The sequence below is a fragment of the Sciurus carolinensis genome, chromosome 2 (assembly GCF_902686445.1).
Source record: "Sciurus carolinensis chromosome 2, mSciCar1.2, whole genome shotgun sequence".
Classification (NCBI taxonomy): Eukaryota; Metazoa; Chordata; class Mammalia; order Rodentia; family Sciuridae; genus Sciurus; species Sciurus carolinensis.
In genome coordinates, this window is record NC_062214.1 from 126737732 (window position 1) to 126844841 (window position 107110).

At 47.2% G+C, this 107110-nt stretch overlaps 8 protein-coding genes across 13 annotated transcripts; 4 read left to right on the plus strand and 4 right to left on the minus strand.

Moving 5' to 3' along the window:
- Positions 1-9935: 9935 nt before the first annotated feature.
- Dhrs1 (dehydrogenase/reductase 1) lies at positions 9936-19592 on the minus strand. Its single transcript, XM_047540082.1, has 9 exons — positions 19272-19592; positions 18727-18899; positions 16544-16687; positions 16319-16395; positions 12111-12243; positions 11663-11809; positions 10883-10952; positions 10474-10554; positions 9936-10334 (listed from the first exon to the last, which is right to left on the minus strand). Exons 2-9 carry the CDS (start codon positions 18874-18876, stop codon positions 10198-10200), a joined length of 939 nt encoding a protein of 312 aa, XP_047396038.1. The 5' UTR covers positions 18877-18899; positions 19272-19592; the 3' UTR covers positions 9936-10197.
- Positions 19283-25523, plus strand: Nop9 (NOP9 nucleolar protein). The gene is made up of 10 exons (XM_047540081.1): positions 19283-19974; positions 20167-20622; positions 21806-21916; positions 22245-22386; positions 22497-22689; positions 23606-23746; positions 24082-24207; positions 24392-24628; positions 24842-24947; positions 25276-25523. Exons 1-10 carry the CDS (start codon positions 19728-19730, stop codon positions 25431-25433), a joined length of 1917 nt encoding a protein of 638 aa, XP_047396037.1. The 5' UTR covers positions 19283-19727; the 3' UTR covers positions 25434-25523.
- Positions 25524-25536: 13 nt separating this feature from the next.
- Cideb (cell death inducing DFFA like effector b) lies at positions 25537-28449 on the minus strand. Of its 2 annotated transcripts, none has more exons than XM_047540084.1 (5): positions 28300-28449; positions 27905-28049; positions 26686-26835; positions 26281-26471; positions 25537-26098 (listed from the first exon to the last, which is right to left on the minus strand). In XM_047540084.1, exons 1-5 carry the CDS (start codon positions 28338-28340, stop codon positions 25969-25971), a joined length of 657 nt encoding a protein of 218 aa, XP_047396040.1. In that variant the 5' UTR covers positions 28341-28449; the 3' UTR covers positions 25537-25968. The 2 variants fall into 2 exon arrangements, with proteins under 2 accessions (XP_047396040.1, XP_047396039.1); XM_047540083.1 differs by having other exon boundaries at positions 26281-26483.
- A 3206-nt stretch (positions 28450-31655) lies between these two features.
- On the plus strand, positions 31656-36919 carry Ltb4r2 (leukotriene B4 receptor 2). The gene is given in 4 exon segments (XM_047534210.1): positions 31656-31761; positions 32133-32817; positions 32819-33173; positions 33176-36919. Coding segments are annotated over 3 exon segments (1167 nt in total). The 5' UTR covers positions 31656-31761; positions 32133-32139; the 3' UTR covers positions 33310-36919.
- On the plus strand, positions 36777-38998 carry Ltb4r (leukotriene B4 receptor; the record flags this gene model as incomplete). The annotated part of the gene is given in 3 exon segments (XM_047534224.1): positions 36777-37199; positions 37201-37742; positions 37744-38998. Coding segments are annotated over 3 exon segments (1053 nt in total), but the record flags the coding sequence as incomplete, so codon positions are not given.
- Positions 38999-39329: 331 nt separating this feature from the next.
- Positions 39330-55662, minus strand: Adcy4 (adenylate cyclase 4). The gene is given in 28 exon segments (XM_047542413.1): positions 39330-39530; positions 39532-39593; positions 39596-39626; positions 39711-39821; positions 39823-39836; positions 40169-40283; positions 40400-40507; positions 40805-40955; positions 42245-42399; positions 42834-42918; positions 43133-43317; positions 43555-43665; positions 44255-44392; positions 44498-44582; positions 45592-45689; positions 46030-46099; positions 46306-46392; positions 46699-46739; positions 49465-49641; positions 49833-49965; positions 50211-50369; positions 50519-50646; positions 51921-52032; positions 52110-52258; positions 52670-52819; positions 53373-53534; positions 53641-53838; positions 55095-55662. Coding segments are annotated over 28 exon segments (3231 nt in total). The 5' UTR covers positions 55254-55662; the 3' UTR covers positions 39330-39473.
- Positions 55663-55813: 151 nt separating this feature from the next.
- Positions 55814-83864, plus strand: Nfatc4 (nuclear factor of activated T cells 4). Of its 5 annotated transcripts, XM_047539668.1 has the most exons (12): positions 55814-55943; positions 58303-58360; positions 58809-58918; positions 76039-77134; positions 78487-78649; positions 79245-79444; positions 79729-79901; positions 80363-80503; positions 81422-81477; positions 81757-81883; positions 82058-82639; positions 83356-83858. In XM_047539668.1, the coding sequence occupies exons 4-12, from the start codon at positions 76149-76151 to the stop codon at positions 83421-83423; spliced, it is 2496 nt and encodes an 831-aa protein (XP_047395624.1). In that variant the 5' UTR covers positions 55814-55943; positions 58303-58360; positions 58809-58918; positions 76039-76148; the 3' UTR covers positions 83424-83858. The 5 variants fall into 5 exon arrangements, with proteins under 5 accessions (XP_047395624.1, XP_047395623.1, XP_047395622.1 ...); XM_047539667.1 differs by lacking the exon at positions 58303-58360 and having other exon boundaries at positions 55829-55943; XM_047539666.1 differs by lacking the exons at positions 55814-55943; positions 58303-58360; positions 58809-58918 and adding an exon at positions 74711-74960 and having other exon boundaries at positions 79281-79444; positions 83356-83860.
- Ripk3 (receptor interacting serine/threonine kinase 3) lies at positions 56635-60539 on the minus strand. The gene is given in 11 exon segments (XM_047539670.1): positions 56635-56981; positions 57485-57545; positions 57686-57841; positions 57844-58053; positions 58267-58334; positions 58445-58612; positions 58791-58837; positions 58958-59103; positions 59546-59855; positions 59995-60135; positions 60346-60539. Coding segments are annotated over 11 exon segments (1476 nt in total). The 5' UTR covers positions 60366-60539; the 3' UTR covers positions 56635-56832.
- Positions 83865-107110: the final 23246 nt, after the last annotated feature.

Here is a 107110-nt window from a genome sequence, read left to right on the forward strand (position 1 = left end):
CTCACATTCCTCACATTCTTAACAGTCTGGCCTTGCACACTGCACTCTGCCAGAGCTGGCCAAGGCAGGGAGTGTAGGAGGAAGTGAGGATGGAAGCTCAGGAGGCTGACGTGCTGGAGGACCACATCCCACCTCCCACCTCCTAGGAGAAGGACTCAACAAGGGGTGGGAAGTCTGGTCTGATGTAGCTCAGCAGGTTTCAAGGGATTGGAGTTTAGATAAGACATTTGGATGAAGGGGAACCCTGGGGACTTGATAAATCAAATGTTGTGAAGTCTGACACTCAGCACAAATCATGTTAATGGAAATGAGAGGGAAATATCTGCTGGGCAGTGCTCACCTATAATTCCAGCTACAGGCTGAGACAGAAGGATCATGAATTCAAGGCCAGCCTTGGCAACTTAGCAAGATTCTTTCTCAAAATAAAAAGGTAAATGCATCTGGGAAGGTACCTAAGTGGTAGAGAACCCTGGGTCCAATTCTCAGTACTGAAAAGAAAAAAAGGTGTGTGGGATAGGTCTGAGCCAGGCACTTACACATAGAAATGAGGGCAGAGTTGAAGCTTGCCCCCAGCACAGGGGAGGAAGTGCCCACTTCTTATCTCTTGCAACAGGGATCTTCCTCTACCCCTGGCTTCCTGATTCTTCCTCTGTAACCCTGACCACCACAGAGCAGGACATCAGAGGGGAGGACTTAATGAATCTCTAGCAGCCCAGTACTCAGTGACATAAAGCCACATACACATTGGCAGTGGAAACAGGGTTAGAAATCAGATTTCTGAATGATAATCCCAGTGCTTTTCTAACCCATCAGCTTTATTGGGATATGTTTAGCACAGGTTGGTGAACTGTTGGTGGGATGATAGTTATAACTGGTAGGAGGTCTATCCCCAAATAATATTAATCAATGTGTCTTTGTCAACCTGGAGGGAGGTCCCTGGTTGTAGTATTTTTCCAGTGACACATTGAATGACAGGTGCCATTCTTATAATTGAAGATCGTCAGTGCGTGGTGGGAGAAATACAGGTTTATGGGATCTGGCCAGATTTTGGGGACAGATTTGACCAGATGGTATTGAACAGGAATAGAATCAGATTCTTTGCTCCCCATCATCTGCACAAGAGTAAGTGTTTGGGAGGTGGAATAACACCAATGTGTAAAGAAAGAGAGATCGTGGCTGGCACAGGGTTGGTAAGAGTAGACCCTATTATTTGCTTGCCAAAAGCACTAACTTGGTTGAGCTGCACAGAGACTTTTTAGAACCGAGAATGTCAGGGTCTTAGGTTCCAAACCCAGTGACAGTCAGACCCTGTTGGGAGTGTGTGGCCCATTTTGAGGAAGGAGAAATCAGGATGGTGAGGAGAGCCCAAAAGGAAGACAGGGAGATGCTGAACTGGAAGAGAAGACTCAAGGGTCAGGTGATAATAGTCTTCAAACTCCTGGAACAGAAAATACACTGATTCTGTATATCTTGAAAGAAAATACAAAGACAAGTAAATGGATATAGGCTCATTATGGAGGACTTTCTAATAATTAAGGCCACCCAAATGTGGGATGGACCTTAATGAGTGGTAGTGAGCTCACCATCAGGGGAAGCAATCATGCAAGTGTCAATCACTTTGTGAGAATGTAGTAGAGGACATTCAAGGATCAGTCTTCCTACCTTGAAGTTCTACAAGCTTCTTGATCTCTGGGATGTACCAGGGAACTAGAGTGTCTCAGAGTCCAAGAAAATGCTCCATACTGTCTATTTCCCTAGGGTCCTGGGGTTCCTTGGGCACTTGGAGTATTTATGTCCTCCCTGTACCCCAATTCCTTCTGAATCAGGCTGGGAAAATTCCTCACTAGCCAGTGGTACTACTCTGCACACTTCCTGACTGAGGAACGAGAGGGAAAAGGCTGGCCAGTGAGAGGGGAGGGAAGGGCCCCAGGGCTGGACCTAAAAAAACAGGAGGGCCACAGAGGGAAAGTCCCCATGATAGGACATTCTATTTCACCCAGGGTGCAGTGGGTGCTGACTCAGACTGGTAACTCTGGGGAAAGAGATGAAGGAAAAGCAACGAGGAAATGGGACTGAAAAGCTGGAAAAACTTCTTGAGCCAGAACTAGAGCCTCTGTTGCAGGAGCCAGGCACTGCATGGTGGTTGGTGAAGATGAGATATTGGCTTAAAATTTCCCAGAGCACTGGTGGGACTGGGACTGTGGCCAAGAAGCCTGCTACTTGGGCCACTGCACAATTCAAGGGGGTGCCATAACACTCAGTTTAGGGTGTCTACAATGTTAGTGCCAGGAAGCAGAAGCACTGAAGTTCTGTGCCCAGTGAGAAACAGGACGGAGAACCTAATCCTTGAGGGAGTCCCATTCACCCATTCCACAATAATGAGTGAGTGCCCCTTCCTTGGACCTACAGGAGGCACAGAGGCTATGGCAGTGAGCCAAACACAGACTCAGTATTTGGCCTCACAGAGCTTCCGGCCCAGAGCAGGGCTGTCCAATAGAAATTTCTGGATGACAGAAATAATCAGATAAGCAAATGTGATCTCAGAGAGGTGTTTTGTGCTGGGTGAGCATCTAACTGGTAGGTAGGACAGGCTTCCTAGAGGAAGTAAGCCCAGGGCCGTGCTACAGGTGAGGAGGAGCCCTGGATTGGGGCTCTGTGGCAATTCTCTTCTGTACCTCTCAGCACAAGTCCTGTGGTACCTGTATTCTAGCTCTACTTGGGGTACAGTATTATCCACTTTCACCCCTGCTATGAACCACCCAGGGAGCCTCACTTGACTGCATTTACCTTCACTAGAAAGGTGCCTGTGCCATGTTTGCTGCTCCATATAAACATTTATGTAATTCAGTCAGTTAATCATCAAATGACAATGGCTAGGCACCAGCACCGCTCCATATACAGCAGTGACCAAGATAGATAAGCTTCCTGCTCTCAGAGAGCTTATATTCTAGTTGGGGAGACCAAACCCTGTAGACGTCAACACGGTTGACGATAATTTCATAAGCACTCTGGGGAAAATTAAGCCATGTATTGAGACAGAACTGGTGGCAGTGGTGGTTGCTGAGAAAGAATGAATGAAGGAATGATGAGCCATGGAGGCCAGAGCAAGACAGGCTGCACCCCACTGGACTGGGGTGAGGAATAGGAGTAGGAGGTGGGGATCTCAGATCCCAGGGCAGGAAGCATGGGTTAGGTGAATCAGGCAGGGGTGGACATACTCTGATCCTCAGAGCCAGCCTTGGGGCACAGAAGGGAGTGGATAGGGAGTGGTGCAGATGCTCAGAATTTGGTGTAAAGGAGATTGCCTGGAATTGCTGACAGGAGCAACGCTGTGCTCCCAATCATGACTCAGGCTTGACCTCTGCTTCTGGCAAATGACACAGGTGGAGGAGGATAGGAAGGATCTGCTTGTTCAAAAGGAATCATGACTCCTATAACTGACAGCCCTGTAAGGAGGTTCTCTCCAAGCCCCAACCCCCTCAGCAAGGGTATTAAGGCTGAGGTGTAGCATGTGGGACCCAGGCCAAAGACTAATGGATACTAGAAGTTACTGAATCTTCAGAGGATTAGTCCTCAGGCAAAGATGCTTCCACAGGCTGCCCAGCGCACCAGCCCTCAGGGAGGGAAGGTGGAGCCCTCACCAGTGGGTCCCACTGGGCCTGTGAGCTCAACCACAGTCCGGTGGCTTGGCACTGTTCAGTTCTATGCTACAGGGGTCAAAGGTTCTGTGTTTGGGGAAGGTGACCACAGCATAGTGGGGGATAAAGGGTCCAAGACCAAGACCTGGCCTGGGGTGGGGGTTCTTATTCTTATCTAGGGAATGGAGGACACATAGCTCTAATACTAGTCAAGGCTCAAGTGAATGTCATAGAAAGAGATTCCCCAGAAAAGGGTAAAAGCAAGGGTACAAGGAACCAGGAGAAGCTTCTAGAAGCTTGAGATGGGCCCTGTGGGATGAATCTGGCAGATAGAAATGGGGAGGGGCCTGGGAAGGAGGAATGAGTGGCACTGCAGAGATCAAAACAACTCAAACAAATGTGCAGAGGAAAGGAAGTGTGGTTGGATTCAGGCAATGGCAGGGCTGAATTGGCTGGCAAATCCTCAGACTGAGTAAACTTTGGAAACTTTCACCAATTCTGCCCTTCCCCAACACTCCCTCTGCAGAAAATAAAAGGTCCTCCAAAACCACAACCAAAGAAGAGTCAAAACAGCAGAGCCAGCTGGCACAAGGGGGAAGTGTTTGTGCATATTTAGTTGAATCCAGACTCTTCTGTTGTAAGGCCCTGCAATTCTGGACATGTTTCCCAACTTTTCTTAATTTACCCAAAGTTGGGACAAGTTACTTTACTTCTCTTTAATAGATGAGCCTCAGTTTCCTTATGTATTTAAAACTTCTTAATTCTGCCGGGCACAGTGGCATACACCTATAATCCCAGCAGCTCAGGAGGCTGAGGTAGGGGGTGCAAATTCAAAGCCAGCCTCAGCAATGGCGAGGCACTGAGCAACTTAGTGAGACCCTGTCTCTAAATAAAATACAAAATAAGACTGGGGATGTGCCAATGGTTGAGTGCCTGAGTTTAATCCCCAGTAATCATCCCCCTGCCCCCTGCAAAAAAAGTACTTACTTCATAGGGTAGATGGAAAGATTAAGATCTAGGTGAGTGTTTTGGTCATTGCAGGCCCTTAATAAACATAAGTTCTCTCAGCCCCTACAATATCAGGCACCTCTGGCTGCTCTGCCATGTTAAAGTCACAGTGAGGTCAACTCCATGTTGCTAGTGCTCCCTCTTGAACAAGCCCTTCTAGGAATAATCAGGATGTTTAGGCCATGTCTGTTCTGGCTGAGGAGTGGGGAGCTAAGACCTTCTCACTTGATGGAGCATGCATCTTGTTTTGGTACTTGCTAACAGAAATTGCACAAAGCTGCCCTCACTTCTTCTTTCGCAGCATTCCTCACAGACTTCTCCAAGGACCTAAGGAAGAGTCTTCTTTCTAGTGATTCCCATTATCGAGTTAAGCACAGACTACTTCCAGTTCCTCTCCACTCCTCACCCTCAGGTACAGGCAGTCCTGTGATTGGATCCCTCTACTGCATTCCAAACTAAGCCTGTTCCTGGGCCCTGACTGGAACAACTCTTCATCCCACAGAGGATAGTGGAGAGTGGCATCACACTGAAAACTGAAGACCTCTTGGTACAAGACAGCTCTGTCCAAACACTGCACTAAGAGACTTGACCAGACTCTAGCATGACTTCTAGCAGCATAAGGCCATGTCCCTAGGATGTCAGTAGCCTCTTATGCCACCAAAAGTGCTTGCTTGAGAAAGCTCAATGCTGCTGGGGAAATTTCCTGTGTGTTCTAGGCTGCACCTGATGCTTGACCCCTGACCTTTCCTTTCTTCCTTAGATATCTGCCAAAATGGGCTTACCATTTCTTCTCTCTCTCTCTCTCTCTCTCTCTCTCTCTCTCTCTCTCTCTCTCTCTCTCTCTTTTTTTCCCTAGCAGCAATGGGGTTAAACCCAGGGATGCTCTATCACTGGGCTTTATACTCAACCCTTTTTTTTTTTTTTTTTTTGGGTGCTGGGGATCAAACCCAGGGCGTGTGCTTACAAGGCAAGCACTCTACTGACTGAGCTATCTCCCCAGCCCCAACCCTTTTTATTTTGAGACAGAGTCTCACTAAATTGCTGAGGCTGGCCTTGAACTGTGATCTTTCTGCCTCAGCCTCCTGATTGTGTGCCATGGAGTCAGGTATATAGTTCCAAATAATTATCTCTTGCAAGCAGAAGCATCTCTCAAGGAGTCCTTCCTTTGAAATGTTATTATCAAAAAGGAAAGGTCCTGTTTCCCAGCCTCTGTGAGGAGAGAATCCTAATTTAGATAACTACTAACAAACACCGTTTGCCTAATCACACTGAATGACTCTACTGAGCCCCTGCTCACTTCCCACCCCAACTATCCTTTTAAATCACCCAATTCACCTCTGCACTAATCAGAATAGGGCTCAACTCTTCCTCCTACTGTCAGCAGACACTGAATCATATCTGTTTTCACTCTTTAAAACTAATATCCGACTGTTTTTATCTTTGATACCACCTGGCAGAAAATCTAGACTGGCTCTCTCCTTAACCCCTGCCCCATCCTGGGTTGAATCTTGCCTCCTCTGCAGCTCAATATGACTCTGGGGATGACCTGTGGGTGACAGCACCCACAGGTGTGTTTGTAGGGGGCTGGCTAAGGGGGCGTCAGGCAGGGAATCAGGACAGACTGAGATGGTTGAGGACACTCTTGGCTGCCTGGTTTGACAGAGAAAGGCAAGGATAAAAGCCAGGCTCAGTGGCTCACTCCTGTAATTCCAGTGACTTGGGAGGCTGAGGCAGGAGGATCATGAATTCAAAGTCAGCCTTAGCAACTTAGGAAGACCCTAAGCAACTTGGAGAAACTCTGTCTCTAAATAAAATATTTTAAAAAGGGATGGAGATGTGGCTCAGTGGTTAAGTGCCTCTGGGTTCAATCCCCAGTACTCCCCCACCCCACCCTGCCAGGGGTGGGGGAAAGGCAGGGATAAGAATGTCGTAACTCCGTGCGGAAGGTGAACCTGATAGGAAAGGGTTGTGTTCAGCCTAGGGTGGAGTCTGGGGGTGGTGATCCCTCCTACTCCTGAGTCCCTAACCTGGATCTTGCTATGTTTGTCGTCTCCTGATAGTAACTGAAAGTTCTTGAGAACTGACATTTGTTTTACAGGCTTGCTTATACATGTCCACTCTTCTGTGCCCAGGGTTGGGCACTGGAGAGCAGCAACAAATACCAGTTGACTAAGAGATGGAAGTTTAGAGAAAAGATTCCAGTGGAGGTGCCAGTTGAGAATGTTAGGTAGTAGCTAGCAATGAGCAGTGAAATTCATGGCAAGGTCAAAAGTTTTCTTTAAATTACATTAGAATCTTCTTGAACTACTTTCAAAGTAGATGAGAAAGTAAAGAGTGGTAGTTAATTTGTAGAAAATAAGCAGAAGCAAAGGATCTAATGGGAAAATACATCAAAATAAAAGGATTAATGGGACTAACTCTTGACAATTTCCATTGATTTTGATGTGAAGCTAGGAATTATGTCTATAGGTATCTCCATTTGTCTGGGAAGGAAGTGTCCTTTGGGAGTGCAGGTGCACTAAGGTACCTTCTGACCAGCTATTGACCCCAGTGCCCACATTAGCATGGGATTGACTTGTAGATGAAGTCCCCCCCCTAAATAGGATGGCCACCATGACAGTTCCAGAGAGGACCTATTAAGGTAAAAAACTCCACTGCCTGATGTGAAGGAGGAGTTGAACACCTGATTAGCAAAGAGTACAGCAAGTGGTCCCCAGTTCTCCTGATAAACTTCAAACAGTAATAAATTTGGAGACAGCATTGTCTCCTCTGTCGTTCTTTGCTCAGAGGTAGCGCTCTCTCTCTGTCTGTCTCTCTCTCTCTCTCTCATACTCAGCCTAAACCTCACTTTGCTTTTTCTTTAGTTTCACTTCACTTTCTCTTTACTTTCACTTACAATAAAGTTCTTTTGCCTGGCTTTTGGTGTCTGACTTTAAATTTTCTTTCATCAGAACACGGAGGTTTGGAGTTTCAGCTCCCTGCTTTCCTGTGACAGGAAGAGCAGGTGAGGGGACTGAGGGTCAGGAGGTGCAGGAGAAGGATGGGAAACCTGAGGGCACAGGCAGAAAGTCCCAGGGAGGAGTTTTGTGGAGGAGATGGACCATCCTAGCATGAGGACAGGGACCAGAGGTGATGGAGGCACCATGGCAAAGTGAGTTCTCAAGTCATGGAGGGGGTTCTCAGGGATGGAAGGTTAAACAGCTGAAGGGACCAGATGCCTCATCTGTCACTCAAAAATAACTTGGAGACCACTGGAGATTGAGGATGAGGAAGAAGAAAAAGGGCAGCTCCAGACTCAGCTATCTTGACTTGATTTGTCTTTTGGACTCAGGCTCTGGTGGGGCCCTTATGCATGTCCCTCATTCCCTGTGCCTGAACCCCCTCTCCACTATGACTCACTTTACCACTTTCCTTGTTTGCCCGGGATCTTCCCTCCCATCATGGACCACAGGGGTCTTAAACAGTTGATGGAAACTCCTCCTCATCAACTTGTTCCCAAAAATAGAATCTTATATCCCTTAGTTCAGCTCTGCCTCCATCACCTTCCTGTAAGTGTAGGGAAGTTGGTCAGAGCTCATATCCATCGGGACATCCTTGGGCATAGGCTCCAGTCTGTCTCATTTGACACCCCTAACACATGTGTGGTTACTCTAGAAAAAGAATTTCACTTCAGGAGTGACCTGGTCTGCTTCAGTGGGGGAGACGAGGGCTGGGCTGAGCCCTGACTGGCCTCTTGCAGGCTTTCACAGTACCTCTCCACAGCCTGCATTCTCTCCTCCTTCAGTCATCACACACGCAAATATACAGACACACACTTTCTCGCTCACCCTCCCTGCTGGTGGAGCAAGGAAGTTTCAGGTACAGGAACAGCTGCATAGGACTGGAAGGGATGCTGTCTTTGGACCTAGGGCAGCTGCCTAGCTTAGAAAGGTGGGACACAGGGTCAGAACAGGCCTCAGAGACTACAAAACAGAACCCCTCAGCAAGAGAAAGAGAGGTCAGTTTGCATACAGTTAACTCTCTTCTCTGAATAAGTTCATAATTTGTGTGTATAGGCATGTGCTCTCTCTTTGGCTAGCTGAGAATGTGCTAGTAATGTCCACCTCTAGGTTGGGGACTGGGCACTAGTGGGCAGGGGATGGGAGACTTTTCATTGTACACCCTTCTAAACCTTTTGGATCTTGGGCCATGTTCATATGTTACCTCTGGAAAATGTAAATTAAAAATACAAAACAAAAATCTCTTCTTCATTCCTCATTGTTTACTTTGTGGGGGTGGTTAATCATCTTCCAGGGACCTGTGAAACACCTTAATTTGCTCGGGTGGGTTGGGCTGCATCTCAGCCAATCCCTCAGTGTCCCACTAGGGCCAGCCTCAGGCAAGCTGTCTTCTCCTTCCTGTGCCTGCTGCTGGTTTCATGGTCTCCCATACCAGTAATAATACTGCTGCAGTCCTGCCCTGACTCAAGACCCCAGTCTGCAGATGTTGCCTCCTACAACCTCTCCTCAGACCACATCTTCACTGATCACATCCATGGCAATATGGATATTGGGCCAACCTACTGCTATTGCTCCTCTCGGCCTGCCTCTCTGCCCTCTGTTCCATCTACCCACACCTCAGCCCAGTGAGTTTCATCAAATACAAGTCTGATCATGCCAGTCTTCTGCTTAAATCCTCCTATAGCTGACAATGATAGCGCCTGTCCAGATCCCCCTGAAACTTCCTTTTTTCATTTTTGTGCCTGGTGTCCCCATCAGTGTGCCATCACCTGCGGTTCTTGGGGAACTGCCCTTGGCCTCCTGTGGCCTTTTTGTGTTGGATGGCAGTTTAACTTAGCAAGCAAGATGACCCTGAAGGGTTTGTTCAATCAGTTCTGTGGGAAGCAATTCAGGTGATACTACTCCAATGAGAGTATGTCAGTGCCTCTCTCTCACATGGGTTTGGGCAGTAACTTCTTCCTCATTACAGGAAATCACAGATACCAAGAAATCTGGCCTGGTTGAATGGGACCTCACCTAGAGATCTAGGCCCAGCTAGAAAGCAGCAGACATCCCTGTGGAGAATGGAATGAAGTAATAAAAGTGGTGGGGGACTAGGTGCTTCTGAGGAGGGACCCTGTTTCCCTCCCAGCTGGGACACAGGAAATAGGCTTTGCAGGGAAGAGCAGAAATGGGTCTGGAGGAAAGGGGCCTTATCCTAGCCCTTTGAGAACTCACACATTTGTGCATCTTTGAGTCATTCTCCTAAGTCTTTGTCACTTTCTGAGCATAATCCACACTGACAGACACATGGGTGGGGAAATGGGACTTTTATTAGCTTCCAGAGTATTTTCCAATATTGATACAAAAAGTAAAATTTAGGGACAAAGAAAACAAAGGCACAGAGTAGGATGTATCAGGGCACTCAGAATTGACCATGGATGCCAAGGAGAGGCCTTCTCTTCATAACAAGGGCATGGTAGGCAAGAAAACCCAATTATTCACTGAATTGGGCCCAATCACCTGACCCCAAAAGGGAAGAGAAGCAGAGCTGTGATGTCAGGACAGGAGAGTTAGAACTTGCTGGTGTAGAGGGTGATAATCCACTTGGGCATGCGGAGGAAGCTGGGCAAGTAGGAGGCCAGCCAGCCCAGTCTGGAGACATGTGAGAAAATAGAGCTCAAAGAAAAATAGTCTTGGATGGGGCGACCTGGGGACAAAAAGAAGAATTTGACCCTGTTTCCTATTTCTCAGGCACCCCAACCCTGGCTAAAGAGACTGAGAGAAAGGAATAAGCAGGGAAACAAAAGGAATGGCAGTCAAGTCTGGCTGTTGTGTCTGGCTCTTACCATCCACATCTTGAAGGCCATAGCGTCGAGCAAGGTCACAGGATGGCAGCACCTTCCCACTCAGACTCAGGATATTGGGGTCTGTGGGCAAATGTACAGTTGGAGATACCAGGCACAGAGGTGGTGTACAGTGACAAGGTGCCCACTATGACAAGGCACTGCTGAGACAGGTTCAGGAGCCCTGGAGAACTATTTCTCTCTGTTCCTAGGAAGGCCACACCTTCCAGGAGCCAGTTGCTGAGGCTTGCAAAGCTCTTACCAGGAATTATGACCCTTGAGCTTCCAAAAGACAGAGAAAAGATGGGCATATTCCTCAATAGCCTCCCAAACCAAAACTGGATACTGGCTGCCACTGCCCTGCAGGTCCTCCACGCTCTTTGTTGTTACCAGGTACTTCCAGTGTCTTTACCTGTTGCCAAAGCCACCACACATTTGCCACTCATTTCTGTGCTTTCTGCTGACGAGAAAACTGGTCTGAACTGAAAAATGGGTTGAAAATAAAGGGTTAATTTCCAAGAGCACTCCCCAAATATTTCCTCCTTGAGGGCTAGAGGTATAGCTCAGGGATAGAGAGCTTGCCAAATCTTTCCCCTTTTAACTTCTGTTCTAGGAGAAAGAGGGGTCAAAGATCTCGTGCTGGACCTACAGGACCCAGTGTCTTAGAAGGAACCAGAACCATTTCTCCCCATGTTCTGGCAAGCCCTGCATCCAGTACCACAACATGCTGCCTTTCCTGAATAGAAGGATCTAATGGTGTCTGGACCTACTAGGCTGGTTTAATGTAGGGGTCAAGTACATAGGCTTTGGAGCTAGACAGTCTCACTTATGACATGTATGACCCGGAAAAAGCTTTTTTTCCTTCCCTTTCTTCCTTTTCTTTTTTCGTGCTGCATACTGAACCCAGGGCTTGCACATGATAAGCACATGCTCTGTCCACTGAGCTATATATATCCAGTCATGGAACAAGTTTCTTAACTCCTCTGGGTTTCAGTTTTTCCATATGTAAAATTGAGATTGTATTTTCTTTATAAGATTAAAAGAAATAATGTGTGTACAATGCTCAGCCCTATGTCTGCCCCAGTAAACACCTAGTTAGTGTGAATATTTACTCTTGTTATTGTCTTATCATTGAGGATGGAAAGGATGACTCCCTTACATTCTCCACTTCCTTTCCCCTCCCCTTACTAACCTGCTTAAAGAGGGAATCTTCAGGGCGTGCTTCCTTTGCCATATAATCCTTTAGCACTTCCGTCTGTACCAACCCTGGCCATAGAGATACATAACTGACCCCATGGCGCCGCAGCTCCTGGGCACAGTCAGCAGCCAGTCTGTCACACTTTGGAGGGAGAGAAGGCAGAATGACAGTCAAAGTACCTGATCATGTCACCTTCCTCCCCTGCCCTTCCTGCTTCTAACGGGGATGCCCCAGGTCCTTGCCCTTACCATAAGCCTACTTTCCCCCATGCAATGCCTACTCTGGCAGACCAAGGGGAGTCAAAAGGAATCATCCATGGAGCAAAGGGAGAGATGAAGGACAGCCAGAATTATCATTCTGATCTCTTGGTATTGTACCTCCCAAGCTGTAAATACCATAACTGTCTTACATCTCCCCAATCCCTGTGCCACTGTTTCCTTACCGCAGCTTTGCCCACACCGTAGGGGACATTGAACATATACTGAAGACCTCCAGGGGAGGAGATAACCACGATGAGCCCCCGGCCAGCTGGTACCATCAGCCTTGCCCCATATACTGAGCACAAGTAGTGGCCTCTAGAAGGTGGAGCAGGAAAGGGGAAGGAATGAATGGTGTTGATGCTGGCCTTGATACTGCAGCCCTTGGCTACCTCCTGCGCCCTCTGGTGGCTGCAGTCAGCCAGGGAGGCTGCATAGGGCTGGAGGCTACATTCTGGGAGGAAAATTGGTAAAATTAACCACTGACTGATGAGAAATGGCAATCTTTAGAAGAAAAAAAAAGAGAGAGAGAGAGCCATGTTACAATGACAATTATAAACATAAAATATTTCATGTGAAAGAAACTTAAGATATATATAGGGACTACATGAAAAAACTCATACTATAAAAGAACAAGTACAGACAAAACAGTGAAGAATTGACATGTAAAGCATCTGTTCTATGTAAATTAATTCACAGATTTAGTCAATTTGAGTTTTATCTCAGTAAGACTTTTTTTGGAAGAACTGACAAAATAAGGTAAAGATCAACAGGAAGAATAAATGTGCAAGGACAGACAGGAAAATTCTGAAAAACAATGATATTATCTTGTAGGTGAAGGGGAATTGGTACCTGCGCCATCACCATATTATAATGTACAATGATATAATAATTAAAAGGATGCAGTATTGGTATAAGGTAGACAAGTAAGTCAATGAAATAAAAAGTCAATAGATTCAGGTGTAAGTAAGAATACTACACAGTATTATGGGAACATTTCAAATTAATGGAGAAAAGATGGACAAGTGACCATTTGGGTTGGAACAGACTGATCCTCTACCACTTTCATTTTTTCAAAATGAATTCCAAAAGGATCAAATATTAAAAAATAAAAAAATGAAAGCATGAAAGTATTGAAAGAAAACATGATTGAAATTATAAACTTGAGGTGGGGAAGGCTTTTCTTAGCATCACACCAAGAAAGAAATTATAAAACAAGATTTATACATTTGACTGGGCACAGTGGTGCAGGCCTGTAACCCTAGCTACTCAGGAGGCTGAGGCAGGAGGATCATAAGTTTGAGGCCAACCTCAGCAACTCAGTGAGACCCTGTTTCAAAATAAAAAAAAATAAAACAAAAAAAGCCTGAGGGTGTAGTTCAGTGGTAGAGCATCCCTGGGTTAAACTCCTGGCACAAAACAAACAAACAAAGAAAAAACCTCAAACAACACAAAGATTTAACTTCTTAACAGGGGAGACACACATACACAAACACATGTACACACATATGCACACATTTCTGTATATGTAGAGACTAGAGAAGGATATGCATGCAAAAAATGATTGATAAATTGGAGAATATATTAGTACATTATATGCCAAAGGCATCTGTTACAGATCCCTTGTAAATCATTGTGAAAAGTATAACTTAATAACACAAATGACAATTCACAAAAGTATAAAGAGCCAATAAACAATGGGACAAAAGGTCAACCTCAAAAACAGATAATGGGAACTGGGGAGATAGCTCAGTCAGTAAAGTGCTTGCCTTGCAATCACAAGGCCGTGGGTTCGATTCCCAGCACCACAAAAAAAAAAAAAAAAAAAAAAAAACCAGATAAAGTAGAATCAATTAAAATCACCTTTATGACCAGACACATTGTCACTGTAATTCCACCTATTTGGAATGGTAAAGCAGGAAGATCACAAGTTTGAGGCTAGCCTAGGCAATTTAGGGAGACCTTGTCTCAAAATAAAAAAGGGCTGGAAATGTAGTATAGTGGTAGTGTGTTTCCCTAACATGTACAAGGCCCTCAATTTGAGTACTGTGCAAAAATGAAACCAAAGCAAATCTCTTATATAACTTTGGCTTATCAGAGTAGCAAAGCTGGCTTGAGTAGCCTGATATTGTCTAGTATGGCTGAGGACATGTCAGAACAAATTATTCTACTTCAGTGTTTTGAGATTAAAAATTGGTGGGAATGCCAGGTGCCATGGCTCAAGCCTGTAATTTCAGCAGCTTGGGAGGCTGAGGCAGGAGGATCTCAAGTTCAAAGTTAGCCTCAGTAAAAGCAAGGCTCTAAGCCAACTCAGAGAGACCCTGCCTCTAAATAAAATACAACATAGGGCTCAGTGGTTGAGTGCCCAAGTTCAATACCAGGTAACAAAAAAAAAAAAAAGTACATATTTATTATGGTTTGGATTTGCCATGTCTCCCAAAGGCTCATGTGTTGAAGGCTTAGTTCCCAGCAGGTGGCACTATTGGGAGGTGGAGGCAACTTTGGGAGGTGGAGCCTAGTTGGAAGAAGTGGGTCATTGGGGGCATATCCTTGAAGGTGTCTTTTTCCCCAGGCTTCCTTTCTCTCTCAGCTTCCTGGGTGCCATGAAGTGAGTAGCTTTACTCCATCTCACCCTTTTGTGATATGCTGTCTTAGCACTGGCTCAGAAATAATGGAGCCAGCTGACTATGAACTGAAACCTCTGAAACTGTGAACCAAAATAAATCTTCCTCTAAGTTATTTTCTGTCACAGTGACAGAAAGCTAACACAATTTCTTTGATTCAAAAATTCTGTTTTGGAGCTGGGGTTGTGGCTCAGTGGTACAGCGCTTGACTCTCATGTTGTGAGGCACTGGGTTCGATCTCCAGTACCATGTAAAAATAAATAAACAAAATAAAGATATTGTGTCCATCTACAACTAAAAAAAAAATTAAAAACAAAGAATTCTGGGCTGGGATTGTATCTCAGGGGTGGAGTGCTTGTCTAGCATGTGTGAGGCAATAGGTCTGATTCTCAGCACCACATATAAATAAATGAATAAAATAAAGATCCATCAACAACTAAAAAATATATTTTAAAACCAATTCTACTGCTGAAACAAATAATGGGTTAGATAAATTATTGTACCTCTTTCCAGCAGAATATTGAAAAATTTGAGACTAGCTTCAGAAAAAAAAAAAAAAAAAATAGAAAGCTCAGTGGGAGAGTGCTTTGCTAACATGTGTGAAGCCTGTGTTCAATTCCTGGTACTGTGGGGGTCGGGGGAGAAGTGGGAGAGAGAAAGAGAGAGAGGGGAGGGGGAGAGGGAGAGGGAGAGGAAGAGGTAGGGAGGGAGCAAGAGGGGAAAGGGTGGGAGGGAGGGGGAAAGAGGGAGAGAAGGAGAGAGAGACACTTGTGTGAAAAATCTGAATATACTAGGTTATTAATAGTAGTTGTTTCAGGCAAAGGAGGAAGGGATGGTGGTTAGGGAAATGACTACTGGTTTCCAGCCTGGTGTAGTGGTGCACACCTATAATTTCAGTAACTCAGAAGGCTGAGGCAGGAGGATCATTGGCTAATTTTAAGTTCTTTGGATTTCGCTTTCTTGCTTCTGTCCTGACCACTTGCCCTGTTCTTACAATTTTTCTTCCATTGTGGAACTCACAATTGTATTCTAATTTTGCTTCCCTGGGATTGCCACCAGAGTACCAAAATTGAAGCAGAGTGTGTTCTTAAATGCTTTAGTCACAGATTTCCAGATATTCTCTTGGTTACTCTCACTGGTATCAAGTGTTACTCTATCAAGTATAGTTTAATTATCTGAGAGGGTAACACTGTTTCAACAGTAACCAACAGAGGAAATATAACTGCTTATTGTGCTGGACTAATTCTAAATGCTGTACTTCATCTCACTTCCGTGCCAGATGTGTGTGTGACCCCATGACACCCTTGCCATTCCAACTCTGATTTGGTAATGCACTTGTCTGTGAGTTTGGAGTGAAGATGTGGAAGCTAAGGATGGCTGGTGTCCCCTCTTTCTTACTAATATTCTCTTGATTAATTAATCTAACTATTTTTGAAAATATAGACTACAGGTTGTGTGCATTAATGACAGGAAGAGGCTCCCTCTGGGTCTTACATTTGGATGGGCAGAGAGTGAGGCAGAGGTGGGGACAAGGGCTTATTCAGATGAAAATGATGGATAGAAAAAAGCAAAAGTTGACATTCTCAGGTACACACTCACCTGTATGGAACTTTTCCAGACATAAGAAGGGCAACAGGAACACAGGGAGAAAAAAGAGACTGGGGGAGACCAGAGGAAAAAGGAAAGGGCATATAGGGAAAGATCTGGGCCCCTAGGCTAAGTGAGTGAGGGGAGCCCAGTCACTGCAATGGGGCATGGGAAGTACACACCTGAGACCGACATTGTTCATATCATCCCAAATGGAGGCTGGGGCTTCCCAGAATGCTTTGTTGGTATTCAGGATTGTCTAGAAGGCATAGGGAAGGTGATTGGTTGGATGATCTGAAGGCAGGAAGGTATAAAAGGCTGGGTAATGGAAGGAACAGTGGGGATGAGGACTCAGGGGTCACAGGGGGAGACCAGGAGTGTGGAGCTGGATCAAATTCAAAGCGCACCTGAACTCCAGCATAGGCATTGTTGACCAGCACATCCAGGCGTCCATGCTGCTCCCGGTCTACTTGCTCAAACAGGCTTTGCACTTCACTCTCTTGACTTGAATCACACACCACAGGCACACACCGGCCTCCAAGAGATTGTGCCTAGAGAGGAACAGGGGATATGAGCTCATAGTTGCACAGTAGTGCAAGATATAAAACAATTTCCCAGAATGAAGTGGGTGTAGGAAGTGCAAAAATCAGTTCAGGCAGGCTATATTGCCCTCTAGTGTCTTTCTGGAGAGCTTTCAGTAAGGGTAGATTGGGATCTCAGATTTAAAATTTACTACTATCATGCACAAGGTGTTATATTTTGCGAACCAAGGCAAAGACAAGGCATGGAGCCCACTTCTAAAAACAAGTACCTATCCTTTCCTTGTCCTTAGTCATTTCCAACTCTCATGTCCTTAGCTCCCACCCTTCAATCTCAGCCCTCTTTCCCTCTCTCCACCGGTGCTCCTGCTTGGTCAACCTAAAAACTAAAGCTATTGGGAATTAACTATTTCCACTTCAGTTCTGCTTCACTCTCTACAATGGGTCCCCTTTCTCCAACTTCAGAGGAAGAAGAATACCTTATTCAAGAACAACCCTCTGTTCTCCAGACCCAAGTTCCAGGCCCCACACTATTACCCCTGACCCGAACTACCTTAGTGCCTTAACTTTTTTTTTTTTTTTTTTTGCGGTGCTGGGGATTGAACCCAGGGTCTTGTGCTTGCAAGGCAAGCATTCTACCAACTGAGCTATATCCCTAGCCCTACCTTAGTGCCTTCTAACTGCTCACTTGACCTTTTTGCCTTAATTTTTTAGTAGGGTGTGGTGATGCATGCCTGTAATCCCAGTGACTCAGGAGGCTGAGGCAGGAGTATCACAGGTTCAAGGCCAGCCTCAACAACTTAGTGAGAATGTCTCAAAATAAATAAAATAAAATAAATAAATAAAAGTCTGTGAATGTAGCTCAGTGGTATAAGCCCCTGTATTCAATCTCTAGTTCTTAAAAAAAAGTAATGTATCACAATCAAGCCAGTATGAACTATCTAAAACACAGATATGTTTGAAATATTCTAACTGGATCATCTCTTAGAGAATAAAGCCTAAGTTCTTCACCAGTTTTCTTTTGCCCAGTGCTGGGGATCAAACCCAGGGTCTTGCACCTGCTAGGCAACTGCTCTACCACTGGATATCTGCAACCCTTTACCAGGGTCTTCTAAGATCCAGTGTTTTCCCAGCTTCTCACATGCTACTCTTGACTTGCTTTACCTTACAACGTTCATATTCTTTCACCATTTCCCCTCTGCTCACACACAGTTCCTTCTCTTGTAATGCTTTTTATAACCTTCCTTATCTAATTCTTACTTTTCAAGGTCCAGTTCAAAGATCCCCTCCTCCAGAAATTGTTTGTGTGTGGTGCTAGGGATTGAACCTGGGGTCTTGCACAAAGTAGGCAAGTGCTTTACTACTAAACCAAATTCCCAATCCCTTAAAATTTTTTTTGAGACAGAGTCTTGCTAAACTGCCCAGGTTAGCCTAGAATTTGGGATCCTCCTACTTCGGGAGTAACAGGAATTACAGACCTGTGCCACCACACCCAACTCAGAATGCTTTTCCTAACCACTCCCTAGGATCCCTTCATGCCCTTAAACATTCTGTGCATCTCTCCGTCTTAGCATGTACCATAATCACTTTACATTGAAATGCTTGATTTCTGTATCTGACTTCCTATTGGACTCAAATTACATTTAATTAATCTTGGTAACTCCTGTGGTTTTCTCAGTGTCTAGTAAATGACAGATATTCAAATATTTACTGAAATCCAGCAAATTTAAGTGAAAATATACAGTTCAGTAACAACTTGCCTTAGAGGAAGGCATGGGTCCAAAATCCTTTAGTTCCAATTCCCAAACCCCTGCAACTCTCAAACAGAAAGTTTTTCCATAAAACTTATTTGGTGGCAAAATTCAGTCTTACCTGGAGTTACTTATGTGGTTTATCTATTCTACTCTGAGTAAATATTCACGTTTTCTGAGGAATGTTACAGTGTCATACCACCAAGCTACACCTTCAGCCCTTTACCAGAGTCTTCTAAGATCAGGTAAGGGATCAGTAAGTGTGGTTAACTGGAAGGACTCCCTCAAGTGATCACTCACCTCCTGAGCAGTGGCCCGAAGGGTGTCCATATGCCGGCCAGTAATGTAAACCGTGGCACCTGCTTGGCAGAGCTGCAAGGCAATGCCACGGCCTATACCCCTGGAGGCACCAGTCACCACACACACTTGGCCCTTCATGGGAGTTACCATAACTCACAGGCAAAGGGGGATATCTGTGGAAACAAAGAGTTGCCTTGAGGGAAGGCTGAAGATCGTGTGGAGCGGGGATACTGCTAGGAATGGGATGAAGAGCCAAAGTTGGAATCCTCTGACGCCGAGAAAAGCTTCAGCAGAGGACAAGTAGGTGCGGGCCCCAGGTCAGGCTCACTGTCCCTTTTGAGGGACTCAGGAATTTCTTGAGAAAGAAGGGGCCGGATAGGTCCCTCCAGGGGTGGGGAATTTCCAGAGGCGTTCCCTGGGGGAATGTCCACGCAGAGTCCTGGGCAACCTGGAGCGATGGTCAACGGCGTGGACGGTGCAGCCAGCAGTGAACGGAGAGGCCCGGAGATCCTGAGACCTACGTGGGAAGACCTTGTGAGCTTTACCTGCAGCCGGTGTTGCCTCTGGGATCCTCGCTCAGTCCAGTTCTCCAGACCTTTAACATATATAGTTCTAGAACGTTGATTCTGAACACAGGGCGGGACAAGGTTACTTCTTCGGGGTCAGAGTGAGGGAGCAGGGTCAAGTCCTGGTGCTGATTGGAGTTGGGCAGCCCTGGAGCAGCGGTTCAAGGGTCGCTCCTTTGCTTTCGGGCCGATTCTGGGGTAGGAACGAGGGGGCGGGGTCCTGCGCTGGAGTTAGGATCAGCCTGTGGAGGGCCCGCGACTTGGGGCACACCCACCGCGCCCAACGAGGGCCGTCGCGGAACTATGACGCAGCACGCTGCGCCAGGAGCGCGCCGGCGCTCCTCAGCTCCGTCAGGACGAGGCCTGCACCTGGCTGCCTGAGATTCCTTCTACAGTTAAGAAAGACTTCCCAGACCAGGAGGCCCCGAAGCACACATGGGGCTGGGTCCGCGATCCCCCCACAAGGCGGGGCGCCAGTTCCCAGCTAGTGGCAAAAGGGGGCGCGGGGCAAAAGGGTCGGGGCGGTTCCTACGAGGCCGCGAGCAGCATCCCCGGCCGCCTGCAGATAGGGGATCTGAGCGGACTCCAGATGGTCACCCACACCTGAGCCCCGAAGCTCTGGGGTACTTCCGACGGGCTCTGTCAGCGCTGAAAGAGGCCCCTGAAGCCGGGGAAGAACGAGGTAAGGAGCAACTAAACCAAGAGCTCAAGATCCAGGACAAGCATGGAAACTTCCTGGGGTCCTCAAGGCGTGGGCACTTAGTTTTCTCTTTCATGACCTCTTCTATCCCCATTCTCCCCTTCTTGGTTAAGTGATGGACTTTATGCTTTTCTCATTGTCTTTAAGTATTCCTGTCCTCATTTTTTTTTTTAGAGCTGATGGTGCACAATGTTTTTAAAGAGGTGGAGACTCAGGCACTGGCCTTGGCTACGAACAGGACTGGCAGTGAAATGCTGCAGGAACTCTTGGGGTTCAGTCCTTTGAAACCGTTGTGTCGAGTATGGGCTGCCCTGCGCTCCAACTTGCGCTTTGTGGCTTGTCATCGGTGCGGGGTCCATGTATTGCAAAGTACTTTGCTGCAACTGCCTCGATTGCTGGGGAGTCCTGCAGAGGAGGAGAAGGAGGAGGAGGAAGAGGAAAATGGGAAGGATGGTTCCTTGGAGACCCTGGAAGAGTTGGTCCTAGGACTAGCCTCTGAGGTGTGTGATGATTTTCTTTTCTACTGCGGAGACACACATGGCAGCTTCTTGGTCAGAACTCTGCTGCAAGTGTTAGGAGGGACTCTTCTGGAGTCTGAGAGGGCCAGACCTGGTGGCTCCAAATCATCTGGTAAGTATTAGAAGAAAGGGAAGAGGACCTGGTGGGAAGGAGAGTTTAGGAAGTTCAGAAGAAGAGAGTAAGCAAAAGAGTAAGTCTTCTTGGAGGAGACTTGATCTTGAAGACTTAGCAGAGCAGTTGGGGCACAGCTTAGAAGGCCAGAGATTAGTGTGTATATTAATAGTCAGACTGTGGAACCAGCCTAGATGTCCATGAGTAGATGAAGGAATATATATATTCAATGAAGTTTTATTCAGCCATAAAGAAAAATGAAATTATATCATTTGCAGCAAAGTGGATAGAACTAGAGACCATAATGTTAAGTGAAATAAGTCAAACTCAGAAAGTCCAGGGTCATATGTTTTCTCCCATATGTGGAAGCTGGAGAGGAAAAGGGAAAAGAAAGGTGGGGGCAGATCTCATGAAAGTCAAAGGGAAATCAGTAGAGAAAAGAAACCAAGGGTTGGGGCGGGGGAAGTGCTGGGGACTGATTGGTCAAATTATATTGTTATATTGTGTGCAGGTATGAGTATGTAACAATAACATTTAACTATAATGTACCAATTAAAAAATGTGGAAATATAGGCCTAGCGAAAATAATGTGCCAATATGATTAAGGGAACAGCTATTGCCATGGGATGTGATTTATATAGAGCAAAGGATTTCAAACTTTGTTTTCTTTTTACCATAACCCACAAAAGTATTTTTGTAAGGATGACTTCAGCTTATATGTGTGTGTACACATATTGGAATCAAGCAAAAGTTCAGGAAATAATACCCTTGCTATATGCAACCCACTCTGATATTTTCTTTCCTTTTTAATTTTATTCTGCTCTTATTTCATTAAAAAATATTAGTTGAGACAATTTGATTTCATGGTACAATTACAGGCTGTGACTTACATTTTGAAAAAGTCTGGGAAATAAGGTTATTAAAGAGTTTAAATAAGGCCTGGTTTTGGAATACCTGACTGAGGAGTTTGAACTGTCTCTTATGGATAGGGGAGCTGGTTGAAGTTTCTTAGAAAAATTAAAACAAATGTCATCTCAGTTCCGTTATCCAGAAGAGACATTTAGTTGTATGACATCTGTTCTGCATTTCCAAACTGAATTCTTGTTCATTTGTGGATTTTTTTCTCCCTCCTGGATGGCAGTTTATAATGTCACCACTACACATGTTCTTGATTTTCATTCAGAAAACCAAAGGGTCACAACTCGGGAATGTAAGCCAACTGATTTTGAGGTCCCTGAAGTCTTCTTGAATTGCCTTCAGAACCTGAGCTCCTGCTTTCTGAAGGACATTGCTGGTAAGGAGCAAAGTAGGAAGAGAGTCTAAGATCTAATTTTATGGGGGTGATTACAGGCAAGCAAGCCCTTAGGTCAGGTCATTCTTCCTTTTTCCTTTTCTTTCCCTTTCTCCTCCCTCATTTCTTCCTTCCTTCCTTTGTTTTTTGCTTTTTTTAAAAAATTTTGTTCCACCTCTTTTAAAGCTTAAATCTAGTTTGATGTTACAAAGCATTCTGTACAGATACTTTGTGTCCATAGTCCCCTTATCTTGTTGCTTAAGGTTTGAGGTTGTACAAGTGGTCTGGGTTTTGGAAAAGCTGTTTAATCATTTCTGACCTCTCACCACAGTGTTTATCACTGACAAGATCTCCAGCTTCTGCCTTCAAGTGGCCTTACAGATCTTACACCGCAAACTGCCCCAGTTTTGTGCCTATCTTTGCAATGCTGTGATTGGCTACCTGAGTACTCGCAGTTCCTCAGGAGCTGGCAGGTATGATCAAAGTTCATGGGACCATGTGAAATGAATGAGGTGATGTGCTCCAACTGCATTTTGGATGAAGTGGAGTTAAGATTGCCTGATTCCCTTCTCCTTATCCCTAGTCCCCTACTGCTGTTTCTTCGGGATCAGACGAGCTCCAGACTCCTGGAACAGGTGCTACTGGTATTGGAGCCCCCGAGGCTCCAGAGCCTCTTTGAGGATCACTTCCAGGGACATCTGCAGACCTTAGCTGCACATCCCATTGCTAACTTCCCTTTGCAGCGCTTACTGGATGCAATCAGCACCCCTGAGCTGGTGAGTTGGAAGTCTGGGCTGGGTATTTTTCTGCTATTCTTGTTCATTGGGCCTTATTTTATTATACGCCTGCCTCTGTATCTGTCTGACAACGTGTTGCCCATTGTCCTTGTAAAGTTATTCCTCAGGGTTTTCCTGGATGGAGGTACCCTCCTCTCAGAGAAGATTTGTTTTAGCTTTTCAGGTGTAAGTACCAGCAGGAAACTGACTTAATTTAAGTTTGCAGCTTGAAGTTCCATGGCCCTTTCATACTCTTGAGTATGTGGCTACAAATCCCATAAGCACTGGGGTCTTTGCCTTAACTTCTCTTTTCTTTTAAAATATTTTTTTAGTTGTAGATGGACACAACATCTTTATTTTATTTTTATGTGGTGCTGGAGATTGAACCCAGTGCCTCACGTGTGCTAGGCAAATGCTCTACCTCTGAGCCACAACCACAATTCTTCTGTTCTTTTGATGCTTAGCACCAGGCTGGGCTTCTCTGTGGTCTCATGGTTTAGGAGGTGGTATTAAAGGGCAAGTTTAATTCTAGTTTTCCCTTAGCCCTAGTTCTTCCTTACACATAGGGGTCATTTAAAGCCCCTTCCCGGGACTGGGGAGATAGCTCAGTCAGTAGAGTGCTTGCTTTATAAGCACAAGGCCCTGGGTTCGATCCCCAGCACCCCGAAAAATAAATAAATAAATAAATAAATAAATAAATAAATAAATAAATAAGGTCCCTTCCCTATGTGAGGTGGTACCTCTAAGACTGTCCACTTGTTCTGTCTTTACTCAACCAAACCAAAGTCCTGACATTGGCAGTGCTTTTTATGTTTTATTTAGTTTTTTAGTTGTTTTCAGCAGGAAAATTTCTCTGAATAATGTAGCCCACCATTAGCAGAATGCCAAGGAATTCATCTCCCATGTTTTCCCTCAGCTATCCCCTGTGTTTGAGGAGCTGAGTCCTGCCCTGGAAGCTGTATTGGCCCAGGGCCACACAGGGGTTGTCATTGCCCTGGTTGGGGCCTGCCGCCGAGTTGGAGCTTATCAAGCCCAGGTCTTGCAACTGTTGTTGGAGGTGAGTGAGTGTTACTTGCAAACCATTATTGTCATTGGTCTAAATTCTACCGGTCAGGACTTCAGCATTAGACCTTTGGACCAAGAGGTCTCATGCCAAGCCCTGGAGTGAAAATTCTCTCCCAGGACTGAAAGAGAAGCTTATTTAAGGGACAAGTGTTTATTCAACCCCTGTTACATGTGTGGAAGCTGGGCATACTTCAAGGCAGATAGGATCCTGCCCTCATGGAGCTCACTTAGGCCTTCTCAACTTTTCTGAATGTCTTTTCTGTCTAGAACGTCAAGGTTAAGGATGGAGTAGTTCTCAGAGTCATCATATTTTGTCTTCTCCTCTAGGCATTCCACTGTGCAGAACCCTCCTCCCGGCAAGTGGCCTGTGTGCCTCTCTTTGCCACTTTGATGGCTTATGAGGTGTACTATGAACTCATGGAGGAGGAGGGGGCAATGCCTGCAGAGCACCAGGTGAGGTAGGGGAGAGGCCTTGTCCCTGACTAAGTGTGCACCAGTCCCCCAGGGCTTGGGAAGCCCCTTGGGTGAGGATAGTAAGCCTTCTGATCTCATCCAAGTGAAGGTGGCAGCACCTGGGGATGAACTCATCCACTTGGTTTTGTGGCTGCCTCCTAATTTCCTATCTCTGTGCTCCCAGGTAGAAATGGCCACAGCTAGGACCCTGGGAGAAGTGACAGTACTTGGGTCTCTACTGCTTCAGCATCTGTTGCACTTCTCTACTCCTGGTCTTATACTACGAAGTTTGGGTTCCCTGACAGGACCTCAACTTCTGGCTCTGGCCCAAAGCCCTGCTGGCTCTCACGTACTTGATGCCATTCTGACCAGCCCTTCTGTGACACGCAAACAGCGCCGCCGTGTGCTGCAGGCCCTCAAGGTGAGACTTCTGGCTTTTGCTTGATTGCCCTTCATTATCCATTTAGAGGAAATGAGCTTTCTTCAGGACTCTACCTTCAGAGTCAAAGACAGGAGACTAGTCCTAGACTGTTTTGACTCAGCCTCAACTGTTCTGAAGCTTTATATCCACCCACCACCGACACAGGACATTTTGTGCACTTCTCTAGTAGAACTTGTGCTTGTCTCATTGTAGGGACAATACGTGTCTCTGGCCTGTAGTCGTCATGGCAGCCGTGTGCTAGATGCCATCTGGAATGGAGCAGCTTTGGGGATCCGAAAGGAAATTGCTTCTGAGCTGGGTGAGTTACCAGTGCTTGTCTGCAATGTTTCTAAACTTCCCTTCTCTTATGGCAGAATGCTGGGTGACTGGAGAGTGGACTTAAATTCAGTAGAGATTTCAGTTCTCTTGGTCACAGATTCTTAGCAGTCTACTCTCACCTTGCCCTCTGTTGACAGATTGTGCAGTCCTCTGCTCCCACCCTTCCTTCTTGCTTCGGTTCTTTGGAGAGGCATTCACTCTGTCCCAGGGGCACGCCCATTGTTGGGGAAAATATGGAGGGAACTGTACCCCAAGAAGAACCTGTCTTTTGCATGAATGGTACTAAACATGAGTGGTTCCTTTTGCAGGTGAGCAGAACCAGGAACTGATAAGAGATCCTTTTGGCCACCATGTGGCTCGAAATGTGGCCTTGACTACCTTCCTGAAGCGGCGAGAGGCTTGGGAACAGCAGCAGAGTGCAGTAGCCAAGCGAAGGCGGGCATTGAACTCAGTACTTGAAGACTGAGGACTTGGAGTCTGGAACTGGGTGTTGATGGGGAGGGTGAAAGGAGTACCTACTATCTCCCTCTCCTGGTTTAAATTGAAGTCAAAAGTCTTTTTGGTATACATTTTTATATTTTTACTGGAAACATTTTTATTTTTTTAGAGGAAAGATATGAAGAATTAGAGATTTCAAGGTAAAATGAGAGAGGGTTGTCATCAGTGTGCTAGAGCTTAGGGAGAGGAGTCAGTAAGTATCTCAATGTAGCAGCAATCAGGTTGAGATCAAGATGCCTGGGAACAGGCTTGTGGCCTTTTAGGATAAGTGGGAGACTGGGAATGTGGGTAGGAGAGGGCAGCAATTCTTCAAGAAAGGATATAGGCTAGGGGAATAAGGTGTTATGCTCATGAATTTTGTCATGATAGGGGTGGAGGACAGTGGGGAAAGCAGGAGAGTTGTCCAGGGTACACTGTCCACAGGGCCCAAAACCTGATGCTGTCACAGTCTTCACAGCATGTCTCATGAAACAAGTGTGGGGGCAGAAGTGCAAAGCCCCTTCTCAATAATGGAGGTGACCCTGCCGCTGCCACTGCTCTGCCCCCTCCACTACATGGCGAAGGGTGGAGGAAATTCCCAGGAGCATGTGTCCCAGACCTTGCAGCAGTGAGGAAATCAAACGAAGGAGCTCCCTGAAGGGCAGAGATGAGAAAATCAAATGATTACGGGAGACTGAGAGTTGGCTCTTGAGCTGGGAGCTGGGTTTTTTTTTTCACAAGGGGTAGCTAACTGGGGATAAGAGAGTATAGGAGATGGAATTAGGGGGACTGTCTGATGCTAGGAGATGGGCTCGTATGACATATTGGTCTCTCACCTGAGTACTTTTTTGGGACCAACTCCTTGAAAGTCACAGCTCATGGAGTAGAGTCCATAGAATGTGGCTTTGATGTTTAGGCTGCCAAAGAGGTCTCGAGGACTTTGCTTGTATACATCAAAGGTAATGCGGGCAATGTCTTTGCTGTGCTTCGGCTTCTCCCGGCCCAGGCCATATGACAGCACCCCACTCTGTAGGGTATCCTTGTTAGTGCAGTGGACACTGAATACCCCTGTCAGCACTGGGTCAGACCCACCCTCTCTTGGGCTTCTGTCCACCATGTCCTGGACAATGCCATAGCTCACCCTGTGCCTCTATACCTAAAATCAGGGTTAGCCTAGAGAAGGAGTTTAGGAAAACTATAAAGGATTGGTGGCCTGAACAGTGCAAGTAGGAACCTCTTACCCTGGTGGGACTCCAGCTCTGTCCCAACTCCAGCACCATCAGGCATGTGTCATCCTCCAGCATCTGGAAGAAGTCCTCACTCTCCACAGAGGTCCCATCCTCTTCTAGCACCAGTGTTAATGTTCCATGCAGCAGCAGGGTCTCTAGTGCCTATTCAGTGGCAAGAAGCGGAACAGCAGATGTTGTGCCTTGTCTCTCCCCTCTAGCTGCCTAACATTGACACTGGTCAGTATCCCAAGTCTGCTTTATAGCACTTTGCCATCCCAGGTAATGGCAGCAACTCTCAATGTACTTTAGTTGTTGGGGGACCTCACTAGGGGCTTTTTTCCTTTTTAAAATTTTTTTGTGATGCTGAGTGTCCAGGGTCTCCACATGCTAGGCAAGTACTCTGCTTCTAGACTGAACCCTCAGCCCTCTTTTTTCCTTTTTACTCCTACCATGTCATCGTCACCACCCTCCTGCTTCCCTCCCTCTAAGTCATTCCTACTGGTTTAGAATTAAAAGTTTAGTCAGGAGTTTGGCACAATAACTCATGCTTGTCCCAGCTACTTCTGAGACTGAGGTGGAAGAATTGCTTGAGCCCAGAAGTCTGACATCAGCCTGGGCACAGAACAAGAGCTTAGCTCAAAAAAATCTAGCTAGATCTTACTGTCTTGTCTGCAATGTCTCACCTCCCTCTTCCCGCAACCTCAGTGCTTTCCACAATCATTTTCAGTAATGATGTCCTCACCATGTGCCAAATATCTATGAGGACATTACATACTTACCTTCTTTTATTCCTTTCAACAACACTAGGAAGTGGTTTGTTATTATTCCCTTTGAATAAATGAAGAAACAGGTTTTGATTTGATAGGTCAAATAACCTCCCAAGGTTTGATAACACGGAAATGGTAAAATCAGAATTTGAATTTGGGTTTTCATACATATCAGCATTTCATACCGACTTCTGAATTCCATCCTCCAGCCTTTCCTATGTACTGTTTCCCCTATCCCCTCACCAAAAAAAAAAAAAAAAAAAAAAAAGCCTACAACTTGGAAAATAAATAAATTTACCCCAAACCAACAGAAGTTACTTGGCTTACGTCCTCTGCCCCCATCCACTTTAGCCTCGGAGGGGCAGTCATGTGAACGTAGCCCTTTCTGCTGTCATTTCAAGTTGTCACTGTTGAGCCCTGTGGCTGCCCCCTGCTAAAGGAACCCGGGAACCTGGCTCACTCACCTTATCTAGCAGTTCCTGGCGGGTGGCAGCTGTCAGACCTTTGCGAATTGTCCGCTTGTGGTCACAGACCCGGAAAGGTCGCTGAGGTGGTGGAGCTGAGGCCCACACCCTGCGGCCAAGCTCGGAGCTCATATTGGATACAGCCCTAGTAGTTGGGAAGAAAGGGGGAGGAGGGGAGGTGGGATGAGTGAAGAGCCAAAGAGGGAGGGTCCTAGGTTTGCCGATCAGCTAAAGTAGAGGCCCTGGATTGGGGGTTGAGTCTAATAGTTTGGGAACTGGGTAAACCTGTGAGGGAGGAGGCAGGAGGGGAAGAGAGTCTCCCAGGGGCTGAATGGAGTTTTGTTCCCCGCCTTCCCATATACCCAGAGTTAGAGGGTGAAGGAGACAGGAATCACCTGAGAAGGCCATTGGGGTTCAGGGGTGAGAGGTACTCCATGGTAGAGGGAAGGAGGAGGGTTGCCTTCCTGGGGCTTCTGCACTGTGGTGCTGGGGCTGAAGTGATGTTTTCTCTTATGAAGCTGGGCTCATAGTCCTATGAGGTGGGAAGTGAGTCAAGCGGACTCTGGCCCCCCTTCCTGGCCAGTATGAAGGACAAAGTCCAAGGGGAGAGGAGGAGGGGCCTAGATAAGATGATAGAAGTTGGACTTCCCAGCAAAATGCTCAGAGGTGTACATGCATGGGTGCCCATGTGTGTGCATATGTGTCTGTGCGTGCATGTGTGGGTGTGTGGTGAGGCCACATTTTGGGAGTGTAAAAAGGATGGAATGTGACCTCTGGTGTTTTTGTTTCTGTGGAAGGAATTTCTAGGAACAGTTTGTGGCTCCCAGCTGCTGAACATTGCATTATATATGAGCTGCACTGTTCCGTGCTGCCATCTACTGGAAAAGCCATAGGTTGCAACTTCCTGGAAAGAGGGTGGAGGGTGAGGAAATGGGTTTAGGGTGGGGAAATAGGGTGGGAAACGGGCTTGGGCAATGCTTGGAGAAAATGAGAGGTGAGCCAGGTGTCTGGAAATGGTATGAGGAAAGGATGGATCCTGATCCATGGATCCAGGATCACCGGATCCTGCTGGGACACTGGCCTTCCTGTTGATCTGCTCCTTCCTTGTTTGGAGGTGTGATGGTGCACCCTGTAATCCCAGCAGCTCAGGCCAACACTTCCTTGGCTCATTCTCCAGAACTGCTGCTTCAGTAACATTGTAGTAGTGATCTTTCTTCTCATCTTTTTCATTTCACCAAGTAATCGGCATAAAGGAGATATGAATTGGGCAGGAGTTGTCCCTTGATGGCATTAGGACTTAAGCTTTTGGGGCCCTGGGTTCCATCTCTGATTTCAGTTGCAGTGTGATGGACATTGCATGGAAGCTTAGACTCACAGTAAACACCTCAAATGAGCACAATTCCTGCTCTCTTGCTTTGGAAGGAGCCTACAGGGTCCCCTGTTCCCCCAACTTTCTTTGTTCTGAGAAACATGGAGATCCTTCACTGCCCAGTGACTCAACCAGCTGCATTTTTTTTTTTTTCTGTGCTGGAGTTTGAACCCAGGGCCTTGTGCTTCCAAGGCAAGCACTCTACCAAGTGAGCTATTTCCCCAGCCTCCAGCTGCATTTCTTACGCAAACTTGGAGCTTTGAACTTTCCCAGACACAGATAAAGGTGTTTAGATTGTTGCCCAAAACACTGAAACTAGCCTCAGCCCTGAACCAAATTCTTTAAACCCTCTCATGAACTCCTCACCCCAATACCCTTACTGCCTGGGGTAGGTCGAAATCTTTTCCTTTCCCTGTCATAAAGATACACTGCAACCTGCTCTGTAAATACTTGAGACCAATCACTCTGGCATTGAATATTTCTTGGATTCCCAACTGGTTCCATATTGGGATGATTTGGGACACCCTGTGGGAACTCCCTTGCCACTTTTGGGGTGACTTAAGCTATGAGTTTGGCTCAGATGGAAGAATCTTTGTCAGAGCTGTGTCAGCTTACTCAAGCCCTTCCAAGAATAGTGGCACATATAGTGGCATTAATGCTTCAGGACAATCCTCAAATAGTGGACACGCCTTGATCTCCTGTTCTGATATTCTGTACACTTCTCAGAGGTGCCCAGTGCCTACCAAAGGAGTGTAATGCCATGTTCTTAGTGGATTTCCTCTTCCCTATGTATTTGGGCAGGGGGTACTGGGGATTGAACCCAGGGGCACTTAACTACTGATCCACATCCCCAGACCTTTTTATTTTGAGACAAGGTCTTAACTTAGCTTCAATAGGTTAAGTTGCTAAGGTGACCTCAAACTTTAATCCTCCTGTGTTGGCCTCCTGAGCCGCTGGGATCACAGGCATGCACCCTCACACCCAGATTCTCTTCTCTATTATATCCTGCTCCTCTCCTCCTGTTTCCTGAATCAATCTCCCAAATACAGGATTATTTATACCTACACCCTTATCTCAGGCTCTGCTGTGGAGGAACTCAAACTAAAGAAATGCTTTTAGTTCCCAGGGAACTGTTTTGGCTGTTGACTGGGAAGGACTTTCTTTTCTCCTCCTCCCACTCTATTGATCTGTCATACCCTGCTGCTCCCCACACCCTGTCCCTGCCGATCTCTTCATTTCCAATCTTTGCTTGACCTCTCGAAGCAGAGAGGACTTCTTTTCAATATGTTTCTACCACTGCACCCTTTCCTTTCTTCTCCTGGTGAAGACTGGTAGTGTGATCTTGTGGTTGTGAAATATGATTCTCAGCCAGGTTATAAGCCCCTTGTGTTAGTCAGCTTTTCATCATTGTGATCTAAGTACCCGACAAGAACAACTTAGAGAAGGAAAAGTTTATTTTGGTTCACAGTTTCGGAGGTCTCAGTCCATAATCAGCTGCCTCCATTGCTCTGGGCCTGAGATAAGGCAGAACATCATAGTGGAAGGGCTTGATGGCAGAAAGCTATGCAGCCCATGAAAACCAGCTAGAAAGGAGGACGAAGGAGAGAGAGAGAGGGAGAAAGAAGAGGGGAAGGGAGGGAAAAAGAGACCAGGGACAGATGCAGTCCAAGGCCATGCCTCTAGTGACCTACTTCCTCCAACTACGTCCAACATCCCAGTAGTCCATTCAGCTATCAATGGCTTAATTCAGCAAATAGATTTATATAAGGTCAGAGTTCAAGTCATTGCTTAAAATTTCCACCTCTAAATCTTGCTATAATGGGACCATGCTTCCAACACATGAGCTTTTGGGTACATTCCAGATCCAAACCACAGCACCCCTTAAACCTCCATGCATTCCTGTCTCCTCCCCTACAGACTTAGCACCATTCCCTACACTGAAAAGTTGTCATTGACAACCCAGCCAGAGGCCAGAGGGCCCAAAGCAAGAGATGGTTGGTAGTGGACTAAGAGCTGAGGAAAAAGGGAACTCAGCAGGGTTGGGAGGCTGAAAACAGGCCAAGAGAGAGCAGCTGATAGAGTGAGTTCTCTGCTGGATGCATGCCAGGGAGGCCAGAAAGCATAAGCACTGCAGAACGTGTACTGGAATTGGGGGCAGAGATGAAGGACAAGAAGAAAAGCAGGGTGCAGGATCAAAGTGTCAACTGAGTGCTCCTGCTCCCCTCCCCAGTCAGTATACCTTATCTGTACCCTTTCAGCTTTATCCTGTTTCCTAGGGAGGCAGGCTCCCACACGCCTGGGCCTGTTGGTGATGGGAAAGAAGGGAGGGAGGGGCCCCAGGATAAGGCCAGGATGCGCCTCATCTTGTCCCTCCCCATTCTCGTCTCACCCTCTGCAAATGTGACAGACATTGGCACCTGAACAGCTGCCTTACCTTTCGGTTTCCCCAGGTCTCTTGAAGGCCCCAACCCTGCCTGCTCCTAGCTGGGTAAGTAGATCTGCCCATGCCCTTTTGCTCCACACTGCCCACTTTTAAGGAATGGGGATGGTCAAATAATAAGGCTAGAGGGGTGGAAGTGGAGGTAGTTACAGCCTGATGTTGGGACTAGGGGCCCGATTATCACTGGGCTCTGGGAAGGTGCCACGGGTGGAGGTCACCTGATCCAGAGCAAGGGATCTAGGTTCTAAGGAGTGGTGTTTGAATTGGGGGCCAGTGTCCTCCAGGTTAAGATTCCCAGAGAAGAGAGGCAGGCTGCAGGGAAGTGGAGGGAAGCACAGTTCCTTCTTACTGAGCATCAGAGCAATATGGACTTTTGTTCCACTCCTGAATGCCCTCTGTGGCCCCTTCCAACCCCGCAGGAGAAGAATGCCAGTCTGCTACCGGCCCCCTGGGAACGAGACACTGCTGAGCTGGAAGGCCTCACGGACCACAGGCACGGTCTTTCTATTGCTGGCGGCGCTACTGGGGCTGCCCGGTAATGGCTTCGTAGTGTGGAGTCTGGCTGGATGGCGGCCCGCACGGGGGCGACCACTAGCAGCCACGCTAGTGCTGCACCTGGCACTAGCGGATGGCTCGGTCCTGCTACTCACGCCGCTCTTCGTGGCCTTCCTGACTGGGCAGGCCTGGCCGCTGGGCCAGGCGGGCTGCAAAGCCGTGTACTATGTGTGCGCACTCAGCATGTATGCCAGCGTGCTGCTCACCGGACTGCTCAGCCTGCAGCGTTGCCTCGCAGTCACCCGCCCCTTCCTGGCGCCCCGGCTGCGCAGCCCGGCCCTGGCACGCCGCCTGCTGCTGGCAGTCTGGCTGGCCGCCCTGTTGCTGGCTGTCCCGGCCGCCGTATACCGCCACCTCTGGGGGAACCAAGTGTGCCAGCTGTGCCACCCATCGCCGGCCCACGCCGCCGTCCATCTGAGCCTGGAGACTCTGACCGCCTTTGTGCTGCCTTTCGGGCTTGTGCTTGGTTGTTACGGCGTGACGCTAGTGCGGCTGCGGGGCGCCCGGTGGGGGTCTGGAAAGCACGGGTCGCGGGTGGGCCGCCTGGTGGAGCGCCATCGTACTCACCTTTGGCTTGCTCTGGGCTCCCTACCACGCGGTCAACCTATTACAGGCGGTGGCAGTGCTCGCTCCGCCAGAAGGGGCCTTGGCGAGGCTCGGTGGTTTGGGCCAGGCAGCGCGAGCTGGAACTACAGCCTTGGCCTTCTTCAGCTCCAGTGTCAACCCGGTGCTCTACGTCTTCACTGCTGGGGATCTGCTGCCTCGGGCGGGTCCCCGGTTCCTTACACGGCTCTTTGAGGGCTCTGGAGAAGCCCGAGGGACCAGCCGCTCGAGGGAGGGTACCATGGAGCTCCGAACTACTCCCCGGCTACAAGTAGTGGGGCAGAGAAAGGGCAATGGAGACCCAGGGGTGGGATGGAGAAGGGCAGTCAGGAATGGGGGTCCTTGACACCAAACCCTACAACCAAATCTGCTTTTCCCTGCCACTTACCTTCTCCCCTGGAACTCACCCCTCTAGGACATTTAGGGATCCTTCTCTGACTAGTTTGGATCTGGCAGGGTAAATTATTATATACGTGGAGCAGGCCCAGATTCCTCCAAACAGAGGAACTCTGAGGGTAGTGATGGCCCATATTAAAAATACTGTGTGCTTGCAAGTTGGCATATACCCATGTGCCAGCATTGCTTGTTTGTTGCCAGTGGCTTTATTGTGAAATACATTGGGAAGTCATTAGATGATGACTTAAGTGTGTTCCCTTTGTTGGTTTATCCTGAGTGAGTTGTACCGAAGCCACCTAATTCCCAGCTGTACAGGCCAGGGTTGGACAGTACCAACCTTCAGTGGTATCTTGTGCTACTCTCCTCAGCCCAGGTGGCTGGTTTCCCTAGGCCTACCCATTGAACTACCTGGCAAATGGAGAAAGAGCAAGGGAAGGTGTGGGAGTTTGGATGTGGGATGAGGATGATATCCATTCTTTGGACTCTGTTAAGAGCTGCCTGGGGGAAGAAACTGGCTCTGGAAGGAGAAAGTAAATCTGTGGGATTTGAAAGGAACATGTTCCTGCCTAACCTGTTGGTACAATGGGAGAGAGCACACGGGTGGACAGTGGTGTAGGGGCTTGGGAACCTGAGACTTACCTCCATCTGACACCACCCCCAAAGCCTTCCTTACTTGAAAAAGAGCTCAGAAACCTGTTCTTTCTTCACTGGGGGACATTCGTAGGTTGGGGTTAAGGGGTTATGGGGAATGACAGGAATACTTGGAAAACAGGAAGAATTTTTCAGGGAGGTAGCTCTTCCCTTTCTCCTCCTCTCTTCTTCTCTTCCCCCCTGTTAAGTTTTACCTCCTCCCAATACTGCTAGATATTCCTAATCTGTCCTTCAATATTTCTCAGCCTTGCCTTTTGGAATCTTTCTATTGCTGGGTCTAAAAACTGTTCTGGATCTTGACACTTTTGATTTTGGGGTATAGAATGGGATTCTTTTTCAGGGAACATCCACAAGCACCCATGTGACCAAGTCATTCCAGTTGATCCAGAACTTTCCCAGGTTAGCATTGTAAATTCCTTATCCCAACCCTGTCCAGTCCCCTAGCAAACTGAAATGGTTGGTCACCTGAGTGGTTACTCTACCATCAAGCTGTGGCCATCAAGGCTCTGTTTTAGACAGTGTTCACTTCCTCCAGGCAGAGGTCAAGGACAACAAAAGAAACCAGTCCACAGGGTCATGCCAGGGTCACCAAAACTAAGGTTAGAATGAACTAGGGCGTTCAGAGCCTAGTCCTTAGTGGGGGAATAAAGACCTTCAAGGAAGATGGGTGGGGGAGCAGCTTGAGAGGGGGAGGCAAAGACAGCCCAGTTTCTGTCTGAAGGGGTATATGGTTGAAGGGGTTTCTCAGAGCTAAGAGCGTCTTTCTTCAAACACAGGCTTCTTCCTGGTCCTGGTGGCTCTAGGGCAGAGGTTACCTAACTTCCTGTTACATGTTCCCCACCTCACACACCCGGTATGGTCAGAGGGCCCTTCCTCAACTCTGCCTTCAGTTCTTGCTGTGGTTTCAGCCCATTTCTTTTTCATCATATCCTTTGCCTGACAGTTACTGGGTCAACTCTGCTCTGACTTTTCTTAATGTAGAGCAAGTGGGAGTACTGAGGTATCAGGGATCTTAATGACCACCATTATACCTTGCAACTTTCTTGAGAAGTGACAGGGTTGAAACAGAAGCAGGAAGGTATTCTTAGTTTTTATGTTCTACAGGAGATTTCAAGGAGAGAAGACATCCTTCCATTCAGGAAAAAGAAGAGGGGACATTTTGAGGGCTCTTTTCTTTTCATATTCCTGGATTCCCCTCCTGGTAGGACTGTGTGCCCCTGTGCCCTTTCTTTTGCTTTCATGCTCAGCCCAGGCTTCAGCCTCTACTTTGTCTGTCACAAGTGGAACTGAACCACCTAAGGCTGTGGGAATACAGGAAAGAAGTGATGCTGATCTCCTTGCCCAGCCCTTTGTTCTTAAAATCTAAACTTGGCAGGGCAGCCACATAGACAAGCACCAGGCAAGTGACTGGGGGAAGGGGAAGAAATTTGCATTCCGTGTGATACTAAGAATACCACTTAGACTGGTTTCTACCACAGAGAATGGAGAACTGGTTAACATGGAATGGAACCAATCCCTTTAAGTGAAGGGAAGGATGGGAGGTGCTGGGAGATTGCCCTCTTCCCACAAGCAGGATCATGGCTCCAACTGAAGCAAGAACAGGATGCTGTCCCCTTGGGCTTACTGACATGCTCTCTTTAAATCATGATGTCACCTAACCCACACCCAGACCCAGAATCTCATCACAGCTTCAGCCTATGCTTTCCATTAATCTAATTGTACACACAAACATTTTAATGTGAAACATAAAGGAAAAATTTGGATACTGGCATGTTAGGCTTTCAGTCTGAGCTATTTCCCCTCGCCAGCCTCCTTCCCTCCTGCTATGATATAACTAATTACGTTTGCTCAATTTTCCAGTCTAGACCTGCATCTTTAGACCACACCTCAGCCAACTCATCCTGGCACCCCTATTTCCTCTCACAATGCCCCTTCCTGGGCTCTTTTCATTTGGACCCACTCCTGAGAGTCCTCCTTCCAGTTGGGCTGCCCTGGAACACAAAGACTATCCCCTCCCTCCCAGTGAAGGGAGGAGGTGGGGGTTTCAGCCCCACCCTCAGGAAGATGTGTCTTCCCCCTCCCGGGGTACTTCCTCTCTGATTGACTTAGCTGACAGCGCTCACACCAGGGCCGGCACTGGGACAGATCCAGGATCAGCTATATCTTGTTCTGGCCCTGGGATTGGCATCAGCTTCCAGCCTCTACTTGGCAAAGCTTATAAGTAAGTATCCTAGAAATGGGGATGGTGGTGTAGGGGATCAGGTACAGCCATGAGAGAATGTTGCAAAGGAATCTCTAAAGAAAGCCTGACTCGTGTAAAAGGAGTGGGGAGAATTTGTCTTCAAAGCCTACCCACTAACTCCTTCCTCATCCCTGTTATTTCTGGTGAACTCCTGGATGTTTCTGGGGAGAGTGGGAAGGTGACTGAAAGAAGTCTGTGGGACTGAGGGGCTAAGGTCCTGGCAGGGGACACAGGTGCTAGCTAGCCTTTCAAAAAGTGTAGCATGGGTGAGGAAAATCACCCAGTTTGATTCTGGGTTTCAGGAAAGGAGACTGAAAAGATCTGGAAATGTTGTTACTGGGGATAGTTGTTTATTTTGCAGTTGGATCTGTTAACAGGAAAGGGCCCTATGGCCCAGTTAGGAAATTAGTCTTTCTACTCAACTGGATCCCCTTAAGATAGAATCAGTTACTGGTGATGGGCAGTATATTTCAGAAGTGCCTTTGATGATTCCGATCTTGGAGACTTATCAGAGTTTTCAGGCTAAGTGTGTCCAGGGAGTCAGGAAACCCTTGGCTCCCTACCCTTATGAGTATCCATCCTCACTTCCAGGTCATTGTGATGGCCACCGAACACTACATCTCCTGCAGCATCCTCTTCACGAGGTGTCATGTTCATATCTCTGTTGGCTATCATCCTACTGTCAGTGGCGCTGGCTGTGGGACTTCCTGGTAACATCTTTGTGGTGTGGAGCATCCTGAAAAGGATGCACAAGCGCTCTGTCACTGCCCTGCTGGTGTTGAACCTGGCCTTGGCTGACATGGCTGTACTGCTCACTGCTCCCTTTTTCCTGTACTCCCAGGCCCAAGGCACCTGGAGTTTTAAATTGGCTGGCTGTCGCCTGTGCCACTATATCTGTGGAGTCAGCATGTATGCTAGCGTTCTGTTTATTACAATCATGAGTCTGGACCGGTCACTGGCGGTGGCCCGACCCTTTATGTCCCAGAAGCTGCGCACCAAAGCGATTGTCCGACCTGTGTTGGCAGCTATCTGGGTGGTGGTCCTTTTTGCTGGCCTCGCCGGTTCTTGCATACCGCACGGTGAGTTTGGGATTGAGCAACAGGAGTCTTGTATGCTTCTCGAAGTATCCCAACGAAGGGCACAGGGCCTTCCATCTGCTCTTCGAGGCCTTCACGGGCTTCCTGCTGCCCTTCCTGGCCGTGGTGGCCAGCTACTCCGACATAGGACGCAGGCTGCAGTCGCGGCGCTTCCGCCGCAGCCGCCGCACGGGCCGCTTGGTAGCACTCATCATCCTGGCCTTCGCAGCTTTTTGGCTGCCCTACCACGTGGTGAACCTGGCCGAGGCAGGCCGCGCGTTGGCTGGCCTGCGCGCGGGGTCCGGGCCTGCCGGGGAGCGGCTGCAGCTGGCCCGCAACGTGCTCATCGCACTCGCCTTCCTGAGCAGCAGCGTGAACCCGGTGCTTTATGCGTGCGCTGGCGGCGGCCTGCTGCGCTCCGCTGGCTTAGGCTTCGTTGCCAAGCTGCTGGAGGGTACGGGCTCTGAGATATCCAGCTCCCGCCGCGGCGGCACGTGGGCCAGACCAAAAGAGCGCCATTCCCCCTCCGGAGCCTGGACTCGCTGAGAGCATCACGGCCTCCTCGGAGGCCTCTCCAGTGAAGCGAACTAAATGAGGTCCAGTGGAAGGAAGCCCGCTTTCCTCTTCGGAGAACCCCACGCTGACCTGACCCAGTTCTGTATCCGGGGAGAAGAACCCGCGCGCGGGAGACAGGGGTGAGTGGAAAGAAGAGGAAGGGTGGGGCAAGTCAGGGCTGAATGAGAGAGCATTTCTTTGGCTAGGTTCCTGCAGGAAGCTTTACAATTAAAACTCAAGTCTGAAATTGGGTCAACCTTGTGAGTGGGGCTATGTGTTATGGGGTGTAGGGGTGCTCACGGGCACCCTGATGGGATTCCTCTCAATTGTTTAGAGTCACATTCTTTAGTTCCCCCATAATTTACAGTTGTGGAGAGAGAACAACAGGAGATTCTGAAGTAGGTGATCTGCAGATCCCACTTTGGAGTCCACAGACTCCTGAAGGAGATTGTCAAAAAAAAGATCACCCATGTAGGCTTCTCATGCAGACTTATGATTCAGGGAACCTTCTGAGATAACATGCTGCTGTGAACATCTTCCCTGAAGCCCTTGGTAAGTGTCCTTGTTAAACATAATTCCAGTTTCCTGCCAGGAATCTTTATCCTCTCAGCAGATGATCTAGGGGATTACCTTCCTTTTCTCCATTTCCCAGGGAGGTCTCACTTGAGACCCAAGTCATCACATCTTGTCCCCTAGAATTCTGCACATCAGCATCTGCCAGCCCCACAATACACCTTGGTACAGAGTGAGTTTGTTCTGACAGCATTTTAGGATGATGACGGCAGGAGTAGCAGTGCTGTGTTCTTTGGATCCTCCCCATAACAAAACAAACAAACAAACAAACAAAAAACCATGAGCCCATGCATGAGAGAGAGAGAGAGAGAGAGAGGGAATGAAGAGCAAAATCGAAAGTCCATGTGCAACATCTGCAACAAATGTAGGGTATCAAGATATCTCCTGTGGACTTCAAAATATGAGCAGGTGAGAACTAAGCGCATGTACTATATCAGCATTTCCATAGAAGGATGCAGAAGCAAGCAAGGCAGGCATCTGATGGCCCTGAGAACAGAACCCCTAAATTGTCTACAGGACTTTACTAGAAAGCATGGTGGGACAATTTGAGAACAGCAGCTGAAACTGGAAGGGGACCTAATAGATTATTTTGTAGACCTCTTGTCCATTCTGCATTTATGTTGAGTGAATAAAGTTCAATGACATTTTCCTGGAAATTCCTTCCAGTATTTTGTGAGTAGGGGCAGAAAAGGACATATCTTTGTTTTGAATTATGTGCCTAAAATTCTTTAAGCTCCCAAGGTATACAAAATATTGGAATCAGGTTTAGGATGTAGGCAGAAAAACCAAAGTAGTCCTCTCCTGAGCTAGTGAAAACAATCATTCCCTTCCTACTTGCTCAGATGTGTGCACACACACATGCATACATACTCAGACCTAGGAAGAAACTGAGGGTGATTCCCAGCTACATCAACCTTCTGACATCAATTGACTTCAGACATCCCAGAGTCTTTTGTCTAGTTGTCAATGGACCTTTATTTTATTTATTCATATGTGGTGCTGAGAATTGAACCCAGTGCTTCACACATGCCGACAGCGTTCTACCACTGAGCTACAACCCCAGCCCTCCAGAGTCTTTTTATTGAGGATCTTAGAGGGGATGAGGGGTCTTAGCCCAGGGTGGTTGAAGGGGGTCCAGTTCGTGTCAAATCTGTATTTAGGCAATAGGGTGCAGAGCTGCCCTTTGCCTTTGACCTTGATGACACCCCGGCTGTAGCATGTATACCCAGGGATTGCAGGGCCCTGGCTGTCTCCTCAGTTACCTGCAATTGGAGGGGGCATGAAGGAGTATGGGGGTGTGCCTATCCTTATCCCTCTTCCACATGCCTTCAATGTGGCTCACTCACTTGGATTTTGCCGAGGACTCCTGTACTCTCCATGCGGCTGGCCACATTCACTGTGTTGCCCCAGATGTCATATTGTGGCTTCTGAGCCCCAATCACTCCTGCTACTACTGGGTCCATGGTTCAATCCTGACAAGGAATATGGCAAAGAGGGACCCTGATAGGGGGAACTCTGAAGAGGGAGAAGGGAAGAGGAAACTAAAGGAACTTATGGGGAAAATGAAGGACCTGGGGACCCCTAAAGGACAAGAGGAGTCCCTGGAGCTGGAGGATTGGGTCTGAGGGAAAGGAGAGGGCAAACCTTTTAGCTCCTGGCCCAGCGGCTTTTTGCTCATCTATAGGAGTGAGTCTGGAGAGAGGGTCAGGGATGAGTGGCCGTGCAGCTAACAAAGGACTTGGAGTGGGGAGAACTTGGCAAGGTGAGGAGGTACCACATTGCCCTAGCAAGCGGGGACCCTCACCCACACGCAGGCGGAAGTTGTTGAATGAATGCTTGTTGATGACGTCCAGCTTAGACCCCAGGGCCACTGCAAATTCCACCATGGTGCCAAGGTGGCTGCAGCTTCGCTCAGCATCCTGGCAATGGGTCCACCCACCAGGATGGGCCAGTAAGGGCACAGGAATAGTCCCACTATGGGACCACCAGTGAGAGCCCAGAGGAGGGTTGGTAGTTAAGGAAGGTTTGTTTGTACCTGTTGTGCCTCTTGTCCAGAGGTGGCATTTAAGCCTGTGGCTGCCATGTAGGTGCTGCCAATAGTTTTGATCTTCTCCACCCCACTGAATTTGGGCTTGGAGAGCAGCTGTATAGAGAGGAGGCCTTGTTCCAGTCTCTCTTATTTTCTCCCTCCCTTCTCCCAGAAGCTCAGCCTCAGTTCTTTAAAGGCTAAAGGACCAGGCTGTGGAGTAGGGAATGGTGGCAGGAAGAGGAGAGTGGATAGCAGGCAATTTGCTGGAGAGGGTAGATATGGGGCATCAGAGGAAGAGAGGGATTGCTGTGGGTGGTGGATGGAATAAGCCTCATGGTAAAGTAGAAGGAGGGATTAGTGGAAATCCCAGAATCCAGGACACAGGGGTCTGGGGAATCTTGGAGTTGTCACCTCATCAAAATCAGCAATTATCTCATTGAGGAGCCGCAGACACTCTAGCCCCTCATGGTTGATGTTGGATTCTGAGTAAAACTCCTTGAAGTCCGGGACTGAAGCGAAGAGCACACAAACACACTCATAGGATTGGTGGTAGAGGTCCTGGAGGGAGTAGGAGGCTGAGGTAAGGGGTGTACATCATGTCCTTCCCCTTTCTGGGTCTGTAAGGGGTCCTCCTCACTATAGCCACACTCCTTGTCCCCCTATGTAAGAAGCGCTAGGAAGGAGGAAAAGGAGTAGGGCCAGATTACCCCAGGGATATGACTCAGGCATCAAAGATTTGGTGTTGTTATGATTCCAGTGAAAGACAGAGATTTGGGGTCAGGATCACCTCACAGCTACATATATGAAGGGTCTGACTATTAGACTTGGGATCATGCCAGTGGGAATTATTTTTATATCCCATCTTATTGGTGTTATCTTAAAAGGTGTTAAGTCAGATAAATCAGCTTACAAAAATAGCTACAATCTAGAACACAAAGCATCAATAGTGTGAGATAAAGGTAAAATCAGGGTAGAACGATAATGAAATCAGATCTGCGGTTGGTTCACAAAATGGGTGCCACGAAGTCCTTGTTAATTTTAGATTCCTGGTTCTGAGTGTTCTAATAGCCAATGTGAAGGAAGAAACAGGATCACAAAATTTCCTGTGTCCCATAATAGAAGAAACCAGAAGTAGAACTACTTCTGGTTTTGAGATCAGAGAGTAGGTGGTAGGGACATAAGGCTGTGAAATAGCTCTTGAGCTGTTTCTTTCAACTTCCTCCAGTATACAAGAGTACTTCCATAGTAAAGAGGGTCAGGTGATGGTGGCACAAAAAAGATGGTGCAAAATGTGAGTGAGTTTCTGATGGTCTGATGGTAGTGAGATTTCTGAGTATCTAGAGCAGCATCATCCAACCAGGAATTTCTGCTAGGATGTGTTGTCCAATATGGTGGCCACTAATTATATGTGGCTGTTGGAGCACCTGACCTGTAGCTAGTGTGACTGAGGAACTGAATTTTAATTTTAATTAATTAAAATTTAAATTTTAAGGACCACATATGGCTAATGGCTACCATATTAGAAACTAAGGCTAGAGATGGGGAAACTATCTCCTCCAGACAACTAACATCAATACTTGACTTAACTTCTGAAACATATGGAGTAGTTTATGAGTTGGAAGAGACAATCCTCCCAAAATAAGAACATGAAATACAGAAATTCTGTCCTCACCAAAGAGAGTTCAAAATCTGTGTGATATGGAGGCATCTGCCTGACAGGGACAGGGCTTGATGAATGGTCTGATTGACTGTGGGAGAGTCCCAGAGAGGAACAAAGGCCCAGACTTTCATCCAAACATACTCCCTTTGGCATCTGGGGCTCAGGAACCAGGGATAAGGAGTCACCTTCATTGCGCCCGGTTCTGACCAATGAACTGGGGGGGCCACATGTGCAGGAGCACATTCTCCAAGAGCAGCCGGGTCAGGTTCTCCATTGTCTCTGTTTCTTCCCGCTCCTTTCTCAGTTTTCTCTTCCACAGGAAGTCCAGGCGGCAGTAATACTCATTCTGGGGAGGGTCAGCAAGGGACCATGAGGAGACACAGTGCAGGGGAAGCCCCAGTTCCTAAGTGTCATACCTCTATTCCAAGATACCTAAAAACATACCAACCCCCAGCTTAGAGATAAGGCTAAGGTGCAGCTCTCCTTGGAGACTATTCTGGAAACTAGATTCAAATTAGGATATGTGGAAGTGGCAGTGGATTTTTTCTAGATAAGGTCTTTTCCAGATTTGGGGATGGGGAAAGAGGTGCCAGAGAACTTGAGGGCACTCCCCTTGGGAAGTGAAGGAGCAAGAAAGGGAGCAGGAAGCCTCACTTAGAAGCTTCCAATGAGACACCTCTTGGCTCAACCCTGGAGATGAGAGAGAACAAGTCACCAATATGGGGACCCCAGACTCACCATTCACAGGCAGACTCTGTAGGGCTGAGCTAAGTGACTTACCTGACGAGCCAGGACAAGGAGGGTGAAGAAGAAGATGAAGAAGGAGATAGCTCCCATGAGTTTGGGTTCCTTCAGCATTCCAGGCTGAAGAGGCCACAGATCAGGGTTGTCCCTTGTTTGTCCCTTCCTGATGGCCACCTCCCTGTCCCTTTTCCCCTTGCCCATGTAACCCTCAGCGCCCTCCTACTTTGCACTGTGGGTGGTTGGTTCAGTTCAGTGAGGCCAGGACAGCTCTGCTGTGTCCTCTCCCACCTCCATCCCTGAGGGCCTGAGCACCTCTGTCCAGTGGCCATGCATACCTGAAGTCCAAGGGGCCAACATAAAGACGGGCGATGAGGCAGTCAGACATCCAGGCATGGGAGTGCAGGAAGAGGGAGCAGGAGGCTGCCAGCCACAGCAGGAGCAGCAGCAGCTTCAATTCAAAGCTCATGTGCAGAAAGAGGGAGCAGGAGAGGAAACCCAGCACACAGCAGTGCATGGAGTACTGTGGGGCCAGACAAGGTGGTCAGGAGCGGGCACGTCCCATAGGATACTCAAGGGTTCCTGTCCTATTTTTCCCAGGACCAGGTTCTATCTGGAGAACAGGAATGTCATCCACACAGACACTGGGTATGACTTATGTCAGTTCCAATCCATAGTAAGGAGTGTGCCTCAACTCTAGAGGTGGGGTTGCTGAGGAAGGCTCCAGGAAGGGAGACACAGGGCTGTACAGAATACTCACTGGGATGCTGATCAGAGGCAGGGAACCTGGGAGCTCCCAAGAGAGGTTGAAAGCCATGGAGGATACATTAGGGGCCCAGAAAGGGCAGTTTGATGATGCTGGTAAGAAGAACTGCAGAAGGAGACGAGGAGCTAAGGGGGCAGGCAGCTCCTTGGGCACAAGGTGCCTTCAGTTGAGTTCTGGCCAATCTGGGGATGAGTCAGGGCCAGAATCCCAAAAAGGCAGATTCTGCTATTTCTGGTGGGTCAATGAGCCTCAGCCTGGGTTCTCACTGGGGGGAGGGAGTGTGGAGGGTGTCTTGAGTACAGTCTGCTATGGATGAACCTTTTCAGCTCTTCCCAGTTTCCTAACCTCTCTGGGCCTTAGCTTCCTTTTCTGTAACTTGGCTGGGGATAATTTCTGGGTGTATTCCAGGGATAATTTCTGGGTGTTCTATAACAGAACGATGTTATAAGTTGTGTAAAAATCAGACAGGTAAACTAAGTAATAAATATCTACCCACATAGGAAAAGATAGGAAATATGTCAATCAACATGTTATTAACAAGATTATGCCCAGATGGTAGGTTGTGGGATACTGTAATTTTTCTTTATAATTTTACATTTTCAGCATCTCTTGGCCTTAGTCCAGCTGCCCTCCCAGATCCAGGGATCCCCTTTCAGTCCCTGATAGAGGTGGATAGGGCTTCCTTTGCCCTCACCAGGCTGGCGATGGCCATGGTGAAGACCAGCAGGATGGTGGCAGTGCCCAGGGCTACTCGAAGTCCAGGCCGTGTGGTCACCAGGTTAGAAAGTGCAGGTAGCCACTGCAGCATCTTGGGGCCTTTCTGGACACACCTCTGTGGAGGGAGCACAGGTGTCTTAAGCACTGGGCTGGGTTACATTCTTCAAGCCAGGTCATGCCATGGCTTCAGCTTGCCCTTTCCACCCCATGTCCACCTTACCGTCAGGTATTCTGAGAAGCAGACGAAGAGGAGGAGAAGGAAGAGGAGGAAGGTGATACTGTAGGTGATGGCCAGAGCAGGGGGCCTATGGGAAAACAAGAGGGAGGCCTTGAAGTGCCAGAATAGGTTCTCTGTGCTGTGTGGGTGCTGTGGTAACTGGTTGGGAGATGGTGGGGGGAGGTGGGTTAGAGGCACTCCTGGGGATATAGTTTACTTGATGTGGTCCAGGCTGATAAAGGACATTATGTTCTGATATATTGAGGAAGCTGAAGGGTCTAGGCCAGTGTTTGGGTGGAACGGAATCAATAAGGAAGGGACAACATTGAAAGGGGATGCTCACAAGAGTAGCTGAAGCTGTATCAGTCCAATCTCTGGGCCCAAGCTCTCTACCCTGGCTGTGTGTGTGTGTGTGTGTGTGTCTTAGTGTGTGTGTGTGCACACATGCAGTGTGATTGCTAGGGATTAAATCCAGGGCCTTGTACACGCTAGGCAAGAGCTCTACCATTAAGTGACATCCCTAGCCCTTTACAAAAATTTTATTTTGAAGGCTGGGGCTGTGGCTCAGCAGTGGAGCACTTCACTCGATCCTCAGCACCACATAAAAATAAATAAATAAAATAAAGTTATAAAAATTTTTATTTTGAGACAGGTTCTCACTAAGTTGCCCAGGCTGACCTTGAACTTGCAATCCTCTTTCCTCAGTCTCCTAAATAGCTGGGATTAAAGATGTGCCCCACTGCATCTGGCTCTGGCGAGTTTTGAACAAGACCTTACTCCTCCTAGCAGTGAACTAGGAATGAGGGTGTGCTTCTAAACTCATTCACATTTGCTGTGAGATTTGGACTTATCGATGGGAATATAACAGCTTTCACGGGGATGTTGTTAGCACCCAAAGTGGCGAGCAGGTGAAAGTGCTTGGGTTCATAATATTTAGATGAGGGCTGTAGTTGTCACTGGTTCTCAAGAACATGTGTTTCCTTAGTGAGTGCCTAAAGCTAAAGGAAGAGGGTGAAGGAAGAACATTTGGGTCAGGGGTCAGGAAGGGCAAGTCAGTGTATGAAAGCCAGGGCCTCCCTTGCCTGGTGCTCTCTCACCTGTTTGTCACCAGCATTTGGATGATGAAATTGGACAGGAAAACCAGAAAGGTGCAGGCTACATAGTATTTGAAGGCAGGAAGGGCAGACAGCCGATACTGTAAGGGAAGAGGTAGGTGGGGACAGGGCATTGACAGTTGCCTACCACCTTGAAGGTAAATGGGTTCCCCAGGCTCATCGCTCTACCCTCAAGTTCAGTTTCATGTAGCCCCTGCCAGTTCTTAAAGGAACTGTCCCCATCCCTCCCACCACCACCACTCAATAATCCAATCTACAGGATGATTTTCCTTTATGAGACCAGCAAAAGCCCTCATCCCCACCCCAGGGTCAAAGACGTAGCAGAACTGGGGAAGGGAGGGGAGATAAAAGTCCTGACCCCTCTGAAGGACCAAGGAAATAAAGTTGGGAAATCCTTTGGTGCCCCTCTCCCCAGCCCACCTGTTTCTCCATTTCCTTATCTCGGAAGTACAGTGTCAGCAGGTTGAAGTCCTTCGACTGTTTCCACTGTCTGGTGGGAGGCAGGGCAGGGGGGCAGTAAGCACCAGAGAAGACCAGGCAGAGCAGGGCAGGGAGAGGGCAGGAGGAGGTGGTCAGGTGGGTCTTCCCTCTAGGACAATTCCTCACTTCCCTCCAGGCCCTCAGGGGAACATCACCCCTCCTCCACCATACGACCTCTGGGCCTGCAGCCCACCAAGTCCTCTTTGCTTTCCATACTTCTGGGAGTTGAGCTGTTCGATGACCTGAAAGAACTTCGCATCCCCAGTGTCCAGCTCATCATCTAGTCCCCGGAGGGTCCGGCTCCTGCACAGTGACAAACAAGCCTATCACCATGGGGATTCACAAAAGTATCTGAGAGGGACTGGGGTTGTAGCTCAGTGGTAGAGCGTTTGCCTAGCATGTATGAGGCCCTGGGTTTGATTCTTAGCACCACATACAAACAAATAAACATTAAAAAAAAAGGTCCATCAACAACTAAAAAAAAAAAAAAAAGTTTAAAAAAAAAAGTATCTGAGCAAAAACAGCAGCCCACCCCCAACTCTGGCCCAGAGAGGATGGAGATAGGTCACCCAGTCAGTTCCACTGTCAAAGAGGCTCAGGTCTCCTTACCGGTCCAGGCTCCACTGGGGGCTGAAAGAAGCCAGGGCCTTCTCCTGTTGGGAGAACATGGGGGAGCGGTAAGTGTTACCTCCACAGTGAGGGAGATCATGAACTGCACTGTATGTCTTCGTGTGTTACTGATCTTAGGGATTTGATCTGGTTTTTTTTCATCTGTTTCTATTGATTCTTCTCTCTTCCCCACCACATCCCATCTGCTCTGAAGGAATAGTTCAAACCATTTATTCTTTAAAGTTTTCTCCTGACTAGAGACCCCCAGGGTCTTATACTCTTTATTTCCTCATAGTTTCCATCATTTAACTCCAGCAACCCTTTATCTTCTATGTTCATGATGGGCACTGATTCTGTTTCACCTTTCCTAAAGACTTCACAAATTCAAGGCAGGGACTTTCCCATCACACCTGAATGCCAAAAGAGTGAGAAAATCTTTGTTAATTTAAATTGAAGTGACAATGCAGAATATGCTGACTCTCTGAACTTTTGTGAGATCTGCCAGGCTGAGCTGAGAAGTGATGGGGGTCAATAACAAGGAATGGAGAAGAAAAGAGAAGAAAGGAAATCAATCTGATTATAGCTACTGAAAGTAACGCACAGTGTATGCAGAAATAGGAAATGAGCAGGCAAAGCAACTGCTCAGGGAGAGTGAAGTTCCATGGACCACAGTCCAGTCAAGCAGTATAGTGACCATTCCTTCCTGTTCCCTTGGTTCATGTGAAGGAAGTAGGGTCACCTGGTTACATCTTCCCCCAAACCAAACATGGTCTATGGGACAGGGGGAGGAGGTGGGGATATTGAGAGGAAGTGGAAGGTATGAGCCCATTTATGCATTGATATCTGTACCTTTTTTCAAACTACCTACCTATTCTCCAATATCTATAAGTTATTTAAAGGCAGGGAAAGTGTTTATTTTCATTTTCTCAAGAATTAGGCTGTGCCTGACACAGTAGGTGCTCAAAAAGTATAGGGGGGCTTTAGGGTATAGCTCAGTGGTAGAGTGCTTGCTTAGCCTGCATGAAGCCCTGGTTCCATCCTCAGCGTGCACACACACACACACACACACACAAATTGGAGGGAATTCAAAGATGTACATACAAATACAAATACTGCCCCACACTTAACCAACGTTTCACCTTGTTTAAGAGCAGGCTGATAGTGACTCTCAGAACTTCAAACGTGTGTGTGTGTGTGTGTGTGTGTGTGTGTGTGTGTGTGTGTGAAGTATTGGGGGCTGAACCCAGGAGGGTTCTACCACTGAGCTACATCTCCTACTCTTTTTTATTTAGAGACGGGGCCTCACTAGGTTCCCAGTCTGGCCTCAAACTTGCAATCCTCTGTCTCAGTCTCTTGAGCTTCTGGGATTACAGGCATGTGTCACTGTGCCTAGAAGGATTTCTAACATTTGATGGAGTTCCTGGAACTTCAGGGGCTGAGAAGTGGAATTCTTGGGCTAGTGAGGTCCTGCCTTAGGAAATATCCTTGAAGAGGGGTGCCTGCTCCTCCACTCTGATCTACCCCAGTCTGCACAACAGAGGAGAGAGGCAGTAGATCTACCACAGGAATTGCACCCAAGGTCATCTTGCAATCCCTGGGCTTGTGGCAACCCCTGCACAACTCCACTCCTATCCTGGAGGTCTCATCCTGCAATAGTCAGTGGGGCCTTGGATTCTTCCTTCCTCTGCCTTCTGCCAGCCTAACCCTTTGACCTCTTCCTTTCCCCATGCTAAGACTAAGAATTAGTCCTCCCCTGAACCACTGCTGCCAATGCTTCCTCTCTCCCTAGTGTTCATTGATCTTTGGACTTCTTTCCTGCTGGATGGGAGAGGAGGAGGAATGGAATATAGAAAAGGTACTCTGAAGACATCCCATAAATGTAACTAGGTCTATCCAACAGAGAAGATTCCAGGGAGATCTGTAGAAAGTTGATGGGAATGCTGAACAGGTTTGGGGAAGACTGAGAAAGGTGGGGGACTGCAGGCTGAGAGGACAGTGACTCTACCCTGGTGCATGCCTTTAGGAACATGACCTGGGTCCCTGTATGAGGGGGTTCTGACAGCTCATCATGCAGCATTAACCCCAAGAGCCAGCCTCTGGGGAGACCCAGGCTCCTCCACCAGCATATGGATCACTGGTTATCTCCAGGTGCTACAGATGGGGTCAGTCTGTTATTGGCCCTGCCCTAGCTGCACCTAGACCAAGGGTGAGTGACTCCCTCTCCTCCCCCACTATCCTTTCTGCTCATGGTGACTTCCTGATTCAAGGCTATGTGTGATTTTCAATTCCACCTCATTTTATCCATGTACAAGTTCTGGGGAGTTGGAACAAAAACAAGTTGGCCCCATTTCCCAATTCTAGTAGGGATTGAAGAAGAGAGCATGTAGTTATAGGAACTGTGTTAAGCAATGACATTTCCTTCTCTGATGGGTATGTAGCACCGGAATGAGACAGGAGGAAGCAGAGTGTACTTCCTTTTTGGTGTCAGGGCAAGGGGAGGTTGAGGAGCAATGGACATGTTGCAACTTCTCTGCGGTGAGCTCAGAGGGCAGCAGTCTTTGCTCTTCTATGGAAGAAAAGTGCAAGGACAGGTTGGACCAATGGCTGGGGCTATCATACAGTTCATGACTTTGGGATATTACAAATCTTCAAGTGACTCACTGGTGGGTGGTGGAGGATGCTGGGAGTGGGGCTTGAGGACAATGTTGTGCTCAATGTGTGGGGCTTGAGGGGGTTGTTGTGCTGGGGCTCATAATGGAGGTACACATACCGGGAGAGGGTAGAGGTGGACACAGGGCTGTCTACGTGGCTCAGGTGGGCGAAAGGTTTGGCTGCACCCCAGGACTCCAGATAACGGGTCATCAGTAGTGATGGGCGCATCTTGTGACCCTCCAGAGAGGACAGTAAGCCTCCTGCAGTTCCCTTCTCATCTTCCTCCTCAGCCTGGGCACATGAAGACTGAGAGTAAAGATCACAGACATTTTCCCTTTTCTCTCTGCTCCCCTTAGAGGTTTTTGTCCCTGTCCCCCTCTAGGACCCAGGAACTCAATCCCTGGCATAGGAGAAGAGATCAGGCCTATTGCCTGTAGGCGGTTTGCATGGTCCAGGCCATGGGCTTCAGGCTGGTCTTTTACCCGAGGATCAATGACCAGGTATGTAGGCTCCCCTAGCTCCCTAAGGTATGGATCCCGGGATTCCACAGCTGCATCCTCCACAGCATAAGCCCCTGCCAGCAGGGCCAGGGTAGCCCCTGTGATGTGCACTCGTCTGGAAGGAAAGGGTAGTAGGAGTCATCAAGGAGGGCCTCAAACCTTCCATTTCTTTCAAAGATCATTTCTGCAAGGGTGAATTCAAGAAAGGCCCTGGGTTACAATGGGTACCTCCCCAAGCCCCAGGATCTCCCTGAGCCCCACATGGGGTTATGTTCATCTTAAGGAACTATGAAAAGGGTGGCAGCATGTGGGAGGCCTGGCTGGACTCTTGCTGTGTTTGGCTGGGGCCTCAGGTCTCACCCTGGTACACCACCAGCCTCCATGTGGTTGGCCAGTGTGACATCATGGGACCAGACATCATACTGCCACTTCTGCAGCCCGATGACTCCGCAGAGCACGCTGCCTGAGTGCACGCCCACACGCATGTTGATGTCCACACCAGTGGCTGCACGCAGCTTCCTGAGCAGAGTGTGTGGTATAGTCTGAGTCCTGCCTTTAACCCTGCCCATTCCACATTCCTCTTCCTCTCAAGAAGGACTCCACCACCCTGCCTGTCCCCTCCCACATCCATCCCTCGGTATTCCTCTTGCCCACTGGCCCATGCTGACCTGATGGCCCGGCACATGTCCAGTCCCATGCGCACGCAGTTGATGGCATGGTCTGACAGCGAGAGGGGCAGCCCAGAGACACAGTAGTAACAGTCCCCCAGGATCTTGATCCGCATGCATTCATGTTCCTGGGAGTGTGTGTGGGGGGGGAGTGTGTAGAGGAACCTGATTAGAGGCCAGAGGGGTTGGAGGGAGTTGGGGAAAGTAGGGAGTGAGTATGGTATTCCCGAGAGCCTTCGAGGTTGGGAGTGTCTAGGTCAGATCTAGGGACTCCCTTAATTTGATATGGGGCTATAAGGTATTGCCTGTGGATGTTTTTTTAAGAAGGGATTCCCAAGGTCTGGAGTACCTCTGGTTCTCCCTAGTTTGGCATGTGTCGGGTGTAACTAGATTTGGATGGAAGCAGTCTCAGTATTGAAGAGCTTGAAGGGGTGTACCAAAATAGGTTGAATCCCTGGGGTCTGAGTAAGTGCTGAGCTGAGGTTTCAGAGGGCAGAAATTTCTCTTCCTCCTGCAACTTCTCTCAACTTAGAGGACCTGAAATCTCCCTAGTTTTTTTTTTTCTTTTTTAGAAATACACCCTCCCCCCAGTACTGGGAATTGAACCCAGGGGTGCACATTCCCAGCCCTTTTCATTTTAAAATTTTACTTGAATTTTTTAGGTACCAGGGATTAAATGGAGGGGGTGCTTAACCACTGAGCCACATCCCCAGTCCTTTCTAATTAAAAAATATATATACTTTAGTTGTAGATGGACACAATACCTTTATTTTATTTATTTATTTTCAAGCAGTGCTGAGGATCGAATCCAATACCTCACGTGTGCTAGGCGAGCGCTCTACCACTGAGCTACAACCCCAGCCACTGCCCCCTTTCTAAAATTTTGAGACAGGGTCTTGCTAAGTTGCTTAGGGCCTTGCTAAATTGCTGAGACTGGCTTTGAACTTTCGATCCTCCTGTCTGAGCCACCCAAGTCGCTGGGATTACAGGTGTGTGCAACTACACCTAGCTATTTTAAAAATTTTCGACACAGGGTTTTGCTTAGTTGTCCATGTTGGCCTTGAACTTGCCATCCTTCTGCAACAGCTCCCTGAGAAGCCGGGATTACTGGCATTTGGGATTGGAGTGTAAAGTGCAGAGATACCTATGCTGGAGCTTTAAGCATATTTGGGGGCATTGTGGTTGGGACATCTGGAGAGATGTTGAGAGGTCTCTTCAGGTTTGAGGTGTATGGTGAGCAACCTCAGACTAGGAATGTCTGAGAGGGTCTCCTAATTCCACTGGAGTATCTGGGGCTCTGAAATGGGACTGGGATCTTAGAAGACGGAAGCTTCCCTTGGAATGGGCTCCCCAGGATAGGCTACTTAAGGATCTCTGGGTGGGGAAGGAGGGCCCCTCTGACCTTGGCGATCTGGTCGAACTTGCCAAAGAGTTCGTTGAGCATGAGCACCAGTTCTTTAGGGGAGCACTCACTGGCCAGTCGCGTGAAGCCCACGATGTCAGCATACAGCACACTGCACAGGGTAGACTGAATCAGTGGGGCCAGGACCTCCGCCCACAGGCTCTCTCCTCTGGCCATCCTTCCTCATACCTGACTCCCTGGTGCCTCTTGACATAGAGGCTGTGGAAATTGTTGGTGCTCTCTGGTCGTGACCCCTGTACAGCCTGCAGCCGTGCCATGATCTCTGCCTTCATTTCTCGGGCCAGGTAGGCAGGTAGGATGGACAAGAGAAGGTGTTCCTGGAGGAGGACACTATGAGCACCAACCCTCCTACACCCTGAAACCAGGAGTCCCAGCCCCCAAGTCTACCAGAAGCCCACATACTGCTCTACCTCTACCAGGATGCTCCCCCAGGGTCCTGACAGTGCACACAGTCGTGCTCCAGCACCCCATCCTGACTGATCACCTTTAGGGACTGAACTCTCAGTACCAACATGTGAATCAGAATTTCTACTTCATAACTTTCTGAAGTTTCAGCTTGTTTGAATCTAGCAACAATCTGCCAAGGTAGGCAATAGTCACATTTTATACAAAGGAAATACCACAGAAGATCAAATGAGCACTTAGCTTGTGAAGAAGCCCACTTGTGTAATCTAAACAACTCTTTTCTCTGAGCACAGGTTCAAACCCTCCTTCTAGGCCCAACTGACCTGGTGCTTTTTCTCTGTGTCCAGCCTCCGGCGAGAATACAGGGAACTGAGTGCCTCCCGGAATGTGGCACGCAATGCTCTCTCCATCAGTGCCTTGTGGTATGCTCCCACCACATTCCCACACAGGAAGAACACTGCATTTGCTGCCAACTGTAGGTGAGGAGCAGCCTCAGAGGGAGCAGGACCCAGGTGAAGTTGGGGGGTCTGTAGTTGGAAATGGTCTCCAAGACCTTCTGGGCTCTATAGTTAGTGATCTAAGCATCTCAGGACAAGGGATGCCACACTGAGGTCCCTAGGGCCATTTCACTTTCCCTATGTTACCTGCTGTAGACTCTTGACTGTTGGTCCATCATGGTCTCTTAGGTCTAGAAACTTCTGCATATATGGACTACCACTCTACCATCCTCATCCCTGCCCACACTAGCTGTACGGAACTACTCAAGTTCTGATTTACATTTTCTGTGATGGTTCCATCATCTACACCTATCCCCACACTCTTAAGAGCCATGAGGTTTTTCCCTTTGGGTCCAGAGCCCTCTTCTGGTATCAGTAGGTATCTGCACTGGTGTATCAGCTCCACCAAGAAACGGTGGAGGTCTGTGTTTGTATCTTGCACTCAGTGGTGCACCCTATTCTGGAGTCATAGCTCAGCAAATGCAGCAGAGCTGGCCTGGGGCACTGCCTGTGCTGCTTGTGTTCTTACCTGTGGTAGCAGTGAAGGCTGGGAGTCCGGCTGCTGCCCAAGGTACAGTCCCAGGACCAGCAGGTGCAAGAGAGAAGAGACAAGACCAGCAGCAGCAGCATCCCTCATGCCCAAGGGTAGCATGGCATACACGGTAAAGATAATGAAGAGGAAAAAGGACACCTGGAGTGTGGTGGGGAAGGAAGAAAGTCTACTTATGCTTCACAAGGCCTGGGGGCCAGGTCCAGGCCAGGGTGGTCTTCCATCACTTGCCTGCCATCCCTCTCACCTGGTCCCAGGCGCTCACTATGCCTCCAGTGAACAGAAAGCCATGGCCTAGAGCCAGCAGCGCACCCCACACAAGGCCTGACAGGGGACGTGTCCAGCGTTGCAGTCGCTGTTCCCGGGAAGCTAGGCCAAGCAACAGTGAGAAGCCACCCAAAGCGCACAGCACAGTGATCAAGAAGCTTGGATCTGAGGTCAGCTCCTGTGGGGAAAGAGTTCATTAGGCAAGACTGGAATGAAAAGCTTCTCAAAGGTGAGAAGGAACCAACTAGATAGAGGAAGAATAGGTAGCCCCTCAGGGTAGTTCTGAAACTACCTCAAACCCAAGTACAAAAAAGAGGCATGACACCTGTGCTTGCCATTCATGTTAGGTTGAACCCTAAGAAATTGTCGATATCCTGTTGTTTTTATCGACAGGGGTCGGTAATTTCATATCATTCGACCTATTATCTGGCTTGCATGCTGCGGCAAGCGTGCAACATCTACCCAATACAGGCTCCCCACCCCAAATTGGCTGTTTGTGAATCCATGAACTTTCCGCGCCTCAGGTTTCTTATCTTTCAAACGGGAATTGTAGCACCCGCCTGGCGTCGGGAAAAAAGCGAAGGATCCTAACTCACAAAATGGCACTAAGGAAAGAAAGTCTCCGAATTAGAATAATTTGTTCGGGAGAATCCCGGAGTCAGTGGTTGGAAGCCTGGGGGTTGGCGAGAAGCAGCACTTAAGCAGCAGGGGGCGCCTGGGCCCCTCTTTGGTCCCGCACCTCCCTAGCGGCCACAGGCCACCTGCTCCAGCCCCGACGCGGTAGTCCCACCTCGGTCCCCGCTTTTTGTCCCCACCTCTTTCCGGACTTTGGGATGGACCTGGGTGAATTGGCTGCACCCAGTGACTTTCCCACCTTTCCTCCAAGGAGTGAAAAGAAAACCCGGATCAGGATATTTCCAGAAATGCAATTGAAGACCCCTTCTTCCTCAAAGAAAAACTGAAAATGGGTTTCTTTGGGCACTAAATAAGAGTGGAATGGAGGTGCTTTCTGGGAGTCTGTCCCACATTCCCAATGAAGGAAAGAAAACCAGGAATCTATTTCCTGCAGGGCCTTGAGTAGAATTAGTGGAAAACTGAAAAACCTGGTGTTGGATTATTCTAGAACCAGCAGACCACGGAATCTCATAAGGTCTGTTAGAATTCTGTTAGAGTGAAATGAGAAGTATCCAGGACTCAGTTGCCTTCCTGGGCAGACTCAGAGACCAAGGCAAAGAGGGCGTTGTGACTTGCTTAGGGTCACCAGAGTTCATAACAAGGTTCAATGCTTCTTTTCCCACTCCCAGCAAAGAGAACATTTAAAAGAAGATTCCACAAATCCAAACTCCCCAAATATTCACTAGGCAGCGACCCTTCCCCTGGCTACAGCAGAGTCATGGCTCTAGAGCATGCCCCAGAACCAGAGGCCCATCTCACCCTGCCGCTGGCCCAGGCGACGATGAGCAGCGCCACTAGCGTACACAGGACGATCACCAGCAGCAGCAGCAGCAGCGGGTACTGCTGGCTTAGGCTGTAGTAGGTCTCATAGAAGAGGTCTTCGCTGGGGGGCGGCCGGGAGCTGAAGAGGCGCGCCATGGTATCCCTGCCGGGAGCCCAAGGCCTGGGGTGGTCCGCTCGCTAGATTACTTCCAGAGCTCAGCGGGCTCCACGGTGTCTTTCTCACCTGCCCCACGCCCGTTCCCTCCGCGCCCCCAACCTTGAGGCAATCCGGGTCTGGTTACAGGCGCTCCCTGGGTCTCCTAGTCAGTCCCCAACTGGCTCCCAGCTGGCGGTGACCGGATTCCCAGTTCTCCCCAGCCTCTCCCACAAACCCAAACTATGGAGGTGCCTTAGCAAAGTTTCATCACAGGGGAGGAGACAGGACTTAGAGTTGACGCTGAAGGGCTTTGGGTTCCCACTTGCACCCCGAACTCACTGCGCGCCACGCTCCCGCAGCTGGGGAGCTGGTTGTTGAGTCAGGATCAGCGCTACACTAATGGCTCAGAGCCTGGGGCGACAGGCGCTTCCCTCTCGGCGCCACGGCCCCCTCCCACTTCCCCGACAGGACAGCCCGGCCCCTTCCCGTGCCGGAGCTGGACTCCCCTGGCTTCCTCTCCAGTCGGATTGTGTCTCCTAACCATCGCCTTCAGCCCGCGGCCGACTAAGAAAAGGGAATGTGGACGGTGGTAGAGACGGTGGGCTCGGCTTGATGGGATGTGTCAAAATGGGGCTGAACGTTTGGATGTGGGGGAGACCAAGGAAGGCTAGAGTGAACCTGGAGAGAATGTAAGGAAGAGCGTGAGTCCTGGCGCGCCAGATCGGGGGGCTGGGATCTAAGTCAGAATAGGGGCACCCACTCCTCTCCACTTCTGGCCTCCGTGGCAGCAGTTGTGGCAGAATCTGAATTGTCCCTATTCCCACCATCTCTATCTCCAGGAGGGGGCAAGTTGTGTGGAGCTTTGTGAGCTATAGATTTCCATTTCCAGACCCAACTGAGAAGCTTAGGAAGCAAGGTGTTTGTGAGTCACTGTGGTGGTGGTGGTGGTGTGTGTGTGTGACAGTGATAGTAAGGGGGTGCCCAAAAGGGCCTGAGGGGATTCCAGTAGGGTAAGAGAAGGGCTGGCATCTTTGATTTTCCAGAAACACCCCTTCCCTCAGGGCCCCAAATTTGAGTCTCTGAAGTCCAGAAGAAAAGGGTTTAGGGTGGGGTCAATGCTGAGCTCTAGAGGAAGAACCCCACCCTGAAATACCAGCACCAGGGCAGTCAGGCCTCGGATTCCTTCCTGCCACTGGCTGTACCCTGACCTTGTGTGTCACAAGGTTGCCCATCCCCAACCCCCATTATCCTCCTTCCTGCTTTGGTCAAGCCAACTGCAGCACCTCCCTCCCCCTGGTTGCCAGCTCCTGCCCTGCCCCCATCCCTGTCCCTCCTGCCCATAACAGTGGACAACTACACCTCAGACTCCCTCATCTGGCTTGGCTTATATCCCATTACATTTATTGACTTCTTCGGAAGCAGATCACAAAGTTGGTTTGGGCACAGGCTGGACTAAGGGGTGACACTGGTTGCCTCAGCCCCTGCTGGCAGCTTAGAATCTGGTGCTTTAATTCTCATTGTGATACTGGTCCCATGGCCCACTCCAGTCTTCAGGTTTTGGCAAACCTTCTTTTGAACCTATTTGTTGGGGGGGGTGGTCCAGCCCCTACCCATGCTGAAGGTTGTTGGGCCCTGCTTAGGCAATGTAGTTCTCTCTTGTACAATCAAGGAATTGTAGTTTCCAATCTGCACAGCAAAGCAATTGTCTAAGGTAATAGACGGTGGTCCTTTAAGAGAAAGGTGGTAGTGGGTGGAAACATGAAGTTAATAGGAGCATTGGGGTAGAGGGGCAGCGGCACCTTGTGTTCAGCCTGGGGAAATGCAAGCTCGGAGTATGAGCCGGCCAGTAGTGTCAAGGTGTGCCTTCCTCTCAGGCTGCCTCTCTGGAATTGATTTTGCAGAAGCTCAAGAAAATAATAACTGATATTTGGGTGTTTTTGCTGGGAGTTCTGCTGTACTGCCATATCAACAGCAGAATTTAGGGCTTTCAGCGTTGGTGCTGGGGAAAGTCAGAAGACCTAGGGGCAAGTCCAGGCTTTGTTGTGTGACCTCAGCAGGTTTCTCTCCTAGTGGATGTTAGTTTCTTCATTTATGAAATGAAAAGATTGTGTTAGATGATCTCTAGCTCTTTCTCCCAACCCTAAAAATGCTCTGGATGTACATGTAAGTGTTGAGGAAGAAGGTGGTGTAAAAATTGAGTAGGGGAAAAGAGGGGGTGGGGAATGGGTACCTGTTATTGGATTTGGCTTTGGAGCCCTGGAGGATCTGGTAGCACCATATGTCTCAGCTCCCTAAAAATAACACAGAGTTCTCAGGCTTTCTGTCCTGGGCTCTGGTTCTCCCACTGCATACCCCTGCAGTCCTAAGTTTCCCTATTAAGGGAACAGAATTCACAGGAGTACTAGAGCATCCCTTAGTCCTGCTATCTCACCTGATTCCCTTGTGGTTCAGGACCTGGAATCCTAGTGGGGTTGCACATTTGGTTTCTGAAAGGTGAGGTCTCTGGTGTTTGTGGAGTTTGAGCCATTGGATCTGAAGATGTTCTTGCTGTCCTGTCATGCCGAATCTGCTCTTCCTGTTCCTGCTTCCCTCAGGGAGGCTAATGCATTTCTCAGGGACTGAGCTAGGGGACTCCTCCAGCTTCATCTTGTTCAACATCTCAGAAACTGTGGAACCAGTACAAGAGAACTGGCTTCCTGTGGTTCCCGCAGGGCCATCCATTTCCATACCTCTTTGACTTGTTTCTGGGGCAGACAACCTCTTGTAGTTGCTCCTGTGCTTAGACAGAAATGTCTTCACCTGTAGGGGCAGGAAGAACTTGAGTTGGCAGAGCCTGAGAAAGCCTGAAGAAGTAGTTGCTTGGTCCATAGTCTGCTGCCTGAGAACTCAGGGGTAGGGTGGGAAGGTGGGGATGAGAGAACAGTGGCCAGTGGGGAGTCAATAGATGACCAAGAGAGGCACATGTGCCATCCTTGACCAACTCCTGACTGAGAGTTGATGTTGATCACTCACGTTGGAGACAGCAGCATCCATCTCTCCCTGGACTAGGAGGACAGCTTTATTGGTGTTTGGTCGACAATCTGAAAGACAGCAGAAAGGGTTGCAAGTAAGCAGAATTTCCTTCCCTGGGACAAGTCCCCTGCAGACAGACCCAAAGTTACCCCAGTTGCCAATGAAATGGCCAGCTTACCCTGGAAAGAGGGTCTGTCCTTGGGCTCAGAGCTCCAGCAGCGCTGCATTAATTCCTTCAGGCCTTCCAAGCCAGGAGTCTCAGGGCTGGGCAGAGGTACTTCAGTCAATGGTGGTCGGATCTGTCCCTCACATACTACTCCTTGCAGCAGAGATATCTTGCCTGCAACTGGGGTGGGATGGGGGTGGTGATAAGAAAAGCATTCAGGGTGTGAGGCGAAACCTGCTCTATCATGGGCAGGGTCAGGGAGTGTTGCCCAAGTGGGAGGTGAGGAGGGTAGAAGCAGTTTGAGCAGGAAAGGGAGAGCTTGGGTTTCCAGGAGGCACCTGGGGCTGCCTAATCTTACATTCAGCTTCTCTTCCAGCTAGCATTGCCCACATGAGGATTCCAAAGCTGCAGGAGACACAAGGTGGAAGCCTGGCCAACTACTGGCAAGACTCCTCTCCAATACACCACCCCCAGAAGAACCCAGAGGTAAAAATCTGGGATATGTGCTTGAATTGGATGCCTTACCTGTAGACATCACTGGCCATGGAGGCCTTCTGGTTTACATTAGCAAGCAGTTCTGGGGCCAAGTATGCCAGGGTACCCCCAGGTTCCTTGGACCCTGCCCCTAATTGTGATCCTCCCTGAAATGTGGACAGGCCAAAATCTGCCAACTGCAAAGAAAGGGAAGGAGAAAGTATTGGATGGAGTGAATTGGACAGTCTCCGGAATCCTCTGTCCCCAGCCCCGAGAAGGTATAGGTCCAGCTTTGTAAAAGGGGTAGGATGGGTCAGAGGAAAAGCAGAGTCAGGGGGCCTTGGGTAGGAGATTTATGTCCTCTATATATGGGTTTGAGTCTATGGGGCTAGGTTTGCCATGGCTCTTAGGAGGGACTGGTCAGGTGGGCCTGTGGAATTGACCAGGTGGGTCGGAGCCTTTATCACTTGATATGGAAGGAACTTAAACTCCTGGCTTAAGCCCCCCTGGGCAGTCCTGTGTTCAGGGGGAGAGGATGAGAGTATTCAATAGACGGGGCTGCCATAGGTCCTGAACCCAGTGCATGGGGTTGGAACAGCTCTGGAACCCCACATTGTCCTAAGGTTGGACTGGGCTGACCTTGACATGCAGCTCTGGGTCCAGCAGGATGTTGGAGGGCTTGAGGTCCCGGTGCAGGAGTACCGGGTTCAGGCTGTGCAGATAACACATCCCCAGCACCACTTCCTGCATCAGGCGGCAGAGGAGTGGCCAGGGTCGAGGGCACTCTGGCTGCAATAGCCCAGACAGGGAGCCATTCTCCATGAATTGGGTCACCAGAGCCGGTCCGGACACGTAGCCCCACTCCAGGTTCTCGGTGACCCCCAGCAGGAGCAACACGTACTGATTACAAAGACTTGCCATGGCTTTCACCTCCCTGGATATCGCCTCCCTACACTCCGGAGAGAGAGAGCTGCGGTCGCGTTTGGGTCCTGGGAAGATCTCCCTCACTTCCCCATTCAGGCCGGGTTGCCACAGTGGTCCCGCCTCCTAGGTCAAACCTTCGCCAGCCCGTCGCTGGGGTCACTCACGAGTTCACGATCTTGACTGCCACATCATAGCCCCACGTCCTATGTTGTGCCCGGAACACCGTGCCGAAACCGCCTTCGCCGACATACTCGGGATTTATCAATTCCTCGAGAGGCAGCACAGAAGCGGACGCTCCGTTGGGCCTGAGAGAGGGGTCTTGTTCTCTAGCTAGCCATGCCTCACGACCGCGATGCTACCCTGATCCCGGTCACTGGGGGTGGTGAGAACAATCTCCAACGTCCTCCGCCCGCCCAGTCAGTCCCTGACTGTGGCACCCGGAGCAAAGGCATTCTCTAAGCGTGTCCTGCGTGGGAATCTTAGAGGCTGCGGGGCAACATCCCAATCCCACTCACCAAAGCTTGACGCAAGACATCGCACTGCAAGGTGCTAGGGACTTCTGGAAGTTGTAAACTGCACCGATGGAGTGACTTCTGGGGCTAGGGTTTTAAGCAGAGATGAGGATGGGGTCTGAACAGAGGTCAGTCTCTAGGTTCGAGGCACGGATTCCGCTTCCCGGGTCGTTCCCGCTTGTTGGAGTGACTGCCCAACTTCCTTCCTTCCCCAGTCAGCAGCTCTTCAGTCGCCCCACCCCGGGGGTGGGGCAGAACAGACTACTGCCTTTTTCTTGTGTCTAGTGTTTCCTGTGCACCTGTTGGTTCCGCAGCCAGATTAGGTGTAGGTGGGCACTAGAGGTGCCACAGGAAGGAGTCCTCATCTTCCAGGCAACTACAATCAACCTACTCCTACAGCCATTCCTCTCCTTTCTCCAAGGGAATTCCCAGCTCAACCATCTGCCAGGACTGGGGTAAGGAGTAGTTGGTAAGAAGGGTTTTTTGGTTGTAGACCCAAGATCATGGGTAAGATGAAGCTTACCATGTGCCCGGGCCACGTATTGATTTATTTAATCTCACATCAACCTTAAGGGGATAGGTACTGCTTTTTCCTACATTTTTATCCACAAGGAGATGGGGGCTCTGATAGTTTAAATACCTTGTCCAAGTACATATGAGACTTAGAGCCTGGCTCAAATTATCCTACTTTCACATAGGCTGCAGGGCCATTCCATTCCTCTGATCGTGAAACTGACAGGGGAAGGTGTAAAACATCCAACAGCACAATGAAGGGATGCTACTTGTATTCCTGCCCTGTCCCTGATAGCTGCTTTTGCTGAGGCAAGCCCTGCATTGATAGGGACTTTCTGTCCAGTAATCAGGAGCTCCTGGAGCTGGAAGAACCCAAGACCTTCTCTCAGGGTGTTGTGATCAGGTTAGGTGTGTTGGCTCAGCAAAAGAGTTGCTGACATTGTGGTGTATATGGCAGTAGGTATTTTAGAGCTTCATGACCTCTTCTTCACATAATTCTTCTATGCAGATACCCTGATTAATTCCTGTTCTTGACGAGTATATACTCTGGATAGGGCCTTTGAAAACTCAAAGTGTTGAGACTTAAGGATTTAGGATAGACAAAAGGTGTTCATATTTTATCTCCCCGAGACCTGACTGACCATGGCTGCAGGTTGTGGGAACTAGACAGAGTCAGCTCTAGATACTCAGTCCTTCACAGGGAGACCCAACCCCATGGGTTTTCAGTTGTCTCTAAAAGGTACTCACTTTGGTGTATGCTTTCCATTCTGTTCAGTGTTTCATGAGCTCTAATGGTGGGAACAGAAGCGATCAGCTGTTAACCGTGGTTCCCACTATAATAGAACTCCAGGATCTGTGGATTCTGGTAGGGTTGGTTCATACTATTATGGGGCTATTTAGAAATTTTAAGACTGTAGTCTCCTAAAAAGTCACTACGTGGTAAGTCCTAATAATATTTTCTGAAGTGACTGAATAAAGGAACAATCAAAACATGTGAGATTTCCTAAAAATGCTTCTCACCTCAGATGGAACTTCATACTCATGGGGGTTGGAGAGAGAGGAGATTGGGTTTCTTTGTGATTTAGGGGCCCTCATCCATATAACTCCATCTAAAGTAGGCTTAATTATAGACATGTGATAGTCTCCCACAGAATCCAAGAAGACAAGAAGTGCAGACTACCCAGAAAAGCCTAGAATGAGGAACTAAAAACTATCAGAAAGGGCAACTACTCCATTTGTGATTCTCTTTAGGGGAGAAGACCCTGGGCTTAATACTTCCATTTGAAGGGAGCAAGAAGAAAGGAGTTAGAAGGGTGAACGTTTTAATGGCTCCCCCACTCCCCACAGATTGGGAGAAGACCCTAAGAACAGGGATAAGACACTATGAAGCATAGATAGGGTTGGGAATGGTGTCAGAGCCTGTACTACTTTTTGACTCAAAATAAACTGAGTCCCTTTAAAAGAAAGAGGGGCAGAGAGAAGAACCAAGAATAAGTATCTAAGACTTCTAGTTTCCAAGGAGCCTCAGGGGTGGGGAGGGGGATAGCAAAAGGGTGGTAGACCTAGGAAGAATTGATTCCTAGATTGTAGAGTTTTGGCCTTTCCTGAGGCCTGGTGTCCCTGATCCTGGTTGTCCCAGACTTTTGGAGTCTGTTTGGGTGTCTCTCATTCCTAATTGTAATGAAATCTGCTCTTAATTATTTTTGAATACCTTTAGCCCATCCCTAGTAGGAGCTCTGGTTCTCTCTCTCTGGTTGTTGTGGGGTTGGGAGAGTAGGAGGCAGGTGTGTGATCTTGCATATTCTAGTCCTAATTTTCACCCATTGTTTATTAAGGTATCCCAATTATATCTGGGCAGGTGGCACACACCTGTAATCCCAGCGGCAGGAGGATCATAAGTTCAAAGCCTGTGTCAGCAACTTAGTGCAGCCCTAAGAAGTTATTGAGATCCTATCTCTAAATAAAATATAAAAAAGGGCTGGGGATGTGCCTCTGTGGTTGAGCACCTTTGGGTTCAATCCCCAGTTCCAAAAAAAGAAGAAAAAAAAAAACCCAATTGTAAACCTAATGATATTGAGGTGATAGTAATGACCATTATGGAGGATTTTTATTTTCCTTAGTGTTTGAATTTTTTCACATTGAACATGTATTACTTTTATAAACAATTAAACAGGGAAGAAGAACATAATGAATGCAAAGATTTAGTTATAATGCTAAACACTGAAGTGTATTATTTGTAATGGCGAAACAATGGAATCCTAAATATCCAGTAATAGAAAAATAGATTGAATAAATTAGTAATGAAAGACTCTGCAGCCATCCAAGTGATGCTGCAAACCTATATTTTTAATATGAAAGTGTGTATTATGTATCAAGTGAAAAGAACAGTTTTTAAAACAATATGTACCATGTAATCACATATGCACATAACAAATTTTGTATATCCATTCATCTATTGATGGACATTTAGATTGTTTTTTTACCATTTGGCTATTGTGAATAATGCTGCTATAGACATTGATGTACATGCATCTGTTTGAATTCCTGCTTCCATTTCTTTTAGGCACATACCCAAAGTGGAAATGCAGGTAGTATTCATGCCTTTAAGTCAGAAACCCACCTCCTTTCATTGCTAGAGGTCTAATATGATGCTAATTGGTTTTGGTTAAACTTATTAGGAAACTAACAAACTAACATTCCTTCTTACATCTCACTGATTCCTTCTAGGACAATTTTTCTTTATCTTCTTGGTGCATATCGATTAGAAATTTATTGAGGGAACAGTCTGTTGGTGAAAATCAGTTTTCATTTATTCAACAATGTCTCTTTTTTCACCATTGTTTTTAAAAACAATTGGGTTGGGTATACAATTCCATATTTACAAATTGTTTTCCAGTCTTTGGGCCCTTTGCTTTTCCATAGCAAACCTGAGACTGATGCCTTCACACAGAACCATGCAGTTCACCTGTCTACCTGCGCTCTCCTGTGCCAGCAAAGTAGAGCAACTGCACCTCACCTGTTTCCTCACAGATGAGGAATTGTGCCTTGGAGTTGTGTACCAGACTGTCTCATTGGCAGACCCTAACTCACCTGTCTGCACCTTCTCAAGTCCAGGGTGGCTGGGAAGGGAAATTTCTTTTGGTTCTACAAGGATTCTACAAGGATTTTGAGCAGCCATAACTGTCAAATGTCCACACATACCCCCATAACGTACTTTCAATCAGCATAGAGTTCTTCTCTCCATGCTAACTGTGTCTAGTTAATGTTGAAGATCTGCTTTCTGCACTCTCCTAGCCCGGCCCTTCTTGTCCAAGTGGGACAGGCCACTGCTTCAAATGGTTTCTGCAGATGGGTGTATTGCTAAATTTTTTTTTTTTTTAACAAGGAGTCGATGGTCAAGGGCACAAGCTCTGGAATCAGGCTACTTGAAATGTTATTCCATTCTGTCAGTTAGCTGTTTGTTAGCAAGTTACTCAATCTCTGAGTTTTGGTTAAATGTAATGACTCCTGGATTAAGTTTTTGCAAGGCTGAAATAAAATAAGGCTTGAAAGAACACAGTGTATTTTCAGGCATATGTTACATGCTCAATAAGCTATAGGTCTTAATAAAGTAAACATTATTGTATTTCCAATCTGAGGAACATTTCTAGTTCACTATTTGTAGAGCAGAGAAAACTGATTTAACTGCTACTACTCAGTAAAACAGCCAACTCTTCCTTCTGATGAATTCCCAGCCCCACCCTTTCCTCCAGGGTTCCTTCAATGGCTCACCACTGAGGACTTTCCCTCTCCTTCCCCCAGACACCTGTCCTCAGGGAGCTACTCAGGAAGTCAGTGTTCCCTGCCTGTGGTCTTAACAGAGGGCTGGGTTGCTGCTGAGAGGCACTTGTTTACACAAAGATGCTCAGGGTTAAGAATGTTACTGCTGACCCAAGGATGGCTCTGGGCCAGAGGCAGCCCCTCCGGGTGCCTTGTGCCACACACCTTCAGGTGTCCTCTGATTTGAGCTGCATCTGTGGTCTCCTGACCCTGCCAGTGTCCCATGTACTTTATTTCTGCTTTTCTTCCTCAGCTGACAGAAGTGCAGGGAGAAGAGAGGAAAATTAATGCTCCAAGGGCAGCCCTCAGCCCACGGAGGATTCCGATCAGTGCCCAGTCTCCTGATCCTTTTTTGAGGTGCATGCTACAGATTTTCAGAGGCTTTCTGGTGGGATTGAGTCCCACATTAGTAGCTAACTCAGCCTCTACCTTCTTATTGATATTTTCTCCTTCCTTGATACACAATTTCTGCTCCCCTCCTCCTGATCCCTGGGACCACCCCCAGGAAGTTTGAAATGTAGGTTCAGGCACTGTTTTCAGAGGAACACAATCCAAGACACACCCTGAACTGTTTCCTCCCCATTGTTTCTCCTCTGAATGTCTTTATGATTAGGGTCCCATCTGTAAGGAAAGAGGAAAGGAGGGGAAAGGAAGGGAACAGAAATGAATCTGAAGACCTCACAGATGGGACCTAAGAATGTGCTAGGGACTCTCTTCAGTCATCTCATTTAAATCTTAGCAACAAACTTAAGGTAGAATATAATTAGCCCCATTTTATGGATGAAGAAACTAAGGAGATTGTGGGATTAAGTAACCCGCCCAAGTCAATATGAAAAATTTGTGGCAGATGAGGGTTTTAAACTCAAATCTATGCTCTTTCAGCTGCTTTACTTTTTGGGTGAGTTCCTTCGATAGAATCTGAAGAGGGACTTTCAATCAAGTAAGACTATTTTTTTTTAAATTTAATAGTTTAACAGTTCTATTGAAGTAGAATTAACACTTAGCAAACTGCACATATTTAAAGTGTACTATCGGATCAGTTTTGACATTTGTGTATACCCATGAAATCATCACAATTAAAATGAACATATAATTTATCCGCAAAAGTTTCCTTGCCCCCTTTCAAACCTTTCCTTCTGTTCTTTTGTTATTCCCTCTTTCCTGGCAACCACAATCTGCCGTCCGTTACTTTAGATTGGTTTGCATTTTCTATTTTATAGAAATGAAATCACACAGCATGTATTCTTTTTTGTGATGACCTCTTTCATTCAATGCAATATTTTTTGAGATTCATCCATGTTGTTGTCTCAATAAATTATTCTTTTTTGTTGCTAAGTAGTATTCCATTGTATGAATACAATATGCCCAGACTTCATCCATTTACTTATTCATAAACTGTAAGTTTTGGCTATTACAAATAAAGCCCCTATGAATATTCATGTACAAATCTATGAATATTTACCTTTCTTTCAATCTTGAGAAAATAGGATTGAAATGACTCAATAATATGGTTTATATATGTTTATGTTTAACTCCTTAAGAAACTACCAAATCATTTTCCAGAGTGGTATACTCTTACACTGTCACAGGAATGTACAAGAGTCCCAGTTCTTCCATGTTCTTGCCAACATTTGTTATGTTCAAGTCCTCTTAATGTAAACTGTTCTGATAAGTATGGTTTTAAATTGTATTTCCTTAATGACTAATAATACAGGCATATTTTCCCCACATGCTTACTTGCTATCCCTGTGTCTTCTTAGGTGAAGGATCTGTTCAAAAATTTTGCCTGTGTTTTATTGGATTGTTATGTTGTCTTATTAATGAATTTTGAGGGTTCTTTACTGTGGATACAAATCTTTTTTTAGATATAGTATTTTTAAAAAATGTTTTTCCTTTCTATGGCTTATTCTTTAAAATTTCTTAGGTGTTTTTTGAAGGACAAAAGTTTAACTTTTGAAGAAATCCAACTTTTCAATTATTTTATTTTACTTTTTAAAAATATTTTGTTTTTTGTTGTAGGGGACACAATACCTTTTTTTAAAAACATTTTTTATTATTTTAAAAAATTTTTTAGGTGTTGATAGACCTTTATTTTATTCATTTATGTATATGTGGTGCTGAAAATCGAACCCAGTGCCTCACACATACTAGGCAAGTACTCTACCACTGAGCCCAACCCTAACCCCCACAATACCTTTATTTTATTTTTATGTGGTGCTGAGGATGGAACTCAGGGCCCCCGTGTGCTAGGTGAGTGCTCTACCACTAAGCCACAACCCCAGCCCAATTTTTTATTTTATGGATCATGCTTTTGGTTTCATTTGTAAGAAAACTTTGCATAATTCAAGGTCACAATGATTTCCTCTAAGTTTTAGAGTTTAGGCTTTACATTTATATTTATTAGGAATTTTAAAAAACGGATTTAAGCTAGGTATAGAGGTGCACACCTATAATCCCAGCAATTTGGAAGGCTGAGGCAGGAGGATTACAAGTTTGAGACCAGCCTCAGCAACTTAGAGAGAACCTGTCTCAAAATAAAAAATCAACAGGGCTGGGAATGTAACTCCATGGTAGAGTACTCCTGGGTTCAATCTCCAGTACTCCCCCCTTTATCACTTTATAAGAGAACTACCAACAGGAAATTTCTGTGGCTTAGGCCATGTTTCCGGTGGAAGATGGTGCCTTCCACATCTGTGAGTTTGGAATGGAGTGGCGAAGCAACCCAAATGAGTGTCAAGGATGCTTACATGACCACTGTTCTTACCCGAAGACATGTCTTCAAGAGTTCTCTACCAAAGGCTTAAAGGGTTGTGCTTTAATATTAAAAACTATGGAAAGGTGTTGAGTTAAGTTGTAACGTGTGATTTAGGAAGACCAAGCCAATGGCTGCTTGGAGTGTGATTGAGATGGGAAGAACTGAAGGCCTGGAAAACCGGGACTGCAGGTAGAGCAATTCAAGTGAGAGGAAAGAACTGGAACCAACTTAATGCCAATGGGGAATAGGGAGGAGGAAACCCAGTCTAGAGCTAAATCTGAGGAATCGATAGAAGGATCTGGAGGGAGGAAGGGAAGGAAGGGGAGAGAGAAGTGGGGGGAGCCATGTATTGCAGACCTAAGTGATCCCTAGCAGGCAGGAGAAAACATGAGAACATGAGATCAGATCAGGGAGAGTGGTGATGAAGTAGGATAGAAGGAATAAAAAATAGAAGATACAGAGGAAGGACAAGGAAATGTAATTTTAATTTAAAGTTTCACGTATTTTTCCAGGCCTGTCACTCCCCAAACCAGTCTCTCTCCCAGGCCTGTCACTTCCAGATTTCTGGGAAATCTGCAAATTTTAAAGTTAACCAAAAATTTACTCACTTATGATAATTGCCTTGTGCACTGTTAATTAGCCCACCAATACATAGATTAAGCAGAGAGAGATATGACATTTTGAGAAACCTATAATTTAAGGAACTTTCCTGCATTATCTATTGATCAGATAATGGAGACCATGACAGCCTGAGGATCCTGAGAATGACAAGACCAGTATAAACTGTCTTGAGATCACCAGACTAATGTCATTCTTATATATCTTCTCATACCCAACACTCACCTCACCAAGTTTCCTGTAAAAGAAAAGCCAGGAAGCTGAGCGCGGTGGCGCATGCTTGTAATCCCAGCCGCTCAGGAGGCTGAGGTAGGACTGTGAGTTCAAAGCCAGCCTCAGCAAAAGCGTGGCACTAAGCAACTCAGTGAGACCCTGTCTCTAAATAAAATACAAAATAGGGCTGGAGATGTGACTCAGTGGTTGAGTGCCCCTGAGTTCAATCCCTGGTACCCCTCCCCTCCAAAAAAAAGAAACAGGAATCCTGAAAACACATTTCTCACTCTCAAGATGGTCCACATTCTCAATTGAATGTTTATAGCTTGATTTCCTAGATAAAACTCCGTGCCTCTATTGACACCTGCTAAAATTCTTTTCAGTCACACATGTCAAGGATTCTTCTTGTCCTGAGTTGACCCGCCCCTGCAACCCCTGCTCCCACAACTCCTGGGATACTGTTCTGGAGATATTTTCCTCTTGTGACAGTGAGAGCTAAGCTGAAATGAATGGCATTAATCGGGAGGGCCTCTGAGGAGAAGGGAAGAAAATGAAGGACAGACAATCTTGCATCTTCAAGGTTAGCCAGCAGAAGAGAAACTAGTAAGCTGGGTGTGGTGGCACATGCCTATTATCCCAACAGTTCAGGAGGCTGATGCAGGAGGATTACAAATTCGAGGACAGTTTGGGCAGCTTAGTAAGAACTTATCTCAAAAAAAAAAAAAAAAAAAAAGTCGGGGGTGGGGGATTGGGATGTAGCTCAGTGGTAGAGCACCTCTGGGTTCAATTCCCAGTAGCCCCTCTGCAAAAGAAGAAAGAAGAAAGAAGAGGAGGAGGAGGAGGAGGAGGGGAAACTAGTGAGAGAAACTGAGGACAGAGAGGCAGGAGCAAAATGAAGCAAGAAAGGAGAGAATCGTCAAAGTTAGCTACTGCTGAGAAGGCATCTAAATTTGGGTTTTTCCAAAGAAGAATCTAAGTATGAATTTAAATGCAGATAATTTTCTAGAAGGGGATCCCAGGAAGCAAGAGGGAGGGAACAGAGAGTGACATAGGGAAGGAGGAACAGTTGACACAAAGGTTTTATTGAGATTGCTGTTGTAGCCAATGGAGGCTCCATTTAGAAGATGCTCCAAGAATTGTCCACATAAAAGATGGAAACCTGGAATGGAACATTCATCAACCAGAGTGTGTACTCACTGGTTGATTATTACATCTGGGGAACTAACTCTACTGTACGTCCTGGCTGTTTGCAACAGTGTGACTGAGGAGGAGAGCAAGCTCCTGTTGTGTGGGAGAAGAATCTAATGGTTAATTTAACATATCAACTTTGGAGGTATTTTTGGAAGAGATTAACAGCTGAATTGGTGAACTATAAGTAGACTGCCCTCTATAATGTGGGTGGGCCTCATCTACAGTTGAAGGCTTAAATAGAATCTCAAAGACTAGCCTCTCCTAGCAAGAGGGAATTCCCTGCCAGCCTTTGAGCCTCATCTGTACTTTTGGATCCTGGGGTCTTAAGCCTGTAGGCCATACTACAGATTCTGTACTTGGCAGCATCCATAATCATGTTGACCAATTCCTTATAACAACTTGTCTCTACACACTTATTGGTTCTGTTTCTTGAATAAGCCTGACTAGTATAAACCCGGAGCAGAGCGGGAAGTCAAAGTACAGTCTTGAGGTAGCATACTGGCAGTACAAGGTGAGTCTGAGTTCACAGAACTGTCCATCATGACTGTGGCTAAACTCAGAAATAGACATGAGGACCAGGGGCATCTGCTAGAGATGAAAAACAGGATGAGGACTTGCACAGCCTGTGGAGTTTTGTAGTAAAGAGGACTCTGGTGACTGTTTAATGTTTCATTTTGTGTGAGTTGATGAGTGAGTAGATCTGAGGAAGTATAAGCAGAGAGCAGATTATAGTTGAGAAGGTTGGTAGTGAAGGGAGAGAAAGAGGGGTGGATGTTAGATTAAGCACAAAAAGGATCAAGGGAATTTTTTCTTTTTCTTCTTTTAGGAGAGATAACTTGAGGGTCTGGAGAAGGGGAAGTGGTAGTAGAGAGAGAAGTTTCACAGTCTTAAGAGAGGAAGGGAGGACCCAGAGTAGTGTATCAGGCTGGGTTTTAGGGCTATAGGTAGAAGGATTAGCCTTGTATATAGGTAATGGAAATGATAGTTCAATAAAAATAAAAATTACAAAAATTTTTCTTTGATAAGCTAGGAGATAGAACAAGTCTGTCTATACTGTCTGTTGAAGATATATATGTGAAGATCAATTTTGACAGTCATTGACAACTTTCCAAAAAAAAAAAACTTAAGACTTGAAACAGAAATTGTAGTGCTATTATTTGTTCCTGTGGTGGACTAATATAGGATATATATTTAATTTTTTAAAAACAAAATATATATGTATATGGGTATATCTGACATTATTACACGTGAGGTCAATGAAAGAAAGATTTTACACTCTGCATTTCTCTATGGTCAGTGTTATCATGTTTTATATTCCTGATTAATACTGAGAATATTTTTTCTTATAGAGAAGAAAGGCTTTAAAAATGCTATGCTACAGTTATCAAACATGTAAGGCATGCCAATGATAATGTGTGTGCACGCGCACACACACACACACATATTTTTGGTACTAGGAATTGAACTCTAGGGACACTTTACACTGATCTACATCTCCAGTTCTTTTTATATTTTGAGACAGGATCTTCCTAAATTGCTTAGAGCCTCCCTAAATTGTTTACAGCCTCCCTAAATTACTGAGGTTGGTCTCAAACTTGCAATCCTCTTGAGTTGATGAGATTATAGATGTGTGCCACAGCTATAATGGCAATAATGTGAATGAAAATGAAGGATATACATGCTGAAGGAATAAAACTGATAGGTCTCTACAGTTATGAGGGCAAGGAATAAGGAGATGTCAAGGATGACATACACAAATATGTATATATGTGTGTGTGTGCATGTATATATCCTGACTGGTTAAAAAATAGCTACTTTGGGGAGTTTGGCTTATAAATATATGTACTCAATGCTTAGAGCTGAATATAGAGGTTAATATGCAATTTTCATTTGAATGAATGATCTTGTATAGGACACTTGTCTCACATACTTTTCCATCTATCTTTTTTGCTCTAGCTATTGCTGTGGCAACCAACTGTTTGCAGCTGTCACTTGACAGCATTTGGTTCCACCTATAGTTCCTATCTTTTGCCTTTTGCCCAGGGGCTTCTTTGCTGCAGCCTTTTGGGAAACCTATCATGCTGACAGTTGTATGAACCTGGAAGAGCAAGGGAATTCACATCCATGGGGCAACTTTTCACCTGGGGGTGGGGGTTGGGAGCCAGAGTATGAATATTCCTCTTCTTTGTCTCTTCACATTCTTTATAGCTCCACAGAAACCATAATGAAATTATCTTCCAGGTGTTCAGAGTGGTGACCAGTTCAACAAAACACCTTCAAGTGGGCTTTCCATATTTTCCAGTTTCACTCTTTCCAGCTCTCCACTTCTGTTCTTTGTGATTGATTTCCACCATAAACTGCCTTCATCTTGGTCTTGTCTCAGACTCATTTTTTTTTTTTTTTTTGGTAGGTAGACCAAGACTAAGACAGATCCTAAGTAAAATGTGGTGTAGTGAATTAGCATTGGAAAAGGATTTAGGAGGCTTGGGTTCCACACCTCACTGCTACTAACTGATTTGTGAAAGTCACTTTATTTTTTAATAGGAAAGGTGGCACTTTGGTCACCATTTCCAGATGCATCTATACTAGTAGATCTACAAAACATTTATTAATTGAGGTGGAAAACAAATCAGAAGTTTAGCATTATTTCATGTTCATAAAAAGAGCACGTGTGTGTACATACACGTTAGTACATATATACAAAAGGGTGGACTATCTCAGTTTACAACATTTTTGTATGGTTGGAATCTTTACAAGGAGAATGTATCTTGTGTAATTAAAAAAGATAAGGTCCACCCCCAAGCCACTGAATCATGCTTGACAGAGCAGAAGGCAAAGCGCGCCATAAGTCATGGTAAAAACAGGCTAACTGTACCCAGGTGTATGGCGCTAGGGAGCAGCAAGCTAAGACCAAGGCCAGGCGGCCAAAGAAACCACGAAGTCGAAGGCTGCTGGGTCTTTGTGGTCGCCAGGGGGCAGGAGTGTAGAACAACCTAATTCTACGACTACCAGTTCTCCCCCAGGCTCCAATGCCAACGAGGACATTTCAGAAGTCAAATGTTCCATCACTCTGCCGAAACTCGAGAGATTGGAGGCTTTTCAGAGTCGCGGGACGCCCCCCGCCCTGCACCAAGAGAAGCTTGGCACTCAGCAGTCTCTGGGCTCCTTGGAACCACACTTGGGCTAAACAACTCTTCCCTCTACCGGCCCCCGTCACATCCCCCAACACCGCAGAGGGGAAATTGAGTCACCGAAGGAGAAGCCAGGGGAAAGAGGGCCGACGCCAGCCCTCGGGGCCTTCCAGATGCTAGGAGGAGGGGGCGGGTTCTCCAGGAAAACAAGGCGCGGGGCGCTGAGGGGGAGGCGGTTGGATGGGCAGGAGCTGAGCCAGACACATGGAGAAACGCTGCCCAGGATCAAAGGAAATATGACATTTGAAAAGAATGTGCGCGTCTGCTTGTGCTGCGCTGGGGGCGGGGGTTACAGGGGAGCGGGGTCTGGGTCTTCGGGTCTCTATCCCTATCTTGCAGGCCTCAGTTGCCCGCCTCCTCTGCCTCCCCCTTAGGCGCAGGTCCGTAAATGGTCTCGAGGTGTTCCTCGCGCTCCCTCCCCGTGGGTCTCTCCTTTATTTCCGCGATGAAGCTGGAAGGGAAATGTAACCTGAGAAGACCAAAGAAGAGGCGGGGGGCGGGGGAGAAAAATCAAACCAGGCCGCTACCCCGCTTGGCTTCGGAACATTCTTCTCTCCCCGCCGGCCTGGCCTCTTCTCCTGCCCCTCCTGCGTCGCAGCCCTGGGCTCGCAGCCGGGGCGGCTCCGCACGTCATTGGGGTCCCCGGGGGCCGGAGGGGGGGTCCCCTGGGCGGGTCCGAGGGAGGACTGAGTGGAGGGAGGGGAGCCGCCTCCGCCGCTGTGGAGCTCGGGCCCGCCCGGCCAGCTCCCCCTTCCTCCTGCCCGGCGGAGCCTGTTTCTCATTAGAGTAACGGGCGCGGTCCCCGCCCGGCTCCCGAGTGTTTGTAAACGTCTGACCCGAGGGCCGTCGCTTAACCCTCCGGGTGCCGGTCTGGGGTTGCTGTTCGGGGTGTGCCTCGGAGCTGAAGGGATTTAGAGACTGGAGTCGCTCGGCCTCTGGAAGTTTGAAACAGGAGGCAGGCGTAGGGGTGGGAAATGGTATATGCACTCCGCCTTCTCTCAGTGGCTCCAGTCTGAGTCACGAATTTCCCAGTTCAACTCTCCCACAACCCTTGCCCTTTTATGCCTGCCCTTCCTGATAACTCCAGTCCGGGTCTTCCTTCCTCTCCGTAGCCAGGTGACAGGTGTCCAGCCCTGGGGCCCTCTAGGTTTCGAGGTCCCCGGCCTCTAGTAAACCTGGCTAGGATTTTTAGGAGAGCCGGAGCGGGATGCCACCGATTCAGAGATTCATTCCAGACTACACAGTTCTAGGGAGGAGGGAGCCGACTTCCCGTGGAGGCTAATTAATGACCCCTCTGGGTGACTGGGACAAGGGTAGCTGCAAAGCCCGGTCTGGATCTACGCCCATCAGGGGTTGTGGGCCTTTGAATAGATCTCCAAGCCTCTTTGGGCTCAGACTTCTCTGAGAGACCGCTAAAAGTTCTTCAACTCCGAGGAATTGGGAGGGATGGTGCATGGAGGTGCTGATTCAGGAGGGCAAAGGCTTCCACAAGGCCCAGGCAAAGTGATCTCAGCTAAGAGACTTGAAAGAAAAGTCCTTTTCCTCTTCAAAGCAGCTTGGAACCACACTTTACCCCAGAGCCCGCCTGACCCCAGGTTTAGAGGGAAAAGGGGAGAGGTGGTCCTTCTTTGCTCGGTGCTGGCTATACAAGTCTTAAGAACTTAGGGAAGGGTGTATAATGGACCTTCTACACTGGGGCCCCAGGACGTGGCCCCTTTAAGACGCTCGGACCCAGAACCCCCGAACAGAGACCTATTGGGGTGGGGACTGGGCTCCCTGCGGGAAATGATTGTCACAACTGCGGGCCAATAGGCATCTTTAGGGTCCCGTGTCACTCTCGGAGGGATCGTTTCCCAATTCAGTTTTTTTTTTTTTTTTTAATTGAGGGGGAGGGACTGGAGAGAGGACGAAGGGAGGGAGAGGGTGGGGGAGGACGAGGGGCGCGTGGTTTTCCCATCTCATCCTTGGAGGAGGGGCCGGAGCATCCCGGGTAGCCAATCAGGGATAGGCTGGGGGGGGCCGCTTTGAAGAAGTTTGGGGGAAAAAAGTTTGGAAAAGTTTCTATAATAACGAGGGGGCGTCCGGAGGGAGGCGGCAGAGACGGAGGAGGGGGCGTCTCAGAAAAAGGGAGGGAGGGAGCCACCCGCGTGAAGATACAGCAGCCTCCTGAGCTCCCCCCTCCCACCCAGGCCGGGACCTGGGGGCTCTGTCCGGATCCATGGGGGCAGCAAGCTGCGAGGATGAGGAGCTGGAATTTAAGCTGGTGTTCGGGGAGGAAAAGGAGGCCCCCCCGCTGGGCGCGGGGGGGTCGGGGGAAGGTTAGTGCTGGGCTGGGAAGGGGTCTTGGGGTCAGTGAGTGAAAGGCCCTGGGATTTTGAGTCTGGAGAATTTAGGGCAGCGAGCTTGGGGTGGGGGATAAGGGGGTCAGAGATTGAGGGGAGTCGGGGGGCTCGCCAGTCTGCGAAAGTGAGTTTGGGGACCCGGACACCACTTTCTCCTTTTTAGGTCGTGACTGGGGTGGGGGTGGGGGTGCCGTTGGCTGCGCGCCGCCTCCCGGCTGGGCCGACTGTCACTGGGATGGGGGGACGGGCGGGAATGGCGGCCCCGAGAACTCCGGGCGCAGCCAGGGGAAAGGGAGGTTTGGCTTTGAAGCTTGCGCTTTTCGGACTGAACCTGGTCCTACAGACGGGACGCACCGGGCTGGGGGAGCTCTCAGGCAGCGCCAGGGCGCCCCTCCCCCTCCCCCGTCTGGCCGCAATGAGAGGCAGATGGCGGGGACCCAGCCGGGGGCGGCGGCCGCCGCTCGCACGAAACCCGCGCTGCCCGCTCTCCCCCTTCCTGGCTGGGCCCGGCACGCATCACCCCCACGGCTGCACCCCCGCCCCCAGGTTGGGGGGAACGAGGGAGGAGTCACCTCCCCCTCGTCACCACAGCCATGCCCCTCTACCCCGCCCGGGCCACGGTTGCGATGGCAACTGGGGCTTCTGCCAGCTGCGTTTGGGGGTTTGGGAACCGCTGCTAATTGGGTTCATGTGTGAGTCGCCCCCAGTCCAGCCCCTAGCCTCGCTAAACACGCCTCCAGGCTTGGGTCCAATCCCTCTCAACCCACTTCCCTCACCTTAAGACCCGCCCCCTCTGGTACCCTAGGTCCCAGGGCCAGCGGCGCTAGAGTGAGAGGTTCTGTGACTGGGAAAAGGCCTGGCACGCATACACCTATCTTTTTTATCTTCTGACGTCCAATTTTGCCTTTGTTTTGTGGCTCCGAAGGGCTCCTTAAAGACCCCTCATAGCTGAGGAGGGGGAAACATAGAAGGACTTAGAGACTGACCACTGGAAGAACATAGACATCTCACCAGCTTCTCCCTATCTCTCTCTACCCGCTTCCTATTTTGACAGAACTGGACTCTGAGGATGCCCCATCATGCTGCCGTTTGGCTCTGGGGGAGCCGCCTCCTTATGGCGCTGCCCCTATTGGCATTCCCCGACCTCCACCCCATCGGCCTGGCATGCACTCACCACCGCCCCGTCCGGCCCCTTCACCTGGCACCTGGGAGAGCCAGCCTGCCCGGTCGGTGAGGCTGGGAGGGCCAGGAGGGGGTGCTGGGGGTGCTGGGGGTGGCCGTGTTCTTGAGTGTCCCAGCATTCGCATCACTTCCATCTCTCCCACGCCTGACCCACCGGCCCCGATAGAAGACAATCCTGATGCTTGGGGGGACAGTTCTCCCAGAGATTATCCCCCCTCAGAAGGCTTTGGGGGCTACCGAGAGGCAGGAGGCCAGGGTGGGGGGGGCTTCTTCAGCCCCAGCCCGGGCAGCAGCAGTCTGTCCTCGTGGAGCTTCTTCTCCGATGCCTCGGACGAGGCAGCCCTGTATGCCGCATGCGATGAAGTGGAGTCTGAGCTAAATGAGGCGGCCTCCCGCTTTGGCCTGGGCTCGCCACTGCCCTCGCCCCGGGCTTCCCCTAGGCCATGGACCCCTGAGGATCCCTGGAGCCTGTATGGTCCAAGCCCCGGAGGGCGGGGGCCTGAGGATAGCTGGCTACTCCTCAGCGCTCCTGGGCCCACCCCAGCCTCCCCGCGCCCTGCTTCTCCCTGTGGCAAGCGGCGCTATTCCAGCTCCGGAACCCCATCATCGGCTTCTCCAGCCCTGTCCCGCCGTGGCAGTCTGGGGGAAGAGGGGCCTGAGCCACCTCCTCCACCCCCATTGCCTCTGGCCCGGGACCCTGGCTCACCTGGCCCCTTTGACTACGTGGGGGCCCCAACATCAGAAAGCATCCCCCAGAAGACCCGAAGGACTTCAAGCGAGCAGGCAGTGGCTCTGTCTCGGTCTGAGGAGCCTGCCCCGTGCAATGGGAAGCTGCCTTCGGGAGCAGAAGAGGCTGTGGCTCCTTCAGGGAGTTCCCGGAAGGAGGTGGCTGGCATGGACTACCTGGCAGTACCGTCTCCCCTTGCTTGGTCCAAGGCCCGGATTGGGGGACACAGCCCAATCTTCAGGTGAGGGTTGCATCTGGCACTACCCCTCACTTCAACCAACCCAATTAGGGAAACAGAATGGTCAGAGGATGAGTTTTAAGAGATTCTAGTTCTTGGTGCCTTTCACATTTCCAAAAGAATGTCTGGGACACCACACACCTTATCTGGTTTTAGGGACAATTAAGAATATGAGCCTCTCCAGACTGACAGTTTGAAGAACCTTGTAGGCCAATTACAAAAAGCCCCTCCCCCATGCTGTTCTAGGAGGACCAGGCAAAGTTCTAGGTAAAGGCAGAGTTCTGCTAGGATACCCAACAACCCCAGCTCTGTCCTGATTTAACTGGGTGTGGAACTCAGGCTGGATTTAGGTCTTTTCTCTGGTCCTTAAGATACTTAAATTGCTAGCCCTATGTTCTGTTACAAAAGTTTTCCCTCTCTAACTCTTAATTTGTAGGGTTTGACCTCATGGCTTCATAACTGCCAATTTGAATAAAATAGCATATGTTGGAAAGTCAACCATTAAAACGTGCAGTTCTACCCCTTCCACTCTCAAAGAACCCTGACTATTTCAATGATCCTAAACCCTGAAATGTTGGACTGAACTGGTTCCATCTTGAAAAGTTTCTAGAGGAAAGAGACCTTAACATGCCCATAAGACAGGGTTTCTCAACCTCAGCTCCACTTGTATTTTGAGCTGGGTAATTTGTTGTGTGGGGTTGTGCTGGACATTGTAGGATGGCTTAGCAGCCTCACTAACTTGTGCTCATGAAACACTATAAACACCCCTTCCACTAGTTGTGATGACCAAAAATGTCTCCAGGAATTACCAAATATTAACAGTTGAAAGTGACTGGCTTAGGGTATCTGGGAGTATACTATAAGAAAAGTTGCTCAATGTGAAAGGCCTCAGCTCTCTAACTCTGCCTACCAGCCTCAACTAGTGGAAAGGGAGATGACCCTGGAACAGAAAGTAGTCCTAGGACTGTCAGTGACTGCTGGCCTCCATCTTTTATTTGTAAAACAAGGGGATACATGTCGGATGCCTTTTCTGATCTGAACTGGCACTTCTGTATATTACTCTGCTCATCTCGGCCTGGGGATTAGGATGAACTTGGGGTTCCTTTGTAACCAGGTAAAACCTCGTCACCCCAAACTCAAACCCTGTATTCAGAACTGGGGAGAAGGACTATTGTCATCTTGCATTCCTCATCTCAAGGGACTCTCTTACCTATTTCCTCCTGTTCTGGGCTTTTGGACTTCACTGTAATTTCCTCTTTCCCCTACACCTGAATCCACTCTTCCTTCACAGACCCAGTGGGAACCTAATTGGGATCTGAGGTTGTAAATGATCAGTGCTCTTCTCTTCTACCCAGGACCTCTGCCCTACCCCCCCTGGACTGGCCTCTGCCCAGCCAGTATGAGCAGCTGGAGCTAAGGATTGAAGTACAGCCTAGAGCCCACCACAGGGCTCACTATGAGACAGAGGGCAGCCGAGGAGCTGTCAAAGCTGCTCCTGGTGGTCACCCTGTAGTCAAGGTAAGGGGCAGAGGGCAGTTCCCATATCCTTTCTCTTCTCCCATCTCAGAGCCCTGCAGATGGGCCCTAGCAGTACAGACCCATGGCACTGCCCTTTCCCACACTCCCTCTCAGCTCTGACCCTGCAGGCAGCCTGGGGGAGGGGTTGGGTTTGGGGGAGGAGGGTTGTACTTCAAGGACCCGGATATACTCTCTACTTTTCTGTCCTCCAACCCCCACTCAACTCATCCCATGGGACACTGGCCTCATGTCTACTCTGGAAAATGGTGGCTTGCCAGATGTCGGGGAGGGGTTTAGCTGAGGTCAAAGGTCACTGGGCCTTAGGTTTTCTCTATATTGAGTTGGTCAGTCTCTCTTAGAAGCTTGTCCTCCTTTTGCCCAGCTCTGTTTAGGCCTTATTCCAAGAATAACACTGTGAACTCCAGGCCATGTTTTCTCCACAACTGGTGCCCAGTTCCCCCAGGAGATCCCTTACAGGATATCCTTTATCTTTCACTGTCCCCAACTCCTGGCGGACTAAAAATCCAGGGGTGGATAAAGGATGAGTCAGTGGACAGTGGGACCTTCAGTTAGGTGGCCTGTTTCCCTCTGCCAGCTCCTAGGCTACAGTGAGAAACCACTCACCCTTCAGATGTTCATTGGCACTGCAGATGAAAGGAACCTGCGGCCTCATGCCTTCTATCAGGTGCACCGTATTACTGGCAAGATGGTGGCCACTGCCAGCTATGAAGCTGTTGTCAGTGGTACCAAAGTATTGGAAATGACCCTGCTCCCTGAGAATAACATGGCTGCCAAGTAAGTTCCCACTCAACTTCCTGTCAATCTGCAGGATTTAGGACCAGTGAGGCCTACTTCCTCCTCTTCCCAGAAGAGATAGACATTATCCCCTAAGAGCTGGTTTCTGACCTTCTCATCATCTTTCTAGATTTTGGGTCTGGGAAGCACTCAGGAGAGGACATCTCTGGGTTAGAAAATAGTCCCCCTAGACACCATTAGAAGGTCACAAGCTTTGGATGGAGGGTAGGGGCTTCCCTCCCAACTTTAGCCAGAAAGACTTGCCATCTGTCCTTTGCCCTCAGCATTGATTGTGCTGGAATACTGAAGCTTCGGAATTCAGACATTGAGCTGCGGAAGGGTGAGACAGACATCGGGCGCAAAAACACACGTGTTCGACTGGTGTTCCGGGTACACGTGCCCCAGGGCGGAGGCAAGGTCGTCTCGGTGCAGGCAGCATCTGTGCCCATTGAGTGCTGTGAGCAAAAAATCCCTGGCCATCTCTCTGTCCCTTATGACTGTGTGTTTGTCTGTCATCTATTTCCTGTGTGCTGCCTGTCCTGGGTAACCTTTAGAGACTCAACCCTTATTTTTACTGTGAATGTGGGAGTGGTGAGAGTGGTGTTTTAGTTTGTCTTTGCTATGGATTCTGTCTCTGGGCTGGCCCAAAGTGACCCTGCACCCCATCTACCTGTCAAATGGCCTGTGCACTTGTTTGGGTAACTCCCTAGCCTACCCTGTTCACCTCTCTTAGCTCCAGGAGTGGTCCCTTACAATGATTTGTGTGATCTCATGGATACTTTTTGTTTACTTGTGTGTCTTCCACTGAGGATGGCTCCCCCAGGTCTGGTGGCACTTGTTCCAAAGAGGGTTGGGGCAGAGGAGGCTGTCCCCTCCACACCTAGCCCAGCCAGTCCTCTTCCTTGCACTGCTCTGTAGCCCAACGCTCAGCCCAGGAGCTGCCCCAGGTGGAGGCCTACAGTCCCAGTGCTTGCTCAGTGAGAGGAGGAGAGGAACTAGTGCTGAATGGCTCCAACTTCCTGCCAGACTCCAAGGTCGTGTTCATTGAGAGGGGCCCTGGTGAGTACCTACCCGGGAGGGGAGAGTAGGCAGGAAGAGCTTGGAACTGGCAGGTGCAAGATCTCTGGCATTGTCACTAAGCTCATCACTTGAACCTTAGTTTCCTTGCCTGTGGAATTGAACAGAGGACTCCCCCAACCCCACCACTGTACTGCCTGCTTCCCATGGGAGATGGTTACAATAGCAATCTAAAACATTGAGGATGCTGAGCAAATATAAGAAATACACTTCCTGTTTATTAAAAAGGAGTCAACTTTAAGATAATTTACCCCCATATAGATACAGTAAATAAGGAGAAAGGGTGACTCACCCTCACAGCTTCCCCTGGGCTCTTCCTGAGTTATGGGACATATGCACAGTTATGATTATAAGAGCCTATACGGTACCCCAAGAGGAACTCAGCATGAAGAAAGGGAAGACTGAGGCCTTTCCCCTACCTCAATCTTGCTCACCAAGACTCTCAGCCCCTAGACCCACATTTAGCAACCTGGGACCATGTTAGAGCATCTTCAAAGTTTCTGGTCATGAGACTTGAGGGTCTCATTGCCTTCCTTCAGGCTAGGATCCTTTCCTGTGCTGACATTCCCTCTCAGCATTATCATGTTCTCAGCATTATCACTGGAGAGGATGTTTGGATTTGGGTGGGAGGGTTCCAGAGTTGCTTCTGTCACTAACTTCTTCTAGTCCCTTGACTGGCCCTGCCATCTCCTCTGGTCTTAGTTTGCTTCTCTGCATCTTAGAGAAGTTTTAAACCCACCTTCTCCATTCAATTGAGTAAATACAAAGTGGACTCTGTGGCAGATCTTCTAAAGAACTTCTGGATTTGCACTTGGCTCCAGCAGAAGGGGAAATGGCAGGTGACTAGGGCAGGGGCAGGGGCCTGGAGTTTGGCTGGAGCTCTCTGTTCCCCTTGCACAGATGGAAAGCTGCAATGGGAGGAGGAGGCCACCGTGAATCGACTGCAGAGCAATGAGGTACCAGTGTCATTGGGGAACCCAGCCTGGAGGGTGTAGGGTGGGAGAAGTCAGGAAATTCTCAAGTGGGTCCCCTTGCCCATGGGAGTGGATTCCAGAACTCCTTATTCTTTCCTGGAGGAGTCTGGCCACTCTGGAAGCAGATTCATCTCTAAGGAATGAACGTTGCTCCTCAGCAAATGGAAAAAAAAACTAGGAGATGAGGTTTGGGACCTTGGAAGGACTGGGTAGAGCCCATATCCCTGAGGGCCCCTTGCCTCATCTTCTGCTCTTCCACAGGTGACATTGACCCTGACTGTCCCCGAGTACAGCAATAAGCGTGTGTCCCGGCCAGTCCAGGTCTACTTTTATGTCTCCAATGGGCGGAGGAAGCGCAGTCCTACTCAGAGTTTCAAGTTTCTGCCTGGTACGCTCTAGAACAGCTATGGTGGGGGCTGAGGAAGGGGTAGAGGGATACTATGCCCCATCCTGAGGGGTCAAGGGATGGATGAAACCTGAGAAGGGAAGGTGAATGGAAGGTGTGCAGAGGGGACATTGACAGATTCTCACCAGCATGTCCTCCTGCTTCCCATCTTCCCAGTGATCTTCAAGGAGGAGCCCCTACCAGATTCATCTCTCCGGGGCTTCCCTTCAGCATCGGGCCCCCCTTTTGGCACTGACATGGACTTCTCACCACCCAGGCCCCCCTACCCCTCCTATCCCCATGAAGACCCTGGTTATGAAAATCCTTACCTGTCAGAAGGTTTTGGCTATGGCACACCCCCTTTGTACCCCCAGACCGGGCCCCCACCATCCTACAGACCAGGCCTGCGGATGTTCCCTGAAACTGGGGGTACCACAGGTTGTGCCCGCCCTCCTCCAGTCTCCTTCCTTCCCCGCCCCTTCCCTAGTGACCCATATGGAGCACGGGGCTCCTCTTTTCCCCTGGGGCTTCCATTCTCTCCTCCAACCCCCTTTCGGCCTCCACTACCTTCATCCCCACCACTTGAAGGCCCCTTCCCTCCCCAGAGTAGTGTTCATCCCCTACCTGCTGAGGGATACAATGAGGTAGGGCCAGGTTATGGCCCTGGGGAGGGGGCTCCGGAGCAGGAGAAATCCAGGGGTGGCTACAGCAGCGGCTTCCGAGACAGTGTCCCTATCCAGGGTATCACGCTGGAGGAAGGTGGGTGTGGGACTGGGGACTGTGAGTGTGAGTGGGTGCAAGAGATTGCTCTGCATGTTTGCTGAGGGCTGGAGCTTGGCTTTGCAGAGTTCGGGCATCCTTGGTCTCTCAGGGCCAATTGGAAGGTCACAGGAATAAGATCTTGGTGTGTGTGACCACTTGAATTCAGTTAGCTTAATTCTGAAGGATGCATGGAGTCCCTGCCCCAGCCTTTTGTCTGCCTCTGCCCTCTGCCCAAATCACAAAATCTCAAAGCAGGAAGTATTTTCAAGGCCATTCCGTTTCTATCTTTGAATTTGCAGATCCGGGAGGTGGGGACCGTGGCTTACTGAGGTCCCAGTCAAGCATAGTTTTTCCTTGCCTCAACTTTCCCCCAGTGTGGTGACTGGTTGGCATTGATGATGAGGGAACCTTCCTGTTTTGTATCTTCTCTCCCCCAGTGGCTATACCCTCTGATACTGATGGCCCTTACATGCCAGCAGGAATAGGAGGGAGTTCACATGGGTCTGGGAGTTCACATGGATGGAGTTGAGCAAGATTTGGTTAGGAGCAGGTGTCAAGACACATTGGGGAAACTAAGGCTCAGTGAAAGAGAAGCCAGTGGAAAAGGAGCTTAGAGATGTTCTAGACTGAGGCCTGCCTGGAATGGATTGGGGATCTTTGGAAAAGGAGGGGACCTGCCCCAGTCTAGTCTCTCAACTGCCCCTCCTTTACAGTGAGTGAGATCATTGGCCGAGACCTGAGTGGCTTCCCTGCACCTCCCGGAGAAGAGCCTCCTGCCTGAATCACCACCTGGCAACCCCAGCCCTGGCCTCATCCTGCCTGCTTCCCCTCCTTTCTGGGTGCTGGCTCCAGAAGCTTGGGGCCAACTCTGGTTTCTCTTTCCCCAGCTTCTGCCTGTCTCCCCTCTTTTCCCATCAGCTGAGGTGTGGCCCCCAGGCCTGGTGCTGCCTCAAAGGACTTGGGGAGGGATTGTGTAGAGGACAGGGGATGCGGGTGGAGAACGAGGCTGGGTGCCAGAACTGACGGGTGGAGATGATGTCTAGATTGTGTGCAGGCTATGGTGCTGTGAGGCTGGGGACAGGTTGATGGGTAATAAACTGCTCACTGACCAGTGCTTCAGGCTCCAGAGCTCTTTAAAGAGAGGGTGGTACAGCTTACTCCAGTCCTTGCCCAAGGAGGCCAAGAAGGAAAGAGATGACTGGGAACATTGCATGCCAAGGAGCTTCTGGGGGAAAAGGGGAGGCATGAAGGGGTTCCAGAGGCTCCCTGACTGGGACTGAGGTTGGGGAATAAGACTTCAGTAGGCCTCTCTATCCTCATTTCTATGGGGATTCAGATTCCTTTAGGAGCTTTGGGATGGTGCCTAGGAATCTTTTTTTTTTTTTTTTCAAGTTCTTTTGTCTTGCTGCCACTTAGATGATTCTGATTCATAGACAATGTGAGGAAACACAAGTCTAGTCATTCCTTCATTTACAGAGAGGGAATTTGGGTTCAGAGATGGAAAGGGACTTGCCCAAGGCCACACAACTAATTAATAGCATGTTGATTGCTGCATTTCTGGACTCTCTGACCTTGGAGGCACAAGCCCCTGAGACTTATCCCTTGTAGTGAGGGAGATGAGGAAGAGCTGGCATGAGCCTGTCTGTACTTTGGGTTCTCCAAAGTATAGATCAGGTGCTGCTGGATTCTGCAAAGTATAGACTAAGCACTGCCATTACTTCATTGTCAGACATTTATTGAGCAGCTACTAAGTTCCAACCTATGGGGGTTTAGAGGACTTAGCTTCATGGGGAAACAGTAAGTAAACAGCATTATAATTCAACAGTTCTACTCTTGGAGACTATGAATGCATTCTGAAAGATTTTTGCTTCAGGGGTAGACTACAGAAAACCAAGCACCCTCCCCAGTGGCTCTGAGTGCCACTTGCCTAGGGCTCAGGGCATCGTGTAAGCTCCTGGCTTGTCCTGCACACACACCTTATTGGCCTTCTGCTTAGCTGGTAAATCCCTCACCATGACAGGCCCAGGCTGGAAACCCGATCTGCCCCCATCTTGATGGCCTATGAGGCCAAGTTCAAGTGAGCTGGGGAAAGTCAGATTGTATCTGTTCTGCTTGCTGGAGCCTGGCACACAGTAGGCTCTGAGTACAACCAGCTAGCTTTGGCTGCAGAATGTTGTACCCAAAAGACATTCAGGGAGTTAGTGCTCAAGAAACTGGGTTCGCCTCAATGCTGGTGGGCCCTCTACACTCAGAGGAGCCAGACAATCCTGGCAATTCCCAGGAGTGCATAGCAGAATATGACAGAAGCTGCCTAGAGATTGGAAGACAAGAGAACCTGGGTGACCTGACTACCCCCCATACCTGTTGCTGCTTTGAATGAATTCCCCTGAACATGAACTGCTGCAAACCAAACTGACACCAAGCGATCACTTCAACAGGCCTTAGAAGTTATCAAAGATCCCTTCTGGCCCCATCTAGAGTCATTTCCCTATAATCTTGATGTCAGAGGGGACCATGGGGCACATGGGGCACATCCAGTATTTTTCAGCTCACTCCCAATGTCTCTGACAGGGGCTGAGTCAGACTCCAAATGAATAAAAAACTGTCACAATGGGAACTCACTTCCTCCCGAGGTGGACTGTTCCACTTTAGGTCTGGGCACTACCATTCCTTCATTGTCAGATGTTTATTGAGCAGCTCTCAAGTTCCAGCCTATGGGGCTTGGAGGACTTAACTTCCTGGGGCAACAGTAAGTAAACAGCATTATAATTCAACAATTCAACTCAGTAGATATTTCTTGTACAGAGAGTACATCAGACCTGAGGATGGAGGTCAGAGCAATTTTTGTTTGGGGTATAGAGGGAACAAAGAACAGAGGTACTTCATTTAGTTGTGGGGGTTAGGGAACTTTAGGGTGACTTCTAAACTGTGACTGGAAATTGACCAGGCTATGAGTAGGGAAAAGATAAGCTGGGTAGAGTTATCAGAATAGGCAAAGTCCTGGAGTAGACAGGCAAACAAGGAAGGTTAACAGATCTTGAGGGCCTGACATGCTTGGTGAACTAAGAGGGGGTCAGCATGGGGAAGCTGGGGCAGATGAAGTTCTGAAAGGCAGGTGTTGTAAGAAGAGACTAGAGAAGGAAGCAGGGGCTGGATTCTGAAGGGCCTTGTAGCTCACTGGGGATTTAGCTGTCCATTGCTGGTGGGAGCTCTCCTGCTAGACCTTCAGATGGGAGTGACACAATAGATTTGCCATAAAACTCTTCCCCACATGGGCTCATATCCACTTCCTTGTGATTTCTCTGCCAGGGCCTTGACCTGCCCTCTGGAATGTCACTGTACAGGCCTGGTCCTTTTATTTAGTAGAATCCTAATGTGTGTTGGCCTCCTGGGGCCCTTGCAAGTTGTCATTCTGGGACTCCAGAACCATAGTCTCTTCCCAGTATCCCTACAGACATTTAACTCCCTGAAGCTGTAGTTGGGAGAGGAAGAGAGAGTCTGGGTCTCAGCTGAGACCAGGAAAGCCCTTCACCAGGGTTTCTCAAAAGTGTGGTCTGAGGATTACTTGTATTGGCATTACCAAGGTTTGGCGAATTTTTTGTTTTGTCTTGTCTTTTTCTTTTTAATGCAGACTCCTAGACAATCCCTGATCTATTTGGTTATATTCTTGAGGGGTAGACCCAGGTATTTGCATTTTAAAGAGTACCCTACATTATTCTTCAGCACAGGAAAGTTTAAGAAGAGTTATCTGCCAACTAAGTGTCAGATTCTAAAATAGCTTCTCTGTTCCCTTTTCTAAATCTTGTCTGGGCTTCCCTGTGGCAGGCTGGGGGTGGGGTTGGGTGTCACCTGGAAAACAACTTGGGCAAGGGGAGAGGAGGCACATGTTTCGTATTGCAACTCATCTTTCCCTTTGCCTGACTCTGTCCTGGAGTCTTGGTGCAGGAGCAGCTGCTCTTGGGACTTATTGAATCTCCTTCTCTGGCTGGATAACTTCTGGTCCTTCAAGATGCTTGGGGAGTAGCACATAGGGCTGCCTTCCAGTTGGGTTTTGGGCCATCCTTGGAGTGAGTTCTGTGATGTCGGAACTCTCTGAGATATGATGGAGAAAAAGACCACAGAGAAACAACATCTCATGCACAACCTGGAAATTCCAGGTGCAGAAAGTGCACAGGGGAGCTGGGCACTGTGGCACATGCCTATAATGTCAGCTACTCAGGAGGCTGAGGCAGGTTGGGCAATTAGAGCAACTTGGTGAGATCTAAAGGAAAGAAAGGAAGGAAGGAAGGAAGGAAGGAAGGAAGGAAGAGCAAACAGGGGTTTGACCATTTTTCTTTGGGAATCTGTTTTAGTGGCCTCAGTGTATGGTTGTTGACTAAACCAACTCCATACAAAATCCTGCAGGGCCCCTGCTCTGTGCCAAGTCCCATACTAGATGATGGGGACATGAGCATCACAAGGCCTTGAACCCAAGGAGTGTACAATCCTGTCACTAGAGGGAGAGACCTACCTGCCTGGAAATTGGGGTGAGACGCTTTGATCAGAACTGTCTGAGAGGCAGAAATGACATATTGCTATTGGAATATTGGGAACCTGGCCAGAGGGAGAGTGTTAAAGAACATCTTGCCAAGGTGGATGATTTTGAACTGGATGCTAAAGGAGGAATGGGAGTGTTTTGAGTAAACAAGACAGAGATGAGAGAGACAGAGGGTTGTGCCTGAGGGTTAAAGTGTATAAGGTCAAGGTCAGACAGGTGGGAAGGAATCAGACTTGAGATGCTTTATAATCAGCCATGTTAAGAAGTGTGGCATGTGTTCTGTGATAATAGGAAGCCATTTACTCATTTTGTAAGAGACTTTATCTACGTGTGTGTGTGTGTGTGTATGTGTGTGTTTGTGTGTGTGTGTGTGTGTGTGTGTGTGTGAGAGAGAGAGAGAGAGAGAGAGAGAGAGAGAGAGAGAGAGAGAGGGAGGCTGGGAGAGGCAGGGACGTGTGTGTGTGTGTGTAATTTAAGATTTAGAATCTATGTGAAGAGATAGTGGCAGGGAGACCAGAAAGAAGGGTTTTATAGTAATTCAGGCAAGAGGAGTCTGCGTTCTACCCACTGCTTTGCTCAGCTAAGCAGGATGAGCTAAAGTGAGGATCAGAATAGGAAAGGTCTTGGGCAGAAGTCCTGCTCAGCCATCAACAGTCTGTGATCTTTAATCCATCACTAGACCTAACTGGGCCCTGGCTGCCTCATCTGTAAATGCTTATTGAGATCTTCCTAGGTACCATCCTCTGTGTAGTTACCAGGGATAGAACACTGGATGAGACAAACAAAATTCCATCCCTCCTGGAACTTAAAGTTTAATAGACTCTTCCAGAATAATGTGTAATGTAAGGACAGCACTAGGGGCTTTGAGAGTTCAGAGAAAGGCCACATAACCTGCCCTTTCCTGCTGCTTGTGTATAATGATGGTAGATGACTATGTTTTGAGATGACTTGTTGGATTCGTCCCTTATGGGAGGAACAAGATGTTCTCTGAAAAGAATAGATATTCCCAATGTCAGCATCCTAAAATGAAGAGCATCCAGGGTCAGGAACATAGATTTGCTTCTCAGGCCTTAAGTAGAGCTGGAAGGAACATTTCTCCATACTTCTCTCTCTTGGTCCTGAACCAGAGGGATCTAGTCAGGCCTGAGAGCAATGGAGCACCCTCTACAACAGTGAGACTGGATCCTGACCCAGCAGGAAAACAGGGCCAGGTTTGGGCAAGATGACATTTCTGTGGCTAGGAAACACTCCACTTCTATGTTCCTTTGAGTTATTTCTTACAGTCCTTCCTGAGAGTCATCATTTCCTAGGTCTATTGTAACAAAGCACCACTAACTGGGTGGCTTAAACCAAGAGAAATTTATTGTCTCATAGTTGAGGAGGCCAGAATGAGATCCAGCTGCTGGTGGGCTGGGCTTCTTCTGGAGACTCTGCAGGAGAATCTATTCCAGGCTCTCCATCCAGTTTCTGATGGCTGTTGGCAGTCCTTGGTGTTCCTTGGCTTGTAAAAGCATCACTTTAATCTCTGCCTTCAATTTCACATGGCACCCTTCCCTGTATCTCCTCTGTGCCCAAATTTCCCTCTCCTTTCTCTTATAGACCCCAGTCATTGGATTTAGGGCTTATTCTAATCCAGCTTGATCTCATCTTAACGTGAATCATTTTTGTAAAGACAGTTTCCAAATAACGTCACATTTACAGGTAGTGGAGGTTAGGACTTGAACATAAGTCTTTTGGGGACTGATTCAATCTACGACACTGAGTTTCTTGCAAAATTTTATCAGTCATTCTGACCCCAGTTGTGCTGTGGAAAGTTAGGTAAAGATATCTACATTTGAATCTGAGCAGCACAGGGAGAGCATTACCCTCTGATCCCAGCTTGGTGAATATAACCACGGTTTGTGGGAGTCACAAGGGAAAGGTGACTTCAAAGGTGGAAGGGTAGGAATTTTAAGACCAAGTCTTCAGGAGATTCTCCCTCTCCTGCTGTCCTAGGACAACCTTGGTGTTATTCTTTGGGATACTGGTCAATTGTAGGTTTATTTACAACTATATTTTCAAACTGGAAAAAGTTAGCAAGATGAAACAGGAATAAACCATTAAAGAGGATTCTCAGTGAGCATTTGTGTATTGGAAGTGTTGAGGAATCCTCTAGCAAATAAATACTTTGGACTATTTAATCAGTGCTTCCCAAACTTGACTTCATCATGAAGCTCTTTTCCAAAGGACAAGAGTATACTAATTATCTTCTCCTGTGCAACCTATTGCCCCAAAACTTAGTGGCTTAAAACAAGAAAAATCATCTCTTAGTGTCTGGGAGTGAGAAATTTGGGCATGACTTGGCTGAACAGTTTTGGTTTGGTATCTTTCATGAGGTTGCAGTCACTGACAGCTTTGCTGAAACAGGAGCATCTCTTCTCTACGTGGCTTGTTCATGTGGCTGTCAAGTTGGTGTTGGTTATTAGCAAGGCACCTCTGCTCTTTGCAGAGCACCTCAACTCTTTACCTCCTCGACTTCTCCACAGGACTGCTTGAGTATCCTCAGGACAGAGCGGCTGGCTTTCTCTGGCATGAGACATCCAAGAAACCACAATGGAAACTTTACAACCTACATTTAGAAGTCGTGTAGTATCACCTCTACCATACCCTGTTGTTGTTGCCAGCCCAGATTCATTGTGGTAACACCGGGAAGTGAGGGTAATGTGAGGCCATCTTGAAGGCTGAGTGCCAGCGATATGACTATTCTTCATTTGTTTAGCAAATATTAACTAGCCAGGCACTGTTTTAGACACCAAGAATGCAGCAACCAGCACAATAAACACATCCCTGTCCTCATGGAGCTCATTCTAGTGACACCTTACTTAACATTCTTTTGAGACAATTTAGAAAATCCTGCTTCACAGGGATTTAGATCAGTAAGTAAGGATTATGAATATTGAATAATAAATACTAAGATGAGAGAACTCACATTACTGCAGGAACCAGAGCTCTTGACCTAGGCTTAGGGGATGGTCAGGGATGATTTCTTAGAATAAGTAACTATAGAGCAGAAGAGGAGTAGGGATGAGGAAAGAGTGTTTCAAAGCTTGATATATTTGGGGAACTGAAAGTACTTAAGTATGGCAGGAGCGAGGTGTGTGTGTGTGTGTGTGTGTGTGTGTGTGTGTGTGTGTGATGGGAGAAGTGTTGAAAAATGAGGCTAGATTTGGTGATACACCATGGGAGTGAAGGGACAGAAAAAAAGTCCATGATAGTGTCCACCATGTTTTTGGTAGGTAACACATGGGTGGGTAGAGGGAGGCAGTGTCAACCATAGTGATTGTGTAGAAAGAGGGGAGTGGAGAGGAGAGGAGAGGTTTATATTGGTTATAAGATGAAAAACTTTTCACGCCTGAGTATGAGCTGCTTTGGGGTTTCCATGTACCCATTACAGGTTAGCAATTCTTTAACTGCTTTAGTAGAGTTGAAAAAAACATCAGTAAATATATTGTAGCTATTTTTCACTGTTTAGAGAAAAGCAGAGGATCTGAAGCCCAGGAAAGAGGGATGCAGATACTACACATAGCGAGAAGACAATTAAGTGCATAAGATTATCTGAGCTTACCCAGTGTGTGATCCAGAGAATGAGGAGAGAGCTCAGGGCACCACCATGAGGAAGAGACATATTGAAGGGGTGACCAGGGAGAGAAGATGCTACAAAAGAGGATAGCTCATCTAGAGAGGTAGGAGGAAAACTAGGAGAGTATGGGTTATGGGAAATTCGGGAAGGGAGTGTGCCAGGAAGGAGGGAGACATAAAGATAGTGATTAGCTAGTGGTTGTAGATTTTGTCTGGTACAGGTCAAAATAGAGTGATGAACAATTGAAAAGTGAAGAATGGAGACTCCTAGAGAGAAAAACGTTTTAAGAAATTGGTTCTTGGCAACATTATCAGTATACAGTTATTATAACATCCTCCAGTTTTTAGATATTGGGGAGTGGTTAAATAAGTTACTGTACCTTGACATGCAGGAGAATTATCCAGCTACTTAAAATCATGACACTCTCTAATGAAAAAATGACATGGTTTCTTTTAAGAAGAAAGCTCATTTCAAGAGGAAGAAGAAAATAGATGGAAAAAGAAACATTTAGATCAAGATTCTTAAGGAATATACCAATAGATTGGCCATTTTTTTCTTTTCTTTCTTTCTTTTTTCCCCTTTGGTACAGGGGTTGAATCCAGGGGCACTTAATCACTGAACCACATCCCCAGCCCTTTTAAATATTTTATCTAGAAACAGGGTCTACACTGAGTTGCTTAGGGCCTTGCTGAGATGCTGAGGCTGGCTTTGAACTCACAATCCTCCTGCTTCAGCCTCCCTAGATGCTCAGATTATAGGAATGAGCCACCGTGCCTGGTTAGCCATTTCTTGTAACTTAAACACGGGCTTACCAGACAATACCATCAGCAATATCTCCTTTTAGGTATTGTCCCCAGTTAATCAAGAACTTAGGTTCACACAAAAGACTGTTCTCAAAGATTTACAGGAATTTTACTTACAATCACTGGAAACTGAAAAACAACCAAGATGTTCTTCAATTAATAAGTAAAATACCTGTGGTATATTCATATAATGGAACATTACTTAGCAATAAAAATGATAGATTTTCTGGGCATGCAGGCACATAACTGTAATTCCAGCTACTTGGAAGGCTGAGGCAGGAAGATGATGAGTTTTAGGCTAGCTTCAGCAACTTAGCAGGACCCTATCTGTAAATAAAATAAAATAAAAAGGGCTGGAGATGTAGCTCAGAGGTAGAATGCTCCTGGTTTCAATCCCTAGTACCACACATACACACACACACACACACACATGAATGGACTAAAAAATAGATATATAAAATATGGAAGAAACAAGATCAAAGTGGTTACATTTTGTGTGGTTCTATTTATATGCCGTTCTTGAAAAGGCAAAATGATAAAAACAGAAAATAGATCAGTGGTTTCCAGGGAAGTGGTTAGGGAACAGGAAGTGGTTGACCACAAAGGGACAGCACATGGGAATTTGTAGAGCCAATGGATTGGTTCTGTAAGGTACCACAGTAGTGAACACAAGACTAAGAAATTGTTAAAACCCACAGAACTCTCTGAAGACTGAACCTAACAGTATACAAAGACAAAATCATTCAATTCTAGGATAAAATTAGCATATAATTTAACAGAAGTAATATGTGAATCTAACTGTATCACACACACAAACACACATATATATTTATAAAAGGTGGTAGTGGTTCGATCCCCAGCACCGCAAAAAAAAAGAAAAAAAAAGGTGGTAGTGGGAGGAGGAGTTATTTCCAAATAATTTTGGAAAACAATGTTTTACCTGGATGCTGTAAGTCTAAAGAGAAAGAGACTCATAAGTAAACAATGGTAAATTTGTTGCAGGTTATGGCTAGTGATATTGAAACTACTTTATGTGAACTCTAGTGTTGAACAAGTAAATTGTATATAATGGGAGACAAGTTTCTCACTGTCAGAGAAAGAGGGAGGTTTTTGGGATGGTGGTGGGGTCTCGGGGCTAGAAGGAACCCTGTGTAGCTGGGTTTGAGTTGTAGACATCAGTATGAGCTCATGCTCCCTTTAAATACAGATATACATATATGATACTATACATGTAATAGATTTAAATAGCGATCTCTATATATAGATTTATAATCCATAGAATTCTGTATATGTGGGTGTATGTGCATATATGCACATACAAATAAATGAAGAAATATAGATACTAATGTGGGTAAGTGTGTGTGAATTTATTTTTCTTAGCTTTGTCTGATAGGAGGGCCTGATATTAAGTGTCATACTCCATTAGCATCAAGCACACATAACACTTCAGACCTTGGTTCCCAATAAAACGAACTAAGTTTCCTTGGAAAAGTGACTAGTTCTTGAACTGGAGCAGTGCTAAGATATGGATATGGTTTAGGTGTGTTCCCCAAAGTTCATGTGTTAGAGACTTGGTCCTCAGTATAGCTGATGTGGAATCTTTAAGAAGTGGGCCCTAGTGGGAGGTTCTCGACTGGGGGCATGCCCTCTGATGGGACTGGGCGAACCAGCCTCTCTGGTTTCCTGTTTCAAGGCCTGCCCTCTCCAGTGTGTTCCCACCATGAGGACTTACCAGAGGCTGAACCAGCTGATCTTGGACTTCAGACCTCCAAAACTAAATAAACTTGTTTCTTTACAAAATTATTTCATAATAGTAACAAAAGATGGACTAATACAGGCAGGGAACATACAAGATGATCCTGGAGCAACCTGAAGTGTCATAAAGTAAGGAAATATTAAAAAAGAGCAAAAGAGAAAAAGAAAGGACACATGAGCCAACACGAAGGAGTTCCCAATGACCAAGCTGAAGCAATGAGAGCAGCGTAATAAATTATGATAATATTGAATTATAACGCCAAGAATAAAATAGATCTTTGTGAATCTGCATTTATATAAATAAATGATTAAATAAATAACTAAATGGGGGAGGAGGGACAAACCTTCCTTGCAAAAGAATTCTAATTAATAAGTATAGAAGAAATGAGGGAAGTAGAAAATCACTGTTAGGTTATCACAATCATGATTGCTAGAGATGAGCTCCATCGATGGATGCTAAATCACTAAATAAGGCTTGAAGGAAGAACAGGATATTTGCAGACTTCAAGGGTCTGCCTCTACATCTACTACTTACTGGGTGGTTTTAACACACTGTCACACATTCTTTGATACCCTTTCTCCAGGAGGTGGAAATTAATTTCTCTGGCTTCTAATAAATAGAGTATGGGAAGGGAAAATATCAAATTTATAGTACAGCAACCTCACTCACAGTGCCTTTATGAGATGGTCAAAGTTAACATCATGGGCAATAAGTTATGCTGGCATCATGTGGCTTCTGATATGCTGTGATGAGAAGGGCACACCTCTATTGTCCTCTTCCTCAAATCTATAACCTTAGTCTTTTCGTGAGAAAACACCAGACAAACCCCAACTGGGGGACATTCTACTAACCACCTAACCATGAATCTTGAAAAGCACTGGGATTTTATCTTTTGTTATGTGGGAAGATATGAGTATACATCTATGTTGAAGGGAAGCAGCCCACAAGGGAGAGAAGCTGGAGCTCTGGCAGGGGGAAGGGCAAGTTATTCTAAAGCTGTGGATCTGTGACTTTCAGGAGACACAGTTCTGCGTCTGCTGCACTGCCTGGGAGAGGTGGGGCCTTGTGTCCATTTGCATGTGTCACAGGATGTAGGGTTTTCTCTGCACAGCAATTCCCCTTGGCTTCTTCCCTTCCCTCCAGCCAGACCGTTGGCAGGGGAATCTGGAGGAGAGAGACCCCTTCCTTCCCAGCAGGACCTGGCTCAGTGGGTCCTACTTGGTATGTTCCCTGGGGAGGGTATTGCCCCTCTCCCCAGACTGCCCCAGAGGTTATCACCCAGATAGGTGCTAGGAAGGTGACTGACACCAGGCGGCAGCAGTGACAAGGTGGAGGAGGGGTAGGCAGTGAAAGAGATCTGAGAAAGTGGGAAAAAGCAACTCCCCATTCCTGCCCGAACTTCACAGTCCATGGCCTCGTGCATTTTCTCAGACCACACATGCATTCCTCCTTTTCAGTATGGTTAGTCTTTTGGCCCTTAATAGTCATAGATTTGCATCATTAATTGTATTTTTAGGGAACTCTCCCTGTCTCCTCTGCTACATTACAAAATCCTGAGGAGCAGAGGCAGGGTTTATGACTCTTTATATCTCTTTGTGCAGCTAATCATAAAAGCTGCCACTGTTGTGATGCACAGTAGGGGGGTGCTTCACGTGTTCTAACTCCAAGTTTGCTGCAATTACAAACCAAAGCTCAGGGAGATTCTAAGAAGGCAGTAGTGGAGAGATACTCCAGGCACCTCAACAAGCCCATTTCATCCATAGTTCATCCCATTTAATCCTCTCTTGATGATCTTGGGAAGTTGGTCCTCCCAGATGAGGAAACTTTACCTAAGTAAAGTCTAGAGTCACACAGCTTGCTAAGGACAGAACTGGGATTTGAAGATCTATCTCCAAACTCCAGGTTCAATGACTTTTTCCACCACATTGCAGCTGATTCCTTATCACATGGGTGAAATCAAATTAAAAGTAAACATCCAGGGCAGCCTTCAAATGAGGCAGTCAGACAGTCCAGAGAATGAACTTCAGACTTTTAATCAAAGGTCCTAGGATTCATGCTTCTGTTTGGATACTGTTTATCTTCCTTCTTAGGGTTGCCAGCTACAGGATAACCAATTCCTACCACCCAGCCCTAAAAGGATAGAGTGAGGGAAGGAGAATATGGACTGGGTGTATGTAGAATAGGGGTAGACTTTGCTTTTAGTCCCCATTGACCCCTTCCCCTAGTCCATTCTTTAAGTTTCTTTTTGTACCGGGAATTGAACTCAGGGGCACTTGACCACTGAGCCACAACCCTAGCCCTACATAGATGGACACAATACCATTTATTTATTTATATTTTTATGTGGTACTGAGGATCAAACCCAGTGCCTCACACATGCTAGGCAAGTGTCTACCATGGAGCTACAACTGCAGCACCCCCAGCCCTATATTTTTATTTTATTTAGAGACAGGGTCTCACTGAGTTGCTTAGCACCTCGCTTTTGCTGAGGCTGGCTTTCAACTCACGATCCTCCTGCCTCAGCTTCCTGAGCTTCTGGGATTACAGGCGTGCACCACCACACCTGGCCATTCTTTAGTTTTTTTAAGGATATTGCTCAGCCTTGGAAAGACGTCTACTTTGCCCCTTGTCTCCTCTGGTGGCAAAGGGCAGAGGAAGAGAGAGGACCACAGCCTTGACCTGCCCTGGTACATGGTCACTCCCCATGACCAACTATGAAGATGAAACACTTTAGTACTGCTAACATGAGTGATGAAATAGAGCACAAAAGGTTTTTGAAGACAGAGGAGATAAGTTTCAATTTCATTTTGGATTACTTTTGTATTATTTTCTCCATCCTGAAAATTCTAACACATCCTTAGCACCACACATTAGCTATGTTCATAGTCTTGCCGGGTTTAGTAGTTTCCCTTTTTGGGGTGGATCTCACTGTACTTCATTTCCTGTCTCCATCAAGAACCCCCATGGTCTCTTTGAGGCTGTATTTGGTCAGGACAACCTTTTCTTTTTCTTCCCAGATGTAGCACACTGTCGCCAAAATTACCATCAACTCAATTAGCCACCCATTTTGTCATTCAATTAGAACTACTAATTAATTGAACAGATTTTCTTTTTATGAGAATTTGTGGTTGTTTAACTTCATGTGTCCACTTGACTGGGTCAAGGATGCCCAGATAGCTGGCAAAATGTTTCTGGGTGCCTCTGTCTGTGAGGGTATCTGGAAGAGATTAGCATTTGAATCAAGAGGCTGACTAATGAAAATCAGCTCTCATCAATGTGGGTGGGCATAATCTAATCCATGGAGGACCCGAAAAGAACAAAAGTGGGAGGCAGGGCAAATTCTCTCTCTGTCTGAGTCAGGACACCCACCTTCTTCTGCCCTCAGACATGAGGGCTCCTGGTTCTTGAGTCTTGGAACTTGGCTTGTATGACACCACTGGCTTTCCTGGTTCTCCAGCTTGCAGATGGCAGATCATGGGACTGCTTGACCTCCATAATGATGTGAGCTAATTCCCATGAAAAGTTTCAGAGTCAGTAGCTCGCTTGTGCGCTCTCTCTCTCTCTCTCTCTCTCTCTCTCTCTCTCATCTCTATCTCCTATTGATTCTGTTTCTTTGGAGAACTCTGACTAATACAGGAATATAGAACCGCAGGGGGAAATATTGATCTCTGTTGGCATCAAAAAGGTATGTTGGACAAACCCCCATCCTCAAGGATGTGGTGACTGTGTCCTGAGTGTCATGTGGCTACATTAGTTTGTTCACAAAGGATTTATTCAATAGTAAGTATCAGCCAGAAAGGACCTGGGATACCAAAATCAATAAAGATCATTTCCTGTCCTTGAGGAGTTCACACTTGAGAGGTAACTTGCTGGCCATGTGAGGCATTTGTTTGGTTGTCAAAGTGCTTTAATGATTTCTCTGTTATCTCTTACTGTGTAATAAATCATCTCAACTCTGTGGCCTAAAACGACAGTTGACTTTTCCTCACAGTTTTGTGGTTTTTCCTGGTGGTCCTTTGCTGGTATCACCTGGGCACACTCATGCGGCTGCATTCACTGGGGAGCTACTTGGTCCTACCTTCCATGTCAGTGGCCTCAGCTGACTGGGATGACTTTGCTTTTCTGTGACTATGTGACCTCTGTCCATACAGGGTCTCATCTTCTTTCAAGCTATCCAAGCTATTTTGGGGTCCTTTACATGAGGGCAGAGACTCCCGAGAGGGTCAACACCAAAGCTGCAAGGTCTCTTGAGGTCTTCGTTCAAAGTTGCAAATATCACTCCCAATGCACCATATTAATTATCACAAGCCACAAGTCCAGGCCAGCATGGGAAGTGGAGTGTGCAGAGGAGAGACTTCACCTGAGGGGAGTCAGCAATATCACATTGCGAAGGGTGTGCACACAGGGATGGAAGGAACGTGGGGCCATGTTTTGCAGTTTATCATAGTTGTTAACTTAAACACAAAATTAGTTTTCACATATATATCAGGTTTACTATGTTTTCCTTAAAAATGGGGAGACATGGCAACAAGCCTCTAGAGCTGAGTAGATGCTGGCCTATTTAGACTGGATATTTCACCTCTAGTTCATCAACACTCTTTAAAAGAAGAAGTTGAGATTTTTAGAGTTTGGATGTAGCCTCTGGGCTGTAGGTGTCAGAGCTGATAACTTTAACCACTATATTCAACTGCCATCACCAAATGGGCTCTGTCATGGTAGTATTGGAAAACCACTTCCAGAGTTATTGAATACATTTGGGAAATACAGAGAAAGTGATGGTCTTCAATTAATCAGGGTCTGGATTTAGGGTACGTGGGATGAGGAAGATGGATATTGTGGTAGCTGTCAGACCAGTTTAAATGTTGTATCATACTTGCCTGGGCAAGGGTGGTGTCTGTGGCATTTGGACCAAATAAACCTCCTCCTTGTCACTTTCCTCTTAGAAACTGTGAAGGCTCCCCATATTTGTCTCAGTGTTAATTCCTGTTGTATTAAAAACAAACAAACAAGCAGGGGGTATCGCAATACCATATCTTCAACTCTACTACAAAGCAATAGTAACAAAAACGGCATGGTATTGGTACCAAAATAGAAAGGTAGATCAATGGTACAGAATAGAGGACACGGACACAAACCCAAATAAATACAATTTTCTCATCCTAGACAAAGGGGCCAAAAATATGCAATGGAGAAAGATAGCCTCTTCAACAAATGGTGCTGGGAAAACTGGAAAACCATATGCAACAGAATGAAACTAAACCCCTATCTCTCACCGTGCACGAAACTAAACTCAAAATGGATTAAGGACCTCGGAATCAGACCAGAGACCCTGCAGATTATAGAAGAAAAAGTAGGTCCAGATCTTCAACATGTCGGCTTAGGACCAGACTTCCTCAACAGGACTCCCATAGCACAAGAAATAAAAGCAAGAATCAACAACTGGGATAGATTCAAACTAAAAATCTTTCTCTCAGCAAAGAAAACTATCAGCAATGCGAAGAAAGAGCCTACAGAGTGGGAGAAAATCTTTGCCAATCATACTTCAGATAGAGCACTAATCTCCAGAATCTATAAAGAACTCAAAAAACTCTACACCAAGAATGCAAATAATCCAATCGACAAATGGGCTAAGGAAATGAATAGACACTTCACAGAAGAAGATCTACAAGCAATCAACAAACATATGGAAAAATGTTCAACATCTCTAGTAATAAGAGAAATGCAAATCAAAACCACCCTAAGATTCCATCTCACCCCAATTAGAATAGCAATTATCAAGAATACAAGCAACAACAGGTGTTGGAGAGGATGTGGGGAGAAAGGTACACTCATACATTGCTGGTGGGGCTGCAAATTAGTGCAGCCACTCTGGAAAGCAGTGTGGAGATTCCTTAGAAAACTTGGAATGGAAACACCATTTGACCCAGCTATCCCACTCCTTGGCCTATACCCAAAGGACTTAAAATCAGCATACTACAGAGATACAGCCACATCAGTGTTCATAGCTGCTCAGTTCACAATAGCCAGACTGTGGAACCAACCTAGATGTCCTTCAATTGATGAATGGATAAAGAAACTGTGGTATATATATACAATGGAATATTACTCAGCCATAAAGAATGATAAAATTATGGCATTTGCAGGCAAATGGATGAAATTGGAGAATATCATGCTAAGTGAGATAAGCCAATCTCAAAAAACCAAAGGACAAATGATATCGCTAATAAGTGGATGATGACACATAATGGGGAGTGGGAGGGGTTAGTGTTAGGGTTAGAGTTGGGGTTAGGGAGGGGGGCAAGAATGGAGGAAGGGGGGACTGTGTGGAGGGAAAGGAGGGGTGGTGGGGGGGGGGAAGGGAAAAATAACAGAATGAATCAAACAACATTGCCCTGTGTAGATTTATGAATGCATAAATGGTATGCCTTTACGCCATGTACAGAGAGACAACATGTATCCCATTTGTTTACAATAAAAAACAAACAAACAAACAAACAAACAAGAAGGCCCTAATGAAAGCTGTAGACTGATTGATAAAAAGACTTTTATTTTTTATTTCTAAAGACACCTTTATATCTTATTTTTAAAGACAGATTGTTACACCTATTGTAACAAAAGTATCGCATTGGAACAGAATGTGAGAGTCTAGGAAGCTGCACACATGTCCGGGCAGAAGGCACATGCCACCCAACTTTGCTGTGGACACAAAACTACTCTAAAAGTAACGTCAGTGGGGCTGGGAGAGGCATTTGTGAGGTAAGTTTAGGAAACACAGGTAAACAAATTTTTTTTTTAACTGCAGGACTTAACAGCACCACTTTACATTTATAACAATGCAGTTATAAATGGAATAATTACATAATCACTATCATTTCAAGTACAGATATAGGCTCTGTCAGAGCAGTGCCTACAATAGAGATTGGCACATGCTAGCACTCAGTACATATTGGTTGAAGGAATGAGAAATCAGTCTGCAGGACTTAATGATTGATGGGATGAGAGGTGAGGGGAGAGCCTTAGTTTCAGAGTGACTTTAATTAGTCATATTTTTGCTAGAGATGTCTGCAGAACTCCCCACTCCCTATTCTGTTCTGCTTGACTTGTGATGTCTTTGACCTCTGGAGCCCTCATTTGACGAGCTTTGCCTCTCACCTACTCTCAGCAGCTTCTGGGTCACTATCAGTGTGATGCCCTGCACACAGTGTTCCCCCATTTTTCCTCTTCAGATCTCCAGCCCCCCACAGTTACTCACCAAAAGTCCTTCTCTTAGCCTCAAAGCCCCAGCCCAGGACCCACAGAACTTTTACAAATTGGGCCTCTTGGTTTTCTTGCATCAATTATTCAAAGCACACTGTCGCCTCATGGTAGTAAATAGGGAGCAAATATGGAGTTATTAGGATCCTCTAGTATCCTAGGCAGCCAGAGGTAGATCCTTATGAGCCTGACCATAGGCTTGTTCTAGGAAGGGCTAGAAATGTGCCAGGGCTGAAGCAAGGCAGAAATCACTGAATTGGTGAGATGTCAGGGACAGAGACACTCATTGTCAGTGCAGGCCAAGAAAAATAGTAATTCTAAAGTTATAGGAATGGAGTCTATTTCAGAAATGAATCCTGCAGAGGTGGAAACAGTACCTTTATGTTAGTTAGAACTTTTTTTTTTTTTTTTTTTTTTCGGTGCTGGGCATGCACTGTACCACTTAATTATATCTCCAGTCCTTTTTATTTTTTGTTCTCAGACAGGATCTTGTTAAGTTGTCCATGCTGCCTCAAACTTGTGATGCTCCTGCCTTAGCTTATAAGTAGCTGGAATTATAGGCATGCAACACCATGCCCAGCTAGTTAGAACTTTATTAATAGCAAGAGACAGAGTTTCCTCTTCAAGGATTGGCATATTTGTGTTAATATTTAAAAATTATAAAACAGTACCTGCTTATAAAAAAATCTAAAAAATAAAAAATGAAAAGGAGTCCAAAGCAAGAAGAGGAAGTCTCCTCTTGCATTTCCTACCCACTTGCATTGTAAAATCATGCCAATATGTCTTGTTATCATCACTATTTCTATTGGCCTCATAATTTCCCACTGTATAGGTGCACTGTAATGATGGAGAACAACCGAGTGTGCATAACCTCTAATGCATCAATTCTTGTAGAAACTTGTTCTCTGAAAACACTTACACTAGTATGAAAGACTGGATGTACATGAATGTGCATTATAAGATTGTCAGTGGTGAGTCACGAGATAAATCTGTTAATTTGTGATGCAATTGAGGAGAGATGAAGCCAACCAGTTAGGTACAGGTATTTGTAGAGGCCATTATCATATAGTGCATTTGTCTTTCCTACTTTTGTCAGGTACAGTGGCTCACACCTGTAATCTCAGCAGTTTAGGAGGCCAAGGCCAGAGGATCACAAGTTCCAGGCTAGCCAGGGAAATTTAATAAGCCCATCTCAAAATAAGAAATAAAAAGGGCAGGGGATGTAACTCCAGTGTTAGAGTACTCCTGGGTTCTGAAAAATTATTATTATTATTACTATTATGCAAACTAAAAATAACAAGAAAAAGTCCCCCAAGATGGTGCACCCTACTGGGGCCCCTCCAGGACTTTGGCAGGGACTTATGCAAGGGGGGCTCTCCAGCTTCTTAAGCTTTCTTAGTGACACTGTAGTTATGCCTATGGGTGTGAGTATGGGGTGCTGGGTGGTGGCTGGAGCAGCCAGCAGCTAGACAGTTCCCTCCAGTCCTCCTTCCTTGCACTTGACTTCCCCAAGTTCACCTACATATGTTTTGGAGATAGTTCCATATTAGAACAAAGAGAGATGGCTAACTCTATTCTCTACTTTTTCTGAATGATGGTATTCCATTGTATGAACATTGGCATTTAGATCACTTTCTATCCACTATAATTGTGCTGAAAAGAATATTCTAGTTAAGATTTTTTTTTTTTTTTTTTGTAGTAGAGATTGAACCCAGGGGCACTGTACTACTGATCTATATTCCCAGTCTTTTTTATTTTTTATTTTAAAGACAGTGTCTACTAAATTGCTGAGGATATCTTGAACCTGTGATACTCGAGTCACTGGGACTACAGGTGACTGGCTCAGATGTATTTTAGCACTGGTGAGAATATGTCTATAAAATAAATTCTTAGAAGTGTGATTACTGGGTCATAGAGGATGTCTACTTAAAACTTTGAAGGATATTGTCAACTGCTGTCCTTGGAGGTTGGGAGAGTGATCAAGACTGTTAAAAAATGTTGCTGATTCTTGCCACTCTGTAGGTGAAAAATAATATTTAGCTATAATTTTAACTTGTGTTTCTGTTATTAAGGGTAAAGTAAAGCAACTTTTCACATTTTAGAAGTGTGTGTGTGTGTGTGTGTGTGTGTGTGTGTGTGTTTCCAGAGCTGGGGATCGAACCCAGAATCTTGCACACATTAGGCAAGCACTCTACCACTGAGCTTCATCCTCAGCATCTTACTATTGGGTTAGTCTTTTTCTTACTGATTTGTAAGAGCTTTTCAGATGTTAAGAAAATTAGTCTATGATATAATTGACAAATATATTTTCCCAGTTTGTCATTTGTCTATTGATTCTGTTTATGGTGTTTATATTTCCATGGGAAAGTTCTATGTTTACATAACTGAATGTAAAATAATTTTTAAATGACTTCTGAAATGGTGTCATTCTTAGAAATGCCTGCCTTACTAAAATATAATAACATGATCTCTGACTTATGATGGTTCCACTTGCAATTTTTTGACTTTATGATAGTGAAAAAATATCATGCATTCTGTAGAAACCATATTTCACATTTTGATTTTTTTCCCCTGGCTAGTGATGTGTGGTGCAATACTCTCTCATAGTGCTGGGCAGCGACAGTGAGCAAGATTACCAGGGCAAACAACCTACTCTCTACCATAAACTGTGTTGCTAAGCTATATGTTCAGTAGGTTAGGTGCAGTCAATACATTTTTGGCTTATGATATTTTTAACTTATATGGACTTATTGGGATGTAACTGCATTATAAGTCAAGGAGCATCAGTAGCTGGGTATGATGGTACACGGCGCAGCTCAGGAGGCTGAAGCAGGAGGATCACAAGTTCAAGGCCAGCCTCAGCAACTTAGTGAGGCCCTAAGAAGCTTAGTGATAACCTGTCTCAAACTAAAAAATAAAAAGGGCTGGGGATGTGGCTCAGTGGTTAAGCATACCTGAGTTTAATCCTCAGGATCAAAAAAAAAAAAAAAAGCATCAGTAAAAAAATTCTCTCATGGTTTGTTGTAGTACTTTTATGATTTCATTTTTAAGTATTTTCCCTTCAGGAATTTGTTTTGGTATGTCAGGTATGGATATTTTATTTTATCTCAGGAGGCTACTCCATTGTTCCAAGATCACATATTGAAAAATATATCATATCTCCACTGATTGAAAGATTATCTTTGCCATTATATGTTTAAGTCTATAGTTGGTCTTATTCTATAGATTTTTAGACTGTTCCATTAAAATGGTTTGTCTGTTCATGTGCCAGTTGCTCACAGTAGTTCTGTAATGTTTTGATTTTGGATGTCTAGCCTCCAGAACTGTGAGAGAATAACCTTTTGTTTGTTATAAGTCACTCTGTGATAATTTGTTACAGCAGCATAACAGGAAACTGTGTCAGGAAACAGATACAGAGACAGAGCTGTGTTCTGAATGGGTGTGCAGAGATATTCATCCCTGTTCCTAAGAGAGTGTTTGTGAGAGGAAGTGGAGAGACTCTGTATAACTCTATAGCTTGTGGGGTGTTAAGAGAGAAAGGGTGAGCTGAGTGTTCTTTGCACTCTTCACTCTCTCCACTCTCTGCGTCCAGGAGGTTGACCTCACAGGACTGCCTCCACCTGACTTCTTGCCATTTGCTTCTGCTTGGGTTTGGCCAATGGTAAGCATTAGTAAGTATCTGGAAGGTGACTGCCTCCATGTGGGGCCCTAGGTTGGCAGTGGCTGCTTATCTTTACCTAAACTCACAACTCCAGTCTTGTGACCTTCTGCAGATCCAGTTCTTGCTTATGGTTGGCAACCATTCTTGTCTTTTCCCTTTCAAGTCTCCAGGTGATAAGAGCTTCCCACTAATATTGGTCCCAGAACACTACACCAGTCAGTCTTTTACTTGTTTCCTCTAATCCTGCCCACATCCCCTTACAAGACCTATTCTTTAAACTTCCTTCAGTCCTCCCTTTTGAGCATATCATGTGTTTCTACCCTGATCTTGATCAATCTGGGGGAACTACCATTCTGAGTGACATGCAGAGCAGTAACTCCAGCTTCCTGGGCTCTTGCTTCCACCTGCTTATTTTGAATCAACTTAATGTCCTGACAGTTAAGGGAAGCCACTTCTGCTCTGATGGGAACTCCCTCCCCACCCCAGGAATGAAAGTCGTTCAGGAACTATGACAAATCTAGGAGAAGCCTGTCTTTTCTCTGGGTTACTCCCACATAAAATTCCCAAGCAGGGCTGTCTGGGTCCCAGGGCTTCCCACCCCATCCAGGAACTTATATAGGTGTGAACTAGACTGCGAGGTATTTGAGTGACAGAACTGCCCCTCCCTCTGGAGTTTCAGAGTGATAGGATCCATTGCCCCATCAAGCTCACAATGTAGGCATCTCCTTTAATTGAGATGAGCTTTCTCCTTGAAGGCCTCTCATTTCTTATGCAAACAGATTCCTAGCAGGGTGTGCTCCCTGTTGCCAGACATGCCTAGACATATCTAATTCTACTTGTGCTTTAGCGGAATCCTTCTAGACAAAGTTGGGAAAGTAGATTTGGGCCAGGCTGCAGAAGGCCTCCAATCAAACAAGTTTTAGCCTAATATTGTAGGTCAAGAATCACTGAATGGAATGTATTTGAGCTAAGTAAGGAGAGACTAGGATCAAAAATCGTTAAGAATTTAGCTTCTTTCACCTCAGTACCTGTGTTCTTGCTTTCCCTCTAACTGAAATGTCCCCTTGCCAAGAGGCCCCATCAAGGCACTCTCTACCTTGTTTTATTCCCAGTAGAGTACTTATCATTCCCTAAGTCACACTGTTTTCTTTTTCTTTCTTTCCCTATTTCCATAAGGGCAAGGAGACACTCTGAGGACCTTGCTTACAGTAGATAATCAATAAATAGGTGTTGAATGTTGAATCAACTTGGTGTAATAAATGAATGCAGATGAAAAAACCTGGAGCTCAAGGGATTTAGTGACCTGCTGAAGGGTTCACAACTCATTACTGGCAAAACTGGGTGAAAACCAGGCTCTCTAGCCATATTCACTGCATACACACGAACAGGCAGGAGGTGGGGGTGAGTTTGTAGAAAGGGTGAGGAAAGGAGGAGGGGATCTTTGGGAAGTTACGATGACCATGGACCAGACCTGAGATAGAAGAGAAGAGACAAGATTTGGGAAAGAAAAATTAATACTTATTGGGCACCTGCTCTATGTTAGGCACTATGCCAGGTGCTTTACCTGTGTGGTCTGATTTATACTTGTGCTGTAGATATCATTACCCGCATTTTTATGAGCTAAGGAAACAGAGGCACAAGAGTTTAATTTGCCTTCTTTTACCCATTTATGAAGTACCTAATGCCTGAGCTTGACCTCTTCCCATCTTCCACATGGCCTCATTGAACATAGGATTAAATCTGGGGGGTTTTCCTTGATGATGGCCACTGTGCCTGGGGTCCACAGTCAGTGGCAAGGGGAAAACAAGAATTAAGCATTCATTCAGCGGAGCAGGGGTGTGTGGCTCTCACCTTGCTTAGGAGAGAAACTGAAACACAATAAGGGCTTCTTTGATATGGAGCCACAGTTAGGGATGGGAAGGATAGAGAGAGTTAGAGATCAACCCTGAGGTTCTTTGCCACTTGAGGGGCAGGACTAGGAGTCAATTAGCCAGAGCGCACACAGATCACCTTTTCCCTCTCTGGGTTCCAATCTGGGGACCAGAACTGGTGGTAGGGGGTGGTGGGCTGAGTCTGGACTAAACTAGGAGTAGTGTAAACTCTAGACTCCTCCCCACTCCCAGTTGGGCCCTTGCCTATACAGACAACATAGATAGCCCTGCAGCCCAGATGTTTCAGAGCAGGCCTAATTTAAAATCCATTCCCCTTTGTCCCCATAGGCACACTTGTGCCTATCAGACCCTGGCTCTTGATTTTGGTTTGAAAAGTAAGGTCCCTGAGGTCCAAATGCAGACCCTGCCTCCATAGCACTGGGTTCTTTTCAGGGCACAGGTTTGTATAAGGTATTCTTTGTGCCTCTGGGACCTGGGTTTTGAAGGTGGCCCCCAGCCCAGGTCTAGTCCCAGACCACTGTCAATCCGCTGGCTGGCTGTAGGTCAAGGGTGGAAGGAGACCTCAGAGGTTGTGTTACCAACCAGATCCTCACTCTCACTACCCTCACAGCATAACTCACACTTGCTAAAAAGGGCTTTCATAAACAACTCAAGTCTGAAAACTCTGGCAGCTACCCCTGCCCCTCTACCCTGGGGGGCTTCAGGAGGCTCTGGGCTGTCTGCCAGCCCCAGGCTGTCCCATTCTTGAGTGGGGGTGGGGAGTCAGCGCTGTTCCCCTTTGCTTCCTGCTTGGTCTCCAGCCCAGAGTTTCCTCAGTCCCCAGCCTCCCTGGGCTCCCCACCCTGCTCTCCCTTAACCCTTTCCTCCACAGGAAGGGTGGCTGCAGACGCTGTTCTCTTGGGACGCCTGAGTGGCCTGGGGATAGTGGGGAGGAGGCCCTGTTTCA

Bases quoted from the DNA above. Each gene is read 5' to 3' on its own strand.
- Dhrs1 (XM_047540082.1), bottom strand. From the start codon at position 18,876: ATGGTAACTCCCATGAAGGGCCAAGTGTGTGTGGTGACTGGTGCCTCC. The intron at 12,244-16,318 runs GTGTGTACTTCC...TCCACCTTCTAG, and splicing joins ATGAACAATGTCGGTCTCAG to AGGCCACTACTTGTGCTCAG. The intron at 11,810-12,110 runs GTAAGGAAACAG...CTCCCTCCAAAG, and splicing joins ACGGTGTGGGCAAAGCTGCG to TGTGACAGACTGGCTGCTGA.
- Nop9 (XM_047540081.1), top strand. From the start codon at position 19,728: ATGGGGCTGGGTCCGCGATCCCCCCACAAGGCGGGGCGCCAGTTCCCA. The intron at 23,747-24,081 runs GTGAGTGAGTGT...CTTCTCCTCTAG, and splicing joins TCTTGCAACTGTTGTTGGAG to GCATTCCACTGTGCAGAACC. The intron at 24,629-24,841 runs GTGAGACTTCTG...GTCTCATTGTAG, and splicing joins GTGTGCTGCAGGCCCTCAAG to GGACAATACGTGTCTCTGGC.
- Cideb (XM_047540083.1), bottom strand. From the start codon at position 28,340: ATGGAGTACCTCTCACCCCTGAACCCCAATGGCCTTCTCAG. The intron at 26,836-27,904 runs GTGAGTGAGCCA...GCCACTGAATAG, and splicing joins GCCAGGAACTGCTAGATAAG to GCACTAGAGACCCTGCTGCT. The intron at 26,484-26,685 runs GTAAGAGGTTCC...TGCACTAACAAG, and splicing joins AGAGCTGGAGTCCCACCAGG to GATACCCTACAGAGTGGGGT.
- Nfatc4 (XM_047539665.1), top strand. From the start codon at position 74,861: ATGGGGGCAGCAAGCTGCGAGGATGAGGAGCTGGAATTTAAGCTGGTG. The intron at 77,135-78,486 runs GTGAGGGTTGCA...TCTTCTACCCAG, and splicing joins GGACACAGCCCAATCTTCAG to GACCTCTGCCCTACCCCCCC. The intron at 78,650-79,244 runs GTAAGGGGCAGA...TCCCTCTGCCAG, and splicing joins GTGGTCACCCTGTAGTCAAG to CTCCTAGGCTACAGTGAGAA.